The sequence below is a fragment of the Arachis stenosperma genome, chromosome 4, assembly GCF_014773155.1.
Source record: "Arachis stenosperma cultivar V10309 chromosome 4, arast.V10309.gnm1.PFL2, whole genome shotgun sequence".
NCBI classification, from domain to species: domain Eukaryota; kingdom Viridiplantae; phylum Streptophyta; class Magnoliopsida; order Fabales; family Fabaceae; genus Arachis; species Arachis stenosperma.
The window spans coordinates 59,795,200-59,939,378 of record NC_080380.1 but is presented as its reverse complement, the minus strand read 5'-3'; the positions used below and the strand labels follow the sequence as shown (position 1 = coordinate 59,939,378).

The 144,179-nt window shown below is 38.5% G+C and overlaps 1 protein-coding gene, 4 long non-coding RNA genes and 3 other non-coding genes across 10 annotated transcripts; 1 reads left to right on the top strand and 7 right to left on the bottom strand.

Annotated features, from left to right (window-relative positions):
- Positions 1-15,576: 15,576 nt before the first annotated feature.
- LOC130975029 (uncharacterized) lies at positions 15,577-15,972 on the bottom strand. Its single transcript, XM_057899865.1, has one exon. It carries the CDS (start codon positions 15,970-15,972, stop codon positions 15,577-15,579), a length of 396 nt encoding a protein of 131 aa, XP_057755848.1.
- Positions 15,973-48,807: 32,835 nt separating this feature from the next.
- Positions 48,808-48,911, top strand: LOC130977260 (small nucleolar RNA R71). The gene has a single exon (XR_009084960.1). It is a non-coding gene; the product is annotated as a small nucleolar RNA R71 (small nucleolar RNA).
- Positions 48,912-73,744: 24,833 nt separating this feature from the next.
- Positions 73,745-73,848, bottom strand: LOC130977174 (small nucleolar RNA R71). Its single transcript, XR_009084879.1, has one exon. It is a non-coding gene; the product is annotated as a small nucleolar RNA R71 (small nucleolar RNA).
- Positions 73,849-82,833: 8,985 nt separating this feature from the next.
- On the bottom strand, positions 82,834-87,083 carry LOC130976723 (uncharacterized). Its single transcript, XR_009084741.1, has 4 exons — positions 86,476-87,083; positions 86,253-86,354; positions 85,928-86,124; positions 82,834-83,083 (listed from the first exon to the last, which is right to left on the bottom strand). It is a non-coding gene; the product is annotated as an uncharacterized LOC130976723 (long non-coding RNA).
- A 2,578-nt stretch (positions 87,084-89,661) lies between these two features.
- Positions 89,662-93,930, bottom strand: LOC130976164 (uncharacterized). The gene is made up of 4 exons (XR_009084624.1): positions 93,319-93,930; positions 93,096-93,197; positions 92,771-92,967; positions 89,662-89,924 (listed from the first exon to the last, which is right to left on the bottom strand). It is a non-coding gene; the product is annotated as an uncharacterized LOC130976164 (long non-coding RNA).
- Positions 93,931-94,797: 867 nt separating this feature from the next.
- On the bottom strand, positions 94,798-100,853 carry LOC130976399 (uncharacterized). Its single transcript, XR_009084670.1, has 4 exons — positions 100,156-100,853; positions 99,933-100,034; positions 99,608-99,804; positions 94,798-96,762 (listed from the first exon to the last, which is right to left on the bottom strand). It is a non-coding gene; the product is annotated as an uncharacterized LOC130976399 (long non-coding RNA).
- A 2,598-nt stretch (positions 100,854-103,451) lies between these two features.
- Positions 103,452-107,422, bottom strand: LOC130973669 (uncharacterized). Of its 3 annotated transcripts, none has more exons than XR_009084232.1 (4): positions 106,828-107,422; positions 106,605-106,756; positions 106,282-106,478; positions 103,452-103,591 (listed from the first exon to the last, which is right to left on the bottom strand). It is a non-coding gene; the product is annotated as an uncharacterized LOC130973669 (long non-coding RNA). The 3 variants fall into 3 exon arrangements; XR_009084231.1 differs by having other exon boundaries at positions 106,605-106,706; XR_009084230.1 differs by having other exon boundaries at positions 106,605-107,422.
- A 5,434-nt stretch (positions 107,423-112,856) lies between these two features.
- Positions 112,857-112,964, bottom strand: LOC130977844 (small nucleolar RNA R71). Its single transcript, XR_009085518.1, has one exon. It is a non-coding gene; the product is annotated as a small nucleolar RNA R71 (small nucleolar RNA).
- Between the last annotated feature and the right edge of the window lie 31,215 nt (positions 112,965-144,179).

The window sequence follows — 144,179 nt, the reverse complement described above, 5'->3', positions numbered from 1 at the left end:
CATTCGGCCATGCCTGAACCTTTTACTTATGTATTTTCAACGGTGGAGTTTCTGCACACCATAGATTAAGGGTGTGGAGCTCTGCTGTACCTCAAGTATCAATGCAATTCTATTTTCTTTTATTCAAATCTCTCTTATTCTTATTCCAAGATATTCATTCGTACCCAAGAACATGATGAATGTGATGAGTAAATAACCCTCATTATCATTCTCACTTATGAATGCGCGTGATTGACAACCACTTCCGTTCTACATGCAACAGAGCTTGAATGTGTATCTCTTAGATTCCCCAACAGAATCTTCGTGGTATAAGCTAGATAGATGGCAGCATTTATGAGGATCCGGAAAGTCTAACCTTGTCTGTGGTATTCCGAGTAGGATCCTGGGAATCCGGAAAGTCTAACCTTGTCTGTGGTATTCCGAGTAGGATTCCGGTAATGAATGACTGTGACATGCTTCAGACTTGCAAGTGCTGGGCGTTAGTGACAAACGCAAAAGAATCAAGGGATTCTATTCCAGTAGGAGCAGGAACCAACCAGTGATTAGCCGTGCTGTGACAGAGTGCGTGAGCGTAGTTTTCACTGCGAGGATGGGATGTAGCCATCAACCATGGGTGATGCCTCCAGACGATTAGCCATGCGAGTGATAGCCGCAGAGGACCATTTTCCCGAGAGGATTGAAAGTAGCCACCGCTGATGGTGAACCCCTATACACAGCTTGCCATGGAAAGGACTAAGAAGGATTGAGTTGAAGCAGTAGGAGAGCAGGCGTCCTTGAGCCATACAGCATCTCCATGCGCTTATCTGAAATTCCCACCAATGAATCTGCATAAGTATTCTATCCCTTTTATTATATATCATCTATTTTCTTATTATTAGTTTTCGAACCCATAAACAATTTTAATCTGCCTAACTGAGATTTGCAAGGTGACCATAGCTTGCTTCATACCAACAATCTCTGTGGGATCGACCCTTACTCACGTAAGGTTTATTACTTGGACGACCCAGTACACTTGCTGGTTAGTTGAACGGAGTTGTGAATTCAACCAGTGCCACAATAGTTTTTGTGTACATACCAAAGAGCCAATATCGATGATCACAATTTCGTCCACCAAGTTTTTGGCGCCGTTGCCGGGGATTGTTCGAGTATGGACAACTGACGGTTCATCTTGTTGCTCAGATTAGGTAATTTTCTTTTCAAAATCTTTTTCAAAAATTTTTCTTTTATTTTTCATGTTTCTAAACTTTATTTTCGAAAAAAAAAATTAATAAAAATACAAAAAAATTAGAAAATCATAAAAACTAAAAATATTTTGTGTTTCTTGTTTGAATCTTGAGTCAATTTCTAAGTTTGGTGTCTTGCATGTTTTCTTTGCATCAAAAATTTTTCAAAATTATGTTCTTGATGTTCATCATGATCTTCAAAGTGTTCTTGGTGTTCATCTTGACATTCATAGCATTCTTGCATGCATTCATGGTTTTAGATCTAAAAATTTCATGCATTAAGTATTTTTGTTGTTTTTCTCTCTCATAGTTAAAAATTCAAAAATAAAAAAAATATCTTTTCCTTATTTCCCTCCAAAATTTCGAAATTTTGGGATTGACTTGGTCAAAAATTTTCAAAATTAGTTGTTTCTCACAAGTCAAGTCAAAATTTCAATTTTAAAAATCTTAACTTTTTAAAATCTTTTTTCAAAAATCATATCTTTTTCATTTTTCTTTATAATTTTTGAAAATTTCAAAAATCTTTTTCAAAATATTTTCAAAATCTTTTTCTTATCTTTATATCATATTTTCGAAAATTCACTAATAATTAATGTGATTGGTTCAAAAATTTGAAGTTTGTTACTTTCTTGTTAAGAAAGGTTCAATCTTTAAGTTCTAGAATCTTATCTTGTAGTTTCTTGTTAGTGAAGTAAATAATTTCAAAATTTTTAAATTAAATCTTTTTATCTTTTAATTTATCTTTTTCAAAAGTTTTATCTTTTTCAAAATTTGATTTCAAAATATCTTATCTAACTTCTTGTCTTCTTATCTTTTTCAAATTTAATTTCAAATCTTTTTCAATCAACTAACTAACTTCTTGTTTGTTTCTTATCTTTTTCAAAACCACCTAACTGCTTCTCCCTCTTCTATTTTCGAAAATATCTCTCTCTTTTTCAAAAATTCTTTTTAATTAACTAATCGTTTCAAGTTTTAATTTTAATTTCAATTTATCTCTAATTTTCGAAAATTACTAACCTCTTTTTTCAAAATTATTTTCGAAATTTCCTTTCTCTTTTCTTCTTCTATTTAATTATTTAATTACTATCACTTCTCTTCACCTCCCTTCATCTAAAAATCCGAATCACCTTCTTCAGTCTTCTACCCCTTTCTTTTTCTACTAACATAAAGGAATCTCTATACTGTGACATAGAGGATTCCTCTTTCTTTTCTTGTTCCCTTCTCCTTCATATGAGCAAGAACAGGGATAAAGGCACTCTTGTTGAAATTGATCCAGAACCTGAAAGGACTCTGAAGAGAAAATTAAGAGAAGCTAAATTACAACAATCCAGAAGCAACCTTTTAGAAATTTTCGAACAAGAGGAAGAGATGGCAGCCGAAAATAATAATAATAATGCAAGGAGAATGCTTGGTGACTTCACAAAACCAACGTCCAAGTTTGATGGAAGAAGCATCTCCATTCCTGCCATTGGAGCCAATAACTTTGAGCTGAAACCTCAGCTAGTTGCTTTAATGCAACAAAACTGCAAGTTTTATGGACTTCCATCTGAAGATCCTTACCAGTTTTTAACTGAGTTCTTGCAGATCTGTGAGACTGTAAAGACGAATGGAGTTGATCCTGAAGTCTACAGACTCATGCTTTTCCCTTTTGCTGTAAGAGACAGAGCTAGAATATGGTTGGACTCACAACCCAAGGATAGCCTGGACTCCTGGGATAAGCTGGTCACTGCCTTCTTGGATAAATTCTTTCCTCCTCAAAAGCTGAGCAAGCTGAGAGTGGATGTTCAAACCTTCAAACAAAAAGATGGTGAATCCCTCTATGAAGCTTGGGAAAGATACAAGCAGCTGACCAAAAGATGTCCATCTGACATGTTTTCAGAATGGACCATATTAGATATATTCTATTATGGTCTCTCTGAATTTTCGAAAATGTCATTGGACCATTCTGCAGGTGGATATATTCACCTGAAGAAAACGCCTGAAGAGGCTCAAGAACTCATTGACATGGTTGCAAACAACCAATTCATGTACACTTCTGAGAGGAATTCCGTGAACAATAGGATACCTCAAAAGAAAGGAGTCCTTGAAATTGATACTCTGAATGCCATATTGGCTCAGAACAAAATGTTGACTCAACAGGTCAACATAATCTCTCAAAATCTGAATGGGTTGCAACATGCATCCAACAGTACTAGAGAGGTAGCTTCTGAAGAAGCTTATGATCCTGAGAACCCTGTCATGGCAGAGGTTAATTACATGGGTGAACCTTATGGAAACACCTATAACTCATCATGGAGAAATCATCCAAATTTCTCATGGAAGGATCAACAAAAACCTCAACAAGGTTTTAACAATGGTGGACGCAATAGGCTGGGCAATAGCAAGCCATATCCGTCATCTTCTCAGCAACAGACAGAGAATTCTGAACAAAACAATTCTAATTTAGCCAATATAGTCTCTGATCTGTCAAAGGCCACTTTCAGTTTCATGAATGAAACCAGATCTTCCATCAGAAATCTGGAGGCACAAGTAGGCCAGTTGAGTAAGAAAGTTATTGAAACTCCTCCCAGTATTCTCCCAAGCAACACAGAAGAGAATCCAAAAGGAGAGTGCAAGGCCATTGATTTAATCAAAGTGGCCGAATGCACTAGGGAGGAGGAGGACGAAAATCCTAGTGAGAAAGACCTCCTGGGATGCCCCTCAAGCAAGAAGGAGTTTCCTATTAAGGATCCTGAGGAATCTGAGGCTCATCTAGAGACCATAGAGATTCCATTTAATCTCCTTCTGCCATTCATGAGCTCTGAAGACTATTCTTCCTCTGAAGAGGATGAAGATGTGACTGGAGAGCAAGTTGCTCAATATTTAGGAGCCATCATGAAACTGAATGCCAAGCTGTTTGGTAATGAGACTTGGGAAAGTGAACCTCCCTTGCTCATTAGTGAACTAGATACTTGGATTCAGAGAACTCTACCTCAAAAGAAGCAAGATCCTGGCAAGTTCTCAATACCCTGTACCATTGGCACCATGAGCTTTGAAAAAGCTCTATGTGACCTGGGGTCAGGGATAAATCTTATGCCACTCTCTGTAATGGAGAAGCTGGGGATCATTGAGGTACAACCTGCCTTGTTCTCATTACAATTGGCAGACAAGTCCATAAGACAAGCTTATGGAATAGTAGAGGACGTGCTAGTAAAGGTTGAAGGCCTTTACATCCCAACTGATTTCATAATCCTAGACACTAGGAAGGAAGATGATGAATGCATCATCCTAGGGAGACCTTTCCTAGCCACAGCAGGAGCTGTGATAGATGTCAACAGAGGTGAGTTAGTCCTTCAATTGAATGGGGACTACCTTGTGTTTAAGGCACATGGCCATCCCTCTGTGACAAAAGAGAGTAAGCATGAAGAGCTTCTCTTAGTTCAGAGTCAAGAAAAGCCCACACAGTCAAACTCTAAGTTTGGTGTTGTGAGGCCACAACCAAACTCTAAGTTTGGTGTTCAAACCCCATATTCAAACTCTAAGTTTGGTGTTGGGACCACACTAAAATTGACCTGACCACCTTGTGGCTCCATGAGAGCCACTGTCAAGCTATTGACATTAAAGAAGCGCTTGTTGGGAGGCAACCCAATTTTATTTATCTAATTTTATTTTATTTTGTGTCTTTGTTATTTTTGTGCTTAATTAGGTACATGATCATGAGGAGTCACGAAAAAAAAATTAAAAACAGAGTCAAAAACAGAAGAAAAAATTTTTCACCCTGGAGGTAGCGCAGACTGGCGTTCAACGCCAGTAAGGTGCATCTGGCTGGCGTTCAATGCCAGAACAGAGCACCATTCTGGCGCTGAACGCCAGAAACAAGCAACAACCTGGCGTTAAACGCCAGGAACGTGCACAGAGAGGACAAACTGGCGCTGAACGCCAGAAACATGCATTACATGGGCGTTGAACGCCCAGAACATGCACCAATGGGCGTTTGAACGCCAGAATGATGCATGAAGGCATTTTACACGCCTATATGGTGAAGGAATGGTATTTTTTTCACCTCAGGATCTGTGGACCCCACAGGATCCCCATCTACCATATTTTCTTCTTCTTCTTCTACTCTTCTTTTCTTTCTTGCTCGAGGACGAGCAAAATTTTAAGTTTGGTGTGGTAAAAGCATAAGCTTTTTTGTTTTTCCATTACCAATGGCACCTAAGGCCGGAGTATCCTCTAGAAAAGGAAAAGGGAAGGCAAAAGCTTCCACCTCCGAGTCATGGGAGATGGAAAGATTGATCTCCAAGAGCCATCAAGACCACTTCTATGATGTTGTGGCAAAGAAGAAAGTGATCCCTGAGGTCCCTTTCAAGCTCAAGAAAAATGAGTATCCGGAGATCCGATATGAAGTTCAGAGAAGAGGTTGGGAAGTCCTAGCCAACACCATGCAACAAGTTGGAATCTTAATGGTTCAAGAGTTCTATGCCAATGCATGGATCACTAGGAACCATGACCAAGGTATGAACCCAAGTCCAAAGAATTATCTCACAATGGTTAGGGGGAAATACTTGGATTTTAGTCCGGAGAATGTGAGGTTGGCGTTTCACTTACCCATGATGCAAGGTGATGAACACCCCTACACTAGAAGGGTCAACTTTGATCAAAGGTTGGACCAAGTCCTTATGGACATTTGTATGGAAGGCGCCCAATGGAGAATAGACTCCAAAGGCAAGCCAGTCCAATTAAGAAGACTGGACCTCAAGCCTGTGGCTAGAGGATGGTTGGAGTTCATCCAAAGATCCATCATCCCTACAAGCAACCGATCTGAAGTTACTGTGGATCGGGCCATCATGATTCACAGCATCATGATTGGAGAGGAAGTAGAAGTTCATGAGGTCATCTCCAATGAACTCTACAAAATAGCCGACAAGCCTTCACCCATGGCACGGCTAGCCTTCCCTCACCTTATTTGCCATCTATGTTACTCAGCTGGAGTTATCATAGAAGGAGATGTCTCCATTGAAGAAGACAAGCCCATCACAAAGAAAAGGATGGAGCAAGCTAGAGAAGCTCCTCACGGCCCTCAAGAAGTGCATGAGGAAGCTCATCATCAACAATTCCCTGTGATGCCTCAAGGAATGCACTTTCCTCCCAACAACTATTGGGAGTAACTCAACACCTCCTTAGAAGATCTGAGCCATAATGTGGAACAATTAAGGGTGGAACATCATGAGCACTCCATCATTCTCCAAGAAATAAGAGAAGATCAAAGAGTAATGAGGGAGGAGCAACAAAAGCAAGGAAGGGACATAGAAGAGTTGAAGAACATCATTGGTCCTTCAAGAAGAAGACGCCACTAGAGGTGGATTCATTCCTTGTTCTTTATTTCTTTCTGTTTTTCGGTTTTCAATATTGTGCTTATCTATGTTTTGTGTCTTTATTTCATGATCATTAGTATGTAACCATGCCTTAAAGCTATGAATAAAATCCATTACTCCTTCACCTCTCTTAAAAGAAAAATGTTTTAATTCAAAAGAACAAGAAGTACATGAATTTCGAAAATAGCTCTTGAATTTGATTTAATTATATTGATGTGGTGACAATACTTTTTTGTTTTCTGAATGAATGATTGAACAGTGCATATGTCTTTTGATATTGTTGTTTATGAGTGTTAAAATTGTTGGTTCTTGAAAGAATGATGAACAAAGAGAAATGTTATTGATGATCTGAAAAAAATTCATGAAATTGATTCTTGAAGCAAGAAAAAGCAGTGAAAAAAAAATGGCAAAAATTTTAGAAAGAAAAAGAAAAAAAAAAGCAAGCAGAAAAAGCCATGAGCCCTAGGCAAGGGTAAAAAGGATCCAAGGCTTTGAGCATCAATGGATAGGAGGGCCCAAGGAAATTAAATCCAGGCCTAAGCGGCTAAATCAAGCTGTCCCTAACCATGTGCTTGTGTCATGAAGGTCCAAGTGAAAAGCTTGAGACTAAGTGGTTAAAGTCGTGATCCAAGGCAAAAGAGTGTGCTTAAGAGCTCTGGACACCACTAACTGGGGACTTTAGCAAAGCTAAGTCACAATCTGAAAAGGTTCACCCAGTTATGTGTCTGTGGCATTTGTGTATCCGGTGGTAATACTGGAAAACAAAATGCTTAGGGCCACGGCCAAGACTCATAAGTAGCTGTGTTCAAGAATCAACATGCTTAACTAGGAAAGTCAATAACACTATCCCAAATTCTAAGTTCCCCAGAGATGCCAATCACTCTAAACTACAAAGGAAAAAGTGAGATGCCAAAACTGTTCAGAAGCAAAAAGCTACAAGTCCCGCTCATTTAATTATAATTAATATTCATTGATATTTCTGAGTTTATAGTATATTCTCTTCTTTTTATCCTATTTGATTTTCAGTTGCTTGGGGACAAGCAACAATTTAAGTTTGGTGTTGTGATGAGCGGATAATTTATACGCTTTTTGGCATTGTTTTTAGGTAGTTTTTAGTAAGTTCAAGCTACTTTTAGGGATGTTTTCATTAGTTTTTATGTTAAATTCACATTTCTGGACTTTACTATGAGTTTGTGTGTTTTTCTGTGATTTCAGGTAAATTCTGACTGAAATTGAGGGATTTGAGCAAAACTCTGAAAAAAGGCTGACAAAAGGACTGCTGATGCTGTTGGATTCTGACCTCCCTGCACTCTAAATGGATTTTCTGGAGCTACAGAACTCCAATTGTCGCGCGCTCAACGGCGTTGGAAAGTAGACATCTAGGGCTTTCCAGCAATATATAATAGTCCATACTTTATTCGGAATTTGACGACGTAACTTGGCGTTGAACGCCAAGTTCATGCTGCTGTCTGGAGTTAAACGCCAGAAAAACGTCATGATCCGGAGTTGAACGCCCAAAACACGTCATAACTCGGAGTTCAACTCCAAGAGAAGCCTCAGCTCGTGGATTGATCAAGCTCAGCCCAAGCATACACCAAGTGGGCCCCGGAAGTGGATTTATGCATCAATTACTTACTCATGTAAACCCTAGGAGCTAGTTTATTATAAATAGAACTTTTTACTATCATATTATCATCCTGGATTGTATTTTGAATCCTGTGATCACGTTTTGGGGGCTGGCCATTCGGCCATGCCTGAACCTTTTACTTATGTATTTTCAACGGTGGAGTTTCTGCACACCATAGATTAAGGGTGTGGAGCTCTGCTGTACCTCAAGTATCAATGCAATTCTATTTTCTTTTATTCAAATCTCTCTTATTCTTATTCCAAGATATTCATTCGTACCCAAGAACATGATGAATGTGATGAGTAAATAACCCTCATTATCATTCTCACTTATGAATGCGCGTGATTGACAACCACTTCCGTTCTACATGCAACAGAGCTTGAATGTGTATCTCTTAGATTCCCCAACAGAATCTTCGTGGTATAAGCTAGATAGATGGCGGCATTTATGAGGATCCGGAAAGTCTAACCTTGTCTGTGGTATTCCGAGTAGGATCCTGGGAATCCGGAAAGTCTAACCTTGTCTGTGGTATTCCGAGTAGGATTCCGGTAATGAATGACTGTGACGTGCTTCAGACTTGCAAGTGCTGGGCGTTAGTGACAAACACAAAAAAATCAAGGGATTCTATTCCAGTAGGAGCAGGAACCAACCAGTGATTAGCCGTGCTGTGACAGAGTGCGTGAGCGTAGTTTTCACTGCGAGGATGGGATGTAGCCATCAACCATGGGTGATGCCTCCAGACGATTAGCCATGCGAGTGACAGCCGCAGAGGACCATTTTCCCGAGAGGATTGAAAGTAGCCACCGCTGATGGTGAACCCCTATACACAGCTTGCCATGGAAAGGACTAAGAAGGATTGAGTTGAAGCAGTAGGAGAGCAGGCGTCCTTGAGCCATACAGCATCTCCATGCGCTTATCTGAAATTCCCACCAATGAATCTGCATAAGTATTCTATCCCTTTTATTATATATCATCTATTTTCTTATTATTAGTTTTCGAACCCATAAACAATTTTAATCTGCCTAACTGAGATTTGCAAGGTGACCATAGCTTGCTTCATACCAACAATCTCTGTGGGATCGACCCTTACTCACGTAAGGTTTATTACTTGGACGACCCAGTACACTTGCTGGTTAGTTGAACGGAGTTGTGAATTCAACCAGTGCCACAATAGTTTTTGTGTACATACCAAAGAGCCAATATCGATGATCACAATTTCGTCCACCAGTGAGCAAAGAAATATTGGTTGTTGGCCACCATATCAATGAGGTTTTGAGCTTCCTCTGTAGTTTTCATGAGTTGTAGTGAGCCTCCAGCTGAATGATCAAGTGCTTCTTGAGCTTTCAGAGTAAGTCCTTCATAGAAGTTCTGCAACTTATCCCACTCAGTAAACATCTCTGGTGGACATTTCCTCAGCAGTGCCTTATATCTTTCCCATGCCTCATATAAATTCTCAGCCTCCATTTGAGTGAATGTCTGCACCTCAGTCTTCAATCTTATGATCCTTTGAGGGGGATAAAATTTGGCAAGAAATTTGCTCACCAAATCATCCCAAGTGTTGATGCTTTCCTTTGGAAATGTTTCTAGCCATTGAGTGGCTTTGTCCCTGAGAGAGAATGGAAAGAGCAGCAACTTGTAACTGTCAGGAGGCACACCATTGGTTTTGACAGTGTCACAAATCCTTAAAAAGGTAGATAGATGTTGATTCGGATCCTCCAATGGCCCTCCTCCAAAAGAACAGTTGTTTTGAACCAGTGTGATGAGCTGTGGCTTTAGTTCAAAGTTGTTTGCATTGACATTGGGGGTAAGGATGCTACTCCCACAGTGTCTAGCATTTGCAAATGTGTAGGAAGCCAGTACTCTTCTTTGTTGTGGGTTATTGTTGGCCCCTCCTTCTGGTTGATTGGGATTTGATGGATCTCCTTCCATTTCCTGGAATTCCTCCTCAGATTCTTCCTCTCCAATGACGTTCTTCCCTCTTTCAGCTCTTCTTATTCTTCGAAGAGTTCTTTGGTCAATTTCGGAGAGATTAGGAGAAGCTCTTCCTGTACCTGACATACAAACACACAATAAGAAACACACAGATCCAGAAAACTAGTGAAACTTCAATCTATTGCTAGAATGAAGTTTTAGTTAGTTTAAGCAAAAATTCAAACAGTTAGTGTGTTAGTTAAAAAAAAAAAAGAAAAAATGCTTGATCTAGATCTCCACCTCACTTAATCATTGTCAATCTATTTCAATCTCCGGCAACGGCGCCAAAAACTTGATGTGCGTAAAACGATCCGACACAAAACTCACCGGCAAGTGTACCGGGTCGCATCAAGTAATAATAACTCACATGAGTGAGGTCGATCCCACAGGGATTGAAGGATTGAGCAATTTTAGTTTAGTGGTTGATTTAGTCAAGCGAATTAAGTATTGTTTGAGTGTTTTGTATCCAACAGCAACTAAACGACAGGAAATGTAAAAGGGGGAAGGGAAGAATTGCAGAAATTAAAAGGAACTGAAAGTAAAAGGACTGAATCTTAAAGAACAAGAAATTAAATGACTGAAACTTAAAGTGCAAGGAATGTAAATTGCAGTAACTTAAAGTGCAAGAAATATAAATTGCTTGAATGAAAAAGGGATTTGAGGATTGAGATTTCAGAATTTAAGCAATGGAAATTAAATTGCAGCAAGTAATAAAGCAGAAGATGAATTGGAAATACTCAGAATTCAAACGGAAAGGAAATTGAGTTGCAGCAGAGGTTCACAGAAGAACCAAAAGGAAAATGTGATCTCAGGACTCTAGAGACTAGATAGCAAAGTCTAGATCTCAATTGCCTTCCCAGATCCAAATTCTTAAAGCAATTAACAAGAAATTGAAGAAGAAACAGTAAAGGGAATGTAAATGAACTCAATTATGCAGAAGAGAAATTAAAGAGCTCTTGAGTGGAGATTGAGACAGAATTTCCTCAATTCTTAACACCCAAGACTCAAACAAGAAAAGTATAAATGCCCAAGCAAGAACCACGAAGAAGAGAGATCAATTCTCCTCCCAAATTCTCAGAAATCTCGGTGAAGTCTCTCAAAGAAAATTCAAAAGTTTCAAAATAAAAGTGAAGATTCAAAGCTCAAAAGAAAGGTCCTAATTACATCAAACTAGCTCCTATTTATACACTTTCTATTCTTGGATCTTGAGATTTGGATGGGCTTTTGATTTGGTGAAGAAATGAATTAAATTGGATTTTTAATTCAATTTTTAGCCCAAAACAATTTGCTTCCAGGAGGCTGCCCTGCCCTTGTGGAGGGCAGGGCAGAAAATGATGCGTGCGGCCGTTGGTGCCTTGGTGCGTGCGTGTTGGTGCTGCAGGATGCTGCCCTGCCCTTGTGGAGGGCAGGGCAGGAATTTTTGGTGCGCCAGAATGATGCCCGTGCGTGCTGTTGGTGCTGCCGAGACTTCCCTTGGTGCGCCAGAATGGTGCGCTGGCCGTGCACCACAAGATGCTGCCCTGCCCTTGCGGAGGGCAGGGCAATGTGCCAATGTTGAAGCCCCGTGTTCGAGACTTGGTCGATACACACGCAACTATTTTTCCTTGGTTTTCTTGGAACCAAAGTAAGGCTTAGTTCCTTGCTTCCTCATGGTGCCGTGTTCGATCCTTGTGGAAAGCATTGGTGAGCTTTTTCTTTGAATTTCTTCCCTTGGTGAGCCCGATATTGCCCTTGAGGAGGGCAGGGCAGTGTTTTTGATCTTCTTGATTCATGGCACCAATTTGTGCTATGCCCTTGTTGTGGGCAGGGCAGTGTTGCCTTTCAAGCCTTGTTTCCTTATGTTGCCCTCCTAGAGGGCAGTGTGCCCTTGTGGAGGGCAATGCTTGCTTCCTCCTTTTATGCGCCACACTTGTTCTCTCTTGGGCCACGCTTTCTTAAGCCACGCTTCCTCTTTTCTTCTTTTCTTCACCTACAATAAACCAAAACAACCACTCAAAGTATCACTAAATTCACAAGGCTTATAAATTAATTAAAAATCAATTAAATTCAGCTTAAACCTCATGAGTTAACATTAATTTCATGGTGATTGTTTGATTTAAAGAAGTTATGCATTTTCACTCCAAATCACTTACTTAGGATGCAAGAAAGTGCATAAAGACTAGTAAAACAAGTGAAATTAGCTTGAAAAATGGGTATATGATGACCTGTCATCACAACTAACGTTGGAGCTCCTCTTTTCCTCCACGTTAGCTACCACGTTAATGTAGTTAACGTGGCAACTAACGTGGGCTATGATGGCTTCGAAGGCGTTACTGGTGATCACCTTTTCCATTAACGCTACAAGCTTGTCCCCATTCCACATTAGTGGTCATGTTAATTAGATTAACGTGGCTGCTAACGTGGTTCATTCTAGCTTCCTTTGTCCTGAAATCAAGCAATTAAAGTGCATCAAAGCTTTGTTCCAAGTCATGAAATTATGCATCATCAATTATATCATTCAATTCCTGCCTAATCCTCATAAAATCATGTAAAATTCACAATAATTGCTTGAATCAAGATGTGAGTGCATTTTCATCCAAAACTTGCTTATTTCCTAAGAAAATGCATGAAACTACCCTAAAACAGTAAAGAAAAGGTCAGTAAAACTGGCCTAGATGCCCTGGCATCAGCTATGTCAAGGCTTGGTTTGTTCATGGGAATATGTAAGCATTTTCCTCTTGGGACCACATCGCCCTTAGCCGGAATTATAGCTTTCGTGTCCATGGCTTCCCAAAGAACACCCGCAGTAGCAACTAAATCAGATACCAATGCTGGAAATGGCAAATTGCCCCGGTCGTGGATTTGACCCATCACTTGCTTGACAAGAAGCGGAATGTTCACCGGTCTTCCCGTGAGAACACACCAAACAAGCAAAGCGAGATCCACCGTGAAGGACGACTTGTGGGTGCTAGGTAGGACATAGTGAGATAGGATCTGGGCCCAAGCTCTAGCTTCTACAGTGAGGAAACGTGCGTCAATGCACATGGGTCGCATCCGGAGTTGACCATGGGTTCAAAATGCATCTGGTTCAGCAATGACTTGGAGGATCGAGTCCCAGTCAAATCCATACATCTCTCACTGATGTAAGACCTCTTGGTAGCCATCCATGTCACTTGGTACTAGTAAGACATTAAGAACTTGCTGAATAGCCTCTTCCGACACTGAGATTTGCTTTCGGCGCACGTATACCGATTGAAGAGAGGAAAGATGGTAGTTAGTGTAGAATTCTACCACCCATGAGAGGTTGACCTCTTGTGGTTTTCTCAGAAGAAACTCCCATCCTCGCTTTTCAATGCGGGGTAGAATGCAATGAGCAACTTTGTCCGATAGAGCGAGTAGATGCTCAGCATGATAGTTCCTCTCAACCATGGCGGGGAACACAAGTTCACAGAAGTGGTTGGGGAATCTTGAAGAATCCTATGCCGGTTTGCTCTTTTCATTGTCATCAATAGGAGCGGGTTCCTTCGCCTTCTTAGATAGAGGTCTGGCTCCTAGTGAAGAGTGCGCCTTAGAGTGTGACTTTGGGGGTGCCCTCTTTGTGACTGGTTTCCTTGAAGCTTTCTCCTTGCCTTTCTTGGTGGCCATCCTGAAAAAAGAGGGGAAAGAAGGAAAATGTTAAACCCAAAGGATCAACTCAACAAACATGCAAGTGAGAGGTGTGCCCAAAAGAGATAGTGCAACAAAGTAGTCATAGAGGCATGGGTCACAACACTTGGCATGGGATGTAAGAGGGAGTAAAGCATGCAATATGGCATGAGAGGAATGATCTCAAGCATCCAAAACAAAGAGCAACTCATGTTCAATGAGTATCTAATTAGCAAGTAATAAGCAAAATGTGTTCAATGCACTTAGAAGAGAGCAAGTGAATGAGGGGGAAACACCAAATTAAAGATATATGACTAGAATAAACCAAGATGGCATATGTGAAATTCCTCGAACACTTGGTGTGCATTAAACAAGCAATGAGCAATTATGAGATACTTCAACCAATTAAAAGCCCAAAATGAAGTATCAATCATCATACAACATCATCCACTCACAAAAATAGTGAAGAACAATCAGAAGATCCATCAAAGTAATCAAAGTTCAAGTTCAACATCCATGGGAAAACAAAAAGAAGAAAAAGTAAACAAGCAAAAAGCAAGTGGTATAATCAAGTAACTAAAAGAGAAAATAAGTAAATCAACAAGAAAAAATCTAACTAGGAAAAGAGGTGATGCAAAGAAAGTAATAGATGAGATATAGAGGGAGTAAAACCTTGAGAAGTGTAAAAGAACAAGGTGAATTTTCTTTTTGAAGATGAAAAAGAAAGGAAAGATATGGAGTGCCACCAGAAGAGGTGGTGGCCGCTGGTGAGTAACCGGAGACAGTGGTGGTGGAGTGTAGAAAGGAATAGAAGAGAGGTGATGGAGAATGAAGAAGGAGAAAATAAGAAAGAAGGTGGGAGAGGAAGAGAAGCAGGGCGCGCAGCATAAAAGCTGACTCACGCAACCAACGTGCGCACACAATGTGTTAGCGCGTCGGTGAAGGTGGAGCGAGGGACGCGTGCACGTCATTGGCGCGTACGCGCGAGTATAGCTGTGCCTCTAGCACCGGATTGGCACAAAGTTTGCACAAGTCTCGGGTCCTTTGCACCAGAGTTGAGAGATGGCACAGGCGCGCAAACACGCATAGTGCACTGACGCATGCCTGATCGGGGTTGGCTACCGGCACAGAAGCGCGCAGTGCACGGACGCGTCGGGGCGGGCACAGATGCAGCACAAGAATGGCACAACTCTCAGATTTTTATACCAAGGGCTTCCCAGTGCGCCATCGGCGCGCGCGCACAGTGCGCTTGCGCGTCGATGGTCAAGTTGCAAAGGGTGCGCGCAGGCAGCATGCACGCTGCCGCGTGGGTGCCTGACATGAAGTGGGCACAAGGTGGGGATAACTCTCAGATTTTTGGCCCAGGAGTAAGAATGCACCACCGGCGCGCCCACGCACAGTGCGCTCGCGCGTGGATGCCCTTTTTTCCTTTTTTTTCAGAACTTAGAAGAAGCTATTCTAACACATTTTTGGCAGGTGTTCAAGATAGTAGTCAAGAGAACACACTCAAATTCATGCATTATTCAAAACATAGCATTCTCTCCACTTCAACAATTCTTCCATACCAAAATAATGAAATCTATCTAAATATCCTATTTATCTAACAAGATCAACAAACTAGAATTCCTAAGCAATCAACAATCATCAAGAAGTCACAAAATTCACAAGAATCTAAAGCTAGAAGCAAGATGGTATACACAAGGAAGATCCTACCACAGTGGGGGTGCCTCCCACCAAGCACTTTTCTTTAACATCCTTAAGTTGGACGGTCAGTCACTCAAGCTTCTCCTTCTCTAGGTGCATCCGCCAATAGGAACACCTCTAGCTCTTTTGGGAGCTTGTAGCCATGGTACTTCTTCACTCTATGTCCATTCACCTTGAAAGTTGCTTCACTTTTAGGATCAAACAACTCCACCACTCCATAGGGCTTTATCTCCTTCACCTTGAAATGTCCTTCCCATCTAGAGCGGAGCTTGCCAGGCATGAAACGAAGCCTCAAATTGTAGAGGAGAACCTCATCACCTTCTTGGAAGTCCTTCTTCCAGATGTGATGGTCAAGGAATGCTTTAGTCTTATCCTTGTAAATCAGGGCATTCTCATACGCTTCTTTCCTCAAACACTCGAGCTCTTCTAGCTGTAATTTTCGGGCTACTCTGGCTTGGGTTAAATCCATGTTGCACCGCTTTACTGCCCAATAGGCTTTGTGCTCAATTTCCACCAGAAGGTGGCATGCCTTACCATAGACGATCCGGAAGGGACTCATCCCTAACGGAGTCTTGTAGTCCGTTCAATACGTCCATAGTGCATCTCCTAACCGGATGCTCTAATCCTTCCTTTGTGGATTGACTACTTTCTCCAAGATTCTCTTAATCTCCCGGTTGGACACTTCCGCTTGTCCGTTGGTTTGCGGATGATAAGCAGTGGCAACCTTATGCACTACCCCATAGCGCTTGAGCAGTGTCTCTACTTTCCTGTTACAAAAGTGGGATCCTTGGTCACTCACAATTGCTCGTGGCGACCCATAACAGCATACAATGTTATTCAAAATAAAAGAAATGACGGTATTGGCATCGTCAAGGCGGGTAGGTATTGCTTCTACCCACTTTGACACGTAGTCAACCACTAACAAAATATATAGATACCCACTTGAGTTAGGAAACGATCCCATAAAGTCAATGTCCCAAACATCAAATATCTCACAGAACAACATAGGTTGTTAAGGCATTTCATCCCTTTGGAATGTGTTTCCCGACTTTTGACACTGATGGCAAGACACACATAACCGGTTAGCATCCTTGAATAAGGTTGGCCACCAGAATCCACAATCCAATACTTTTTTTGCGGACCTTTGTGGGCCAAAGTGGCCACCACATTTGGACGAATGGCAAGCTTCAAGAATGGGTTGGATTTCGGACTCCGGGATACATTGATGAGCGGATAATTTATACGCTTTTTGGCATTGTTTTTAGTATGTTTTTAGTATATTTTAGTTAGTTTTTATTACATTTTTATTAGTTTTTAGTTAAAATTCACTTTTCTGGGCTTTACTATGAGTTTGTGTGTTTTTCTGTGATTTTAGGTATTTTCTGGCTGAAATTGAGGGACCTGAGCAAAAATCTGATTCAGAGGCTGAAAAGGACTGCAGATGCTGTTGGATTCTGACCTCCCTGCACTCGAAGTAGATTTTTTGGAGCTACAGAAGCCCAATTAGCGTGCTCTCAATTGCGTTGGAAAGTAGACATCATGGGCTTTCCAGCAATGTATAATATTCCATACTTTGCCCGAGATTTGATGGCCCAAACCGGCGTTGCAAATCAGCTTCAGAATTCCCGGCGTTTAACGCCGGAACTGGCACAAAAATTAGAGTTAAACGCTCAAACTGGCATAAAAGCTGTCGTTTAACTCCAGAAAAAGTCTCTACACATGAAAGCTTCAATGCTCAACCCAAGCACACACCAAGTGGACCCCGGAAGTGGATTTTTACGTCATTTACTCAGTTCTGTATACCCTAGGTTACTAGTTCACTATTAATAGGATCTTTTGATATTGTATCTCTACCTCATGACACTTTACACGTTTTACATTGTATCTTCTACGGCATGAGTCTTTAAACCCCATGGTTGGGGGTGAGGAGTTCTACTGTGTCTTGATGGATTAATGCAATTACTACTATTTTTCATTCAATCACGCTTGCTTCTATTCTAAGATATCACTTGTTCCTAAACTTGATGAATGTGATGATCCGTGACACTCATCATCATTCTCACCTATGAACGTGTTCCTGACAACCACCTCCGTTCTACCTTAGATTGAGTAGATATCTCTTGGATTCCTTAATCAGAATCTTCGTGGTATAAGCTAGAATTGATGGCGGCATTCAAGAGAATCCGGAAGGTCTAAACTTTGTCTGTGGTATTCTGAGTAGGATTCAATGATTGAATGACTGTGAGGAGCTTCAAACTCCTGAAGGCTGGGCGTTAGTGACAGATGCAAAAGAATCACTGGATTCTATTCCAACCTGATTGAGAACCGACAGATGAATAGTCGTGCTGTGACAGAGCGTGTTGAACATTTTCACTGAGAGGATGGGAGGTAGCCATTGACAACGGTAAAACCCTACATACAGCTTGCCATGGAAGGAGCCTTGCGTGCTTGAAGAAGAAGATAGTAGGAAAGCAGAGATTCAGAAGATAGAGCATCTCCAAAACCTCAACCTGTTCTCCATTACTGCAAAACAAGTACTTATTTCATGTTTTTTTACTTTTCACAATTAAACCTGATAATTATTGATATCCTGACTGAGAGTTATAAGATAACCATAGCTTGCTTTAAGCCGACAATCTCCGTGGGATCGACCCTTACTCACGTAAGGTATTACTTGGACGACCCAGTGCACTTGCTGGTTAGTTGTGCGGAATTGCAAAAGTGTGATTGCAATTTCGTGCACCAGGTTTTTGGCGCCGTTGCCGGGGATTGTTCGAGTTTGGACAACTGACGGTTTATCTTGTTGCTTAGATTAGGACTGTTTTATTTTTGTTGGTTTTGAGTCTTTTATTTGAATTTAGTTTCATATTTTAAGTTTGGTGTCAATTGCATGCCTTTGTTTTCTTTTAATTTTTCGAATTTGCATGTTCTTAGCCCTTTCTTGATTTTTAAAAATTCTAAGTTTGGTGTCTTCTTTGTGTTTTCCTTTAAAATTTCAAAAATTTGTGTTTGATTTTCTAAAAATTTTAAGTTTGGTGTCATTTTGTTGTTTTTCTCTTTCCTCTTTTCAAAAATCAAATCTTTTTCAAAATAATTTTCAATCATATCTTTTCAATTCCTAATTCCAAAATCTTTTTTTATTAATTAATTGATTTAGTTTTCAATTTGCTTTGATCTTATTTTCTTTTAGTTTTCTAAATTTGATTTTATTTTCCATTTGTTTTATTTTATTATTTTCGGTCAAATAAAAAAAATTTACTTTACTTGTGAATCATTATCATATTCCCTTTCTCCATCATGGACCTAAGTGGAATTGAGCAGTCCAGAAGGACTTTGGGGTCATATGCTAACCCCATTACAGCTGCATATGGGAGTAGCATCTGTATACCTCCCATCAAAGCAAGCAGCTTTGAGCTAAATCCTCAACTCATTATCATGGTGCAGCAAAATTGCCAGTATTCTGGTCTTCCACAGGAAGAACCTACTGAGTTTATGGCACAATTCTTACAAATTGCTGACACAGTACGTGATAAAGAGGTGGATCAGGATATCTACAGACTATTACTGTTTCCATTTGCTGTAAAAGATCAAGCTAAGAGGTGGTTGAATAACCAACCTACAGCAAGCATAAAGACATGGAGACAGTTATCAGACAAATTCCGGAATCAATTTTACCCTCCAAAAAGGATGACACGGCTAAGGCTGGACATCCAAGGCTTTAAACAAGAGGATAATGAATCCCTTTATAATGCCTGGGAGAGGTATAGAGGTATGCTAAGAAAATGCCCCTCTGAAATGTTTTCAGAGTGGGTACAGTTAGACATCTTCTACTATGGGCTTACAGAAAAAGCTCAGATGTCTCTAGATCACTCAGCTGGTGGATCTATACATATGAGGAAGACGATTGAAGAGGCTCAAGAACTCATAGATACTGTTGCTAGAAATCAACATTTGTACTCTAGCAGTGAGCCCTCTACAAAAGAAGAAGCTATGGCAGCAGCTACTGATTCTAATCCTCAAGAACAGATTATTGAGCTTAATCAACAATTACTCCTGATGACAAAACAGTTGGCAGAATTTAAAGAGATGCTCCAAGAAACTAAAATTGCCAACAAGAACATAGAATCACAGTTGAATCAGACAAAACAGCAGTTATCTAAGCAGATAACAGAAGAATGCCAAGCAGTTCAACTGAAGAGTGGGAAGACATTGAATAACACTACTCAAAATAGCAAAAAGCCAAGAAAGGAACAATTGACAGAGGATGACCAAACCACTGCCCAAAATCCCTCTGAGGACAGTAAGAGCCCAGAGAGGAATACTCCTGGCATTCAAACGCCAGAAAAGGGGGAAAAGTTGGCGTTAAACGCCCATTCCTTGCCCAATTTTGGCGTTCAAACGCCAGAAAAGGGGGAAAAGTTGGCGTTAAATGCCCATTCCTCACCCAATCCTGGCGTTCAAACGCCAATGAGGAATCAGACACCTGAGAGTGCTGATAGTAACCCCTCTAAAAAGGCTTCTCCAACCACCTCTGTAAGGAATAAACCTGCAGCAACTAAGGTTGAAGACTATAAAGCCAAGATGCCTTATCCTCAGAAACTCCGCCAAGCGGAACAGGATAAGCAATTTGCTCGCTTTGCAGACTATCTAAGGACTCTTGAAATAAAGATTCCGTTTGCAGAGGCACTTGAGCAAATACCTTCTTATGCTAAGTTCATGAAAGAGATCTTAAGTCATAAGAAGGATTGGAGAGAAACTGAAAAAGTGTTTCTCACTGAAGAATGCAGTGCAGTCATTCTGAAAAGCTTACCAGAAAAGCTTCAAGATCCAGGAAGCTTTATGATACCATGCACATTAGAAGGTGCTTGTACCAAGACAGCCCTGTGTGACCTTGGAGCAAGTATCAATCTAATACCTGCATCCACTATCAGAAAGCTTGGGTTGACTGAAGAAGTCAAACCAACCCGGATATGTCTCCAACTTGCTGATGGCTCCATTAAATATCCATCAGGCATAATTGAGGACATGATTGTCAAGGTTGGGCCATTCGCCTTTCCAACTGACTTTGTAGTGCTGGAAATGGAGGAGCACAAGAGTGCAACTCTCATCCTAGGAAGACCTTTCCTAGCAACTGGACAAACTCTTATTGATGTACAAAAAGGGGAAGTAACCCTGAGAGTCAATGAGGATGAGTTCAAGTTGAATGCTGTCAAAGCTATGCAGCATCTAGACACATCAAATGAATGCATGAGCACTGACATTATTGACTCTTTGGTGGAAGAGATCAATATGACTAAAAGTCTAGAATCAGAGCTAGAGGACATCTTCAAAGATGTTCAGCCTGATCAGGAGGAACCAGAGGAAATAAAAGAATTTTTGAAAATTCCTCAGGAAGAGGATAAGCCTCCCAAACCTGATCTCAAACCTCTACCACCATCCCTGAAGTATGCATTTCTGGGAGAGGGTGACACTTTTCCAGTGATCATAAGCTCTGCTTTAAATTCACAGGAAGAGGAAGCACTAATTCAAGTGCTAAGGACACACAAGACAGCTCTTGGATGGTCCATAAGTGATCTTAAGGGTATTAGCCCAGCAAGATGCATGCACAATATCCTATTGGAGGATAATGCCAAACTAGTGGTTCAACCACAAAGGCGGCTAAATCCAGCCATGAAGGAGGTGGTGCAGAAAGAGGTCACTAAATTACTAGAGGCTGGGATTATTTATCCTATTTCTGATAGCCCCTGGGTGAGCCCTGTCCAAGTTGTTCCCAAAAAGGGAGGTATGACAGTGGTTCATAATGAAAAGAATGAACTGGTTCCTACAAGAATAGTTACAGGGTGGCGTATGTGTATTGACTACAGAAGACTCAATATAGCCACCAGAAAGGATCATTTCCCTTTACCATTCATAGACCAAATGCTAGAAAGACTAGCTGGTCATGATTATTACTGCTTTTTGGATGGCTATTCAGGTTACAACCAAATTGCAGTAGATCCTCAAGACCAAGAGAAAACAGCATTCACTTGCCCTTCTGGCGTGTTTGCCTACAGAAGAATGCCTTTTGGTCTGTGTAATGCACCTGCAACTTTTCAGAGATGCATGTTATCCATCTTCTCTGATATGGTGGAGAAGTTCCTGGAAGTCTTCATGGATGACTTCTCAGTATATGGAGACTCATTCAGCTCCTGTCTTAACCACCTAGCACTTGTCCTGAAAAGGTGCCAAGAGACTAACCTGGTCTTAAACTGGGAGAAATGTCACTTTATGGTGACTGAAGAAATTGTCCTTGGGCACAAAATTTCAAGCAAGGGAATAGAGGTGGATAAAGCAAAGGTAGAGGTAATTGAAAAATTACCACCACCTGCCAATGTTAAGGCAATCAGAAGCTTTTTGGGGCATGCAGGATTCTACAGAAGGTGTATAAAGGATTTTTCAAAAATTGCAAAACCTCTAAGCAACCTGCTAGCTGCTGACACACCATTTGTGTTTGACACACAGTGTCTGCAGGCATTTGAGACCCTGAAAGCCAAGCTGGTCACAGCACCAGTCATCTCTGCACCAGACTGGACATTGCCATTCGAACTAATGTGTGATGCCAGTGACCATGCCATTGGTGCAGTGTTGGGACAGAGGCATAACAAACTTCTGCACGTCATTTATTATGCAAGCCGTGTTCTAAATAACGCACAGAAGAATTACACAACCACAGAAAAAGAGTTACTTGCAGTGGTCTATGCCATTGACAAGTTTAGATCCTATTTGGTAGGGTCAAAAGTGATTGTGTACACTGACCATGCTGCTCTTAAATACTTACTCACAAAGCAGGATTCAAAACCCAGGCTCATAAGGTGGGTGCTGCTTCTGCAAGAGTTTGATATAGAAATAAGAGACAGAAAAGGGACAGAGAGCCAAGTAGCTGATCATCTGTCCCGAATAGAACCAGTAGCTGGGGCGTCCCTCCCTTCTACTGAGATCTCTGAGACTTTCCCAGATAAGCAACTCTTTGCCATTCAGGAAGCTCCATGGTTTGCAGATATTGCAAATTATAAAGCTGTGAGCTTCATACCCCAGGAGTACAGCAGGGTGCAAAGAAAGAAATTAATTTCAGATGCCAAGTACTACCTATAGGATGAGCCATATCTCTTTAAGAGATGTGCAGACGGAATGATCCGCAGATGTGTACCTAGAGAGGAAGCACAAAGGATCCTGTGGCATTGCCATGGATCACAGTATGGGGGACATTTCAGGTGAGCGAACAGCCACTAAGGTCCTCCAATGTGGCTTCTACTGGCCTACTCTCTATAGAGATGCCCGAGAGTTTGTGCGTAACTGTGACAGTTGCCAAAGAGCTGTTAACTTGCCTCATGGATACGCCATGCCTTAACAAGGGATCCTAGAGATTGAATTGTTTGATGTATGGGGTATTGACTTCATGGGTCCGTTCCCACCATCACACTCAAACACTTACATTCTGGTGGCAGTGGACTATGTATCTAAATGGGTAGAAGCAATTGCTACACCCACTAATGATACTAAGACCGTGCTAAAATTCCTCAAAAAATACATCTTCAGCAGGTTTGGTGTTCCCAGAATACTCATCAGTGATGGGGGCACTCATTTCTGCAATAAACAGCTGTACTCTGCTTTGGTCCGATATGGAATTAGCCACAAAGTAGCAACTCCGTATCATCCACAGACAAATGGGTAAGCTGAAGCCTCTAACAGAGAGCTAAAAAGAATCCTAGAACGGACTGTAATTGCCCGTAGAAAGGATTGGGCAAAGAGCTTGGATGATGCTCTGTGGGCATACAGAACAGCATTCAAGACTCCTATAGGAACCTCTCCATACCAACTGGTGTATGGGAAGGCCTGTCATCTGCCCGTGGAACTGGAACATAAAGCCTACTGGGCAACCAGATTCCTAAACCTGGATGCTAAGTTAGCTGGTGAAAAAAGATTACTCCAGCTAAATGAGCTAGATGAATTTAGACTCAGTACCTTTGAAAATGCAAAAATTTATAAGAAAAAGGCAAAGAAGTGGCATGACAAGAAGTTGTCATCCAGAGTCTTTGAGCCAGGACAAAAAGTTCTGCTCTTCAACTCTAGGCTCAAACTATTCCCAGGAAAACTTAAATCCCGGTGGAGGGGTCCGTATGTGATTACAGGAGTGTCACCATATGGATATGTTGAGCTTCAGGATATTGATTCTGACAAAAAGTTCATTGTTAATGGACAGAGGATCAAACATTATCTTGAAAGCAATTTTGAGCAAGAATGCTCAAAACTGAGGCTTGAATGAATCTCAGTAAAAGGTCCAGCTAAAGACAGTAAAGAAGCGCTTGCTGGGAGGCAACCCAGTCATTAGCAGGTTATCTATTTTGTTTCATAAAAGTTTGATACATATTCTCAAAGGGCGAACATCAAAATTGAAGGAATTCACAGAGTTATAGAAGGATTCAGTGCAAAAAGCAGAGAAAAAGAGCTTGCTGGCGAAAAAACGCCAGTAAGGGGTACTCTGGGCGTTAAACGCCAGAATGGGCACCATTCTGGGCGTTTAACGCCAGTAAAGGTACCATTTTGGGTGTTAAACGCCCAGAATGGTGCCCAAATGCCAGAATGGGCACCATTCTGGGCGTTTAACGCCAGGTGTGCAGCATCCTGGGCGTTTAGCAAAACGCCCAGTGATGAAGGGGTTTCTGGCGTTTAACGCCAGCCAGGGTACCTGGCTAGGCGTTAAACGCCCAAATTGGCCAACATTTGGGCGTTAAACGCCAGAATGGATACCATTCTGGGCGTTTAACGCCAGATAGGTGGGGGACAGAGATTTTGCTTTCCACTTCAAATTTTTTCAAAATTTCCTATTTTGATCCATAATTTTCTACATAAACACATTCCAAACTTTCATCATTCACCTTCAAATTTTCAAAAATTAAAATCATTCTTCAAATCTCTTTCAAATCCTTTCCAAATCTTCTTCAAAAACTCAAATATCTCTCAAATTCTTTCCATATCTTCTCAAATCTCCTTCAAAATTTTCAAAATTTCTCCCCCTCCCTTATAAATACACGTTTGGCCATTCCCCTTTCCCCACCATTCGAATTTGCTCTCCTCCTCTCTCTCCTCTTTCCTTTTTTTTTTTGCTTGAGGACAAGCAAACCTCTAAGTTTGGTGTGATTTTCCGTGATCACTAAGCTAAGGCTCATTAAGATCATGGCTCCCAAAGAAAAACAAACCAATTCAAGAGGCAAGAAAGAGAATGCTCCAAAGGACCTTTGGAGTCAAGAGAGGTTCTTAACCAAAGAACATGCAGACCATTACCACAAAATAATGGGTCTAAGGTCAGTGATCCCGGAAGTTAAATTTGATCTGAAAGAAGATGAATATCCGAAGATCCAAGAGCAAATTCGAAACAGAGGATGGGAAGTTCTAACCAACCCTGAGACAAAGGTTGGAAGAAACATGGTTCAGGAATTCCACTCAAATCTGTGGCTGACAGATAAGCAGAGAATGACTGGAACCGCTTTTCATACCTACAGAACCATGGTCAGAGGGAGAATTATTTACTTCCATCTGGACAAAATAAGAGAGGTCTTCAAATTGCCTCAACTACAAGATGATCCTGAATCCTTTAATAGGAGAATGGTGAGAGTAGATAAGGGGTTGGATCAAGTTCTAGAGGACATATGCCTCCCTGGAACTAAGTGGATGACCAATTCAAAAGGTGTCCCAAACCAACTCAAGAGGGGAGATCTCAAACCAGTTGCAAGAGGCTGGTTAGATTTCATAGGGCGTTCTATCCTGCCCACTAGTAACCGTTCTGAGGTTACAATCAAGAGAGCAGTGATGATTCATTGCATTATGCTGGGAAAAGAAGTGGAGATTCATCATCTGATTGCTTGTGAGATTTACACAATTGCAAACAAGAACTCCACTGAAGCCAAACTGGCTTACCCAAGCTTAATCTCTTTGCTATGTAAAGATGCTGGGGTGAGGATGGGAGTAGATGAATTCATCCCAATTGAGCACCCAATCACCAAGAGGTCAATGGAAGGACAAATGCAAGATAACTCTATCGAAAGGAGGGCGCAAGAGTTCCTCCCTGAACTTCCTGAAATTGACTACTGGACTCGTCTAGAAGCATCTGTTGCCAAGCTGCAAGAAGCTATGGAACAAATTAAGGAAGAATAGCAGAATCAAAACTGCATGCTCTGTAAATTGCTGAAGGAACAAGAGAAGCAGGGGGCGTGAGCTACAGGAGCTGAAGCGCCAGAAGCTCTCCCTTGAAGGGTCAAATACCCCACAAGTTGAGGGAGCATCCATGATGAGCGGATAATTTGTATGCTTTTTGGCATTGTTTTTAGTATGTTTTTAGTATCTTTTAGTTAGTTTTTAGTATATTTTTATTAGTTTTTAATTAAAATTCACTTTTCTGGACTTTACTATGAGTTTGTGTGTTTTTCTGTGATTTCAGGTATTTTCTGACTGAAATTGAGGGTCCTGAGCAAAAATCTGATCCAGAGACTGAAAAGGACTGCAGATGCTGTTGGATTCTGACCTCCCTGCACTCGAAGTGGATTTTCTGGAGCTACAGAAGCCCAATTGGCGCGCTCTCAACGGCATTGGAAAGTAGACATCCTGGGCTTTCCAGCAATATATAATAGTCCATACTTTGCCCAAGATTTGATGGCCCAAACCGGCGCTCAAAGTCACCTACAGAAATTCCAGCGTTAAACGCCGGAACTGGCATAAAATTTGGAGTTAAACGCCCAAACTGGCATGAAAGCTGGCGTTTAACTCCAGAAAAGGTCTCTACACGAAATTCCTTCATTGCTCAGCCCAAGCACACACCAAGTGGGCCCGGAAGTGGATTTTTCTGTCATTTACTCAATTCTGTAAACCTTAGGACACTAGTTTACTACTTATAGGATCTTTTGACATTGTATCCGTACCTGATGACCCCATAACATTTTGTAAACGTTTCTTTCCACAGTATGAGCCTCTAAACCCCATGGTTGGGGGTGAGGAGCTCTGCTGTGTCTTGATGGATTAATGCAATTACTACTGTTTCTTATTCAATCATGCTTGCTTCGATTCTAAGATAACACTTGTTCTTAATCCGGATGAATGTGATGATCCGTGACAATCATCATCATTCTCAACTATGAACACGTGCCTGACAACCACCTCTGTTCTATCTTAGATTGAGTAGTTATCTCTTGGGTTCTTTAATCGGAATCTTCGTGGTATAGGCAGGACCTGATGGCAGCATTCAAGAGAATCCGGAAGGTCTAAACCTTGTCTGTGGTATTCTGAGTAGGATTCAATGATTGAATGACTGTGACGTGCTTCAAACCTGTAACCTACTGGGCGTTAGTGACAGACGCAAAAGAGGGATTCTATTCCGGTAGGGGAGGGAACCAAACCGGTGATTGGCAGTACTGTGACAGAGTGCGTGCATTAGCTTTCACTGCGAGGATGGGAGGTAGCCATTGACAACGGTGAAACCCTACATGAGCTTGCCATGGAAGGAGGCTTGCGTGTTTGATGAAGAAGACAGTAGGAAAGCAGAGATTCAGAAGATGGAGCATCTCCAAACCTCAACCTATTCTCCATTACTGCAATACAAGTAACCATTTCATGTTCTTTTACTTTTTACAATCAATCCTGATAATTTCTGATATCCTGACTAAGATTTACAAGATAACCATAGCTTGCTTCAAGCCGACAATCTCCGTGGGATCGACCCTTGCTCACGCAAGGTATTACTTGGACGACCCAGTGCACTTGCTGGTTAGTTGTGCGGAGTTGCAAAAGTGTGATTGCAATTTCGTGCACCAAGTTTTTGGCGCCGTTGCCGGGGATTGTTCGAGTTTGGACAACTGACGGCTTATCTTGTTGCTTAGATTAGGACTGTTTTATTTTTGTTAGTTTAGAGTCTTTTAGTTGAGTCTAGTTTCATATTCTAAGTTTGGTGTCAATTGCATGCTTTTATTTTTCTTTTAAAATTTTCGTTTTTGCATAGTCTTAGTCCCTTTTTGATTCATAAAAATTCTAAGTTTGGTGTCCTCTTTGTGTTTTTCTCTTAAAATTTTCGAAAAAATTAGTGTTTGATTTCTAAAAATTTTAAGTTTGGTGTCTTTTTGCTGTTTTTCTCTTTCCTCTTTTTAAAAAAATCAAATCTTTTTCATAAAAATTTTTCAATCATATCTTCTTAATTGCTGTTTTCAAAATCTCTTTTTTTTCACTAATTGATTCAGTTCTCAATTTGCTTTGATCTTATTTTATTCTTAATTTTCGAATTTTATTTTATTTTCCTTTTATTTTGTTTTATTATATTTTATTTTTTTTGGTTATTTCAAAAAAAAAAATAAACAAAATTTATCTCTTTGCAATTATTATCATTTCCCTTTTGTCCATCATGGACTTAAGTGGAATTAATCAGTCCAAAAGGACTCTGGGGTCATATGCTAACCCCATTACAGCTGCATATGGGAGTAGCATCTGTATACCTCCCATCAAAGCAAGCAGCTTTGAGCTAAACCCTCAACTCATTATCATAGTGCAGCAAAATTGCCAGTATTCCGGTCTTCCACAGGAAGAACCTACTGAGTTTCTGGCACAGTTCTTACAAATTGCTGACACAGTGCATGATAAAGAGGTAGATCAGGATGTCTACAGACTATTACTGTTTCCATTTGCTGTAAAAGATCAAGCTAAAAGGTGGTTAAATAACCAACCTACAGCAAGCATAAAGACATGGAAACAGTTATCAGACAAATTCCTGAATCATTTTTACCCTCCAAAAAGGATGACACAGCTAAGGCTGGACATCCAAGGCTTTAAACAAGAGGATAATGAATCCCTTTATAATGCCTGGGAGAGGTATAGAGGTATGCTAAGAAAATGTCCCTCTGAGATGTTTTCAGAGTGGGTACAGTTAGACATTTTCTACTATGGGCTTACAGAAAAAGCTCAGATGTCTTTAGACCACTCAGCTGGTGGATCTATACACATGAGGAAAACAATTGAAGAAGCTCAAGAGCTTATAGACATTGTTGCTAGAAACCAATATTTGTACTCTAGTAATGAGTTCTCTCCGGAAGAGGAAGTCATGACAGTAGTCACTGACTCTAATCCTCAAGAACAGATAATGGAGCTTAATCAACAACTGCTCCTGATGACAGAACAGTTAGCAGAATTTAAAGAGATGCTCCATGAAACTAAAGTTGCTAATAAGAGCATAGAACTACAGTTGAATCAAGCAAAACAGCAAATATCTAAACAGATAACAGAGGAGTGCCAAGCAGTTCAATTGAGGAGTGGAAAGACCTTGAATAACACTGTTCAAAAGAGCAAAAAGCCAAATAAGGAACAAATGACAGAGGACAACCAACCCACTGTTCAAAATCCCTCTGAGGACAGTAAGAGCCCAGAGAGGAATATTGGCGTTCAAACGCCAGAAAGGGAAGGAAAGCTGGCGTTAAACGCCCATTCCTTGCCCAGTTCTGGCGTTCAAACGCCAGAAAAGGGGGAAAAGTTGGCGTTAAACGCCCATTTTCCACCCATTCCTGGCGTCCAAACGCCAAGGGAAAATCAGACACTTGAGAGTGCTGACAGTAATCCCTCTAACAAGGCTTCTTCAACCACTTCTGTAAGGAATAAACCTGCAGCATCTAAGGTTGAAGAATATCAAGCCAAGATGCCTTATCCTCAGAAACTCCGCAACGCGGAACAGGATAAGCAATTTGCCCGCTTTGCAGATTATTTAAGGACTCTTGAAATAAAGATTCCATTTGCAGAGGCACTTGAGCAAATACCTTCTTATGCTAAGTTCATGAAGGAAATCTTAAGTCATAAGAAGGATTGGAGAGAAACTGAAAAAGTGTTTCTCACTGAAGAATGCAGTGCAGTCATTCTAAAAAGCTTACCAGAAAAGCTTCAAGATCCTGGAAGCTTTCTGATACCATGCACATTAGAAGGCACTTGCACCAAGATAGCTTTATGTGATCTTGGAGCAAGCATCAATCTAATACCTGCATCCACTATCAGAAAGCTTGGGTTGATTGGAGAAGTCAAACCAACCAGGATATGCCTCCAACTTGCTGATGGCTCCATTAAACACCCATCAGGCATAATAGAGGACATGATTGTAAAGGTTGGGCCATTTGCCTTTCCAACTGACTTTGTGGTGCTGGAAATGGAGGAGCACAAGAGTGCAACTCTCATTCTAGGAAGACCTTTCCTAGCAACTGGACGAACTCTCATTGATGTACAAAAAGGGGAAGTAACCCTGAGAGTCAATGAGGATGAGTTCAAGTTGAATGCTGTAAAAGCTATGCAGCATCCAGACACACCAGAGGACTGTATGGACGCTGACATTATTGACTCTCTGGTAGAAGAGATCAATATGGCTGAAAGCCTAGAATCAGAGCTTGAGGACATCTTCAAAGATGCTCAAACTGATCAGGAAGAGCCAGAGGAGGCAAAGGAATTTTCGAAAATTCCTCAGGAGGAGGATAAGCCTCCTAAGCCTGAACTCAAACCACTACCACCATCCCTGAAATATGCATTTCTGGGAGAGGGTGACACTTTTCCAGTGATTATAAGCTCTGCTTTAAATCCACAGGAAGAGGAAGCACTGATTAAAGTGCTGAGGACACACAAGACAGCTCTTGGGTGGTCCATAAGTGATCTAAAGGGCATTAGCCCAGCTAGATGCATGCACAAGATCCTATTGGAGGATAATGCCAAACCAGTGGTCCAACCACAGAGGAGGCTAAATCCTGCTATGAAGGAGGTGGTGCAGAAAGAGGTCACTAAATTACTAGAGGCTGGGATTATTTATCCTATTTCTGATAGCCCCTGGGTGAGCCCTGTCCAAGTTGTTCCCAAAAAGGGAGGCATGACAGTGGTTCATAATGAAAAAAATGAACTGGTTCCTACAAGAACAGTCACAGGGTGGCGCATGTGTATTGACTACAGAAGGCTCAATACAGCCACCAGAAAGGATCATTTTCCTTTACCATTCATAGACCAAATGCTAGAAAGACTAGCTGGTCATGATTACTACTGCTTTTTGGATGGCTATTCAGGCTACAACCAAATTGCAGTAGATCCTCAAGACCAAGAGAAAACAGCATTCACATGCCCTTCTGGCGTGTTTGCCTACAGGAGGATGCCTTTTGGTCTGTGCAATGCACCTGCAACCTTTCAAAGGTGCATGCTCTCTATCTTCTCAGATATGGTAGAGAAATTTCTGGAAGTCTTCATGGATGACTTTTCAGTATATGGAGACTCATTTAACTCCTGTCTTAACCACCTATCACTTGTCCTGAAAAGATGCCAAGAAACTAACCTGGTTTTAAACTGGGAAAAATGTCACTTTATGGTGACTGAAGGAATTGTCCTTGGGCACAAAATTTCAAGCAGGGGGATAGAGGTGGATAAGGCAAAGGTAGAGGTAATTGAAAAATTACCACCATATGCCAATGTTAAAGCAATCAGAAGCTTTCTGGGGCATGCAGGATTCTACAGAAGGTTTATCAAGGATTTTTCGAAAATTGCTAAACCTCTGAGTAACCTGTTAGCTGCTGACACACCATTTGTGTTTGACACATAGTGTCTGCAGGCATTTGAGACCCTAAAAGCTAAGCTGGTCACAGCACCAGTCATCTCTGCACCAGATTGGGCATTACCATTTGAATTAATGTGTGATGCCAGTGATCATGCCATTGGTGCAGTGTTGGGACAGAGGCATAACAAGCTTTTGCACGTCATTTATTATGCTAGCCGTGTTCTAAATGACGCACAAAAGAACTACACAACCACAGAGAAAGAGTTACTTGCAGTGGTTTATGCCATTGACAAGTTTAGATCCTACCTAGTGGGATCAAAGGTGATTGTGTACACTGACCATGCTGCTCTTAAATACTTACTCACAAAGCAGGATTCAAAACCCAGACTTATAAGATGGGTGTTGCTTCTGCAAGAGTTTGATATAGAAATAAGAGACAGAAAAGGGACAGAGAACCAAGTGGCGGATCATCTGTCCCGGATAGAACCAGTAGCTGGGACGTCCCTCCCTTCTACTGAGATCTCTGAGACTTTCCCAGATGAGCAACTCTTTGCCATTCAGGAAGCTCCATGGTTTGCAGATATTGCAAACTATAAAGCTGTGAGGTTCATACCCAAAGAGTACAGTTATGTGCAGAGAAAGAAACTAATTTCAGATGCCAAGTACTACCTTTGGGATGAACCATATCTCTTTAAGAGATGTGCTGACGGAGTGATCCGCAGGTGTATACCCAGAGAAGAAGCACGAAGGATCCTATGGCACTGCCATGGATCACAGTATGGAGGACATTTTGGAAGTGAGCGAACAGCCACTAAAGTTCTCCAGTGCGGCTTCTACTGGCCTACTCTCTATAAAGATTCCCGAGAGTTTGTGCGTAACTGTGACAGTTGCCAAAGAGCTGGTAACCTGCCTCACGGATATGCCATGCCTCAACAAGGAATATTAGAGATAGAATTGTTTGATGTATGGGGAATTGACTTCATGGGGCCATTCCCACCATCATACTCAAACACTTACATTCTGGTGGCAGTAGACTACGTATCTAAGTGGGTAGAAGCAATTGCTACACCCACTAATGATACCAAAACCGTGCTGAAATTCCTCCAGAAAAACATTTTCAGCAGGTTTGGCATCCCCAGAGTGCTAATCAGTGATGGGGGCACTCATTTCTGCAATAAACAGCTATACTCTGTTATGGTTAGATATGGAATCAGCCATAAAGTGGCAACTCCGTATCATCCACAGACAAATGCGCAAGCTGAAGTCTCTAACAGAGAGCTAAAAAGAATCCTAGAACGGACTGTAATGGCCCGAAGAAAGGATTGGGCAAAGAGCTTGGATGATGCTCTGTGGGCATACAGAACAGCATTCAAGACTCCTATAGGCACCTCTCCATACCAACTGGTGTATGGGAAGGCCTGTCATTTGCCTGTGGAACTGGAACATAAAGCATACTGGGCAACCAGATTCCTAAACATGGATGCACAGTTAGCTGGTGAGAAAAGACTGCTCCAGCTAAATGAGCTGGAGGAGTTCAGACTCAATGCCTTTGAAAATGCAAAAATTTATAAGGAAAAGGCAAAGAAATGGCATGACAAGAGATTGTCAACCAGAGTCTTTGAGCCAGGACAAAAAGTTCTGCTCTTCAACTCCAGGCTCAAACTGTTTCCAGGAAAACTCAAATCCCGGTGGAGGGGTCCGTATGTGATTACAGGAGTATCACCATATGGATATGTTGAGCTTCAGGATATTGATTCTGACAAGAAGTTCATTGTTAATGGACAGAGAATCAAGCACTATCTTGAAGGAAATTTTGAGCAGGAATGCTCAAAACTGAGACTTGAGTGATTCTCAGTGAAAGTCCAGCTAAAGACAGTAAAGAAGCGCTTGCTGGGAGGCAACCCAGTCATTAGGAAAGTTGTATGAATTGTTCTTACAGAGGCAAGTATCAAAAATGAAGGAATTCACAGAGTTACAGAAGGATTCAGCTCAAAAAGCAGAGAAAATGAGCTTACTGGCGAAAAAACGCCAGTAAGGGGCATTTTGGGCGTTAAACGCCAGAATGGGCACCATTCTGGGCGTTTAACGCCAGTAATGGTACCATTTTGGGCGTTAAACGCCAGAATGGGCACCATTCTGGGCGTTTAACGCCAGGTGTGCAGCATCCTGGGCGTTTTGGAAAAACGCCCAGTGATAAAGGATTTCTGGCGTTTAACGCCAGCCAGGGCACCTGGCTGGGCGTTAAACGCCCAAAAGGGGTAGCAAATGGGTGTTAAACGCCAGAATGGGTGCCATTCTGGGCGTTTAACGCCAGAAAGGTGGGGGGACCACATTTTTGTTTTCAACTCAATTTTTTTCAAACTTTCCTCTTTTTAACCATACTCTTCTACATAAATGCACTTCAACCTTTCATTATTCACTTTCAAATCTTCACAAATCAAAACCATTCTTCAAATCTATTTCAAATTAATCCCAAATCTTCTTCAAAAACTCACCCTTTTCTCAATTTCTTTTCATATCTTCTCAAATCTCCTTTCAAATTTTTATTTTTTTCGAAATCTCTTCTCCCTCCCTTATAAATTCACGTTTGGAACCCCCTTTTGCCCACACCATTCGAATTTTCTCTTCCTCCCCCTCTTTCTCTTCCCTTTTGCTTGAGGACAAGCAAACCTCTAAGTTTGGTGTGCTTTTCCGTGATCACTAAGCCAAGATTCATCAATATCATGGCTCCTAAGGGAAAACAAACCAATTTAAGAGGCAAGAAAGAGAATAATCCAAAGAATCTTTGGAATGAAGAGAAGTTCTTAACCAAAGAACATGAAGACCATTATCATAAAATAATGGGTCTGAGGTCAGTGATCCCGGAAGTTAAATTTGATCTGAAAGAAGATGAATATCCGGGGATCCAAGAGCAAATTCGAAACAGAGGATGGGAAGTTCTAACCAATCCTGAGACAAAGGTTGGAAGGAACATGGTTCAGGAATTCTACTCAAATCTGTGGCTAACAGATAAGCAGAGAATGACTGGAACTGCTTACCATACCCATAGAACCATGGTCAGAGGGAAAGTTATATACTTCCATCTGGACAAAATAAGAGAAATATTCAAGTTGCCTCAACTGCAAGATGATCCTGATTCCTTTAATAGGAGGATGGTGAGAGTAGATAAGGGGTTGGATCAGGTTCTAGAGGACATATGCCTCCCTGGAACTAAGTGGATAACCAATTCTAAGGGTGTCCCAAACCAACTCAAGAGGGGAGACCTCAAACCAATTGCAAGAGGTTGGCTAGACTTTATTGGGCGTTCCATATTGCCCACTAGCAACCGTTCTGAGGTCACCATCAAGAGAGCAGTGATGATTCATTGCATTATGCTTGGAAAAGAGGTGGAGGTCCATCATGTGATTGCTTGTGAGATTTACACAATTGCAAATAAGAATTCCACTGAAGCCAAATTAGCTTATCCAAGCTTGATTTCCTTGCTCTGTAAAGAGGCTGGGGTGAAGATGGGAGTAGATGAGTTCATACCCATTGAACACCCAATCACCAAGAAGTCAATGGAAGGACAAGTGCAAGACAACTCCATCAAAAGGAGGGTGCATGAGTTCCTCCCTGAACTCCCTGAAATTGGCTACTGGGCCAACCTAGAAGCATCTATTAACAAGTTGCAAGAGACTATGGAGCAACTGAAGGAAGAACAGCAGAATCAAAACTGCATGCTCTGCAAATTGCTGAAGGAACAAGAGAAGCAGGGGCGTGAAATCCAAGAGATGAAACGCCAAAAGCTCTCCTCTCAAGCTGAGGGAGCATCCACTTCTCAAAATCAAGGTTGTTGAGTCCTAACTCTGTGAAAACCTCTATCATTAGGAGCCTATTTTTTTCGTTTTTCTTGTCTTATTTTATATTTTTTTTAGTCTTATCTTATATCTATATTTGAGTCTTGTTCTTAGTTCATAATTAATAAAATTTAAGTTTATGCCTTAAAGCTATGAATGTCCTATGAATCCATCACCTCTCTTAAAAGAAAAATGCTTTAATCACAAAAGAACAAGAAGTACAGGGTTTCGAAATTTATCTCTGAAACTAGTTGAATTAGTTTGATGTGGTGACAATACTTTTTGTTTTCTGAATGAATGCTTGAACAGTGCATATGTCTGTTGAATTTGTTGTTTTTAAGAATGTTAAATTTGTTGGCTCTTGAAAGAATGAGGAGAAAAGAGAACTGTTATTGAGGATCTGAAAAATCATCAAATTGATTCTTGAAGCAAGAAAAAGCAGTGAATCCAAAAAAAAAAATATTTTTTTCGAAAAAAAAAAAAAGAGGAAGAAAAAGAAAAAGAAAGAAAAAGAAGGAGATAAAGTTGTGATCCAAGGCAAAAGAGTGTGCTTAAGAACCCTGGACACCTCTAATTGGGGACTTTAGCAAAGCTGAGTCACAATCTAAAAAAAGGTTCACCCAATTATGTGTCTGTGGCATGTATGTATCCGGTGGTAATACTGGAAGACAGAGTGCTTTGGGCCACAGCCAAGACTCATACACTAGCTATGTTCAAGAATCAATATACTTAACTAGGAGAATCAATAACACTATCTGAGTTCTGAGTTCTTATAGATGCCAATCATTCTGAACTTCAAAGGATAGAGTGAGATGCCAAAACTGTTCGGAGGCAAAAAGCTACTAGTCCCGCTCATCTAATTGGAGCTATGTTTCTTTGATATTTTGGAGTCTATAGTATGTTCTCTTTTTTTTATCCTATTTTGATTTTCAGTTGCTTGGGGACAAGCAACAATTTAAGTTTGGTGTTGTGATGAGCGGATAATTTGTATGCTTTTTGGCATTGTTTTTAGTATGTTTTTAGTATCTTTTAGTTAGTTTTTAGTATATTTTTATTAGTTTTTAATTAAAATTCACTTTTCTGGACTTTACTATGAGTTTGTGTGTTTTTCTGTGATTTCAGGTATTTTCTGACTGAAATTGAGGGTCCTGAGCAAAAATCTGATCCAGAGACTGAAAAGGACTGCAGATGCTGTTGGATTCTGACCTCCCTGCACTCGAAGTGGATTTTCTGGAGCTACAGAAGCCCAATTGGCGCGCTCTCAACGGCATTGGAAAGTAGACATCCTGGGCTTTCCAGCAATATATAATAGTCCATACTTTGCCCAAGATTTGATGGCCCAAACCGGCGCTCAAAGTCACCTACAGAAATTCCAGCGTTAAACGCCGGAACTGGCATAAAATTTGGAGTTAAACGCCCAAACTGGCATGAAAGCTGGCGTTTAACTCCAGAAAAGGTCTCTACACGAAATTCCTTCATTGCTCAGCCCAAGCACACACCAAGTGGGCCCGGAAGTGGATTTTTCTGTCATTTACTCAATTCTGTAAACCTTAGGACACTAGTTTACTACTTATAGGATCTTTTGACATTGTATCCGTACCTGATGACCCCATAACATTTTGTAAACGTTTCTTTCCACAGTATGAGCCTCTAAACCCCATGGTTGGGGGTGAGGAGCTCTGCTGTGTCTTGATGGATTAATGCAATTACTACTGTTTCTTATTCAATCATGCTTGCTTCGATTCTAAGATAACACTTGTTCTTAATCCGGATGAATGTGATGATCCGTGACAATCATCATCATTCTCAACTATGAACACGTGCCTGACAACCACCTCTGTTCTATCTTAGATTGAGTAGTTATCTCTTGGGTTCTTTAATCGGAATCTTCGTGGTATAGGCAGGACCTGATGGCAGCATTCAAGAGAATCCGGAAGGTCTAAACCTTGTCTGTGGTATTCTGAGTAGGATTCAATGATTGAATGACTGTGACGTGCTTCAAACCTGTAACCTACTGGGCGTTAGTGACAGACGCAAAAGAGGGATTCTATTCCGGTAGGGGAGGGAACCAAACCGGTGATTGGCAGTACTGTGACAGAGTGCGTGCATTAGCTTTCACTGCGAGGATGGGAGGTAGCCATTGACAACGGTGAAACCCTACATGAGCTTGCCATGGAAGGAGGCTTGCGTGTTTGATGAAGAAGACAGTAGGAAAGCAGAGATTCAGAAGATGGAGCATCTCCAAACCTCAACCTATTCTCCATTACTGCAATACAAGTAACCATTTCATGTTCTTTTACTTTTTACAATCAATCCTGATAATTTCTGATATCCTGACTAAGATTTACAAGATAACCATAGCTTGCTTCAAGCCGACAATCTCCGTGGGATCGACCCTTGCTCACGCAAGGTATTACTTGGACGACCCAGTGCACTTGCTGGTTAGTTGTGCGGAGTTGCAAAAGTGTGATTGCAATTTCGTGCACCAATCCACTTCTCAAGATCAAGGTTGTTGAGTCCTAACTCTGTGATAATCTCTATCATTAGGAGTCTATTTTAGAGTCATTTAAAATTTTGTTTTCTATTACAATTAGTCTTATCTTATATCTATTTTTGAGTCTTGTTCTTAATTCATGATTAATAAAATTTAAGATTCATGTCTTAAAGCTATAAATGTCCTATGAATCCATCACCTTTCTTAAATGAAAAATGCTCTAATCACAAAAGAACAAGAAGTACAGGATTTCGAATTCATCTCTGAAACTAGTTGAATTAGTTTGATGTGGTGACAATAATTTTTGTTTTCTGAATGAATGCTTGAATAGTGCATATGTCTTTTGAATTTGTTGATTAAAGAATGTTAAACTTGTTGGCTCTTGAAAGAATGATGGAAAAGGATAAATGTTATTGAGGATCTGAAAAATCATCAAATTGATTCTTGAAGCAAGAAAAAGCAGTCAAAAAATTTTTTTGAAGTGATCCAAGGCAAAAAGAGTGTGCTTAAGAACCATGGACACCTCTGATTGGGGACTCTAGCAAAGCTGAGTCACAATCTGAAAAGGTTCACCCAGTCATGTGTCTGTGGCATGAATGTATCCGGTGGTAATACTGGAAGACAGAGTGCTTTGGGTCACAGCCAAGACTCATAAAGTAGCTATGTTCAAGAATCATCATACTTAACTAGGAGAATCAATAACACTATCTGAGTTCTGAGTTCCTATAAATGCCAATCATTCTAAACTTCAAAGGATAAAGTGAGATACCAAAACTGTTCAGAAGCAAAAAGCTACTAGTCCCGCTCATCTAATTGGAACTAAGTTTCTTTGATATTTTGGAGTCTATAGTATATTCTCCTCTTTTTATTCTATTTTGATTTTCAGTTTCTTGGGGACAAGCAACAATTTAAGTTTGGTGTTGTGATGAGCGGATAATTTATATGCTTTTTGGCATTGTTTTTAGTATGTTTTGAGTATATTTTAGTTAGTTTTTATTACATTTTTATTAGTTTTTAGTTAAAATTCACTTTTCTGGGCTTTACTATGAGTTTGTGTGTTTTTCTATGATTTCAGGTATTTTCTGGCTGAAATTGAGGGACCTGAGCAAAAATCTGATTCAGAGGCTGAAAAGGACTGCAGATGCTGTTGGATTCTGACCTCCCTGGGCTCGAAGTGGATTTTCTGGAGCTACAGAAGCCCAATTGGCACGCTCTCAATTGCGTTGGAAAGTAGACATCCTGGGGTTTCCAGCAATGTTTAATAATCTATACTTTGCCCGAGATTTGATGGCCGAAACTGGCGCAGCAAATCAGCTTCAGAATTCCCAGCGTTTAACGCCGGAACTGGCACAAAAATTGGAGTTAAACGCCCAAATTGGCATAAAAGCTGGTGTTTAACTCCAGAAAAAGTCTCTACACATGAAAGCTTCAATGCTCAGCCCAAGCACACACCAAGTGGACCCCGGAAGTGGATTTTTACGTCATTTACTCATTTCTGTATACCCTAGGTTACTAGTTCACTATTAATAGGATCTTTTGATATTGTATCTCTACCTCATGACACTTTACACGTTTTACATTGTATCTTCTACGGCATGAGTCTCTAAACCCCATGGTTGGGGGTGAGGAGCTCTGCTGTGTCTTGATAGATTAATGCAATTACTACTATTTTTCATTCAATCACGCTTGCTTCTATTCTAAGATATCACTTGTTCCTAAACTTAATGAATGTGATGATCTGTGACACTCATCATCATTCTCACCTATGAACGTGTGCCTGGCAACCACCTCCGTTCTACCTTAGATTGAGTAGATATCTCTTGGATTCCTTAATCAGAATCTTCGTGGTATAAGCTAGAATTGATGGCAGCATTCAAGAGAATCCAGAAGGTCTAAACCTTGTCTGTGGTATTCTGAGTAGGATTCAATGATTGAATGACTCTGACGAGCTTCAAACTCCTGAAGGCTGGGCGTTAGTGACAGACGCAAAAGAATCACTGGATTCTATTCCAACCTGATTGAGAACCGACAGATGAATAGTCGTGCTGTGACACAGCGCGTTGAACATTTTCACTGAGAGGATAGGAGGTAGCCATTGACAACGGTGAAACCCTACATACAGCTTGCCATGGAAGGAGCCTTGCGTGCTTGAAGAAGAAGACAGTAGAAAAGCAGAGATTTAGAAGATAGAGCATCTCCAAAACCTCAACCTGTTCTCCATTACTGCAAAACAAGTACTTATTTCATGTTCTTTTACTTTTCACAATTAAACCTGATAATTATTGATCTCCTGACTAAGAGTTATAAGATAACCATAGCTTGCTTCAAGTCGACAATCTCCGTGGGATCGACCCTTACTCACGTAAGGTATTACTTGGACGACCCAGTGCACTTGCTGGTTAGTTGTGGGGAATTACAAAAGTGTGATTGCAATTTCGTGCACCACACATCTTCGAATTACTTGGTCCACTCCCCTCTTTCACAAGTGAGGGTCATCCCAAATGTAGTATTTGGAATCACTCTTCAACTTATCTCTTTGGTGTTTAGAAAAGTTGGGAGGAAAGAGTTTCGCAACCAAGTAGTTCGCCATTGGGGCAAACGAAGGAAAGCTATCCGACACAGCATGTAAGCTATCCAATGGGAATGACTCATTGATCAGAAATGGATCAGATTTTAAATTCTCAAGGCGGCTTAAATGATCCGCAACCAACTTTTGAGATCCTCTCCGGTCCCTAATCTCAATGTTGAATTCCTGCAAAAGTAAGATCCGACGTATGAGTCTAGGTTTTGACTCATTCTTTGACAATAAGTATTTCAAAGCTGCATGATCCATGTATACCACTATCTTTGATCCTAGCAAATATGATATGAATTTATCTAAAGCATGAACAATAGCTTGGAGTTCCTTTTCAGTAGTGGTATAGTTGGATTGTGCTGCATCAAGTATTTTAGAAGAGTATGCAACGACATAAGGGAGTTTACCATCGCGCTGTGCAGCGCGGCACCTATAGCTTGGTTTGACGCATCGCACATTATCTCAAATGGCAACATCCAGTTGGGGCCTCGCACAATCGGTGCTGTGGTAACAGCTCTCCTTAGCTCTTCAAAAGCTTTCACACATTCACTGTCAAACTCAAAGTCCACATCTTTTTGGAGTAAGCGCGATAATGGCAAAGCAATCTTGCTGAAATCTTTGATAAAGCACCTATAGAATCCTGCATGTCCTAAAAACGAGCGGACCTCCCTCACAGATGAGGGGTGAGATAAAGTGGTGATAACATCGACCTTGGCCGGGTCTACAGAAATTCCTTCACTAGATACTACATGTCCTAACACTATACCTTGTCTTACCATGAAGTGACATTTCTCAAAATTCAAGACAAGGTTAGTGTCAACACATCTAGCTAAGACCTTAGCCAAGTTCGCTAAGCAACAATCAAATGAAATTCCATAAACATTGAAGTCATCCATAAAGACTTCCAGACAATTCTCCATTAGATCAGAAAAGACACTAGTCATGCACCGCTGAAAAGTAGGAGGTGCATTACATTGTCCAAATGGCATCCTTTTGTAGGTAAAGGTGCCAAAAGGGCATGTGAATGTGGTCTTTTCCTGATCTTCAGGAGTAATGTGAATCTGGAAATAACTAGTGAATCCATCAAGAAAACAGTAATGGGATTTACCCGCCAAATGGTCCAACATCTGATCGATAAAGGGCAAAGGGTAGTGGTCCCTCCTTGTAGCAGTATTCAACCTTCTATAGTCGATGCACACTCGCCATGCATTTTATACTCTCTTGGTGACCACTTCACCATCATCCTTTGTAACCGCAGTGATGCCTGATTTCTTGGGAACAACCTGGACCGGGCTCACCCACTCACTATCAGAAATCGGGTATATGATACCCCGCATCAAGTAGCCTAGTGACCTCTTTCTTTACCACATCGAGGATGGTTGGGTTGAGCCTCTTTTGCGGTTGCCTAACCGGCCTGGCTCCCTCTTGGAGAAATATATGATGCATGCACTTGCGAGGATCAATCCCCACAATATCGGCTAAGCTCCAACCGATTGCCTTCTTGTACTTTCTGAGAATACCTAGGAGCTTTTCTTCTTCTTCACTAGAAAGCTCACTAGCAATAATGACCGGAAACTTTTGGTTGTCCTCTAAGAAAGCATACTTCAAATAAGATGGGAAAGGCTTCAATTCACTCTTTGCCTCAAGCTGAGGTTCCTTTTCGTCAAGCTCACGGAGTTCATTCTCAACAACTTTCTCATGTTCACCCTCTTGGTCATCCGTCTCTTTAACAATGTGGTAGCACAACTTGTTATGATCTTCTTCTTGCACTTCCGCTATCACTTCATCAATTACATCACATCAGAGAACGGAATGCTCTTCGGGAGGATGCTTCATGGCTTCTTTTAAGTTGAACTTGTTAGTCTTGTCTCCAACCTCAAAGGAATAGGTGTCGGTGAAGGCATCTAACTTGAATTTAGAGGTCTTAAGGAAGGGTCTACCAAGTAGAACGGATGATGAGCTTCTATTTTCTGTTGGAGGCATTTCAAGGATGTAAAAGTCAACCGGAAAGATCAATTCCTTGATCGCCACAAGTATATCTTCGGCTATTCCTGTTACCGTGAACACACTTTTATCGACCAAGGAAAACCTCGTCGCTGACTTCTTTAACGGAGCTAAATTCAACCGCACAAAGGTAGAAAGCGGCATGATGCTTACACAAGCTCCAAGATCACACATACAATCATGAAAAGTGTGTCCACCAATACAACAAGACACTAAACAAGGCCCAGGGTCACCACATTTCTTTGGAATAGGTTCTATCAAGGGAGAAATTGAACAACCCAAGGATAATGTCTCCAATTCTCCTATCCTATCCTTGTGTGTACATAAGTCTTTCAAGAATTTTGCATACTTTGGAATTTGTTGAATAGCATCAAGAAGTGGTATGGTTACCTTAACCTTCTTGAACACTTGAAGCATGTTCAAATCAAATTCCAGTGTCTTCTTTGCTTTCTTCACCATGGAAGGGAACGGAATAGGGATGAACTCATCCACTAGAGCTTTCCTCTTGGGTTCCTTGAGGTTTAATCCTTCTTCCTCATGCCTCTTGTCTACCTCCCCCTTGTCATGTGGAGCTTCAACAATCACTTCTTCCTCATGAATGTCCTCTAAGACCCTTGGAGGTATCTCCTCCAATGTAGTTCCCGATCGTAGGGTGATGGCGTTGAGACCGCCCTTTGGATTTGGTTAGGGTTAGGATGGAAGGTTAGAAGAACTTGAGGGTTGGTTGGTGTTGTTTGAGGAGGACATGGACATCTTTGAAATCATGTCGGTAAGATTGGCCAATTGAGCACTCATGGCCTCGAATTGAGCCTTATAACCCTCATCCCATTTATCCACAGCGGCTCTAAGCTCGTCAAATTGATTGGTGGGAGGTGGAGAGGTTTGGTTAGATTGTTGTCTATAGTGTCGTGCTTGGTACTTGGTGTAGTTGTTTTGGTTTTGGTTGTGGTGATTTTGGTTGGCTTGGTAGTTGTTGTTGTTGTGGTGGTATTGAGATGACGATTGGTTGTTGTTGTGATGAGAAGGAGAGTTGTTCCATCTTTGGTTTTGATTGCTCCCTTGTGTATTATCCCTCCACCCTTGATGTTGATTACTACCATGAGGGTAGTGGTTTTGGCCTTGAGAAGGATAGGGTGGACGATTGTTGTAATTCACATTGGCCACTACAAGGGCATGTTCCTCCTGAATTTGATGGCATTGATCGGTGTAATGTGTAGTGCTAGAGCACAAACCACAAATCCTAGGGGGGCCTTTGGTGGACGAAATTGTGATCATCAATAATGGCTCTTTGGTATGTGCATCTATTAACTCAGCACTTTCTTTTCACAACTTCGCTCAACTAACCAGCAAGTGTGCTGGGTCGTCCAAGTAATAAACCTTACGTGAGTAAGGGTCGATCCCATAGAGATTGTTGGTATGAAGCAAGCTATGGTCATCTTGTAAATCTCAGTCAGGCTGATTCAAATGTGATTGGATTAGATAATTAAAAGATAAATAAAATAGGATAGAAATACTTATGTAAATTAATGGTGGGAATTTCAGATAGGCGTATGGAGATGCTTGTCCCTGTTGAATCTCTGCTTTCCTACTGCTTTCGTCCAATCCTTCTTACTCCTTTCCATGGCAAGCTGTATGTAGGGCATCACTGTTGTCAATGGCTACATCCCATCCTCTCAGTGAAAATGGTCCAAATTCTCTGTCACAGCACGGCTAATCATCTGTCAGTTCTCAATCAGGTTGGAATAGAATCCCGTGATTCTTTTGCGTCTGTCACTAACGCCCAGCCTTCAGGAGTTTGAAGCTCGTCACAGTCATTCAATCCCGGAATCCTACTCAAAATACCACAGACAAGGTTAGACTTTCCGGATTCTCATGAATGCCGCCATCAATTCTAGCTTATACCACGAAGACTCTGATTAAGAAATCCAAGAGATATGCGCCCGGCCTAAGGTAGAACGGAAGTGGTTGTCAATCACGCGTTCATAGGTGAGAATGATGATGAGTGTCACGGATCATCACATTCATCATGTTGAAGTGCAACGAATATCTTAGAACAGGAATAAACAGAATTGAATAGAAAATAGTAGTAATTGCATTAAAACTTGAGGTACAGCAGAGCTCCACACCCTTAATCTATGGTGTGTAGAAACTCCACCGTTGAAAATACATAAGTGAAAGGTTCAGGCATGGCCGAATGGCCAGACCCCATGTGGTCACAAGACCGAATGATCAAAAGACTGAATAATACAATCCAAGATATCTAATAGACTAGTAAAAAGTTCTATTTACACTAAACTAGCTACTAGGGTTTACAGAGGTAAGTAATTGATGCATAAATTCACTTTCGGGGCCCACTTGGGGTATGTTTGGGCTGAGCTTGATCTATCAACGAGCTGAGGCTTCTCTTGGAGTTGAACGCCAAGTTGTAACGTGTTTTGGGCGTTCAACTCTGGTTCGTGACGTGTTTCTGGCGTTTGACTCCAGAATGCAGCATGGAACTGGCATTGAGCGCCAGTTTACATCGTCAATTCTCGAATAAAGTATGGACTATTATATATTTATGGAAAGCTATGGATGTCTACTTTTCAACGCCGTTGAGAGCGTGCCATTTGGAGTTCTGTAGCTCCAAAATATCCATTTCGAGTGCAGGGAGGTCAGATTCTAACAGCTTCAGCAGTCCTTTGTCAGCCTCCTATCAAGGTTTTGCTCAGGTCCCTCAATTTCAGCCAGAAATTACCTGAAATCATAGAAAAACACACAAACTCATAGTAAAGTCCAGAAATGTGAATTTAGCATAAAAACTAATAAAAACATCCCTAAAAGTAACTAGATCATACTAAAAACTACCTAAAAGCAATGCCAAAAAGCGTATAAATTATCCACTCGTCACAACACCAAACTTAAATTGTTGCTTGTCCCCAAGCAACTGAAAATCAAATAGGATAAAAAGAAGAGAATATACTATAAATTCCAAAATATCAATGAATATTAATTCTAATTAGATGAGCGGGACTTGTAGCTTTTTGCTTCTGAACAGTTTTGGCATCTCACTTTTTCCTTTGAAGTTTAGAATGATTGGCTTCTCTAGGAATTTAGAATTTCGGATAGTGTTATTGATTCTCCTAGTTAAGTATGTTGATTCTTAAACACAGCTACTTTTATGAGTCTTGGTCGTGGCCCTAAGCACTTTGTTTTCCAGTATTACCACCGGATACATAATTGCCACAGACACATGACTGGGTGAACCTTTTCAGATTGTGACTCAGCTTTGCTAGAGTCCCCAGTTAGAGGTGTCCAGAGCTCTTAAGCACACTCTTTTTGCTTTGGATCACGACTTTAACCACTCAGTCTCAAGCTTTTCACTTGAACCTGCATGCCACAAACACATGGTTAGGGACAGCTTGATTTAGCCGCTTAGGCCTGGATTTTAGTTCCTTGGGCCCTCCTATCCATTGATGCTCAAAGCCTTGGATCCTTTTTACCCTTGTCCTTTTGGTTTTAAGGGCTATTGGCTTTTTCTGCTTGCTTTTTCTTTTTCTTTCTATTTTTTTCACAAAATTTTACTATTCACTGCTTTTTCTTGCATCAAGAATCAATTTCATGATTTTTCAGATTGTCAATAACATTTTTCTTTGTTCGTCATTCTTTCAAGAGCCAACAATTTTAACATTCATAAACAAAAAGATCAAAAATATGCACTGTTCAAGCATTCATTCATAAGACAAAAAGTATTGTTACCACATCAATATAATTAAACTAAATTCAATGGTAATTCGAAATTCATGTACTTCTTGTTCTTTTGAATTAAAAACAATTTTTTTTAAGAGAGGTGAAGGATTCCTGGAATTATTCATAACTTTAAGACATAGTTACTAACTACTAATGATCATGAAGTAGAGACACAAAACATAAACAAACATAAAGCATAAAAACAGGAAAACAGAAAAAAATTAAGAACAAGGAATGAGTCCACCTTAGTGAGGGTGGCGCCTTTTGAAGGACCAATGGTGCTTTTTGAGCTCCTTTATGTCTCTTCCTTGCTTTCTGTTGCATGATCCCCAGTGATTTTGGTGTTCCTATCCTTAGTTGCTCCCAATAATTATGTGGAGGAACATGTATCCCCTGAGGTATCTCAGGGATTTCTTGATTTGGGAATTCCTCATGCTCTCTTGATGTGCAGTCAAATGCTCTATTACTGAGCTATGGATCCTTGAGATGAATCTTTCCATCTCCCATGACTCGGAGGTGGAAGCAATTGTCTTCCCTTTTTCTTCTTCTTTTTTTTTTTTGAGGTTTCTCTGGCCTTAGGTGCCATCAATGGTTATGGAAAAACAAAAAAGCTATGCTTTTACCACACCAAACTTAGAATGTTGCTCGCCCTCGAGCAAAGAAGAAAGAATGGAAGAAGAAGAAGAGAAAATATGGAGGAGAGTAAGAGAGGAATGTATTCGGCTATATGGGTGGGATTGGGTAGGAAAGAGATTGATGGATGTGAGTAGTGAATGGAAAATAGAAGGGATGACCATGAATGGAGAGAGAGAGGGTGAGGTAGGTGGGGATCCTGTGAGGTCCACAGATCCTGAGGTGATCCTGTGGGGTCCACAGATCCTGAGGTGTCAAGGATTTACATCCCTGCACTAATGAGGCATGTAAAATGCCTTTTCATACAAGTTTGGCGTTTGAACGCCAGATTGATGCTTGTTTTGGGCGTTCAACGCCAGCTTTATGCTTGTTCTGGGCGTTCAACGCCCATCTGCAGCATGTTTCTGGCGTTGAACGCCAGCTTTCCTCAGTGTGCAATCCTGGCGTTTAAACGCCAGATTGCTGCATGTTTCTGGTATTTCAACGCCAGATCCATGCTCTGTTCTGGCGTTGAACGCCAGCCAGATGATCCTTACTGGCGTTTAAATGCCAGTAAGTCCTTCCTCCAGGGTGTGATTTTTCTTCTGCTGTTTTTGATTCTGTTTTTAATTTTAATATTTTTTTCGTGACTCCTCATGATCATGAACCTACTAAAACACAAAATAATAATAAAAATAAAATTAGATAAATAAAAATTGGGTTGCCTTCCAACAAGCGCTCTTTTAATGTCACTAGCTTGACAGTGGGCTCTCATGGAGCCTTAGAGAAGTTCAGAGCATGATGAAGGTCTCCCAACACCAAACTTAGAGTTTGAATGTGGGGTCTTCTCAACACCAAACTTAGAGTTTGGTTGTGGCCTCCCAACACCAAACTTAGAGTTTGACTGTGGGGGCTTTGTCTGACTCTGTACTGAGAGAAGCTTTTCATGCTTTCTCTCCAGTGTTACAGAGGGATGGTCGTGTGCCTTAAACACAAGGTAGTCCCCATTCAATTGAAGAACTAATTCTCCTCTGTTAACATCAATCACAGCACCTGCTGTGGCTAGGAAAGGTCTTCCAAGGATGATGCATTCATCCTTTTCCTTCCTAGTGTCTAAGATTATGAAATCAGCAGGGATGTAAAGGCCTTCAACCTTTACTAACACGTCCTCTACTAATCCATAAGCTTGTCTTACTGACTTGTCTGCCAATTGTAATGAGAATAAGGCAGGTTGTACCTCAATGATCCCTAGTTTCTCCATTACAGAGAGTGGCATAAGATTTATCCCTGACCCCAGGTCACACAGAGCCTTGTTAAAGGTCATGGTACCTATGGTACAGGGTATTAAGAATTTACCAGGATCTTGTCTCTTTTGAGGTAAAGTTTACTGAACCTATGTATCTAGTTCACTAATGAGCAAGGGAGGTTCACCTTCCCAAGTCTCATTACCAAACAACTTGGCATTCAGCTTCATGATGGCTCCTAGATATTGAGCAACTTGCTCTCCAATCACATCTTCATCCTCTTCTGAGGAAGAATAGTCTTCAGAGCTCATGAATGGCAGAAGGAGATTTAGTGAAATCTCTATGGTCTCTATATGAGCCTCAAATTCCTTTAGGTCCTCAATAGGGAACTCCTTCTTGTTTGAGAGACGTCCCAAGAGGTCTTCCTCACTAGGATTTTCATCCTTCTCCTTCCTTGTGCATTCGGCCATATTGATTACATCAATGGCCTTGCACTCTCCTTTTGGATTCTCTTCTGTATTGCTTGGGAGAATATTGGGAGGAGTTTCAATGACTTTCTTACTCAGCTGGCCCACTTGTGCCTCCAAATTTCTGATGGAGGACCTTGTTTCACTCATGAAACTTAAGGTGGCCTTTGACAGATCAGAGACTAAATTTTCTAAATTAGAGGGGCTCTGTTCAAAATTCTCTGTCTGTTGCTGAGAAGATGATGGAAAAGGCTTATTATTGCTGAGCCTGTTTCTTCCACCATTATTAAAGCCTTGTTGAGGCTTTTGTTGATCCTTCCATGAGAAATTGGGATGATTTCTCCATGATGAATTATAGGTGTTTCCATAAGGTTCACCTATGTAATTAACCTCTGCCATTGCAGGGTTTTCAGGATCATAAGCTTCTTTAGAAGCTGCCTCTTTAGTACTGTTGGATGCATTTTGCCATCCATTCAGACTTTGAGAAATCATGTTAACTTACTGAGTCAACACTTTGTTCTGAGCCAATATGGTATTCAGAGCATCAATTTCAAGGATTCCCTTCCTTTGAGGCATCCCACTATTCACAGAATTCCTCTCAGAAGTGTACATGAATTGGTTATTTGCAACCATGTCAATAAGTTCTTGAGCTTCTGCAGGCGTTTTCTTTAGGTGAATGATTCCACCTGCAGAATGGTCCAATGACATTTTGGAAAACTCAGATAGACCATAATAGAATATATCTAATATGGTCCATTCTGAAAACATGTCAAAAGGACACTTTTTGGTCATCTGCTTGTATCTTTCCCAAGCTTCATAGAGGGATTCACCATCTTTTTGCTTGAAGGTTTGAACATCCATTCTAAGCTTGCTCAGCTTTTGAGGAGGAAAGAATTTATCCAAGAAGGCCATGACCAACTTATCCCAGGAGTCCAGGCTATCTTTAGGTTGTAAGTCCAACCATGTTCTAGCTCTGTCTCTTACAGCAAAAGGGAAAAGCATGAGCCTGTAGACTTCAGGATCTACTCCATTCGTCTTAACAGTCTCACAAATCTGCAAGAGCTCAGTTAAAAACTAGTAAGGATCTTCAGATGGAAGTCCATGAAACTTGCAGTTCTGTTGCATTAAAGCAACTAATTGAGGTTTCAGCTCAAAATTGTTTACTCCAATGGCAGGAATGGAGATGCTTCTTCCATCAAACTTGGACGTGGATTTAGTAAAATCACCAACCATCCTCCTTGCATTATTGTTGTTGGGTTCGGCTGCCATCTCCTTCTCTTGTTCAAAAATTTCAGAAAGGTTGCCTCTGGATTGTTGTAATTTAGCTTCTCTTAGTTTCCTCTTCAGAGTCCTTTCAGGTTCAGGATCAGATTCAACAAGAGTGCCTTTTTCCTTGTTCCTGCTCATATGAAAGAGAAGAGAAAAAGAAAAGGAAGAAGAATCCTCTATGTCACAGTAAAGAGGATCCTTATTATTAGTAGAAGAAGAAAGGAATAAAAGTGAAGAAGACTCTAAACACAAGGGTAAGGATAGAGGCAGTGATTGGAGATGAAGAGAGGTGAAGAGAGATGTTAGTAAATAAATAAATAAATAGAAGAAGAGAAGAGAGAGAATTCGAAAATTAAATTTTAAAAAAGTAGTTAATGATTTTCGAAAATTAAAGATAAGATATAATTAAAATTAAAATTTAAAACAATTAAAAAGAATTTTTGAAAAAGAGATGAGATATTTTCGAAAATTAAAGAGGAAAAAGTAGTTAAGTGGTTTTGAAAAAGATAATAAACAAACAAAAAGTCAAATAGTTAGTTGAAAAAGATATTAAAATCAAATTTGAAAAGATAAGAAGATAAGAAGATAAAATATTTTAAAATCAAATTTTTAAAAAGATAAAATTTTGCAAAAGATAAGATAAAAAGATAAGTTAAAAAGATATGATAAAAAGATATGGTTAAAAAAGAGTTTTTTAAAAAAGATTTAATTTTTAAAATTAAAATTAATTACTTAACTAACAAGAAACTAAAAGATAAGATTCTAGAATTTAAAGATTGAACCTTTCTTAACAAGAAAGTAACAAACTTCAAATTTTTGAATCAATCACATTAATTGTTAGTATAATTTCGAAAATTAAGATAAGATTAAGAAAAAGATTTTGAAAAATATATTTTTAAAAAGATTTTCGAAAATAAATAAAAAAATGAAGAAGATTTGATTTTTGAAAAAGTTTTTGCAAAGATAAGATTTTTAAAATTGAAATTTTGACTTGACTAACAAGAAAACAACTTATTTTAAAAATTTTTGACCAAGTCAACCCAAAACTTCGAATTTTTGAGAGAAATAAGGAAAAGATAATTTTTTTTATTTTTGAATTTTTAATGATGAGAGAGAAAAACACAAAAATGACCCAAAACATGAAAATTTTGGATCAAAACATATGATGCATCCAAGAACACTATGAATGTCAAGATGAACGCCAAGAACACTTTGAAGATCATGATGAACATCAAGAACATATTTTTGAAAAAATTTTTTATGCAAAGAAAATATGCAAAACACCAAACTTAGAAATCTTTAATGCATGGACACTATGAATGCAAAAATGCATATGAAAAACAATAAAAGACACACAACAAGAAATCATCAAGATCAAACAAGAAAACTTACCAAGAACAACTTGAAGATCATGAAGAACACTATGAATGCATGAAATTTTTGAAAAAATAATGCATAAATTTTAAAAACATGCAATTGACACCAAACTTAAAAATTGACTCAAGACTCAAACAAGAAACACAAAATATTTTTGGTTTTTATGATTCTTAATAAGAATTCCAAGAATCTTTCAATATTTGTCTAAAGCCCCAATCCAAGGGTTGGGCATGGCTTAATAGCCAGCCAGCTTTGGAAGATATAAATCAGGCATGCAACAGCTGATATTTCATCCAACTCCATATACATACCCGACCTGTTGACAAGTGGAGGCCTCAATCCAAGGGGGTTTAGATATGGCTTTACAGCCAACCAGGCATCATCATGTTACTTGTGAAACTCTAGAATTCATTCTTAAAAATTTAGAATAATTTTCGAAAACAGATGAGAAATTTTTGAAAGATTTTTGAAAAAAAATTTTTTGAAATTAAAACAAAAATAAAATTACCTAATCTGAGCAACAAGATGAACCGTCAGTTGTCCATACTCGAACAATCCCCGGCAACGGTGCCAAAAACTTGGTGGACGAAATTGTGATTATCAATAATGGCTCTTGGTATGTGCATCTATTAACTCAGCACATTCTTTTCACAACTTCGCTCAACTAACCAGCAAGTGTACTGGGTCGTCCAAGTAATAAACCTTACGTGAGTAAGGGTTGATCCCACAGAGATTGTTGGTATGAAGCAAGCTATGATCATCTTGCAAATCTCAGTCAGGCTGATTCAAATATGATTGGATTAGATAATTAAAAGATAAATAAAATAGGATAGAAATACTTATGTAAATTAATGGTGGGAATTTCAGATAGGCATATGGAGATGCTTGTCCCTGTTGAATCTCTGCTTTCCTACTGCTTTCATCCAATCCTTCTGATGAGCGGATAATTTGTACGCTTTTTGGCATTGTTTTTAGTATGTTTTTAGTATGATCTAGTTAGTTTTTAGTATATTTTTATTAGTTTTTAGTTAAAATTCACTTTTCTGGACTTTACTATGAGTTTGTGTGTTTTTCTGTGATTTCAGGTATTTTCTGGCTGAAATTGAGGGTCCTGAGCAAAAATCTGATTCAGAGACTGAAAAGGACTGCAGATGCTGTTGGATTCTGACCTCCCTGCACTCGAAGTGGATTTTCTGGAGCTACAGAAGCCCAATTGGCGCGCTCTCAACGGCATTGGAAAGTAGACATCCTGGGCTTTCCAGAAATGTATAATAGTCCATACTTTGCCCGAGATTTGATGGCCCAAACCGGCGTGGCAAATCAGCCTCAGAATTTCCAGCGTTTAACGCTGGAACTGGCATAAAACTTGGAGTTAAACGCCCAAACTGGCATAAAAGCTGGCGTTTAACTCCAGAAAAGGTCTCTACACATGAAAGCTTCAATGCTCAGCCCAAGCACACACCAAGTGGGCCCGAAAGTGGATTTTTCTGTCATTTACTCATTTCCGTAAAACCTTAGGTTACTAGTTCACTATTAATAGCATCTTTTGACATTGTATCTGTACCTCATGACACTTTACACATTTTCTTTGTGTACCTTCCACGGCATGAGTCTCTAAACCCCATGGTTGGGGGTGAGGAGCTCTGCTGTGTCTTGATGGATTAATGCAATTACTACTGTTTCTTATTCAATCATGCTTGCTTCCATTCTAAGATATCACTTGCTCTTAACCCGGATGAATGTGATTATCCGGGACACTCATCATCATTCTCAACTATGAACGTGTGCCTGACAACCACCTCCGTTTTATTTTAGATTAAGTAGATATCTCTTGGATTCTTTAATCAGAATCTTCGTGGTATAAGATAGAACTGATGGCGGCATTCAAGAGAATCCGGAAGGTCTAAACCTTGTCTGTGGTATTCTGAGTAGGATTCAATGATTGAATGACTGTGACGAGCTTCAAACTCCTGAGGGCGGGGCGTTAGTGACAGACGCAAAAGAATCATTGGATTCTATTCCGGCCTGATTGAGAACCGACAGATGGATAGCCGTGCCGTGACAGGGTGCGTTGAACATTTCCACTGAGAGGATGGAAGGTAGCCATTGACAACGGTGAAACCTTACATACAGCTTGCCATGGAAGGAGCCTTGCGTGTTTGATGAAGAAGACAGTAGGAAAGCAGAGATTCAGAAGATGGAGCATCTCCAAAACCTCAACCTACTCTCCATTACTGCAAAACAAGTACTTATTTCATGTTCTTTTGCTTTTCACAATCAATCCTGATAATTTTTGATATCCTGACTAAGATTTACAAGATAACCATAGCTTGCTTCAAGCCGACAATCTCCGTGGGATCGACCCTTACTCACGTAAGGTATTACTTGGACGACCCAGTGCACTTGCTGGTTAGTTGTGCGGGGTTGCAAAAGTGTGATTGCAATTTCGTGCACCAAGTTTTTGGCGCCGTTGCCGGGGATTGTTCGAGTTTGGACAACTGACGGTTTATCTTGTTGCTTAGATTAGGACTGTTTTATTTTTGTTGGTTTAGAGTCTTTTAGTTGAGTCTAGTTCCATATTTTAAGTTTGGTGTCAATTGCATGCTTTTGCTTTTCTTTTAATTTTTGATTTTGCATGTCCTTAGTCCCTTTTTGATCCGTAAAAATTCTAAGTTTGGTGTCCTCTTTGTGTTTTTCTCTTAAAAATTTTCGAAAATTAGTGTTTGATTTTCTAAAAATTTTAAGTTTGGTGTCATTTTGTTGTTTTTCTCTTTCTTCTTTTCAAAAATCAAATCTTTTTCATAAAAATTTTTCAATCATATCTTTCTAATTGCTAATCTCAAAATCTTTTCAATTAACTAATTGATTCAGTTTTCAATTTGCTTTGATCTTATTCTCTTTTAATTTTTGAATTTTTATTTTACTTTTGTTTTATTTTATTTTATTTTTTTCGGTTAATTCAAAAAAAAAACAAAATTTATCTATTTGCAATCCATATCAGTTCCCTTTATCCATTATGGACCTAAGTGGGATTGATCAGTCCAGAAAGACTCTGGGGTCATATGCTAACCCCATTACAGCTGCATATGGGAGTAGCATCTGTACACCTCCCATCAAAGCAAGCAACTTTGAGCTAAATCCTCAACTCATTATCATAGTGCAGCAAAATTGCCAGTATTCCGATCTTCCACAGGAAGAACCTACTGAGTTTCTGGCACAGTTCTTACAAATTGCTGACACAGTACATGATAAAGAGGTGGATCAGGATGTCTACAGACTATTACTGTTTCCATTTGCTGTAAAAGATCAAGCTAAAAGGTGGTTGAATAACCAACCTACAGCAAGCATAAAGACATAGAAACAGTTATCAGACAAATTCCTGAATCATTTTTACCCTCCAAAGAGGATGACACAGCTAAGACTGGACATCCAAGGCTTTAGACAAGAGGATAATGAATCCCTTTATAATGCCTGGGAGAGGTATAGAGGTATGCTAAGAAAATGCCCCTCTGAAATGTTTTCAGAGCGGGTACAGTTAGACATCTTCTACTATGGGCTTACAGAAAAAGCTCAGATGTCTTTAGACTACTCAGCCGGTGGATCTATACACATGAGGAAGACAATTGAAGAGGCTCAAGAGCTTATAGACACTGTTGCTAGAAACCAATATTTATACTCTAGCAATGAGTTCTCTCCAAAAGAGGAAGCCATGACAGTAGTCACTGATCCTAATCCTCAAGAAGAGATGATTGAGCTTAATCAACAATTGCTCCTGATGACAGAACAGTTAGCAGAATTTAAAGAAATGCTCCATGAAACTAAAGTTGCTAACAAGAACATGGAACTGCAGTTGAATCAAGCAAAACAGTAGATATCTAAACAGATAACAGGAGAGTGTCAAGCAGTTCAACTGAGGAGTGGGAAGACACTGAACAACATCACTCCGAAGAGTAAAAAGTCAAACAAGGAACAATTGACAGAGGATAACCAAACCACTGTTCAAAACCCCTCTGAGGATAGTAAGAGCCCAGAGAGGAATGCTAGTGGCGTTCAAACGCCAGAAAGAGAGGGAAAGCTGGCGTTAAACGCCCATTTCCTGCCCAGTTCTGGCGTTCAAACGCCAGAAAAGGGAGAGAAGTTGGCGTTTAACGCCCAATCTTCACCCATTCCTGGCGTTCAGACGCCAAGGGAGGATCAGACACCTGAGAGTGCTGACAGTAATCCCTCTAACAAGGCTTCTTCAACCACTTCTGTAAGGAACAAACCTGCAGCAACTAAGGTTGAAGAATATAAAGCCAAGATGCCTTATCCTTAGAAACTCCGCCAAGCGGAGCAGGATAAGCAATTTGCCCGCTTTGCAGACTATCTAAGGACTCTTGAAATAAAGATTCCGTTTGCAGAGGCACTTGAGCAAATACCTTCTTATGCTAAGTTCATGAAAGAGATCTTAAGTCATAAGAAGGATTGGAGAGAAACTGAAAAAGTGTTTCTCACTGAAGAATGCAGTGCAGTCATTCTGAAAAGCTTACCAGAAAAGCTTCAAGATCCTGGAAGCTTTATGATACCATGCACATTAGAAGGCGCTTGCACCAAGACAGCCCTATGTGATCTTGGAGCAAGCATCAATCTAATACCTGCATCCACTATCAGAAAGCTTGGGTTGACTGGAGAAGTCAAACCAACCAGGATATGCCTCCAACTTGCTGATGGCTCCATTAAACATCCATCAGGCATAATAGAGGATATGATTGTCAAGGTTGGGCCATTCGCCTTTCCAACTGACTTTGTGGTGCTGGAAATGGAGGAGCACAAGAGTGCAACTCTCATTCTAGGAAGGCCTTTCCTAGCAACTGGACGGACTCTCATTGATGTACAAAAAGGGGAAGTAACCCTGAGAGTCAATGAGGATGAGTTCAAGTTGAATGCTGTAAAAGCTATGCAGCATCCAGACACACCAAATGACTGCATGGGCGCTGACATTATTGACTCTTTGGTGGAAGAGATTAATATGACTGAAAGCCTAGAATCAGAGCTTGAAGACATCTTCAAGGATGCTTAGCCTGATCAAGAAGAACCACAGGAAACAAAGGAATTTTCGAAAATTCCTCAGGAGGAGGATAAGTCTCCCAAACCTGAACTCAAACCACTACCACCATCCCTGAAGTATGCATTTCTGGGAGAAGGTGGCACTTTTCCAGTGATTATAAGCTCTGCTTTGAATCCACAGGAAGAGGAAGCACTGATTCAAGTGCTAAGGACACACAAGACAGCTCTTGGGTGGTCCATAAGTGATCTTAAGGGCATTAGCCCAGCTAGATGCATGCACAAGATCCTATTGGAGGATAATGCCAAACCAGTGGTTCAACCACAGAGGAGGCTAAATCCAGCCATGAAGGAGGTGGTGCAGAAAGAGGTCACTAAATTACTAGAGGCTGTGATTATTTATCCTATTTCTGATAGCCCCTGGGTGAGCCCTGTCCAAGTTGTCCCCAAAAAGGGAGGCATGACAGTGGTTCATAATGAAAAAAATGAACTGGTTCCTACAAGAACAGTCACAGGGTGGCGTATGTGTATTGACTACAGAAGGCTCAATACAGCCACCAGAAAGGATCATTTTCCTTTACCATTCATAGACCAAATGCTAGAAAGACTAGCTGGTCATGATTATTACTGCTTTTTGGATGGCTATTCAGGCTACAACCAAATTGCAGTAGATCCTCAGGACCAAGAGAAAACAGCATTTACTTGCCCTTCTGGCGTGTTTGCCTACAGAAGGATGCCTTTTGGTCTGTACAATGCACCTGCAACCTTTCAGAGGTGCATACTCTCTATCTTCTCAGATATGGTAGAGAAATTCTGGAAGTCTTCATGGATGACTTCTCAGTATATGGAGACTCATTCAGCTCCTGTCTTAATCACCTAGCACTTGTCCTGAAAAGGTGCCAAGAGACTAACCTGGTTTTAAACTGGGAGAAATGTCACTTTATGGTGACTGAGGAAATTGTCCTTGGGCACAAAATTTCAAGCAGGGGAATAGAGGTGGATAAGGCAAAGGTAGAGGTAATTGAAAAATTACCACCACCTGCCAATGTTAAGGCAATCAGAAGCTTTCTGGGGCATGCAGGATTCTACAGAAGGTTCATAAAGGATTTTTCGAAAATTGCAAAACCTCTGAGTAATCTGCTAGCTGCTGACACACCATTTGTGTTTGACACACAGTGTCTGCAGGCCTTTGAGACCCTGAAAGCTAAACTGGTCACAGCACCAGTCATCTCTGCACCAGAGTGGACATTGCCATTTGAACTAATGTGTGATGTCAGTGACCATGCCATTGGTGCAGTGTTGGAACAGAGGCATAACAAGCTTTTGCACTCATTTATTATGCCAGCCGTGTTCTAAATGACGCACAGAACAACTACACAACCACAGAAAAAGAGTTACTTGCAGTGGTTTATGCCATTGACAAGTTTAGATCTTATCTAGTGGGATCCAAAGTGATTGTGTACACTGACCATGCTGCTCTTAAATACTTACTCACAAAGCAGGATTCAAAACCCAGGCTTATAAGATGGGTGTTGCTTCTGCAAGAGTTTGATATAGAAATAAGAGACAAAAAAGGGACAGAGAACCAAGTAGCTGATCATTTGTCCCGAATAGAACCAGTAGCTGGGGCGTCCCTCCCTTCTACTGAGATCTCTGAGACTTTCCCAGATGAGCAACTCTTTGCCATTCAGGAAGCTCCATGGTTTGCAGACATTGCAAACTATAAAGCTGTGAGGTTCATACCCCAGGAGTACAACAGAGTGCAAAGAAAGAAATTAATTTCAGATGCCAAGTACTACCTATGGGATGAGCCATATCTCTTTAAGAGATGTGCAGACGGAATAATCCGCAGATGTGTACCCAGAGAAGAAGCACAAAGGATCCTATGGCATTGCCATGGATCACAGTATGGAGGACATTTTGGAAGTGAGCGAACAGCCACTAAAGTCCTCCAATGTGGCTTCTATTGGCCTACTCTCTATAAAGACTCCCAAGAGTTTGTGCGTAACTGTGACAGTTGCCAAAGAGCTGGTAACTTGCCTCACGGATATGCCATGCCTCAACAAGGGATATTAGAGATAGAATTGTTTGATGTATGGGGAATTGACTTCATGGGTCCATTTCCACCATCATACTCAAACACTTACATTCTGGTGGCAGTGGACTATGTATCTAAGTGGGTAGAAGCAATTGCTACACCCACTAATGATACCAAGACCGTGCTGAAATTCCTCCAGAAACACATCTTCAGCAGGTTTGGTGTTCCCAGAGTACTAATCAGTGATGGGGGCACTCATTTCTGCAATAGACAGCTATACTCTGCTATGGTTAGATATGGAATTAGCCATAAAGTAGCAACTCCGTATCATCCACAGACAAATGGGCAAGCTGAAGTCTCTAACAGAGAGCTAAAAAGAATTCTAGAACGGACTGTGATAGCCCGAAGAAAGGATTGGGCAAACAGCTTGGATGATGCTCTGTGGGCATACAGAACAGCATTCAAGACTCCTATAGGAACCTCTCCATACCAACTGGTGTATGGGAAGGCCTGTCATCTGCCCGTGGAACTGGAACATAAAGCCTACTGGGCAACCAGATTCCTAAACATGGATGCTCAGTTAGCTGGTGAAAAAAGATTGCTCCAGTTAAATGAGCTAGAGGAGTTCAGACTCAATGCCTTTGAAAATGTAAAAATTTATAAGGAAAAGGCAAAGAAGTGGCATGACAAGAAGTTGTCAACCAGAGTCTTTGAGCCAGGACAAAAAGTTCTTCTCTTCAACTCTAGGCTCAAATTGTTTCCAGGAAAACTCAAATCCCGGTGGAGGGGTCCGTATGTGATCACAGGAGTGTCACCATATGGATATGTTGAGCCTCAGGATATTGATTCTGACAAAAAGTTCATAGTTAATGGACAGAGAATCAAGCATTATCTTGGAAGCAATTTTGAGCAGGAATGCTCAAAACTGAGACTTGAGTGAGTCTCAGTAAAGGTCCAGCTAAAGACAGTAAAGAAGCGCTTGCTGGGAGGCAACCCAGTCATTAGGAGGTTATATGATTTGTTTTTATAGAGGCAAGTATCAAAAATGAAGGAATTCACAGAGTTACAGAAGGATTCAGCTCAAAAAGCAGAGAAAAAGAGCTTGCTGGCGAAAAAACGCCAGTAAGGGGCATTTTGGGCGTTAAACGCCAGAATGGGTACCATTCTGGGCGTTTAACGCCAGGAATGGTGCCATTTTGGGCGTTAAACGCCAGAATGGGCACCATTCTGGCCGTTTAACGCCAGGTGTGCAGCATCCTGGGCGTTTAGCAAAATGCCCAGTGATAAAGGAATTCTGGCGTTTAACGCCAGCCAGAGCACCTGGCTGGGCGTTAAACGCCCAAATTGGGCAACAGATGGGCGTTAAACGCCAGAATGGATGCCATTCTGGGCGTTTAACGCCAGAAAGGTGGGGGGACCCAGATTTCGTTTTTCAATCAATTTTTTTTAAACTTTCCTTTTCTTACCCATACTCTTCTACATAAATACACTTCAACCTTTCATCATTTACTTTCAAATTTTCAAAAAATCAAAACCATTCTTCAAATCTATCTCAAATCAATCCCAAATCTTATTCAAAAACTCACCCTTCTCTCAAATCCTCTCCATATCTTCTCAAATCTCTTTTCAATTTTTTCAAAATCTCTCCCCCCCTATAAAAACACGTTCGGCCTCACCATTCCCCCACACCATTCGAATTTGCTCCTCTCCTCTCTCTCCTCCTTCCTTTCTTTTGCTTGAGGACAAGCAAACCTCTAAGTTTGGTGTGCTTTTCCGGGATCACTAAAGCCAAGATTCATCAAGATCATGGCTCCTAAGGGAAAACAAACCAATTTAAGAGGAAAGAAAGAGAATAATCCAAAGAATCTTTGGAATCACGAGAAGTTCTTAACCAAAGAACATGAAGACCATTATCACAAAATAATGGGTCTGAGGTCAGTGATCCCGGAAGTGAAGTTTGATCTGAAAGAAGATGAATATCCGGGGATCCAAGAGCAAATTCGAAAGAGAGGATGGGAAGTTCTAACCAATCCTGAAATAAAGGTTGGAAGGAATATGGTTCAGGAATTCTACTCAAATCTGTGGCTAACAGATAAGCAGAGAATGACTGGAACTGCTTACCATACCTACAGAACCATGGTCAGAGGGAAAGTTATGTACTTCCATCTGGACAAAATAAGAGAAATCTTCAAATTACCTCAACTGCAAGATGATCCTGAATCCTTTAATAGGAGAATGGTGAGAGCAGATAAAGGGCTGGATCAAGTTCTAGAGGACATATGCCTCCCTGGAACTAAGTGGATAACCAATTCTAAGGGTGTCCCAAACCAACTCAAGAGGGGAGACCTCAAACTAATTGCAAGAGGTTGGCTAGACTTTATTGGGCGTTCCATATTGCCCACTAGTAACCGTTCTGAGGTCACTATCAAGAGAGCAGTGATGATTCATTGCATTATGCTTGGAAAAGAAGTGGAGGTGCATCATGTGATTGCTTGTGAGATCTACACAATTGCAAATAAGAATTCCACTGAAGCTAAACTGGCTTACCCAAGCTTGATCTCCTTGCTCTGTAAAGAGGCTGGGGTAAAGATGGGAGTAGATGAATTCATACCCATTGAACACCCAATCACCAAGAAGTCAATGGAAGGACAAATGCAAGACAACTCTATCAAAAGGAGGGCGCAGGAGTTCCTCCCTGAATTTCCTGAAATTGGCTACTGGGCCAGCCTAGAAGCATCTATCACCAAATTGCAAGAGTCTATGGAGCAACTTAAGGAAAAACAGCAGAATCAGAACTGCATGCTCTGCAAATTGCTGAAGGAACAAGAGAAGCAGGGGCGTGAACTCCAAGAGTTGAAACGCCAAAAGCTCTCCTCTCAAGCTGAGGGAGCATCCACTTCTCAAAATCAAGGTTGTTGAGTCCTAACTCTGTGAAAACCTCTATCATTAGGAGCCTAGTTTAAATTTTTGTTTTCCAATTTTTTTAGTCTCATCTTATATCTATTTTTGAGTCTTGTTCTTAATTCATAATTAATAAAATTTAGAATTCATGTCTTAAAGCTATGAATGTCCTATGAATCCATCACCTCTCTTAAATGAAAAATGCTCTAATCACAAAAGAACAAGAAGTACAGGATTTCGAAATTTATCCTTGAAACTAGTTGAATTAGTTTGATGTGGTGACAATACTTTTTGTTTTCTGAATGAATGCTTGAACAGTGCATATGTCTTTTGAAATTGTGGTTTTGAGAATGTTAAAATTGTTGGCTCTTGAAAGAATGAGGAAAAAGAGAACTGTTATTGAGGATCTGAAAAATCATTCAATTGATTCTTGAAGCAAGAAAAAGCAGTGAATACAAAAAAAAATTTCGAAAAAAAAAGAGAAGAAAAAGAAAAAGAAAGAAATAAAGTTGTGAACCAAGGCAAAAAGAGTGTGCTTAAGAACCCTGGACACCTCTAATTGGGGACTCTAGCAAAGCTGAGTCACAATCTGAAAAGGTTCACCCAATTATGTGTCTGTGGCATGTATGTATCCGGTGGTAATACTGAAAGACAGAATGCTTTGGGCCACAGCCAAGACTCATACACTAGCTATGTTCAAGAATCATTATACTTAACTAGGAGAATCAATAACACTATCTGAGTTCTGAGTTCTTATAGATGCCAATCATTCTGAACTTCAAAGGATAGAGTGAGATGCCAAAACTGTTCGGAGGCAAAAAGCTACTAGTCCCGCTCATCTAATTGGAGCTAAGTTTCCTTGATATTTTTGAGTCTATAGTATATTCTCTTCTTTTTATCCTATTTTGATTTTCAGTTGCTTGGGGACAAGCAACAATTTAAGTTTGATGTTGTGATGAGCGGATAATTTGTACGCTTTTTGGCATTATTTTTAGTATGTTTTTAGTATGATCTAGTTAGTTTTTAGTATATTTTTATTAGTTTTTAGTTAAAATTCACTTTTCTGGACTTTACTATGAGTTTGTGTGTTTTTCTGTGATTTCAGGTATTTTCTGGCTGAAATTGAGGGTCCTGAGCAAAAATCTGATTCAGAGACTGAAAAGGACTGCAGATGCTGTTGGATTCTGACCTCCCTGCACTCGAAGTGGATTTTCTAGAGCTACAGAAGCCCAATTGGCGCGCTCTCAAAGGCATTGAAAAGTAGACATCCTGGGCTTTCCAGAAATGTATAATAGTCCATACTTTGCCCGAGATTTGATGGCTCAAACCGGCGTGGCAAATCAGCCTCAGAATTTCCAGCTTTTAACGCTGGAACTGGCATAAAACTTGGAGTTAAACGCCCAAACTGGCATAAAAGCTGGCGTTTAACTCCAGAAAAGGTCTCTACACATGAAAGCTTCAATGCTCAGCCCAAGCACACACCAAGTGGGCCCGGAAGTGGATTTTTCTGTCATTTACTCATTTCCGTAAAACCTTAGATTACTAGTTCACTATTAATAGGATCTTTTGACATTGTATCTGTACCTCATGACACTTTACACGTTTTCTTTGTGTACCTTCCACGGCATGAGTCTCTAAACCCCGTGGTTGGGGGTGAGGAGCTCTGCTGTGTCTTGATGGATTAATGCAATTACTACTGTTTCTTATTCAATCATGCTTGCTTCCATTCTAAGATATCACTTGCTCTTAACCCGGATGAATGTGATGATCCGTGACACTCATCATCATTCTCAACTATGAACGTGTGCCTGACAACCACCTCCGTTCTATTTTAGATTAAGTAGATATCTCTTGGATTCTTTAATCAGAATCTTCGTGGTATAAGCTAGAACTGATGGCGGCATTCAAGAGAATCCGGAAGGTCTAAACCTTGTCTGTGGTATTCTGAGTAGGATTCAATGATTGAATGACTGTGACGAGCTTCAAACTCCTGAGGGCGGGGCGTTAGTGACAGACGCAAAAGAATCATTGGATTCTATTCCGGCCTGATTGAGAACCGACAGATGGATAGCCGTGCCGTGACAGGGTGCGTTGAACATTTCCACTGAGAGGATGGGAGGTAGCCATTGACAACGGTGAAACCCTACATACAGCTTGCCATGGAAGGAGCCTTGCGTGTTTGATGAAGAAGACAGTAGGAAAGCAGAGATTCAGAAGATGGAGCATCTCCAAAACCTCAACCTACTCTCCATTACTGCAAAACAAGTACTTATTTCATGTTCTTTTGCTTTTCACAATCAATCCTGATAATTTTTGATATCCTGACTAAGATTTACAAGATAACCATAGCTTGCTTCAAGCCGACAATCTCCGTGGGATCGACCCTTACTCACGTAAGGTATTACTTGGACGACCCAGTGCACTTGCTGGTTAGTTGTGCGGGGTTGCAAAAGTGTGATTGCAATTTCGTGCACCACCTTCTTACTCCTTTTCATGGCAAGCTGTATGTAGGGCATCACTGTTGTCAATGGTTACATCCCATCCTCTCAGTGAAAATGGTCCAAATTCTCTGTCACAGCACGGCTAATCATCTGTCGGTTCTCAATCAGGTTGGAATAGAATCCCGTGATTCTTTTGCGTCTGTCACTAACGCCCAACCTTCAGGAGTTTGAAGCTCGTCACAGTCATTCAATCCCGGAATCCTACTCGGAATACCACAGACAAGGTTAGACTTTCCGGATTCTCATGAATGCCGCCATCAATTCTAGCTTATACCACGAAGACTCTGATTAAGGAATCCAAGAGATATGCGCCCGGCCTAAGGTAGAACGGAAGTGGTTGTCAATGGCGCGTTCATAGGTGAGAATGATGATGAGTGTCACGGATCATCACATTCATCATATTAAAGTCCAACAAATATCTTAGAACAGGAATAAATGGAATTGAATAGAAAATAGTAGTAATTGCATTAAAACTTGAGGTACAGCAGAGCTCCACACCCTTAATCTATGGTGTGTAGAAACTCCACCGTTGAAAATACATAAGTGAAAGGTTCAGGCATGGCCGAATGGCCAGACCCCATGTGGTCACAAGACCGAATGATCAAAAGACTGAATAATTCAATCTAAGATATCTAATAGACTAGTAAAAAGTTCTATTTATACTAAACTAGCTACTAGGGTTTACAAAGGTAAGTAATTGATGCATAAATTCACTTATGGGGCCCACTTGGTGTATGTTTGGGCTGAGCTTGATCTATCCACGAGCTGAGGCTTCTCTTGGAGTCGAACGCCAAGTTGTAACGTGTTTTGGGTGTTCAACTCTGGTTCGTGACGTGTTTCTGGCGTTTGACTCCAGAATGCAGCATGGAACTGGCGTTGAGCGCCAGTTTACGTCATCAATTCCCGAATAAAGTATGAACTATTATATATTGCTGAAAAGCTCTGGATGTCTACTTTCCAAAGCCGTTGATAACGAGCCATTTGGAGTTCTGTAGCTCCAGAAAATCCATTTCGAGTGCAAGGAGGTCAGATTCCAATAGCATCAGCAGTCCTTTGTCAGCCTCCTATCAGAGTTTTGCTCAAGTCCCTCAATTTCAGCCAGAAATTACCTGAAATCACAGAAAAACACACAAACTCATAGTAAAGTCCAGAAATGTGAATTTAGCATAAAAACTAATAAAAACATCGCTAAAAGTAACTAGATCATACTAAAAGCTACCTAAAAACAATGCCAAAAAGTATATAAATTATCCGCTCACCAGCCTTCAAGTTGAGCAACTGGAGGTAGAGCTTGTACGGCATGGATGGAATAGAATTCTTTTTGATCCTTTTGTATTTGCGTGAGGATGGTGGTCGTATCCCCAAGTGCTTTGGTTAAGATTGATCCGGAAGGGGACGGTTCTACCGCACCCTTGAGAGGATTACTTCTCACCCTTGTATGTTGTGTAGCTTCGGCAACATCCTTTATCAAACTCCAAGCTTCTCCCTCCGTCTTGTTTTTCGAAAGGGAACCACCGCTAGAAGCGGTGAGCAATCTTCTATCTTCCACACAAAGACCTCCGGTGAAGTAGCTAATGAGCAAGTGAGTGTTCATTCCATGGTGTGGACAAGATTCTAATAGCCTCTTGAATTGAGACCAATACTCGTACAAACTCTCTTGGTCTCTTTGCATTATACCTGAAATCTCCTTCTGGATGTAGTCGGTCTTCTCCGGTGGGAAGAATTTATCTAGAAACTCTCTTCTCAAGAAATCCCAATTGGAAGCAATCTCATCCGGTAGCGAATAAAACCATGTCTTTGCTTGTGCTTCAAGAGCGAAAGGGAAGGCAAAAACCATGATAGCCACCTCATCGGCTCCATGCCTTCGAGCCGTAGAACAAGCAACTTGAAAATCCTTTAGATGTCAGATGGTGTCTTGACCCGGTAACCTATGATACTTAGGTAGTAGATTTATCAAGCTACTCTTCAATTCAAAGTTTGGATCAAGGTTAGGATACCTTGCTTGCAATGGTTGAAGTACAATATCCGGAGCTCCTTGCTTATGTAAAGTGATCCGGGGTGGCTTCGACATGTATGGTTCACCTGTAGGATGCAAAGATGTATTAGTAGTGCCAACAGAAGAATAGAAAGCAGCGGACTCCAAGTCACTCTCGGTATTGTCTAGTGATTCGGTATGTTCCTCAAGAGAGGCCGAAGTGCTAGCCGTATAGTCCAACCGCCGTCTAGCTTGCCGAGTGTGTAACAAAGTTCTTTCAATCTCGGGATCAAAATCAGCTAAGCTAGAATTCGGTTGAGACCGAGTCATCAAACTTGAGAGTCATAGCACAAAAATAAAAGAAGCTAACTATAGCTAAGTATTGAAAGAAAACAAACTATCTACAATATTCACATATTCACATAACCAATATCAAGGCATATGTTGCAACCATTCCCCGGCAACGGCGCCAAAAATTTGATGCGCACGGGAATTGCGTTGGAAGAGAATTTCTCAATGAAGTTGCATTGCAAGTATAGCTCTACCAACAACGATCCTCGAGGATCAAATTTAGAAAGGAATTGGTTGTCACAAGTTCAACCCCAATAAAGTAACCGAAGCATTCAAACCTCAGGTCGTCTCATAAGGAATGGGCAAGCATGTGCTTCAACATTGGTTAGAAATCCGGGGTTGTAAGTCATGAGCAAGAAAGTAAACTAGGAATCTTAGCAAACAAGTAATCTAGAGTGTAAGGAACTAATTCAAATAATTAAGCAAGATGTGAGCAATTTCAAACTAAGAAGACAACATTCAATTTAATTCTACTCTCAACTAAACAATAACTATAACTAAGGTAAGGCAATAAAGATTTTTGGTTTTCCAAATAAGAATAATAAAAATAAATCTTGGCTAGACATGGGAATTGGGGTCACTATCCTTGTCTAATAACCATATCTTGACAATTATGAGGAGCCAAACTCATTAAATCTACTTCTATACTTGAAGTAAGTTAAATGGTTTGGTCAACATCTACCCATAAGGTCTAACCTGACTACTAATTAACCTAGTAGTAGGCTAGTGTCGATGGCTATCAAATTGACCACTAAGGGTTCCCAAATCATCAAATCCATTAGACCCAATGACTCAAGTTTACCCAATTCCCTTGGCCTAAGCCAAGAGTAAAAAGAACTACTCCATAATTAAGGTAAACAATTCATCAAACACATGCTAAGCATTAACAAGAGACATGTTCAAATTACAATTGGATTGAAATTAACAAATACCCACTAACAAATATCAACTTACAATCACTCAAACAACACAATTAAGCATAGAAATCATCAATGTAACCTCAACAAGTCAAGATTCACAACATTCATGCAATGGGTATTAAGTGACAATTGACAATAATCCATAAACTAACACAAGATCTAAGCAAAATTATACTAAGGAATTCAAATTAAACAATCAAAACTAGTAATTAACAAAATCCAATTCAGAGTTCAACAAGGGAAGATCAAATTAAAGCTAGATCTAGAGGAGAACAAGGGTTTCTCTCTCTAGAAGAACAAAGAACCCAAAAAACTAGAAATTGTGTCTTAGTGTAAAAAATGATTGATCCCCCCCCTTCTCCCTAGCCTCCTTGGGTCTTTTTCCATGCAGAAACAGCTTGAAATTGGGCCAAATGAGCCTTAGAAATCGCCAGGCACGATTTCCTTTAATGAGGTCACGTGCAGCTTCCCGCGCGTGCGCGCCATGCGTGCGTGCACGCCGATTGCTTTTGTGATACAGGCGTGCACGCCAAGTTTGCGTGCGCGTTGGTTAGAATTCTCTGGCCTGCGCGGATGCGTCCATCCTCGCGCGCCGCTTTCAGCTACCCTCATCCACGCGTGCGGGTGATGTGCACGTGCGCGTCGGTGCTGCAGTTCCCAAAATCCAAATCTTCATGTTCCTTCCTCTTGTGCATGCTTTCTTTCTCTCTTCTAGGCCATTCTTACCCTATTAATTCTAAAATCACTCAACAAATACGTCACAGGATCGAATGACAATAAAGAGGATCAAAATATAGCAATTCTAAGGCTAAATAAGTATGTTTTCTATCATGGAGCAATATTAGGAATTGAACACAAAACTATGCATTTCTTGTGAATAAGTGCGAGAAATATTGACAAAAACCTCCAAATTAAGCACAAAATAAACCACAAAATTGGGGTTTATCAAGCACCCAAACAACTTCTTAGACCCCTTCAATGTAGCATGACTCCAACCTTTACAATTCGACCTTAATGATCCAACCATAATGAGCCTAACATTATTTTTCCAAACACTACACCACTCCCTCTTACTCTTAATTCCACAAAGATGCCTAAGTTGACCATCCGTTTCAAGCAAACCATATTCAAGGGGAATAATAGAGCTCAAGTATAAAGAATTTACCTACTTGAATGAAAGAATGGATGGTGGTGCCTTAGGGAGAGGAATTTCCAATGTCCTTGCAAGCTCTATTCCCTTTTTTGCTTCCTTGTCAATCTCCACCTCTTCATAAACTTCTTCATTCTCAATCCTTTGTTCATCAACTTCATCTAACTCTTCTCCATCACTCAAGTCATAAATTGGAGGATGAGAAAAATCTACCTCCACATCACTTTCAAATTCACCGGGAGAAGGTTCTTTAAGTTCAAAGGATTCTTCACCAAGAAAATTGGATGCATGACCTTCATCACCAAGGGAACTCAATTCTTGCTTCATTCCCTCCAAGTCTTCATTCAAGAATTATTTTGGAGGTTGTGCACACTCCTCCTGAACAACAAATTCACTCCTCTTGGGGGAATTCTCTATGGTTTTAGCTTCCCATGGAGGTTCTACATCTCCTAGGTCTTCAACCACTTGTTCCTTTTCTTCAATGATCATAGGCTTCTCCAATTGCTCTAGCACAACATCATATTCCTCCTTCTCCACCGGAGTTTCCAATCTCTTCTTCATGCTTGGATTTTCAATTGACTCTCCACATGGAGCCTTGGGAGTTCTTTGAGTCTTCAAGCATTGGGAGGCTAATCGGCTTACCACCTCAGTCAAGGTAGCAACAAATTGTTGCACATCCCTTTTCATTTCATCTTGCCCTTGAAGAAGAACACCAAGGGTTTCATCCATTAGAGATTGGGGTGGATAGGAGGGTTCATTGTCTTGGAGAGGGTGTTCATGGTAGGGTAGTGGTTCTTCTTGGTAAAGTGGTGGTGTATTTCGGTGTGGTTCTTGGAGTATTGATATTGGCATAGTGGTTCCATGTATGGCTCATATGATTCAAAAGGTGGTTGGTATGGTGGGTAAGGATTAGGGTCAAATGGAGGTGTTTAGTGGAAAGAGGCTTGTGAGTATGGTTGAGGGCTATGTTGAGAATATGGTTCATAGGCATATGGTAGTGGTTCTTGAAAGTCACAAGGAGATTCACCATAGCCATTGGATTGGTATGCATCATAGAATGACTCTTCTTCATAGTGCATTGGTGGAGGTTGTTGCGATGAGGATTGTTCACATGCATATGGCTCCTCCCACCTTTGGTTGTCCCGTCTTTGATGCATGTCTTCATTGTAATCTCCACTTCCTACAACATAGTTGTAATCACACTCATAGCCAAAGTGAGAATTCATGATGAAAAGAGAAAATAAAAATAAAAACTAACAAGAAACAATGAAGCAAAGTCCTAGAACTAGCAAGAACTAACAAGTAATCCAAAAATTAAGCTATTCAAAATATTCACATATATACAATAACCAATAACATAATACCATTGCAATTCCCCGGTAACGGTGCTATTTTGATGATTGGATTTTTGACGGTTTAGAATTTCACAAATGAAATCTCGTCGAAGTATAGTTTCTAAACCAAGCAATAATCCTTTCATACAAAAGATTGTTTGTCACTAAAACAAACCCCTAAAATTATAAACCGAAGTATTTAAACCTCGGGTCGTTCTCCCTAGGAATTGCTATAAAGTTTTCTTGTTATTGGCTATGGACATGTATATTTTGGGGTTCTATATAAGGAATAAGAAAAGTAAATGGTAAAGGAAATCAAATGACAAAAAGGCCTTGGCAAGGTTTGGTGGTCAAGGATTTCTATCCTTATCACTAACTACAACATGAGAATTGGCAAAGATCGATCCCATTAAATCATCCTCTAACTAGTAGTAGAGGAAAGTCAAATGAGCTATATCAATCCAAGTCCATAAGTCCTAGCTCTCCACTAATTGAATTAATGAGAACTAGAGTCAATGGCTCCTAATTATCAATTACTTGGACATCAGTAACTCAAGAATTCCTAAGTTACCTTCCCTAGCCAAGAGCACAAAATTCTACTCTAACATCCTTCCAAGCATTTCATCAAACACTTGAAAGGCACAAAAGGTAAGCATAGCAAAATTGACAACAAGAGTAGAATCTAACAACAGTATTGCAAAGAATTAAACAATAACAATCAAAAGGAACACAATTATTATGAATTACCTCAAATTGAATTGAAAGAAAATAGAAGGAACAAGAGTAGATCTACAACAAAGTATAGGAGCAACAAAAAGGAAATTACAACAAAAGAATGGAAGAATGATGAATGTAACAACAAAGAATTGAAAGGTAGAAGTAGATGATAGCATGAATTAAAACCTAGATCTAAGATTATTGACCTAAACCTAATCCTAATTCTAGAGAGAAGTGAGAGCTTCTCTTTAAAACCAACTAATCCTAATCCTAATGTGGATGAATGAGCAAAAGATGTCATCTGGCGCCAGTTGCAACTGGGCCCCACAGCTCCCCAGAATTCGCTGGGCACATTTTTTATTTAAAAATCACGTGTGGCCACCGACGCGTACGTGTACAGCACGCGTGCGTGTCCCTTGAGTTTTTACAATCCACGCGTTCGCGTCTAGTGCGCATGCGCGTGGATGAGTATGTCCAAATCTTTGACTTTTTCATGTGTTCTCCACTTTGCATGCTTTCCTCTTCACTCTTTTGATCCATTCCTAGCCTTTTCAACCTGAAATCACTTAACAAACAAATCAAGGCATCTAGTGGAATCAAAGGTGAATTAATATTTAGCTAATCAGAGGCTCAAAAAGCATGTTTTCACACTTAAGCACAATTTAGGAGACAATCATGAAACCATGCTATTTCATTGAATAAATGTGGATAAAAGGTCATGAAATCCTCCAAATTAAGCACAAGATAAACCCTCAAAATGGGGTTTATCACTTAGCAGACATATGGCAGAATATAGAGACACAGTAAACAGAAGACAGATGAATAGAGAAAATAGAGTAAACTGAAAACAGATCGCAAACAGAAGAATATAAGAAAGTAAAACACAAACACAGAGAATAGAATACAAACAAGGAAAGCATACATTCATACAACAATCATAACAGAGGAAATGCACAACCAAATATGATGCATGTCTGTCCTATGCAGGCCATAAGCTCACGTGTCGGTTTACACCCTGCAGCCCGACATTACCTAGGAACTAGTCCTAGATATGGCTTATTCTCTGTAGGTGAACTTCAACCTACAGAAATAGCACTCCTGTAAGTGAACTTCGGCTTACAAGAATAGTCTAATCACAACACAACAATTTTCTGTAGATGAACTTTGGCCTACAGAAATAACACCTCTGTAAGTGAACTTCGGCTTACAGAAATAGTCTATTCACAGCACAACAACCCACGATTGTTGGGTGTGATGACAAACGCAAAAGGATCAAGGGATTTTATTCCGACATGATCGAGAACCGACAGATGATTAGCCATGCTGTGACAGAGCATTTGGACCATTTTCACTAAGAGGATGGGATGTAGCCATTGACAACGGTGATGCCCTACATACAGCTTGCCATGGAAAGGAGTAAGAAGGATTGGATGAAGGTAGTAGGAAAGCAGAGATTCAGAAGGAGCACAGCACCTTCATATGCCTATCTGAAATTCCCATCAATGATCTACATAAGTATTTCTATCTTTATTTTCTATTTATTTATTATTATTATTCGAAAACTCCATAACCATATATTATCCACCTAACTGAGAATTTCAAGATGACCATAGCTTGCTTCATACCAACAATCTATGTGGGATCGACCCTTACTCACATAAGGTTTATTACTTGGACGACCCAGTGCACTTGCTGGTTAGTTGTGCGAGGTTGTGAAGAAAGTGCTGAGTTATAAATGCGCATACCAAGTTGAATGCCATTATTAGAGATCACAATTTCGTGAACCAAGTTTTTGGCGCCGTTGCCAGGGATTGTTCGAGTTTGGACAACTGACGGTTCATCTTGTTGCTCAGATTAGGTAATTTTCTTTTTGTTTTGTTTTCAAAAATTTTTCAAAAAAAAATTTATCCCTATTTTTGAAAAAAAAAATTTAATTAAAAATAAATCATTCTATGGCTTCAGAATTTTTAAGAATGGATTCTAGAGTTTCATGAAGCATGTTGAATCCTAGCTGGCTGTAAAGCCATATCCAAATCCTTTTGGAATGAGACTTCAACTAATCACCTCAATGCATGTAATGCCATCCTAAAGCTGGCTGGCTATTAAGCCATGTCCAACCCTTGGATTGGAGCTTTAGGCTAACATTGAAAGATTCCTGGAATTCTTCTTAAAAATTTTGAATTTCTTATTTTCTTTTTCCTATATATTTTTCAAAAATAATAAAAGAAAATACAAAAAAATTCATAAAATCATAAAAACCAAAAATATTTTGTGATTCTTGTTTAAGTCTTGTGTCATGTTTTAAGTTTGGTGTCAATTGCATATTCATCTTGTTCTTGCATTTTTCGAAAATTCATGCATTCATAATGTTCTTCATGATCTTCAAGTTGTTCTTGGTAAGTCTTCTTGTTTGATCTTTAAATTTTCTTGTTTTGTAAGATGTTTTTCATGTGCATTTTTGCATTCATAGTATCTAAACATGAAAGATTTCCAAGTTTGGTGTCTTGCATGTTTTCTTTGCATCAAAAATTTTTCAAAAATATGTTCTTGATGTTCGTCATGATCTTCAAAGTGTTCTTGGTGTTCATCTTGACATTCATAGTGTTCTTGCATAGATCATGTGTTTTGATCCAAAATTTTCATGTTTTGGGTCATAATTGTGTTTTTCTCACTCATCATTAAAAATTTAAAAATAAACAAATATCTTTTTCTTTTTTCTCTCAAAATTTCGAAAATTTGAGTTGACTTAGTCAAAAAAATTTTAAAATTAGTTATTTCTTGTAAGTCAAGTCAAATTTTCAATTTTTAGAAACCTTATCTTTTCAAAACTTTTTCAAAAAATCAAATCTTTTTCATTTTTCTTACTATTTTTTGAAAATTTTAATTTAATTTTTCAAAATCTTTTTCTTATTTTATTTCAAATTTTCAAAACTTAACTAACAAGTAATGTGATTAATTCAAAAATTTGAAGTTTGTTAATTTATTGTTAAGAAAGGTTTAATCTTTAAATTCTAGAATCATATCTTTTAGTTTCTTGTTAGTCAAGTAATTAATTTTAAATTTAAAAATTAAATCTCTTCCAACCATATCTTTTTAATCATATCTTTTTATCATATCTTTTTCAAAATTTTAGCTTTTTCAAAAATTTGATTTCAAAATATTTTCTTATCTTCTTATCTCTTCAAATTTGATTTTCAAATCTTTTTCAACTAACTAATTGACTTTTTGTTTGTTTCTTATTCTTTTCAAAACCACCTAACTACTTTTCCCTCTCTAATTTTCGAAAATTTCTCTTTCCTTTTCAAAATTCTTTTAATTAATTAATTGTTTTTAAATTTTAATTTTAATTTTATTTCACCTTTAATTTTCGAAAATCATTAACTCCTTTTCAAAAATTATTTTCGAAAACTTCTCTCTCTCATCTTATTCTATTTATTTATTCATTTACTAACACTTCTCTTCATCTCAAATCTCAGCTCCTATCCTCACCCTTGTGTTTGGATTATTCATTCTTCTTCTACTAACATAAAGGAATCTCTATACTGTGACATAGAGGATTTCTCTTCCTTTTCTGTTCTCTTCTTTCTCATATGAGCAGAAACAAGGAAAAAGGCATTCTTGTTAAAGCTGATCCTGAACCTGAAAGGACTCTGAAGAGAAAACTAAGAGAAGCTAAATTACAACAATCCAGAGACAACCTTACTGAAATTTTCGAACAAGAAAAGGATATGGCAGCCGAAGCCAACAACAATAATGCAAGGAGGATGCTTGGTGATTATACTACACCTACTTCCAAGTTTGATGGAAGAAGCATCTCAATTTCTGCCATTGGAGCAAACAATTTTGAGCTGAAACCTCAACTAGTTGCTCTAATGCAACAAAACTGCAAGTTTCATGGACTTCCATCAGAAGATCCCTACCAGTTTTTAACTGAGTTCTTGCAGATCTATGAGACTGTTAAGACTAATGGAGTAGATCTTGAAGTCTACAGGCTCATGCTTTTCCCTTTTGCTGTAAGAGACAAAGCTAGAATATGGTTGGACTCACAACCTAAGGATAGCCTGGACTCTTGGGATAAGCTGGTCACGGCCTTCTTGGTTAAATTCTTTCCTCCTCAAGAGCTGAGCAAGCTTAGAGTGGATGTTTAGACCTTCAAGCAAAAAGATGGTGAATCCCTCTATGAAGCTTGGGAAAGATACAAGCAGATGACCAAAAAGTGTCCTTCTGACATGTTTTCAGAATGGACCATGATAGATATATTCTATTATGGTCTGTCTGAGTTCTCAAAGATGTCACTGGACCATTCTGCATGTGGATCCATTCTACTAAAGAAAATCCCTGCAGAGGCTCAAGAACTTATTGAAATGGTTACAAATAACCAATTCATGTACACTTCTGAGAGGAATTCCGTGAATAATAGGACGCCTCAAAGGAAGGGAGTTCTTGAAATTGATGCTCTAAATGCCATATTGGCTCAGAACAAAATGTTGACTCAGTAAGTCAACATGATTTCTCAAAGTCTGAATGGATGGCAAAATGCATCCAATAGTACTAAAGAGGCATCTTCTGAAGAAGAAGCTTATGATCCTGAAAACCCTGAAATGGCAGAGGTAAATTACATAGGTGAATCTTATGGAAACACCTATAATTCTTCATGGAGAAATCATCCAAATTTCTCATGGAAGGATCAACAAAAGCCTCGACAAGGCTTTAATGATGGTAGAAGAAACAGGTTTAGCAATAGCAAGCCTTTTCCATCATCTTCTCAGCAACAGACAGAGATTTCTGAGCAGAGCACCTCTAACTTAGCAAATATAGTCTCTGATCTGTCTAAGGCCACTTTAAGCTTCATGAGTGAAACAAGGTCCTCCATCAGAAATTTGGAGGCACAAGAGGGCCAGCTGAGTAAGAAAGTCACTGAAACTCCTCCTAGTACTCTCCCAAGCAATACAGAAGAGAATCCAAAGAGAGAGTGCAAGGCCAATAATATAGTCAATATGGCCGAATGCAAGGAGGAAGGGGAAGACATCAATCCCAATGAGGAAAACCTCATGGGACGTCTCCCAACCTAGAAGGAGTTCCCTATTGAGGACCCAAAGGAATCTGAGGCTCATATAGAGACAATAGAGATTCCATTAAACCTCCTTCTGCCATTTATGAGCTCTGAAGACTATTCTTCCTCTGAAGAGGATGAAGATGTAACTGGAGAGCAAGTTGCTCAATATCTAGGAGCTATCATGAAGCTGAATGCCAAGTTGTTTGGTAATGAGACGTGGGAAGGTGAACCTCCCTTGCTCATTGGTGAACTAGATACATGGGTTCAGCAAACTTTACCTCAAAAGAAATAAGATCCTGGCAAATTCGTAATACCCTGTACCATAGGCACCATGACCTTTGAAAAGGCTCTGTGTGACCTAGGGTAAGGCATAAATCTTATGCCACTCTCTGTAATGGAGAAGCTGGGGATCATTGAGGTACAACCTGCCATATTTTCATTGCAAATGGCAAACAAGTCAGTAAGATAAGCTTATAGATTGGTAGAGGACGTGTTAGTAAAGGTTAAAGGCCTTTACATCCCTGCTGATTTCATAATCTTAGACACTAGGAAGGAGGAGGAAGAATGCATCATCCTTGGAAGACCTTTCCTAGCCACAGCAGGAGCTGTGATAGATGTTAACAGAGGAGAATTAGTCCTTCAATTGAATGGGGACTACCTTGTGTTTAAGACCCAAGGGTATTCTTCTGTATACATGGAGAGGAAGCATGAAAAGCTTCTCTCAATACAGAGTCAAACAAAGCCCCCACAATCAAACTCTAAGTTTGGTGTTGGGAGGACACAGCTAAACTCCAAGTTTGGTGTTGAATCCCCACATCCAAACTCTAAGTTTGGTGTTGGGAGTCTACAACATTGACCTGATCACCTGTGTGGCTCCATGAGAGCCCACTGTCAAGCTATTAACATTAAAGAATCACTTATTGGGAGGCAACCCAATTTTTATTTATCTAATTTTATTTTTATTTTATTTTTTTCATGTTTTATTAGGTTCATAATCATGTGGAGTCACAAAATAAATACTAAAATTAAAAATAAAAGCAAAAATAGAAGAAGAAATAGCACACCCTGGAGGAAGGACTTATTGGCGTTTAAACGCCAGTAAGGAGCATCTGGCTGGCGTTCAACGCCAGAACAGAGCATGGATTTGGCGTTGAATGCCAGAAACAAGAAGCATCCTGGCGTTTGAACGCTAGGAATACACCCTGAGGAGAGCTGGGGCTGAACGCAAAAAACAAGCATGGAACTGGCGTTCAACGCCAGAAACAAGCTACAAATGGGCGTTGAACGCCCAAAACAAGCATCACTCTGGCGTTTAAACACCATAATTGCATGCAAAGGCGTTTTACACGCCTAATTGGTGCAAGGATGTAAATTCTTGACACCTCAGGATCTGTGGACCCCACAGGATCCCCACTACCTCAACTCACCTTCTCTCTTCTTCACCAATCACCTCAATCTCTCTTCCCCATACACCTCACCTACCTTTAAATTCAAAATCTCTCTCTCCCACCCAAACCAACACTCTCTTCTCCCTATTGGCCAAAACCCACACATCTCTCCCTTTCCTCCATATCTTCTTCTTCTTCATCTATTCTTTCTTCTTTTGCTCGAGGGCGAGCAACATTCTAAGTTTGGTATGGTAAAAGCATAGCTTTTTTGTTTTTCCATAACCATTTATGGCACCTAAGGCCAGAGAAATTTCAAAAAAAAAGAGGAAATGGAAGACAAAAGCTTCCACCTCTGAGTCATGGGAGATGGAAAGATTCATCTCAAGGGTCCATAACTCAGTAGAAGAGCATTTGACTGCACATCAAGAGAGCATGAGGAATTCCCTCATCAATAAATCCCTGAGATACCTCAGGGGATATATTTTTCTCTACACAATTATTGGGAGCAACGAAGGATAGGAGCACCAAAATCACTAGGAATCAAGCAACAGAGGCAAGGAAGAGACATAGAGGAGCTCAAAAAGCACCATTGGTCCTTCAAGAAGGTGCCACCCTCACTAAGGTGGACTCATTCCTTAACTTCCTTGTTCTTAATTCTCTGTTTTTTGGTTTTATGCTATATGTTTGTCTATGTTTGTGTCTTTCTTATATGATCATTAGTATTTAGTAACTATGTCTTAAGGCTATGAATAATTCCATGAATCCTTCACCTTTCTTAAATGAAAAATGTTTTTTAATACAAAAGAACAAGAAGTACATGAATTTCGAATTCATCCTTGATATTAGTTTAATTATATTGATGTGGTGACAATACTTTTTGTTTTCTGAATGAATGCTTGAACAGTGCATATTTTTTATCTTGCTGTTTATGAATGTTAAAATTGTTGGCTCTTGAAAGAATTATGAACAAAGAGAAATGTTACTGATAATCTGAAAAATCATAAATTTGATTCTTGAAGCAAGAAAAAGCAGTGAATAGCAAAAGCTTGCGAAAAAAAATAGAAAGAAAAAGAAAAAGCAAGCAGAAAAAGCCAATAGCCCTTAAAACCAAAAGGCAAAGGTAAAAAGGATCCAAGGCTTTGAGCATCAATGGATAGGAGGGCCCAATGAACTAAAATCCAGGCCTAAGCGGCTAAATCAAGCTGTCCTTAACCATGTGCTTGTGGCATGCAAGTCCAAGTGAAAAGCTTGAGACTGAGTGGTTAAAGTCATGATCCAAAGCAAAAAGAGTGTGCTTAAGAGCTCTTGACACCTCTAACTGGGGACTTTAGCAAAGCTGAGTCACAATCTGAAAAGGTTCACCCAGTCATGTGTCTGTGGCATTTATGTATCCGGTGGTAATACTGGAAAACAAAGTGCTTAGGGCCACGGCCAAGACTCATGAAAGTAGCTGTGTTCAAGAATCAACAAACTTAACTAGGAGAATCAATAACACTATCCAAAATTCTAAGTTCCTAGAGATGCTAATCATTCTATACTTCAAAGGATAAAGTGAGATGCCAAAACTGTTCAGAAGCAAAAAGCTACAAGTCCCGCTCATCTAATTAGAATTGATATTCATTGATATTCTGAGCTTTATAGTATATTCTCTTCTTTTTATCCTAATTGATTTTCAGTTGCTTGGGGACAAGCAACAATTTAAGTTTGGTGTTGTGATGAGCGGATAATTTATACGCTTTTTGGCATTGTTTTTAGGTAATTTTTAGTAGGATCTAGCTACTTTTAGGGATGTTTTCATTAGTTTTTATGTTAAATTCACATTTCTGGACTTTACTATGAGTTTGTGTGTTTTTCTGTGATTTCAGGTATTTTCTGGCTGAAATTGAGGGACCTGAGCAAAACTCTGATAAGAAGGCTGACAAAGGACTGCTGATGCTGTTGGATTCTAACCTCCCTGCACTCGAAATAAATTTTCTGGAGCTACAAAACTCCAAATGGCGCGCTCTCAACGGCGTTAGAAAGTACACATCCAGATCTTTCCAGCAATATATAATAGTCCATACTTTATTCGAGATTAAGCGACATAAACTGGCGCTCAATGCCAGTTCCATGCTGCATTCTGGAGTCAAACGCCAGAAACACATCACGAACCAGAGTTGAACGCCAAAAACACGTTACAACTTGGTGTTCAACTCTAAAAGAAGCCTCTGCACGTGTAAAGCTCAAGCTCAGCCCAAGCACACACCAAGTGGGCCCGGGAAGTGGATTTCTGCATCAATTACTCACTTTTGTAAACCCTAAGAGCTAGTCTAGTATAAATAGGACATTTTACTATTGTATTAGACATCCTGGATCCTGAATTGTATTTTGATCCTGTGATCAAGTTTTGGGGGCTGGCCATTTGGCCATGCCTGGACCTTCATCACTTATGTATTTTCAACGGTGGAGTTTCTACACACCATAGATTAAGGGTGTGGAGCTCTGCTGTACCTCGAGTTTCAATATTCTTATTCTAAGATATTTGTTGCACTTCAACATGATGAATGTGATGATCCGTGACACTCATCATCATTCTCATCTATGAACGCGTGACTGACAACCACTTCCGTTCTACCTTAGGTCGGGCGCATATCCCTTGGATTCCTTAATCAGAATCTTCGTGGTATAAGCTATAATTGATGGCGGCATTCATGAGAATCCGGAAAGTCTAAACCTTGTTTGTGGTATTCCGAGTAGGATTCAGGGATTGAATGACTGTGACAAGCTTCAAACTCACGATTGTTGGGTGTGATGACAAACGCAAAAGGATCAAGGGATTCTATTCCGACATGATCGAGAACCGACAGATGATTAGCCGTGTTGTGACTGAGCATTTGGACCATTTTTACTGAGAGGATGGGATGTAGCCATTGACAACGGTGATGCCCTACATACAGCTTGTGATGCCAGGGCATCTAGGCCAGTTTCACCGACCTTTTCTTTACTGTTTTAGTGTAGTTTCATGCATTTTCTTAGGAAATAAGCAAGTTTTAGATAAAAGAACACTTACATCCTGATTTAGGCAAATATTGTGAATTTTACATTATTTCATGAGAATTATGCAGGGAATGAATGTTAAATTGGATAATGCATGAATTCATGACTTGGATTAGAGCTTTGATGCACTTTATTTGTGTAATTTTAGGACAAAGGAAGCAAGGAAGAGCCATGTTAGCATCCACGTTAACCTAGTTAACATAGGTACTTACGTGGAATAGGGATAAGCCTGCAGCGTTAATGAGAAAAGTGGACACCAGTAACGCCCTCGAAGCCATCATGAGCCACGTTAATTGCCATGTTAACTACATTAACGTGGTAGATAACGTGGAGACAAAAAAGACTCCAACGTTAGTGGTAATTGTGATCACCACTAACGCTCCAAGATGTGACAATGAACCACGTTAAGAGCCACGTTAACTAAGTTAACGTGGACTCTAATGTGGAAGAGAGGAACAATGCCAACGTTAGTGACACTCACCTTTGTCACTAACGTTGGATCAAGCTTGCATTGCCCACGTTAGTGGTCACGTTAAGACCAGTAACGTGAAAGTTAACGTGGAGTTGAAATTGATGAGCCAACGTTAGTGACACTCACATTTGTCACTAATGTTGGGATGGCATTCATAACCACGTTAAGAGCCATGTTAACTTAGTTAACGTGAGCTCTTACGTGAGGACTAGGGGCACAAGGCAATGTTATTGGGAAAGGTGAGTCCCAATAACGCTTGCGAAGATGATTCATAACCACGTTAACTTAGTTAACGTGAGCTCTAACGTGAGGACTAGGGGCACAAGGCAACGTTATTGGGAAAAGTGAGTCCCAATAACAGTTGTGAAGGTTTGTAAGGCAACGTTAGTGGTCACGTTAGTACCACTAATGTTGGAGTTAACGTGGGCCATGTGGTGGGAACGTTAGTGAGAAAAGTGATTGCCACTAACGTTCTCGAACCCATAATGTCACTCAGCGTTAACGCCACTAACGCCCCAAGCCAAAGTCCATGCTTACATCACTTTCTCTTTGCAAATAAAGCTGAGCCCACTGAAGATTCCTAACTGCTTCAACTTAAGATCAAAGGCCCATATCCAAGACTTGCAGAATTGACTAGAAGACCAAAAAGAGTAGTATATATAGGAGTAGTTTTGAACTAGAAAGAGGTTGGCATATTGGAGAAAACTATACTCTGTATATTTTACTTTTCAGCAACTTCTAGAGTTAGAATGTATCTTTCTTCTTCTTTATTTCCATTTTCCAGAGCTATGAACAACTAAACCCCTTTCATTGGGTTAGGGAGCTCTGTTGTAATTTGATGGATCAATCATAGTTTTCATTATTCTTCTTCTTTCTTTTCTCTTGATCTTACTAGAAAGCTTTCAATCTTCATCCAATTGGATTGTTATCTTGGGAAAGAAACTCTCCATAATTGGATCTCCTCTGAGCCTTGGAAAAGGGATGAGGAGATCATGCTAGAAATGCTTTCTCATGTTGGACCAAATTGGGGTTTGGATGGGTATAATGACATATAACCCTACCAACACTTTGATTTGGAAATACATGTGGTATAATCAGTGACCATACCTCATCTCTTCTCATGAGAAATTAAATCAAGGAATTGGACAATTGTTCAAGTTTAGAGAGATTGGATTGCCAAGGAATTAGGATTCAATCACTTAAGATTGCCAAGGAGATCAATGAATGCATTGATTGAGGAAGAGATGAGAATGAACTTGATCCGGAGAATGCAATACCTCCTGAACCCAATGATTTCTCCATTTCTGATCTTACCCATGCTCTTTACTTTCTGTCATTTACTTTCATGCTAATCACCCCAATTCCCCATTTAAGATTCTGCACTTTATTTTCTGTCATTTACTTTCCCGCCATTTAATTTTCTGTAATTCTATATCCACTTTCTGCTTAGCTCAACTAGAGTATTCTTCCAATTAAAATTGCTTGACCAATCAATCCCTGTGGGATTCGATCTCACTCTATTGTGAGTTTTTACTTGATGACAATTCGGTATACTTGCCGAAGTAAATTTGTTGAGAGACAAATTCCCATGCATCATGTTTATGGCGCCGTTGCCGGGGATTGATTTTCAATCAACAATGATTAAGTTAGAAGATCACTAGATTGAGCATTTTTTTTCTTTTGTTCATTTTGTTTAGCTGTTTACTTTCAGTTACAGTTACTTTTTCCCTTTCCTTATCTCCCCTTTTATTTTCCCGCACTATTTACAATTCTGTTCACTAACCCACTAACTGTTTGACAATTTGCACCACTCACACTAACAACCACTTTAACCATTATAATTTCTGCAATTTCTTTCTTGCTGTGAGCTGTGCTGGTTGTATGACAGGTAGAAGAAGCGGAGCTTCAACACACTTTGATTCTGAACCTGAGAGGACCCTCCTTAGAAAAAGGATGGAAGCAAGAGGCAAAAGAGTTATTGGAGTAGAGCAAGAGGAGGAATTCTTTGAAACAATCATGGAGGATAACCATGAAGGAGAAGCTCATAACCATGCCAGAGATGGCCATGTGAATCATGCTGAGCCAGGAAGAAGGGTTCTAGGATCTTACATCAACCCAGACCCAGGCAACTGTGGAAGCAACATCCAAAAGCCAACCATACATGTTAACAACTTTGAGCTAAAACCCCAGCTCATCACCCTTGTTCAGAACAACTGTTCATTCGGAGGAAGTGCCCAAGAAGACCCAAATCAACATTTAACCATCTTCCTAAGAATATGTGACACTGTGAAGTCTAATGGCGTCCACCCAGATGTTTACAGATTGCTCTTGTTCCCCTTTTCACTCAGGGACAAGGCGTCTAAATGGTTAGAGTCTTTCCCAAAGGAGAGTTTAACAGCATGGGAAGATGTTGTGAACAAATTCTTGGCAAGGTTCTATCCTCCTCAAAGGATCAACAGGCTGAGAGCTGAGGTACAAACTTTCAGGCAACAAGATGGTGAGACTATCTACGAAGTGTGGGAGAGGTTTAAGGATTTAACAAGAAGGTGCCCACCGGACATGTTCAATGAATGGGTACAGCTGCATATTTTCTATGAGGGACTCTCGTATGAATCAAAAAAGGCAGTGGACCACTCATCCGGAGGATCTTTGAACAAGAAGAAGACCATTGAAGAAGCCATAGATGTCATTGAGACTGTAGCTGAGAATGACTACTTCTATGCTTCTGAGAGGAGCAACACTCGAGGTGTAATGGAACTGAACCATGTTAATGCACTACTAGCTCAGAACAAGATGATTGCCAAGCAACTAGCTGACCTTACAAAGCAAATGGAGAAGAACCAAGTTGCAGCAATCACCACACAATCATCAACCCAAGAAGGAGTAAACACAGAGGAAGGAGGTGAATGGGAACAAGCCAACTATGTTGGTAATTCACCAAGGCAAAATCATGATCCATACTCCAAAACTTACAATCCAGGATGGAAGAACCACCCCAAATTTGGATGGGGAAACCAACAAGACCAAGGCCAAGACCAGAGACATCAAAATCACAATCCTAACAACCATGCTGTCCACCAACATTCATCACAAAGATCATATCAACAACCACCTAACCTGTAACATCCCTTCCAGCAAAATACCTTGCTTAAGTCAGGGTATTTCTACTAAAAAGAACATTACGTAACCTTCTCTAGTATTAACTACTTAATTATCGAGCTTTTGTATCGAGTTTGCGTCTTAGTTTTAAGAAAATGCCAGAAAATTTTGTTTTTATTCATTAAAGACATGTATCAAGGATAAACATTGCAAATAGTAATAACAATCACAGGGGTATTATTATTAGTAATTCTTATACATAGGAAGTCATAAACCCAAATACAATATACCTACCCCTCTGATAAAATAAAACTTCAAAGGAAAAGAGCGAGGGGACTCTATGAAAGCAATTAAAACCATAAAGGAAGCCTACTAATCGCTCGCAGCTTCAAATCACATCTTCAAACCTGTGTCACTGAAAGGGTGAAAAATTTGGGGGTGAGAACCAAACCACATGTTCTCAATAGAGGTCGAGAATGCCGTTAAAGTAAAGAATAAAGCGCAAATAGTTAATTTCATCCAAAGACATCTAAAAGAAAATTAACCTCTTTTAAAAGCATTAGTTAATTATTTAAAATCCTAGACCCACATTTTCTTTATAAAACTCGTAAAAGTTTCCTAGACTGTATGAATGACCAACCTCTTCCAAGCATAGGTTCATTAAGTCTATGCTGAACCAGTTTGATTTTTCATACTTTACTAGACCTTAACATAAAAGAAGTTACCTACGCGGTATAAATGATCATCCTGCTCCAAGCATAGGTTCATTAAGTCTATGCTGAACCAGTCAGATACTTTATACAAAACTAGACCTCAAACATACCAGTCACGGCCTCAGACCCAAACAACTCAATCAACATCCAATCACTACAATCCAAACAATCAGTTACAAACACAGGTAATGAGGTTCAAACACAATCAAGAGCATTTATATCAAGTATAGCAAGTAGCAGTTAAACAGGATTATTCATTTAGGCAAACCAATTACAATATACACACCCAAACAATGTCACATAGATGCATATGATGAATGTCTAGTCCTAGTACAGGCCATGAGCTCATGTGTCGGTTGGCTGCCCGCAATCCCGATTTCCCGAATACGATTTTCCGTTCCTAAATAAATGCGCATATGATAATAGCCGCTCATTTGAGACAGCCTCTGCTTACTGCAGGAAAATATATATACTCTGCTCTGCTCTGGGGAAGCGGAAAATGGCTGTAGGTAACTTAATTTCCCTACAGAAGCTCTGGGTTGTATTAAGCAACTAATATATATTAAATATAGCTCTGGGTTGCATCAAGCAACTAATATATATATAAATATAGCTCTGGGTTGCATCAAGCAACTAAAACATATATATAAATATCTCTTTATTATATTACTCTTCTCTTTATTTCTCTTTACTCTGTTCTGGTTTCTCTTTTCTCTGTATCTCTTTACTTTCTCTCAATACTCAACAATCTCGTATACCAAATAATCTCTTCTTAAAAGAATCATTGAAGTTTCTATCATTAAATAAGCCTTAAATATTTATTTTGATTAAGTCCTTATACTTTTATAAAAATTCGGACATAATCTCTTCTGAAAATAGGACTTAACCACCCTTACGGGTTCAAACCAAACAATTCACTTTACTCTTTTCAACCTTTCCAGCATCACATCAACTCAGAATCAAGCAAAATTCCACATTGAATCAGCCATATAGCACTAATGTTCATCTTTAGTTTTATAAACTCATAACTGTCACTAGGACATCCTCAACACTCTATCTTCTTTTCTGTTTTTAATATAGCAAATAAACTCGGAATTGCGCAAACTTTATGTCTAGGCGTTCATCTTGAAATAAGCTTTCTAACAAACCAAAGATCATAATTTTCTGGTTTCTCTAGCCTTAGGAATAAAGGAAAAACCGAGACTGCTCTGCAGTGCGTAAAACCAGAAAAACAGCAGCAGCATGTGATATTCAAAATTCAATATAAAATCCAAGTTAAATCCAATGACTTTGAAAATTAATACAGTTCAACTATACTCATCCAAGTGTCTTTTCCAATTGGTTTCAGGTCAATATCAGTTTTGATGAAGAAGTTATATAACCTAGAAACTGACTAATTTTCTGCAGAATTCTGCTTTAAAAGTTAATGAACTTATCTGCTTTCAAGTCCCATAACTTACTCATTAAAACATGGATAGCCCTGAAATTTAAGTCACATATGCTAAACATACTTAAGTTTCACTTCCAATTGGTTGCACCTCGATATCCAACCAGGTTCAAAAGTTATAAACTTCCAAATTTACTAATTTAAGAAAACAGAATCTGGCCTTTGCTGCATAATGCATCGTATTTCAAAAATTTGTATCTTTTAAACCGCAAGTTCAACCATTCTGAAATTTTACGACATAAAAATAATAGGACTAAAGTTTCATTTAAAATTGGTTCCATTTCAAAATTCAATTCGGAACATTCACAGCAGAGCCAACAAGTTACTGCTGTTCCAAAAATTCTGCAGTAAAAATCAGATCCCACAACCATTACTCAAAAATTCACCATAAATCTTATGTTTAATGAAAAGATCTCAAACTCTCCCATTCAGTCCCAATTATTCCCAAGTTTAACCAGGACTTGGTTTAACGCAATTCCGATCATCACAGAATTAGTTACAATCTTTCGAAGTTACTGTTTTCACTTAAAGGTAATGCAGAAATTCAGATTTTAAGGCTTAACTTTGAAAAATCATAACTAAATATTCAGTTAATACGAAACCTTCAAATTTAAATCCTAACAACTACACTTGTTAAAGTTTACTCAGATTTTAATCTCATACCATTTCGATCACTAGCAAATTACTAGGCCGTCCTCAAAGTAACCATTCTATTTTGAAAACCAGATTCTTAATAATAGTTCAGTCTTTTAGGCCCTAATTCTTCAACAATTCTCAATCCAGTATCAAATATATCAAATGATTATCTTAGTCTCAACCATTTATACATAATCAGTCAAAACCACAATCCTCTACTAATCTCAAGTCACTTTCACAGCCATAGCAATATACCAAACAACCATTTCAACAACCAACAATCAATAATCCAATCATCTACCATACATAATTACAATCAATTCAATCACAGCACCAAGCACAATTGCAATCACAATACAACATTCACATAATCAATTAATTACTCACAGCTATTAATACTATTTGCAGTTATTCAGTAAACCTTGTTGGCATTCCTAAATTAAAATCATTTTAAACCCCCAACCTCGATGTCGCAATCGCATACTTTAACGTAACAACTCCCTTCCCTTTTAGTTTCATGGCAACAGCAGTGACTCTCACGCAACTGGAACGGCAGAAGCAATAACCAGAATAGCAGCATTGTTAATCATCACAGCAGTGATCGGGGTTGTAACCAAGCAAAGGATTCAAATTGGGTGGAAATTAAGAGCAATCACAGCCCTGGGAATTTCAAGACAGGGCACATACCAGAGTCAACTCAAAACAAGTATAGCAGTGACAATAAAATGTGTTATTAGACAATGATCAAGGAAAAGATCAATCCAGAGTTCAAATAGCATCAGACTCACCAATAGCAATTCTAACAGATTCATAATAGCATCAACGCCGGTATTCCAAATAATAGCAGTAGAGAAACAGGTGCAGCAAAGGGGCATGAACGACGGGGTCGACTAGGATCCAGATTGACGATGGAGACAACAATACAAAACAGGAACATACACTATTGTATTCAGAATGAAAATATAGTAGAGAAATAAAAATTGGGAAGCAGAGCACGAGCAAGAGTGTTACAGTTTCAAGAATGGAATTGGGAACGCAGGGGAAGCTACTGTCGGGTATTTCAGTGGCGCCTCCCTTCAAGCTCAATGATGATTGAACTGTGACGGCGAGCTCCCTTCAACGGCAGCGCTAACGGCGGTGCGCGGCGTTGGCAGCGACGACTCCAACACGGTGACAAAGGCAGAGCTTCTTCTCGGTCAGCGGCTTGCAGCTCACAGTTTCCTCCCAACGTCGTTCTTCCTCTCCTCTTCGTGGTTCTGCTTCTGACGGTGGTGACACGTGTGACGGGCTCCACGGCTGCGCGGCGCAACCTCCTCCCTCTCCGTCGCGAGTTCGTCCCTCTCTCTTTCTCCTGACGCTCTTGATGACGACGGGCTCCAAGGTGGCAGCAGGAAACTCGAAGGCGTTTGGTCTCCACAGCGACAGCAGTGAGACGCGGTGATGGCGGGATGGACGGTGGCTGGACGACGATGTGGTGTAGTCCCCTCTCTTCCTCTCAGCTCCCTCAAACGCTCTCCTCTCCTCTGTGTGTGTGTGTGTGTGTCTGCGTTTTAGGAGAAAGGGGGTAAGGGGTTAGGGTTTGTGAATTGGGAAAATTAGTGTTTCTGAATGAATTTGGAAATTTTTGGGATTTAGGGTTAGAAATTAGAATTTTATAAAAGAATATGGATAGATATGAATAGATATTTTGATAAAATTGGAAGGTGGAGTAATTTTAAAACCAAATATACTCTATTAAAAATATATAAGAACATTATTTATCAACATATTGCTAAGTTCAATTAATTATTTTTAGTTTAAATTATAAAATAAGTATGTTAATCACATTTTTATAAAATGTAGTTTAAACTCAATACTAATTATTCAAATTAAATGATATAACTTTTTATTATTTTTCTATTACCGAAACTTTAATTTCTATTTACAAAATATCTAATTATAATAAAATTACTTAAACTTTAAGTATTTATAAAAATTCATTTAATCATTCCTAATAAATAAATCTCCTAGAGCTCAAAGTAATAAAATAAACCATAATTTATTCATAATAGAAATTACTTAAATTAAATTATATAATACTTCCATCACTAAATTTTATTTCCAAAGCTTATGAAATAACCAATTATAAAAATTACATAAGAATATTAATTAACATAAACTCCAAATATTAATAGAATAAATCGTAACTTTTTCAGGATAAAAGTTACTTAAATTAATTGTACAATTCTTTCTTATTTTTCAATTACTAAAATTATACAAAATATTTTATTATAATAAGATTACTTTAAAATATTAATTGATTCAAAATAAAACTATCTCCGAATCTATTTAATTAGTTCTAATAAAATAATTTCTAAAATTATAAAGTTTAAACTCAATAAGGTAAAATCACAATTTATTTATATTTAGATTTTTCAAAAATGCGGGATGTTACATTCTATCCAACTTACAAAAATTTTTGTCCTCGAAAATTGATATAAGATGGAGAAAATATTTATATTCACATCCCTTTTTGAATATTTTAAAGAGATCAAGAAATTCATATCACAAACATAGAAGAAAATATACTAGGTGTTGCAAAAGTTGATAAAAAAAATAATTTCACGCAAACCAAATTTCAAAATCCAAAATTAAATAGGTACAATGTTCGTTCAGAACTCTTAACAAAGCATGATCACTTCCTTTCGTCGTCTCAAAACTCCATAACTCCTTATAACTTCATAGACTAACCAGATTCACTTTCCGTATGCACAAATCGTGTCCCTAAGAACTAGCGCATATAAGGAATACGAAACATGAGAAGAGAAAGACAAACGGCACAAAAGGTTTATGCGAGAAATTGGGGGAATACTCAAATTCACAGTTGAACAAGATGGTATTTCGCAAGGATTTGAAGGAATACGTAAGATCATCAATAAACAAGGATATATATAAGCAATGAAATGTATCATAAGGAAAGTTAATTCGAAAGCTTAAGAAGAAATTTTGAATCGAACAGTTTCAATATGAACATCATAGGAAAAATAGTACAACAATTTTGAACAACTTCAATTTGAAATAGAGGGAATTAGTTTATTTTTTTTTCAAAAGAATATATATAAATCTAACATTTTCCAAAAGTACTGAACTAAGTATAAACAATATGTTATACTGATTTAATTTCAAATCAAAACAAATCATGCATGGTTTGTAAACTAAAGCTTGGAAGATACTTAAGTACATAGCTATAGAATTATAGTAAAGTTGGCAGAAAATCAGCTTCTATTTAAAGAATGAATTCTGAAATAAAATTTTCTAAAAATCAATAAAAGATAAGTGGTATATCACAAATAAACAAGATTAAACTATATAAAGAAGTTTCAAAGTTTATGTAAGAAAGTCTAGGCTGAATTAAAAACAATTCCATCAAAATTTAAGTAAGGGTTGTGGATACAGTCAAGTAAGAAAAGTTGTAAATTGAAATTTTTCTCGAAGAGAATCTGAAACAAGTACTCAAGAAGGAAATTTCAAGAGATAGTATACTGCACCGAAATAATTCCGAATTCAGAGCAAGGAGCATAGAGCTTGTAAGGTAAGGATAAATGTTTAAAAGGATTCAAACAACAACCAGACACAGAGTCAAGCAAGGACATGCACGAATGATAATACAAGGTTAGCAAGAATGAGATCAAAAACTAGAAATTCCAATACAAATAGTAGAGAAAGAGATAACGCTAAGCACGAATAAAGAGCATACGTCGAAACGGAACTAATCTCTAGAATTTAGTTTCTAACGTCCCCAAAACCTCGTGTTTCGAATTAACCTATCACTTCTATTTCGTCTATGATAACCCATTAGTATTTCCATATACATAAATCATTAGTATTAAGTTGGCCAAACTTGATACCATGAGGTATTAAATGGTAAACTAATAGCATTAATCACTAGACAGTCATGCATATAAAACATAAAATCTTGTCATCAGAACAAGTTAGAAAGCATGACAGACACTCAGAGTATGCAACAAAGCATAGTCAGTCCACTCCTAAGGCTCTACAGGAAGGACTGCTCTGATACCATATTGTAACATCACTTCCAGAAAAATACCTTGCTTAAGTCAGGGTATTTCTACTAAAAAGAACATTACGTAACCTTCTCTAGTATTAACTACTTAATTATCGAGCTTTTGTATCGAGTTTGCGTCTTAGTTTTAAGAAAATGCCAGAAAATTTTGTTTTTATTCATTAAAGACATGTATCAAGGATAAACATTGCAAATAGTAATAACAATCACAGGGGTATTATTATTAGTAATTCTTATACATAGGAAGTCATATAAACCCAAATACAATATACCTACCCCTCTGATAAAATAAAACTTCAAAGGAAAAGAGCGAGGGGACTCTATGAAAGCAATTAAAACCATAAAGGAAGCCTACTAATCGCTCGCAGCTTCAAATCACATCTTCAAACCTGTGTCACTGAAAGGGTGAAAAATTTGGGGGTGAGAACCAAACCACATGTTCTCAGTAGAGGTCGAGAATGCCGTTAAAGTAAAGAATAAAGCGCAAATAGTTAATTTCATCCAAAGACATCTAAAAGAAAATTAACCTCTTTTAAAAGCATTAGTTAATTATTTAAAATCCTAGACCCACATTTTCTTTATAAAACTCGTAAAAGTTTCCTAGACTGTATGAATGACCAACCTCTTCCAAGCATAGGTTCATTAAGTCTATGCTGAACCAGTTTGATTTTTCATACTTTACTAGACCTTAACATAAAAGAAGTTACCTACGCGGTATAAATGATCATCCTGCTCCAAGCATAGGTTCATTAAGTCTATGCTGAACCAGTCAGATACTTTATACAAAACTAGACCTCAAACATACCAGTCACGGCCTCAAACCCAAACAACTCAATCAACATCCAATCACTACAATCCAAACAATCAGTTACAAACACAGGTAATGAGGTTCAAACACAATCAAGAGCATTTATATCAAGTATAGCAAGTAGCAGTTAAACAGGATTATTCATTTAGGCAAACCAATTACAATATACACACCCAAACAATGTCACATAGATGCATATGATGAATGTCTAGTCCTAGTACAGGCCATGAGCTCATGTGTCGGTTGGCTGCCCGCAATCCCGATTTTCCGAATACGATTTTCCGTTCCTAAATAAATGCGCATATGATAATAGCCGCTCATTTGAGACAGCCTCTGCTTACTGCAGGAAAATATATATATACTCTGCTCTGCTCTGGGGAAGCGGAAAATGGCTGTAGGTAACTTAATTTCCCTACAGAAGCTCTGGGTTGTATTAAGCAACTAATATATATTAAATATAGCTCTGGGTTGCATCAAGCAACTAATATATATATAAATATAGCTCTGGGTTGCATCAAGCAACTAAAACATATATATAAATATCTCTTTATTATATTACGCTTCTCTTTATTTCTCTTTACTCTGTTCTGGTTTCTCTTTTCTCTGTATCTCTTTACTTTCTCTCAATACTCAACAATCTCGTATACCAAATAATCTCTTCTTAAAAGAATCATTGAAGTTTCTATCATTAAATAAGCCTTAAATATTTATTTTGATTAAGTCCTTATACTTTTATAAAAATTCGGACATAATCTCTTCTGAAAATAGGACTTAACCACCCTTACGGGTTCAAACCAAACAATTCACTTTACTCTTTTCAACCTTTCCAGCATCACATCAACTCAGAATCAAGCAAAATTCCACATTGAATCAGCCATATAGCACTAATGTTCATCTTTAGTTTTATAAACTCATAACTGTCACTAGGACATCCTCAACACTCTATCTTCTTTTCGGTTTTTAATATAGCAAATAAACTCGGAATTGCGCAAACTTTATGTCCAGGCGTTCATCTTGAAATAAGCTTTCTAACAAACTAAAGATCATAATTTTCTGGTTTCTCTAGCCTTAGGAATAAAGGAAAAACCGAGACTGCTCTGCAGTGCGTAAAACCAGAAAAACAGCAGCAGCATGTGATATTCAAAATTCAATATAAAATCCAAGTTAAATCCAATGACTTTGAAAATTAATACAGTTCAACTATACTCATCCAAGTGTCTTTTCCAATTGGTTTCAGGTCAATATCAGTTTTGATGAAGAAGTTATATAACCTAGAAGCTGACTACATTTCTGCAGAATTCTGCTTTAAAAGTTAATGAACTTATCTGCTTTCAAGTCCCATAACTTACTCATTAAAACATGGATAGCCCTGAAATTTAAGTCACATATGCTAAACATACTTAAGTTTCACTTCCAATTGGTTGCACCTCGATATCCAACCAGGTTCAAAAGTTATAAACTTCCAAATTTACTAATTTAAGAAAACAGAATCTGGCCTTTGCTGCATAATGCATCGTATTTCAAAAATTTGTATCTTTTAAACCGCAAGTTCAACCATTCTGAAATTTTACGACATAAAAATAATAGGACTAAAGTTTCATTTAAAATTGGTTCCATTTCAAAATTCAATTCGGAACATTCACAGCAGAGCCAACAAGTTACTGCTGTTCCAAAAATTCTGCAGTAAAAATCAGATCCCACAACCATTACTCAAAAATTCACCATAAATCTTATGTTTAATGAAAAGATCTCAAACTCTCCCATTCAGTCCCAATTATTCCCAAGTTTAACCAGGACTTGGTTTAACGCAATTCCGATCATCACAGAATTAGTTACAATCTTTCGAAGTTACTGTTTTCACTTAAAGGTAATGCAGAAATTCAGATTTTAAGGCTTAACTTTGAAAAATCATAACTAAATATTCAGTTAATACGAAACCTTCAAATTTAAATCCTAACAACTACACTTGTTAAAGTTTACTCAGATTTTAATCTCATACCATTTCGATCACTAGCAAATTACTAGGCCGTCCTCAAAGTAACCATTCTATTTTGAAAACCAGATTCTTAATAATAGTTCAGTCTTTTAGGCCCTAATTCTTCAACAATTCTCAATCCAGTATCAAATATATCAAATGATTATCTTAGTCTCAACCATTTATACATAATCAGTCAAAACCACAATCCTCTACTAATCTCAAGTCACTTTCACAGCCATAGCAATATACCAAACAACCATTTCAACAACCAACAATCAATAATCCAATCATCTACCATACATAATTACAATCAATTCAATCACAGCACCAAGCACAATTGCAATCACAATACAACATTCACATAATCAATTAATTACTCACAGCTATTAATACTATTTGCAGTTATTCAGTAAACCTTGTTGGCATTCCTAAATTAAAATCATTTTAAACCCCCAACCTCGATGTCGCAATCGCATACTTTAACGTAACAACTCCCTTCCCTTTTAGTTTCATGGCAACAGCAGTGACTCTCACGCAACTGGAACGGCAGAAGCAATAACCAGAATAGCAGCATTGTTAATCATCACAGCAGTGATCGGGGTTGTAACCAAGCAAAGGATTCAAATTGGGTGGAAATTAAGAGCAATCACAGCCCTGGGAATTTCAAGACAGGGCACATACCAGAGTCAACTCAAAACAAGTATAGCAGTGACAATAAAATGTGTTATTAGACAATGATCAAGGAAAAGATCAATCCAGAGTTCAAATAGCATCAGACTCACCAATAGCAATTCTAACAGATTCATAATAGCATCAACGCCGGTATTCCAAATAATAGCAGTAGAGAAACAGGTGCAGCAAAGGGGCATGAACGACGGGGTCGACTAGGATCCAGATTGACGATGGAGACAACAATACAAAACAGGAACATACATTATTGTATTCAGAATGAAAATATAGTAGAGAAATAAAAATTGGGAAGCAGAGCACGAGCAAGAGTGTTACAGTTTCAAGAATGGAATTGGGAACGCAGGGGAAGCTACTGTCGGGTATTTCAGTGGCGCCTCCCTTCAAGCTCAATGATGATTGAACTGTGACGGCGAGCTCCCTTCAACGGCAGCGCTAACGGCGGTGCGCTGCGTTGGCAGCGACGACTCCAACACGGTGACAAAGGCAGAGCTTCTTCTCGGTCAGCGGCTTGCAGCTCACAGTTTCCTCCCAACGTCGTTCTTCCTCTCCTCTTCGTGGTTCTGCTTCTGACGGTGGTGACACGTGTGACGGGCTCCACGGCTGCGCGGCGCAACCTCCTCCCTCTCCGTCGCGAGTTCGTCCCTCTCTCTTTCTCCTGACGCTCTTGATGACGACGGGCTCCAAGGTGGCAGCAGGAAACTCGAAGGCGTTCGGTCTCCACAGCGACAGCAGTGAGACGCGGTGATGGCGGGATGGACGGTGGCTGGACGACGATGTGGTGTAGTCCCCTCTCTTCCTCTCAGCTCCCTCAAACGCTCTCCTCTCCTCTGTGTGTGTGTGTGTGTCTGCGTTTTGGGAGAAAGGGGGTAAGGGGTTAGGGTTTGTGAATTGGGAAAATTAGTGTTTCTGAATGAATTTGGGAATTTTTGGGATTTAGGTTTAGAAATTAGAATTTTATAAAAGAATATGGATAGATATAAATAAATATTTTGATAAAATTGGAAGGTAGAGTAATTTTAAAACCAAATATACTGTATTAAAAATATATAAGAACATTATTTATCAACATATTGCTAAGTTCAATTAATTATTTCTAGTTTAAATTATAAAATAAGCATATTAATCACATTTTTATAAAATGTAGTTTAAACTCAATACTAATTATTCAAATTAAATGATATAACTTTTTATTATTTTTCTATTACCGAAACTTTAATTTCTATTTACAAAATATCTAATTATAATAAAATTACTTAAACTTTAAGTATTTATAAAAATTCATTTAATCATTCCTAATAAATAAATCTCCTAGAGCTCAAAGTAATAAAATAAACCATAATTTATTCATAATAGAAATTACTTAAATTAAATTATATAATACTTCCATCACTAAATTTTATTTCCAAAGCTTATGAAATAACCAATTATAAAAATTACATAAGAATATTAATTAACATAAACTCCAAATATTAATAGAATAAATCGTAACTTTTTCAGGATAAAAGTTACTTAAATTAATTGTACAATTCTTTCTTATTTTTCAATTACTAAAATTATACAAAATATTTTATTATAATAAGATTACTTTAAAATATTAATTGATTCAAAATAAAACTATCTCTGAATCTATTTAATTAGTTCTAATAAAATAATTTCTAAAATTATAAAGTTTAAACTCAATAAGGTAAAATCACAATTTATTTATATTTAGATTTTTCAAAAATGCGGGATGTTACATTCTATCCAACTTACAAAAATTTTTGTCCTCGAAAATTGATATAAGATGGAGAAAATATTTATATTCACATCCCTTTTTGAATATTTTAAAGAGATCAAGAAATTCATATCACAAACATAGAAGAAAATATACTAGGTGTTGCAAAAGTTGATAAAAAAAATAATTTCACGCAAACCAAATTTCAAAATCCAAAATTAAATAGGTACAATGTTCGTTCAGAACTCTTAACAAAGCATGATCACTTCCTTTCGTCGTCTCAAAACTCCATAACTCCTTATAACTTCATAGACTAACCAGATTCACTTTCCGTATGCACAAATCGTGTCCCTAAGAACTAGCGCATATAAGGAATACGAAACATGAGAAGAGAAAGACAAACAGCACAAAAGGTTTATGCGAGAAATTGGGGGAATACTCAAATTCACAGTTGAACAAGATGGCATTTCGCAAGGATTTGAAGGAATACGTAAGATCATCAATAAACAAGGATATATATAAGCAATGAAATGTATCATAAGGAAAGTTAATTCGAAAGCTTAAGAAGAAATTTTGAATCGAACAGTTTCAATATGAACATCATAGGAAAAATAGTACAATTTTGAACAACTTCAATTTGAAATAGAGGGAATTAGTTTATTTTTTTTTCAAAAGAATATATATAAATCTAACATTTTCCAAAAGTACTGAACTAAGTATAAACAATATGTTATACTGATTTAATTTCAAATCAAAACAAATCATGCATGGTTTGTAAACTAAAGCTTGGAAGATACTTAAGTACATAGCTATAGAATTATAGTAAAGTTGGCAGAAAATCAGCTTCTATTTAAAGAATGAATTCTGAAATAAAATTTTCTAAAAATCAATAAAAGATAAGTGGTATATCACAAATAAACAAGATTAAACTATATAAAGAAGTTTCAAAGTTTATGTAAGAAAGTCTAGGCTGAATTAAAAACAATTCCATCAAAATTTAAGTAAGGGTTGTGGATACAGTCAAGTAAGAAAAGTTGTAAATTGAAATTTTTCTCGAAGAGAATCTGAAACAAGTACTCAAGAAGGAAATTTCAAGAGATAGTATACTGCACCGAAATAATTCCGAATTCAGAGCAAGGAGCATAGAGCTTGTAAGGTAAGGATAAATGTTTAAAAGGATTCAAACAACAACCAGACACAGAGTCAAGCAAGGACATGCACGAATGATAATACAAGGTTAGCAAGAATGAGATCAAAAACTAGAAATTCCAATACAAATAGTAGAGAAAGAGATAACGCTAAGCACGAATAAAGAGCATACGTCGAAACGGAACTAATCTCTAGAATTTAGTTTCTAACATCCCCAAAACCTCGTGTTTCGAATTAACCTATCACTTCTATTTCGTCTATGATAACCCATTAGTATTTTCATATACATAAATCATTAGTATTAAGTTGGCCAAACTTGATACCATGAGGTATTAAATGGTAAACTAATAGCATTAATCACTAGACAGTCATGCATATAAAACATAAAATCTTGTCATCAGAACAAGTTAGAAAGCATGACAGACACTCAGAGTATGCAATGAAGCATAGTCAGTCCACTCCTAAGGCTCTACAGGAAGGACTGCTCTGATACCATATTGTAACATCCCTTCCAGCAAAATACCTTGCTTAAGTCAGGGTATTTCTACTAAAAAGAACATTACGTAACCTTCTCTAGTATTAACTACTTAATTATCGAGCTTTTGTATCGAGTTTGCATCTTAGTTTTAAGAAAATGCCAGAAAATTTTGTTTTTATTCATTAAAGACATGTATCAAGGATAAACATTGCAAATAGTAATAACAATCACAGGGGTATTATTATTAGTAATTCTTATACATATGAAGTCATATAAACCCAAATACAATATACCTACCCCTCTGATAAAATAAAACTTCAAAGGAAAAGAGCGAGGGGACTCTATGAAAGCAATTAAAACCATAAAGGAAGCCTACTAATCGCTCGCAGCTTCAAATCACATCTTCAAACCTGTGTCACTGAAAGGGTGAAAAATTTGGGGGTGAGAACCAAACCACATGTTCTCAGTAGAGGTCGAGAATGCCGTTAAAGTAAAGAATAAAGCGCAAATAGTTAATTTCATCCAAAGACATCTAAAAGAAAATTAACCTCTTTTAAAAGCATTAGTTAATTATTTAAAATCCTAGACCCACATTTTCTTTATAAAACTCGTAAAAGTTTCCTAGACTGTATGAATGACCAACCTCTTCCAAGCATAGGTTCATTAAGTCTATGCTGAACCAGTTTGATTTTTCATACTTTACTAGACCTTAACATAAAGAAGTTACCTACGCGGTATAAATGATCATCCTGCTCCAAGCATAGGTTCATTAAGTCTATGCTGAACCAGTCAGATACTTTATACAAAACTAGACCTCAAACATACCAGTCACGGCCTCAGACCCAAACAACTCAATCAACATCCAATCACTACAATCCAAACAATCAGTTACAAACACAGGTAATGAGGTTCAAACACAATCAAGAGCATTTATATCAAGTATAGCAAGTAGCAGTTAAACAGGATTATTCATTTAGGCAAACCAATTACAATATACACACCCAAACAATGTCACATAGATGCATATGATGAATGTCTAGTCCTAGTACAGGCCATGAGCTCATGTGTCGGTTGGCTGCCCGCAATCCCGATTTCCCGAATACGATTTTCCGTTCCTAAATAAATGCGCATATGATAATAGCCGCTCATTTGAGACAGCCTCTGCTTACTGCAGGAAAATATATATATACTCTGCTCTGCTCTGGGGAAGCGGAAAATGGCTGTAGGTAACTTAATTTCCCTACAGAAGCTCTGGGTTGTATTAAGCAACTAATATATATTAAATATAGCTCTGGGTTGCATCAAGCAACTAATATATATATAAATATAGCTCTGGGTTGCATCAAGCAACTAAAACATATATATAAATATCTCTTTATTATATTACTCTTCTCTTTATTTCTCTTTACTCTGTTCTGGTTTCTCTTTTCTCTGTATCTCTTTACTTTCTCTCAATACTCAACAATCTCGTATACCAAATAATCTCTTCTTAAAAGAATCATTGAAGTTTCTATCATTAAATAAGCCTTAAATATTTATTTTGATTAAGTCCTTATACTTTTATAAAAATTCGGACATAATCTCTTCTGAAAATAGGACTTAACCACCCTTACGGGTTCAAACCAAACAATTCACTTTACTCTTTTCAACCTTTCCAGCATCACATCAACTCAGAATCAAGCAAAATTCCACATTGAATCAGCCATATAGCACTAATGTTCATCTTTAGTTTTATAAACTCATAACTGTCACTAGGACATCCTCAACACTCTATCTTCTTTTCTGTTTTTAATATAGCAAATAAACTCGGAATTGCGCAAACTTTATGTCCAGGCGTTCATCTTGAAATAAGCTTTCTAACAAACTAAAGATCATAATTTTCTGGTTTCTCTAGCCTTAGGAATAAAGGAAAAACCGAGACTGCTCTGCAGTGCGTAAAACCAGAAAAACAGCAGCAGCATGTGATATTCAAAATTCAATATAAAATCCAAGTTAAATCCAATGACTTTGAAAATTAATACAGTTCAACTATACTCATCCAAGTGTCTTTTCCAATTGGTTTCAGGTCAATATCAGTTTTGATGAAGAAGTTATATAACCTAGAAGCTGACTAATTTTCTGCAGAATTCTGCTTTAAAAGTTAATGAACTTATCTGCTTTCAAGTCCCATAACTTACTCATTAAAACATGGATAGCCCTGAAATTTAAGTCACATATGCTAAACATACTTAAGTTTCACTTCCAATTGGTTGCACCTCGATATCCAACCAGGTTCAAAAGTTATAAACTTCCAAATTTACTAATTTAAGAAAACAGAATCCGGCCTTTGCTGCATAATGCATCGTATTTCAAAAATTTGTATCTTTTAAACCGCAAGTTCAACCATTCTGAAATTTTACGACATAAAAATAATAGGACTAAAGTTTCATTTGAAATTGGTTCCATTTCAAAATTCAATTCGGAACATTCACAGCAGAGCCAACAAGTTACTGCTGTTCCAAAAATTCTGCAGTAAAAATCAGATCCCACAACCATTACTCAAAAATTCACCATAAATCTTATGTTTAATGAAAAGATCTCAAACTCTCCCATTCAGTCCCAATTATTCCCAAGTTTAACCAGGACTTGGTTTAACGCAATTCCGATCATCACAGAATTAGTTACAATCTTTCGAAGTTACTGTTTTCACTTAAAGGTAATGCAGAAATTCAGATTTTAAGGCTTAACTTTGAAAAATCATAACTAAATATTCAGTTAATACGAAACCTTCAAATTTAAATCCTAACAACTACACTTGTTAAAGTTTACTCAGATTTTAATCTCATACCATTTCGATCACTAGCAAATTACTAGGCCGTCCTCAAAGTAACCATTCTATTTTGAAAACCAGATTCTTAATAATAGTTCAGTCTTTTAGGCCCTAATTCTTCAACAATTCTCAATCCAGTATCAAATATATCAAATGATTATCTTAGTCTCAACCATTTATACATAATCAGTCAAAACCACAATCCTCTACTAATCTCAAGTCACTTTCACAGCCATAGCAATATACCAAACAACCATTTCAACAACCAACAATCAATAATCCAATCATCTACCATACATAATTACAATCAATTCAATCACAGCACCAAGCACAATTGCAATCACAATACAACATTCACATAATCAATTAATTACTCACAGCTATTAATACTATTTGCAGTTATTCAGTAAACCTTGTTGGCATTCCTAAATTAAAATCATTTTAAACCCCCAACCTCGATGTCGCAATCGCATACTTTAACGTAACAACTCCCTTCCCTTTTAGTTTCATGGCAACAGCAGTGACTCTCACGCAACTGGAACGGCAGAAGCAATAACCAGAATAGCAGCATTGTTAATCATCACAGCAGTGATCGGGGTTGTAACCAAGCAAAGGATTCAAATTGGGTGGAAATTAAGAGCAATCACAGCCCTGGGAATTTCAAGACAGGGCACATACCAGAGTCAACTCAAAACAAGTATAGCAGTGACAATAAAATGTGTTATTAGACAATGATCAAGGAAAAGATCAATCCAGAGTTCAAATAGCATCAGACTCACCAATAGCAATTCTAACAGATTCATAATAGCATCAACGCCGGTATTCCAAATAATAGCAGTAGAGAAACAGGTGCAGCAAAGGGGCATGAACGACGGGGTCGACTAGGATTCAGATTGACGATGGAGACAACAATACAAAACAGGAACATACACTATTGTATTCAGAATGAAAATATAGTAGAGAAATAAAAATTGGGAAGCAGAGCACGAGCAAGAGTGTTACAGTTTCAAGAATGGAATTGGGAATGCAGGGGAAGCTACTGTCGGGTATTTCAGTGGCGCCTCCCTTCAAGCTCAATGATGATTGAACTGTGACGGCGAGCTCCCTTCAACGGCAGCGCTAACGGCGGTGCGCGGCGTTGGCAGCGACGACTCCAACACGGTGACAAAGGCAGAGCTTCTTCTCGGTCAGCGGCTTGCAGCTCACAGTTTCCTCCCAACGTCGTTCTTCCTCTCCTCTTCGTGGTTCTGCTTCTGACGGTGGTGACACGTGTGACGGGCTCCACGGCTGCGCGGCGCAACCTCCTCCCTCTCCGTCGCGAGTTCGTCCCTCTCTCTTTCTCCTGACGCTCTTGATGACGACGGGCTCCAAGGTGGCAGCAGGAAACTCGAAGGCGTTCGGTCTCCACAGCGACAGCAGTGAGACGCGGTGATGGCGGGATGGACGGTGGCTGGACGACGATGTGGTGTAGTCCCCTCTCTTCCTCTCAGCTCCCTCAAACGCTCTCCTCTCCTCTGTGTGTGTGTGTGTGTGTGTCTGCGTTTTGGGAGAAAGGGGGTAAGGGGTTAGGGTTTGTGAATTGGGAAAATTAGTGTTTCTGAATGAATTTGGGAATTTTTGGGATTTAGGGTTAGAAATTAGAATTTTATAAAAGAATATGGATAGATATGAATAGATATTTTGATAAAATTGGAAGGTAGAGTAATTTTAAAACCAAATATACTCTATTAAAAATATATAAGAACATTATTTATCAACATATTGCTAAGTTCAATTAATTATGTTTAGTTTAAATTATAAAATAAGCATATTAATCACATTTTTATAAAATGTAGTTTAAACTCAATACTAATTATTCAAATTAAATGATATAACTTTTTATTATTTTTCTATTACCGAAACTTTAATTTCTATTTACAAAATATCTAATTATAATAAAATTACTTAAACTTTAAGTATTTATAAAAATCCATTTAATCATTCCTAATAAATAAATCTCCTAGAGCTCAAAGTAATAAAATAAACCATAATTTATTCATAATAGAAATTACTTAAATTAAATTATATAACACTTCCATCACTAAATTTTATTTCCAAAGCATATGAAATAACCAATTATAAAAATTACATAAGAATATTAATTAACATAAACTCCAAATATTAATAGAATAAATCGTAACTTTTTCAGGATAAAAGTTACTTAAATTAATTGTACAATTCTTTCTTATTTTTCAATTACTAAAATTATACAAAATATTTTATTATAATAAGATTACTTTAAAATATTAATTGATTCAAAATAAAACTATCTCCGAATCTATTTAATTAGTTCTAATAAAATAATTTCTAAAATTATAAAGTTTAAACTCAATAAGGTAAAATCACAATTTATTTATATTTAGATTTTTCAAAAATGCGGGATATTACATTATATCCAACTTACAAAAATTTTCGCCCTCGAAAATTGATATAAGATGGAGAAAATATTTATATTCACATCCCTTTTTGAATATTTTAAAGAGATCAAGAAATTCATATCACAAACATAGAAGAAAATATACTAGGTGTTGCAAAAGTTGATAAAAAAAATAATTTCACGCAAACCAAATTTCAAAATCCAAAATTAAATAGGTACAATGTTCGTTCAGAACTCTTAACAAAGCATGATCACTTCCTTTCGTCGTCTCAAAACTCCATAACTCCTTATAACTTCATAGACTAACCAGATTCACTTTCCGTATGCACAAATCGTGTCCCTAAGAACTAGCGCATATAAGGAATACGAAACATGAGAAGAGAAAGACAAACGGCACAAAAGGTTTATGCGAGAAATTGGGGGAATACTCAAATTCACAGTTGAACAAGATGGCATTTCGCAAGGATTTGAAGGAATACGTAAGATCATCAATAAACAAGGATATATATAAGCAATGAAATGTATCATAAGGAAAGTTAATTCGAAAGCTTAAGAAGAAATTTTGAATCGAACAGTTTCAATATGAACATCATAGGGAAAATAGTACCACAATTTTGAACAACTTCAATTTGAAATAGAGGGAATTAGTTTATTTTTTTTTCAAAAGAATATATATAAATCTAACATTTTCCAAAAGTACTGAACTAAGTATAAACAATATGTTATACTGATTTAATTTCAAATCAAACAAATCATGCATGGTTGTAAACTAAAGCTTGGAAGATACTTAAGTACATAGCTATAGAATTATAGTAAAGTTGCAGAAAATCAGCTTCTATTTAAAGAATGAATTCTGAAATAAAATTTTCTATAAATCAATAAAAGATAGTGGTATATCACAATAAACAAGATTAAACTATATAAAGAAGTTTCAAAGTTTATGTAAGAAAGTCTAGGCTGAATTAAAAACAATTCCATCAAAATTTAAGTAAGGGTTGTGGATACAGTCAAGTAAGAAAAGTTGTAAATTGAAATTTTTCTCGAAGAGAATCTGAAACAAGTACTCAAGAAGGAATTTCAAGAGATATACTGCACTGAAATAATTCCGAATTCAGAGCAAGGAGCATAGAGCTTGTAAGGTAAGGATAAATGTTTCAAAGGATTCAAACAACAACCAGACACAGAGTCAAGCAAGGACATGCACGAATGATAATACAAGGTTAGCAAGAATGAGATCAAAAACTAGAAATTCCAATACAAATAGTAGAGAAAGAGATAACGCTAAGCACAAATAAAGAGCATACGTCGAAACGGAACTAATCTCTAGAATTTAGTTTCTAACGTCCCCAAAACCTCGTGATTCGAATTAACCTATCACTTCTATTTCGTCTATGATAACCCATTAGTACTTCCATATACATAAATCATTAGTATTAAGTTGGCCAAACTTGATACCATGAGGTATGCAATGGTAAACTAATAGCGTTAATCACTAGACAGTCATGCATATAAAACATAAAATCTTGTCATCAGAACAAGTTAGAAAGCATGACAGACACTCAGAGTATGCAATGAAGCATAGTCAGTCCACTCCCAAGGCTCTACAGGAAGGACTGCTCTGATACCATATTGTAACATCCCTTCCAGCAAAATACCTTGCTTAAGTCAGGGTATTTCTACTAAAAAGAACATTACGTAACCTTCTCTAGTATTAACTACTTAATTATCGAGCCTTTGTATCGAGTTTGCATCTTAGTTTTAAGAAAATGCCAAAAAATTTTGTTTTTATTCATTAAAGACATGTATCAAGGATAAACATTGCAAATAGTAATAACAATCACAGGGTATTATTAGTAATTCTTATACATAGGAAGTCTATAAACCCAATACAATATACCTACCCCTCTGATAAAATAAAACTTCAAAGGAAAAGAGCGAGGGGACTCTATGAAAGCAATTAAAACTATAAAGGAAGCCTACTAATCGCTCGCAGCTTCAAATCACATCTTCAAACTTGTGTCACTGAAAGGGTGGAAAATTTGGGGGTGAGAACCAAACCACATGTTCTCAGTAGAGGTCGAGAATGCCGTTAAAGTAAAGAATAAAGCGCAAATAGTTAATTTCATCCAAAGACATCTAAAAGAAAATTAACCTCTTTTAAAAACATTAGTTAATTATTTAAAATCCTAGACCCACATTTTCTTTATAAAACTCGTAAAAGTTTCCTAGACTGTATGAATGACCAACCTCTTCCAAGCATAGGTTTATTAAGTCTATGCTGAACCAGTTTGATTTTTCATACTTTACTAGACCTTAACATAAAAGAAGTTACCTACGCGGTATAAATGACCATCCTGCTCCAAGCATAGGTTCATTAAGTCTATGCTGAACCAGTCAGATACTTTATACAAAACTAGACCTCAAACATACCAGTCACGGCCTCAGGCCCAAACAACTCAATCAACATCCAATCACTACAATCCAAACAATCAGTTACAAACACAGGTAATGAGGTTCAAACACAATCAAGAGCATTTATATCAAGTATAGCAAGTAGCAGTTAAACAGGATTATTCATTAGGCAAACCAATTACAATATACACCCAAACAATGTCACATAGATGCATATGATGAATGTCTAGTCCTAGTACAGGCCATGAGCTCATGTGTCGGTTGGCTACCCGCAATCCCGATTTCCCGAATACGATTTTCCGTTCCTAAATAAATGCGCATATGATAATAGCCGCTCATTTGAGACAGCCTCTGCTTACTGCAGGAAAATATATATATACTCTGCTCTGCTCTGGGGAAGCGAAAAATGGCTGTAGGTAACTTAATTTCCCTACAGAAGCTCTGGGTTGCATTAAGCACTAATATATATTAATATAGCTCTGGGTTGCATCAAGCAACTAATATATATATAAATATAGCTCTGGGTTGCATCAAACAACTAAAATATATATAAATATCTCTTTATTATATTACTCTTCTCTTTATTTCTCTTTACTCTATTCTGGTTTCTCTTTTTCAAACCAAACAATTCACTTTACTCTTTTCAACCTTCCAGCATCACATCAACTCAGAATCAAGCAAAATTCCACATTGAATCAGCCATATAGCACTAATGTTCATCTTTAGTTTTATAAACTCATAACTGTCACTGGACATCCTCAACATCTTCTTTTCTGTTTTTAATATAGCAAATAAACTCGGAATTGCGCAAACTTTATGTCCAGGCGTTCATCTTGAAATAAGCTTTCTAACAAACCAAAGATCATAATTTTCTGGTTTCTCTAGCCTTAGGAATAAAGGAAAAACCGAGACTGCTCTGCAGTGCGTAAAACCAGAAAAACAGCAGCATGTGATATTCAAAATTCAATATAAAATCCAAGTTAAATCCAATGACTTTGAAAATTAATACAGTTATTCAAAATTCAATATAAAATCCAAGTTAAATCCATGACTTTGAAAATTAATACAGTTCAACTATACTCATCCAAGTGTCTTTTCCAATTGGTTTCAGGTCAATATCATTTTTGATGAAGAAGTTATATAACCTAGAAGCTGACTAATTTTCTGCAGAATTCTGCTTTAAAAGTTAATGAACTTATCCGCTTCCAAGTCCCATAACTTACTCATTAAAAATGGATAGCCCTGAATTTAAGTCACATATGCTAAACATACTTAAGTTCACTTCCAATTGGTTGCACCTCGATATCCAACCAGGTTCAAAAGTTATAAACTTCCAAATTTACTAATTAAGAAACAGAATCTGGCCTTTGCTGCATAATGCATCGTATTTCAAAAATTTGTATCTTTTAAACCGCAAGTTCAACCATTCTGAAATTTTATGACATAAAAATAATAGGACTAAAGTTTCATTTAAAATTGGTTCCATTTCAAAATTCAATTCGGAACATTCACAGCAGAGCCAACAAGTTACTGCTGTTCCAAAAATTCTGCAGTAAAAATCAGATCCCACAACCATTACTCAAAAATTCACCATAATCTTATGTTTAATGAAAAGATCTCAAACTCTCCCATTCAGTCCCAATTATTCCCAAGTTTAACCAGGACTTGGTTTAACGCAATTCCGATCATCACAGAATTAGTTACAATCTTTCGAAATTACAGTTTTCACCTAAAGGTAATGCAGAAATTCAGATTTTAAGGCTTAACTTTGAAAAATCATAACTAAATCTTCAGTTAATACGAAACCTTCAAATTTAAATCCTAACAACTACACTTTTAAAGTTTACTCAGATTTTAATCTCATACCATTTCGATCACTAGCAAAAATACTAGGCCGTCCTCAAAGTAACCATTCTATTTTGAAAACCAGATTCTTAATAATAGTTCAGTCTTTTAGGCCCTAATTCTTCAACAATTCTCAATCCAGTATCAAATATATCAAATGATTATCTTAGTCTCAACCATTTATACATAATCAGTCAAAACCACAATCCTCTACTAATCTCAAGTCACTTTCACAGCCATAGCAATATACCAAACAACCATTTCAACAACCAACAATCAAAATCCAATCATCTACCATACATAATTACAATCAATCAATCACAGCACCAAGCACAATTGCAATCACAATACAACATTCACATAATCATTAATTACTCACAGCTATTAATACTATTTGCAGTTATTCAGTAAACCTTGTTGGCATTCCTAAATTAAAATCATTTTAAACCCCCTACCTCGATGTCGCAATCGCATACTTTAACGTAACAACTCCCTTCCCTTTTAGTTTCATGGCAACAGCAGTGACTCTCACGCAACTGGAACGGCAGAAGCAATAACCAGAATAGCAGCATTGTTAATCATCACAGCAGTGATCGGGGTTGTAACCAAGCAAAGGATTCAAATTGGGTGGAAATTAAGAGCAATCAAAGCCCTGGGAATTTCAAGACAGGGCACATACCAGAGTCAACTCAAAACAAGTATAGCAGTGACAATAAAATGTGTTATTAGACAATGATCAAGGAAAGATCAATCCAGAGTTCAATAGCATCAGACTCACCAATAGCAATTCTAACAGATTCATAATAGCATCAACGCCGGTATTCCAAATAATAGCACTAGAGAAAAAGGTGCAGCAAAGGGGCATGAACGACGGGGTCGACTAGGATCCAGATTGACGATGGAGACAACAATACAAAACAGGAACATACACTATTGTATTCAGAATGAAAATATAGTAGAGAAATAAAAATTGGGAAGCAGAGCACGAGCAAGAGTGTTACAGTTTCAAGAATGGAATTGGGAACGCAGGGGAAGCTGCTGTCGGGTATTTCAGTGGCGCCTCCCTTCAAGCTCAATGATGATTGAACTGTGACGGCGAACTTCCTTCAACGGCAGCGCTAACGGCGGTGCGCGGCGTTGGCAGCGACGACTCCAACACGGTGACAAAGGCAGAGCTTCTTCTCGGTCAGCGGCTTGCAGCTCACAGTTTCCTCCCAACGTCGTTCTTCCTCTCCTCTTCGTGGTTCTGCTTCCGACGGTGGTGACACGTGTGACGGGCTCCACGGCTGCGCGGCGCAACCTCCTCCCTCTCCATCGCGAGTTCGTCCCTCTCTCTTTCTCCTGACGCTCTTGATGACGACGGGCTCCAAGGTGGCAGCAGGAAACTCGAAGGCGTTCGGTCTCCACAGCGACAGCAGTGAGACGCGGTGATGGCGGGATGGACGGTGGCTGGACGACGATGTGGTGTAGTCCCCTCTCTTCCTCTCAGCTCCCTCAAACGCTCTCCTCTCCTCTGTGTGTGTGTGTGTGTGTGTCTGTGTTTTGGGAGAAAGGGGGTAAGGGGTTAGGGTTTGTGAATTCGGGAAATTAGTGTTTCCGAATGAATTTGGGAATTTTTGGATTTAGGGTTAGAAATTAGGATTTTATAAAAGAATATGGATAAATATGAATAGATATTTTGATAAAATTGGAAGGTAGAGTATTTTTAAAACCAAATATACTCTATTAAAAATATATAAGAACATTATTTATCAACATATTGCTAAGTTCAATTAATTATTTCTAGTTTAAATTATAAAATAAGCATATTAATCACATTTTTATAAAATGTAGTTTAAACTCAATACTAATTATTCAAATTAAATTATATAACTTTTTATTATTTTTCTATTACCGAAACTTTAATTTCTATTTACAAAATATCTAATTATAATAAAATTACTTAAACTTTAAGTATTTATAAAAATCCATTTAATCATTCCTAATAAATAAATCTCCTAGAGCTCAAAGTAATAAAATAAACCATAATTTATTCATAATAGAAATTACTTAAATTAAATTATATAATACTTCCATCACTAAATTTTATTTCCAAAGCATATGAAATAACCAATTATAAAAATTACATAAGAATATTAATTAACATAAACTCCAAATATTAATAGAATAAATCGTAACTTTTTCAGGATAAAAGTTACTTAAATTAATTGTACGATTCTTTCTTATTTTTTAATTACTAAAATTATACAAAATATTTTATTATAATAAGATTACTTTAAAATATTAATTGATTCAAAATAAAACTATCTCTGAATCTATTTAATTAGTTCTAATAAAATAATTTCTAAAATTATAAAGTTTAAACTCAATAAGGTAAAATCACAATTTATTTATATTTAGATCTTTCAAAAATGCGGGATGTTACATAACCACACTCCTCAACACCCATATCAAAACTAGCATGATCACCCTCATCCTTATAACCCAAACCCACCACCATACCCTAAGGATAGACTCTCTAGGATTGAAACCTTACTTGAAGGTTTATACAAGGAAGTCCAGGACAACAAAGCATTCAAGGATGAGGTGCGAACCAACATATAGAACTAAGGAGATACCATCAAAAGACTGGAGTCCCAAGTAGGGTATCTATCCCAGCAAATTCCTAAGTCCATTGACAGCTTCCCAAGTGACACAGAGAAGAACCCCAGAGGAGAAGCTAAGAAAGTAAGATAGGAAGAGTGCAAGGTCATCACCACTAGTGATGAAGTGAGTATGGGGGAAGCAATCACACAAGCAAACATCTTCAAGACAGTCCATAAGATAAGCATGAAGAGAGAAATCAGGAACCCAACCCTCCACAGAAGGAGAAGCCAAAAGAAGAGGGTCTAAACCTATATGAACCTTTTCCTCAAAGACTCAAAGGTGATGAAGCAAGAAGAATATACTCAAGGTTCCTTGATATGTTTGCATCTCTTCATGTAAACATACCATTCATTAAAGCTCTCCAACAGATGCCCTCATACATTAAGTACATAAAAGAGCTGCTGACCAGAAAGAGTTCATTGAAAGGTGGGCAAACAATACTGATGAACAAGGAGTGCAGTGCTCTCATCCAACCACAGCTACCTATAAAAAGAAAAGACCCAGGGAGCTTCCACATCCCTTGTGCTATAGGCGAAACAAAGATTGACAAAGGACTTTGTTACTTGGGAGCAAGCATCAACTTAATGCCCCTCTCCCTCATGAAGAAGCTCCAAATCAATGAACTAACTCCTACTGATGTAATTATCAGATTGGCTGACAAAACTCAAAAACAAGCAATAGGAGTAGTTGAAAATGTGCTGGTGAAGGTTGGGAGCTACTATCTTCCTACAGACTTTGTTATCCTAGAGATGGAAGAAAGTCATCTCCATCCAATCATCTTAGGAAGGCCATTCTTAGCCACTGCTAGGGCACTTATAGATGTGGAACGGGGAGAGCTAATCTTAAGGATACATGATGAACAACTCACCTTCAATGTCTTCAAATCATGGCAAGAAGCAAGTCAAGAAAACAAAGAATCAAGAGAAGAGCATAATGAAGCACTGATGCAAGAAATAAGCAGTGAAGCTCAAACAACACAATTGGAAACTCCATCGGTTGGAAAGCCATATATTAAGAAAGAACCACATTCAAAGGTAACTCAAAGGTCATGCAAAGCTAGCAACAAGGATCCCTTAGAGAAAGAATCTATAGAAAGTAAGACAGCATTAAGAGAAATAAGGAGGAAAGTACCCGGAAGATGGAGAAACAAGAAGATCCCTACAGAGAATTTCTCCCCAGGAGATGAAGTGATCTCTGCTCACTATCCAACCATCCCACCTCATCTTCCTACCATCCCATCTCAGCTACCTCAAGTATACATCATCAACAAAGTCTTATCCTTGGAACATGTGGAGCTTCTTGATGCCAGGGCATCTAGGCCAGTTTCACTGACCTTTTCTTTACTGTTTTAGGGTAGTTTCATGCATTTTCTTAGTGAATAAGGCAAGTTTTGGATGAAATTACACTTACACCTTGATTCAAGCAACTTTTGTGAACTTTGCATAATTTCATGAGTATTTTTCCAGAATTGCATGATAAATTGATGATGCATAATCTCATGACTTTGGCAAGATCTTTGATGCACTTTAATTGTTTGTTTTCAGGGCGAAGGAAGCAAGGAAGAACCATGTTAGTATTCACGTTAACCTTAACGTGAACACTAACGTGGAATAGTAAAGCTTGCAACGTTAATGAGAAAAGTGATCACCAATAATGCCTGCAAAGCCATCCAAAGCTCACGTTACTTGCCACGTTAACTAAGTTCACGTGGTAGTTAACATAGAAGAAAAAGGAACTCCAACGTTAATGGTAAAAGTGAACACCACTAACGTTGGAGAACTTGGCAATGATCAACGTTAAGAGTCACGTTAACTTAGTTAACGTGAACCCTAACGTGGAAGAGGAAAACAAAAGCCAACGTTAGTGACACTCACTTTTGTCACTAACGTTGGACCAACTAGCATTGCCTACGTTAACTTTCATGTTAAGACCATTAACGTGAAAGTTAACGTGGAGTTGAGATCAAGGAACCAACGTTAGTGACACTCACTTTTGTCACTAACGTTGGGAGATGGCTTCACTACTACGTTAAGAGACACATTAACTTAGTTAACGTGAGTTCCAATATGGAGAATGTGGCATTTGGAGCGTTAGTGACAAAGGTGAGTGTCACTAATGCTCTCAAAGGTGGATCACACCTACGTTAAGAGTCACGTTAGCTATACTAACGTGGACTCTAACGTAGGAACATAGGGGCACTAAGCAACGTTAATGGGAAAAGTGATTCCCATTAACGTTTGCGAAGGGGTATAAGCCAACGTTATTGGGAAAAGTGAGTCCCAATAACGTTGGCCAATCTTTGAGAAAGCAACGTTAGTGGTCACGTTAAGACCACTAACGTTGGATTTAACGTGGATATATGAGGTTGGAACGTTAGTGGAAAAAGTGAATTCCACTAACGTTCTCGAACCCACAATGGCAATCAACATTAAATCTTACCAAATACCCAAAACCCAATTCATATTTCTCTGTAAGTTGGGCCCACTAAAGATGAGAACTACTTCAACTCAAGATCCAAAGCCCACATCCAAGACTTGAAGAACTCACTAGAAGATCAAGAGGAGTAGTATATATAGGAGTAGTTTTGAACTAGAGAGAAGCTTGGCACTTTTAGGAACTACTCTATATAGATTTACTTTTTTGCACTTTTAGGATGGATTCTTTTTTTCTGCCATTTTTCATTTCTAGAGCTATGAACAACTAAACCCCTTTCATTGGGTTAGGAAGCTCTGTTGTAATTTGATGGATCAATTATAGTTTTCATTCTTCTTCTTCTTTCTTTTCTCTTGATCTTACTAGAAAGCTTTCGATCTTAATTCAATTGGTTAGTTGTCCTGAAAAAGAAACTCTTCATAATTGGATCTCCTTTGAGCCTTGGAAAAGGGATGAGGAGATCATGCTAGAAATGCTTTCTCATGTTGGACCAAATTGGGGTCTGGATGGATATAGTGACATGTAATCCTCCCAACACTTTGATTTGGAAATACATGTGGTATAATCAGTGACCACACTTCATCTCTTCCCATGAGTAATTAAATCAAGGAATTGGGCAATTGTTCAAGCTTAGAGAGATTGGATTACCAAGGAATTGGGAACCAATCACTTAAGATTGCCAAGGAGATCAATGAATGCATTGATTGAGGAAGTGATGAGAATGAACTTGATCCGGAGAATGCAACATCTCCTAAACCCAATGATTTCCCGATTTCTGATCTTACCCATTCTCTTTACTTTCTGCCATTTAATTTTATGCTCATTACCCCAAATCCCTATTTAAGATTCTGCACTTTAATTTCTGTTATTTACTTTCCAGTCATTTAAATTTCTGCATCTCAATCTAAATTCTGTTTAGCTCAACTAGCATATTCTTCTAACTAAAATTGCTTGACCAATCAATCCTTGTGGGATTCGACCTCACTCTATTGTGAGTTTTACTTGATGACAATTCGGTATACTTGCCGAAGGGAAATTTGTTGAGAGACAAGTTTTCATGCATCAAGTTTATGGCGCCTTTGCCGGGGCTTGATTTTGAATCAACAATGATTAAGTTTGAAGATCACTAGATTGAGCATTTTTCTTTTTGTTTAGTTTATTCAGTTAATTTCTTATAGTTTATTTTAAATTCTTCCTCACCCCCTGCACCCTCTTTTATTTTTCGTTCTTTCTTTCTTTGATTACAATTCTGCTCACTAACCCACTAACTGTTTGATAATTTGCATCACTCACACTAACAATTACTCTAACAAGAATAGTTTCTTCATTTTTTTCTCCTATTGTGCAATCTGTTTGTTGTATGACAGGGAGAAGAGAAGGGATTTCAACATCCTTTGATTCAGAACCTGAAAGAACCCTTTTGAGACTAAGAAGGGAAGCAAGAGGGAAAAGGATTATTGGTGCTGAGGAAGGAAAGAAAGAGTATTTTGAACCCAACATGGAAGAGAATTTGGAGAACAATCATGAAGAAGAAGCTCATAATCATGTCAGAGAAGGCCATGCAAACTGGGCTGGGCAAGAAAGGAGAGTTTTAGGATCATATATCAATCCTAATCCAGGAAACTGTGGAAGCAGCATTCAGAAGCCCACCATACATGCCAACAATTTCGAGCTAAAACCCCAGCTCATCACTCTTGTGCAGAATAATTGCTCATTTGGAGGAGGTGCTCAAGAAGATCCTAATCAACATTTGACCACCTTCCTGAGGATTTGTGACACAGTGAAGTCTAATGGAGTCTACCCAGATGTCTATAGGTTGCTCTTGTTCCCTTTTTCACTCAGGGACAAGGCATCCAAATGGCTTGAATCCTTCCCAAAGGAGAGCTTAACTAATTGGGAAGAAGTGGTGAACATGTTTCTGGCAAGATTTTACCCTCCTCAAAGAATCAATAGGCTAAGAACTGAGGTGGAAACTTTTTGACAACAAGATGGTGAGACACTTTATGAAGCATGGGAGAGATTTAAAGACCTGACAAGGAGATGCCCACCAGAGATGTTTAATGAGTGGGTTCAACTTCACATCTTCTATGAAGGTCTTTCCTATGAGTCAAAGAAAGTTGTGGATCATTCATCAGGAGGCTCTCTAAACAAGAAGAAAACCATTGAAGAAGCCATAGATGTCATTGAAACAGTTGCTGAAAATGACTACTTCTATGCCTCCGAAAGAAGTAACACCAGAGGAGTAATGGAGCTGAACCACATGGATGCATTGTTAGCTCAAAACAAGGTGATCACCAAGCAGCTAGCAGATCTTACCAAGAAGGTGGAGGAGAACCAAGTTGCAGCAGCCATCACCTCATCATCAGCTCAAGAAGGAGTAAACATAGGAGAAGAAGGTGATTGGGAGCAAGCCAACTATGTTGAAAACTCACCTAGACAAGTCCATGATCCATACTCCAAAACTTACAACTCTGGATGGAGAAATCACCCTAACTTTGGATGGGAAAACCAACAAGACCAAGGGCAAGATCAGAGACGCCACAACCTCAACTCCAACAACAATGCTACTCATCAAAATACCTCACAGAGATATTACCAACATCCATCTAACCCACCTTCTCAACCACCTAATCTCAACCCACCATCATCAACAGATGATAGGCTCTCAAAGATTGAAGCTCTACTTGAAAACATATGTAGAGAAGTCCAAGACAACAAAGTGTTTAAGGAAGAAGTGCGAGCCAATATCAAGAACCAAGGAGAAAACATCAAGAGATTGGAGTCCCAAGTAGGGTATTTATCTCAACAAATTCCCAAACCCACTGATGGATTCCCCAGTGATACAGAGAAGAATCCAATAGGAGAAACAAAGAAGGTGAGATGGGAAGAATGTAAAATGATAACCACAAGCAATGAGGGGAGTATGAATGGAGTAGAACACCTCCAGAATAACCAAAAGGAAGGCCAGGAGGAAGGAAGCTATATAACTCAACTTACATCCAAGGAAGAGCTAAAGAAGAAGGAGGTGTTGAACCCATATGCACCTTTTCTCCACAGGCTTAAAGGTGGTATAGTAGGGAGAATGTACTCAAGGTTCCTTGATATGTTTGCATCTCTTGATGTAAATATACCATTTATTAAAGCTCTCCAGCAAATGCCTTTCTACGTAAAGTATATAAAGGAGTTACTAGCCAAAAAAAGTCCATTAAAGGGTGGACAAACAATAAAGATAAACAGGGATTGCAGTGCTCTCATTCAACCAGGGCCACCCACAAAGAAGGAGAATCTAGGGAGTTTCCACATTCATTGTGCCATAGGAGGAACAATGATTGACAAAGGGCTTTGTGACTTGGGAGAAAGCATCAACTTAATGCCTCTCTCCCTCATGAAGAAGCTCCAAATCAATGAACTAACTCCTACTGATGTAATTATCAGGTTGGCTGACAAAACTAAAAAACAAGCAATAGGAGTAGTTGAAAATGTGCTGGTTAAGGTTGGGAGCTACTATCTTCCCACAGATTTTGTTGTTCTGGAAATGGATGAGAATCCTATTTATCCCATCATTTTGGGAAGACCATTCCTAGCCACAGCCAGAGCACTCATAGATGTAGAGCGAGGAGAGCTAGTGCTGAGAATACATGATGAGCAGCTCACTTTCAATGTTTTCAACCTCTCACAAGAATCAAGTCAAGAAAATAAAGAATTAAGAGAAGAGCAGAATGAAGCACTGATGCAAGAAACAAACAAAGAAGCACAAACAACACAATTGGAAACCATATTGGATGGAAAGTCACATATTCAAGAAGAACCTCATTCAAAGGTAATCCAAAGAGAACCAAAACCACCAGATTCATGCAGAGGAAACAACAAGGATCCCCTAAGGAAAGGAGCTATAGAGAACAAGCAAGCATCAAGAGATACAAAGAAGAAAGTTTCAAGGGGATGGAGAAATAAGAAAATTCCTACAGAAAATTTCTCGCTAGGTGATGAAGTGATCTCTACATACTTTCCATCTATACCACTTCACCTCCCCACTATTCCATCTCAGCTGCCTCCTGTGTACACTATCAACAAAATCTTATCTTTGGAGCATATGGAGCTTATCAACAAAGCCAATGGACATATGTTCACTGCAAGAGGAGAGGATTTCAAGCACCACCAACCACCCTGACAAGGGGCAACCATCAAGCTAATGACGTTAAAGAAGCACTTCATGGGAGGCAACCCATGTTCTATACCTCTTTTCTTAAATCTCTAATAATAGTAATAAGGCAATTTCCATGGAATTTCAAATCAATTTTAACAACTAATATAAAGCTCCTCTACATACAACGTATAGTACATAATAAGTTTGGTGTTCAAAACACATCAAGTGAGGTTTGAACACACCCTATGAGGAAGATTTATTCCCCAAGCTTGTTGCACCATGTGATCACAAACAAGTTTGGTGTACCAATGTGCATGCATGGGAAGCTTAATGGTTGATTGATTTACATTCATGGAAAGCATTTAGTCATGCAAAAACAAAAGAAAAATAAATATTTTGTTAGTTCACAAATTTTTCCCACCAAAAATTTTAAATAACCCATTACATTTTCTTTTCGTATATAGGGAATCAAAAAGTACATTGATGGTACTTGATGGGGCAATTGAAGAAGGGAGATTCAGCCAAGGGAATTTCACACTTGCCTTCATGGGGAATGTCCTTGAAAGTGTTGCCATGCAACATTGGGAATAGATCATTTTGAAGACCGAACCAATACCCTATAAAGGAGGTAATCCTTGTGCTCACCTTGCACCAAACCCCAAGCGTTCACTATCAAGGCCGTGCCATTGATCTACACCATTCAACTATCACCACTAGCCTATATAAAGAACCCTCACCAATCTAGTCCCTCTCAAATATTCATCCAACCCACTTCTCTTCCTTATCTCAAAACACATTTCTCCAAAACACATTCTGCCTCAACCCAACCGAACTCTATCTTCAAACCCCTAATCTTTACTATCTTTGCAATTCAAATCTCACTCATGGCATCATCAAGTTCTAAAAGGCGAAGAGGAAAGGAACCCATGGAGCAGCCTTCCTTCGACGCCGGGAGATTCAAAACAGCCTTCCATGAGCTCGAGTCCGAACGAATAAAGGACAAGAAGATACTGCCCGAATCAACATTCCAGTTCAATGAAGATGAATATCCACAAATTTGGGAGAAGATTGAGAAAAGGGGTTGGCAAAAGCTCACTAACTCGGAAGCAAGGGTAAATGCAACTCTCATCAGGGAATTTTATGCAAATGTGGTTAGAGAAGACAAGACCATAACCCCCACCTTCAAAAGCTATGTAAGAGGAACAGAGGTAGATTTCATCCCAAATGCTATAATTAGAACTCTTCATCTGAAATCACCACAATTTGTTGAGCTCGGGTACCAAGAAAGAATGAACAATGGTCCCGACAATGATGAATTGGAAGAAATTGTAGGTGACATATGCATTGTGGGATCTGACTGGGAAAGATATTCGGATATGAGGCCCCGGTTCATCAAGAAATGAGACCTCATCCCAGAAGCCAAGGGATGGTTTGAGCTTGTGAAACGATCTATCCTTCCAGCCGTAAACAATTCTGAGGTCAATATTGCTCGAGCTACCGTGGTACATTGTCTAATAAGGGGTGGAAGCATCAATGTGCATGAAATTATAGATGAAGGAATTCAAGAATCAGCCGAGAAAAAAGACTCGGGTGCTAGACTTTGGTACCCCAGCACCATCCTTAAATTATGCATGAAAGCTAATGTTGTCTTTGAAGATAGCAATCCAACTTGGGTAGGTCTTGGGAGATCACTTACACTCCAACGCATAACCCATGTGACTCCAGCTCAACAGCAGAAAAGACCCCATCTAAGGAAGAAGGCATCATAAGAAGCACAAGAGGAAGAACCTGTCCAAGAAGAAACCCAACCAACAGAACATCATCAAGAAGGGTATTATGCCCAACCAACATCAATTTGGGTCACATCCGAGGAGCCATTGATGATTTATCAAGAATATACATGGAAGGACAAGAACAACAACTGTAAATTCAATCTCAGAGAATGGATCGTCAAAAGGAAATGCTAACAAATTGGATGAATCAACAAAGGGAATGGCAGAAACAGCTAATGGAGCAACAACAAGAGCACTACTCCCAGCTTACTGAAGCCATCAATCAAGTGTCTGAAAGGCAAGAAAGCCAAGATAAATGCCTCCAGGAACTCAATCAACGCCAGATGAATCAGATGAAAGCATTCAACGAATTCAGCGTGCTAAATGAAGGAAGGCAACTGCATCGAGAAGAATTCAGCATCAACACTCAGGCAAGGTTAAACTATATGACTGAGCACATGCACCACTTGCACCCCGACATCCCAAGTTATGAGGAAGTTTGCAAGAACTTAACAGAACAAGAAGAGGGGAAGGTGAAATAGCAAAAGGAAGCATTGAATAAGAAGATGGAGGATGCCGGTTTCTGGAAAAAGCTGATGGGGAAGCGCAAGGGGAATGGAGACTCAAGTAATCAAGGAGAATCCCAAGGGAGTAGAAGAATATGAGCATACCAATAAGTGAAAGGTGGTGAAGTTCCTTCTTAGTTTATCTTTTTCAAAGCTTTAAATAAGAAAAATCATGTCTGAAATAGAACATGCTTCCATGGTAGCTTAGGACTTTCAATTATGCATTTAAGTTTTATTGCTTATGCTAAGTGTGCTAGCTCAATGTCTTAAGTGTTCACTTTCACCTTTCTTACTTGTATGCTTGTCTCTTTAAGTTAATCAAAAAGAAAATGTTATGAAAAGAACAAGAGTGGAGTATTTTGTGAAGTGCATTCTGAATGTTTGTGGTAGGTTGATTAGTAAGCTAAGTTGGTTCACCAATGAAGGAAAGAAAGCAACTATCTATCCTATGTCCTTTGTTTGAGACACACCCTTTGAGACTAGCTAAACAATAAGATCCCAATAAGAAAAGAGACAGATCAATAAAAGTGAAAAGGAAAGAAACACAATAAGAAACAATGCTAGGCATCAAGGGTTTCAAAATTGAGGCATGTGTCTGTGGTGTTTATGTACAAAGGATATACTTGGATGAATAAGCTCTTAGGGGTGCCTTATCACTTGGTAACTTGGATTAACTAATCTAGGATTATCAGCTGAAAGTCCACTATCAAGAGTAACCTTAGTTACAAAACACTTAGTAACCCAAAGAGGTGCTGGACACCAAGGTCTAAAGAAAGGAAAAATAACAAACCATATGCCTGTGGTGTGTATATATGAGGGAAAGAGACATGAGGGAGTAGGTCCTTAGGGGTGTCTTAACACCTAGCACCTTAAAATCAAATGGTTTGGGAGTGTTGGCTGAAAGCTTATCATAAAGAGTCGCCCTCTTACAAAGCACTTAGCAAAAAGAAAAATAACTTTGAAAAAGAAGGAAGGATCAATAAGAAAGAAGCCTCAAAATATGCAATCAAGAAGGTGACTAAGGATTTGATAAAGGCTTGAAACCTAGAAGGAAAGAACCTAAGTTGCTATGCATGAAACCCCATAAACCAAGAATGCTACTTCTATCTTATCTTCTTGTTATTTCATTTCATTCTTCGTATGCTTCAGTACTTGCTTAGGGACAAGCAAGCTTTAAGTTTGGTGTTGTGATGCCAGGGCATCTAGGCCAGTTTCACTGACTTTTTCTTTACTATTTTAGGGTAGTTTCATGCATTTTCTTAGGGAATAAGGCAAGTTTTGGATGAAATTACACTTACACCTTGATTCAAGCAAATTTTGTGAACTTTGCATAATTTCCTGAGTATTTTGCTAGAATTGCATGATAAATTGATGATGCATAATCTCATGACTTTGGTTAGAGCTTTGATGCACTTTAATTGCTTGTTTTCAGGGCAAAGGAAGCAAGGAAGAACCATGTTAGTATTCACGTTAACCTAGTTAACGTGAACACTAACGTGGAATGGTAAAGCTTGCAACGTTAATGAGAAAAGTGATCACCAATAACGCCTGCGAAGCCATCCAAAGCTCACGTTACTTGCCACGTTAACTAAGTTAACGTGGTAGTTAACGTAGAAGAAAAAGGAACTCCAATGTTAATGGTAAAAGTGAACACCACTAACGTTGGAGAACTTGGCAATGATCAACGTTAAGAGTCACATTAACTTAGTTAACGTGAACTCTAACGTGGAAGAGGAAAACAAAAGCCAACGTTAGTGATACTCACTTTTGTCACTAACGTTGGACTAACTAGCATTGCCTACGTTAACTTTCACGTTAAGACCATTAACGTGAAAGTTAACGTGGAGTTGAGATCAAGGAACCAACGTTAGTGACACTCACTTTTGTCACTAAAGCTGGGAGATGGCTTCACTACTACGTTAAGAGCCATGTTAACTTAGTTAACGTGAGTTCCAACGTGGAGAATATGGCATTTGGAGCGTTAGTGACAAAGGTGAGTGTCACTAACGCTCTCGAAGGTGGATCACACCTACATTAAGAGTCACGTTAGCTATACTAACCTGGACTCTAACGTAGGAACATAGGGGCACTAAGCAACGTTAATGGGAAAAGTGATTCCCATTAACGTTTGCGAAGGGGTATAAGCCAACGGTATTGGGAAAAGTGAGTCCCAATAACGTTAGCCAATCTTTGAGAAAGCAACGTTAGTGGTCACGTTAAGACCACTAACGTTGGATTTAACGTGGATATATGAGGTTGGAACGTTAGTGGAAAAAGTGAATGCCACTAACGTTCTCGAACCCACAATGGCAATCAACGTTAAATCTTACCAAATACCCAAAGCCTAATTCATATTTCTCTGCAAGTTAGGCCTACTAAAGATGAGAACTGATTCAACTCAAGATCCAAAGCCCACATCCAAGACTTGAAGAACTCACTAGAAGATCAAGAGGAGTAGTTAATATAGGAGTAATTTTGAACTAGAGAGAAGCTTGGCACTTTTAGGAACTACTATATATAGATTTACTTTTCTACACTTTTAGGATGGATTCTTCTTTTCTGCCATTTTTCATTTCTAGGGCTATGAACAACTAAACCCCTTTCATTGGGTTAGGGAGCTATGTTGTAATTTGATGGATCAATTATAGTTTTCATTCTTCTTCTTCTTTCTTTTCTCTTGATCTTACTAGAAAGCTTTCGATCTTAATTCAATTGGTTAGTTGTCTTGGAAAAGAAACTCTCCATAATTGGATCTCCTTTGAGCCTTGGAAAAGGGATGAGGAGATCATGCTAGAAATGCTTTCTCATGTTGGACCAAATTGAGGTCTGGGCGGATATAGTGACATGTAATCCTCCCAACACTTTGATTTGGAAATACATGTGGTATAATCAGTGACCATACTTCATCTCTTCCCATGAGCAATTAAATCAAGGAATTGGGCAATTGTTCAAGCTTAGAGAGATTGGATTACCAAGGAATTGGGATCCAATCACTTAAGATTGCCAAGGAGATCAATGAATGCATTGATTGAGGAAGAGATGGGAATAAACTTGATCCGGAGAATGCAACATCTCCTAAACCCAATGATTTCCCCATTTCTGATCTTACCCATTCTCTTTACTTTCTGCCATTTAATTTCATGCTCATTACCCCAAATCCCCATTTAAGATTCTGCACTTTAATTTCTGTTATTTACTTTCCAGTCATTTAAATTTCTGCATCTCAATCTAAATTCTGTTTAGCTCAACTAGCATATTCTTCTAACTAAAATTGCTTGATTAATCAATCCTTGTGGAATTCGACCTCACTCTATTGTGAGTTTTACTTGACGTCAATTCGGTATACTTGCCGAAGGGAAATTTGTTGAGAGACAAGTTTTCATGCATCACTTCTCAACAAAGCCACTGGAGACAAACACACTGCAAGAGGGGAGGATTTGAAGCACCAAAACCACCCTGACAAGGATCAACCGTCAAGCTAATGACGTTAAAGAAGCGCTTCATGGGAGGCAACCCATGATTCTTACCCCTTCTTTTAAATTCTTTAGTGTTAGTTAATAAAGTAAGATCATGAATTTCAAAACAACTTTGACAAACATTTAATAGAACCCTTATATGCAACATATAGTGAACAACAAGTTTGGTGTTCAAGGCACATTAAGATGGCATGAACACAACTTATGTCATTTTGGGCTAAGAGTCTTGATTAAACCCTTAAACACCCCATGATCACAAACTAAGTTTGGTGTCACCAATGTGCATATATGAGCATCAAAGAAGTCAGTTGTTTTGTCTTCATGAAGATCATATCTATAGTAAAAAAAAATTATAATAATAAAAAATATATATATATATATATATATATATATATATATATATTTTATGGTAGCTAGTTCATATTTTAAATCTTCCCACCAAAAATTCAATTAACTTTTTGTATTCCTTTTGTCTTGTATAGGAAATGAAAAACGGGGGATTGGAGTAGATTGATGGAACAACCAATGGAAGGAGGTTCGGCCACTTCAGTTAGGGGGGTTATACACTTGTCTTCAAGGAGAACCCCATGGAAAATGTTGCCATGCAAGGATGAGAAAGGGTCATCTTGGAAACCGAATCAACCAGTTCATAAATATGATAATCCTTGTGCTCACCTTGTGCCAAACCCCAACTGTCTACTACCAAAACCGTACCATTGATCTACACCCTTCAACTCTCACCACCAGCCTATATAAGGAACCCTTACCACTCTAGCCCTTCTCAACTATTCATCCAACTCACCTCTCTTCCTTCTCTCAAAACACATTCCTCTAAGACACATCTTGCCTCAAACCAACCAAACTCTATCTTCAAACTCATATCCTTTACCACCTTCGCAAACCAATTCTCACTTATGGCATCATCAAGCTCCAAGAGGCAAAAGAGGAAGGAACCAGTGGAGAGCATTCCCTTCGATGGAGGAAGATTCAAAACGGCCTTCCATGAGCTCGAGTTTGAACGAATAAAGAACAAAAAGATACTGCCTGAGTTGACATTCCAGTTCAACGAAGATGAATGTCCACAAATTCGAGAGAAAATTGAGCAAAGGGGTTGGCAAAAGCTCACCAATCCGGAAACAAGGATTAATGCAACCCTCATCAAGGAATTCTATGCAAATGTGGTTAGAGAAGACAAGACCATGGCCCCTACCTTCAAGAGCTACGTAAGAGGAACAGAGGTGGATTTCAGCCCCAATGCCATAACAAGGGCTCTCCAGCTGAAATTACCACATTTTGTTGAGCTCGGTTATCAAGAAAGAATAAGTAATGGCCCCGACAATGATGAATTGGAAGAAATTGTGGGCGACATATGTATTGTGGGATTTGACTGGGAAAGGTATTCGAATAAGAGGCCCCGGTTCATCAGGAGAGGAGACCTCATCCTGGAAGCCAAGGGATGGTTTGAGCTTGTGAGATGATCTATCCTCCCAGCTGCAAACAATTCTAAGGTCAACATCGCTAGAGCTACTATGGTACATTGCTTAATAAAGGGTGGAGGCATCAATATGCACAAAATCGTAGCTGAAGGAATTCAAGAGTCAGCAGAGAAGAGTGATTCGGGTGCTAGACTTTGGTACCCCAGCACCATCTTTAGATTATGCATGAAAGCCAAAGTAGTCTTCGAAGACAGTAATCCAATTTGGGTAAGTCTCGAGAGGTCACTTACACTTCAACGCATAACTCATGTGACACCAGCTCAACAGCAGAGAAGACCCCATCTAAGGAAGAGGACATCAGGAGAAGAACCAGAAGAAGAACCTTTCCAAGAAGAACCCGAACCAACAGAATATCATCAAGAAGGGTACTATGACCCAACCAACATAAATTTGGGTCACATTCGAGGAGCCATTGAGGATATGGCAAGGAGCTATATGGAGGGACAAGAACAACAACTACATGTCCAAGCTTAAAGGATGGATAATCAAGAAAAACTACTCTCTAGTTGGATGGATCAACAAAGAGAGTGGCAGAAATAGCAAATTAAATTACAACAGGAGCATTACTCCCAGCTCACCCAGGCCATCAGTCAAGTGTCCGAAAGGCAAGAAAGCTAAGACAAACTCCTCCAAGAACTCAACCAACGTCAGAAAGCTCAGATGAAAGCCTTCAACGAATTCAGTGTGCTCAACGAAGGAAGACAGTTGCATCAAGAAGAATTTAGCATAAACACTCAGGCTAAGTTAAACTATATGACTGGGCATATGCATAACTTGCACCCTGCCATCCCAAGTTATGAGGCAGTTCCCAAGGACTTAACAGAGCAAGAAAAGGGGAAGGTGAAATAGCAGAAGGAAGCGTTAAAGAAGAAGATGGAGGATGCCGGTTTCTGGAAAAAGCTGATAGGGAAGCGCAATGGGAATGGAGACTCAAGTAATCAAGGAGGATCCTAAGACAAGGGAACATAAGCATTCCAATAATTGAAAGGTGGTGGAGTTCCTTCTTAGTTCTATCTAATTCACAGCTTTAAATAAGGAAAATCATGTATGAAATAGAACATGCTTCCATGGTAGCTTAAGATTTTCAATTCTGCATTTAAGTTTCATTGTTAAAGTCTATGATTACTAGTCTAGTGTCCCTGGTTTTCATCTTCATCTTGCTTACTTGTATGTTTGTCCCTTAAGCCAAATGAAAAGAAATGATATGAAAAACAAGAGTGGAGTTATTTTGTGAAGTGAATTCTATATGTTTGTGGTAGGAATATTAGTTAGCTAAGTTGGTTCACCAACAAGGAAAGAAGGCAACTATCTATCCTGAATTCTATGCTTGAAACACATCCTATGAGACTAACTAAATAATAAGATCCCAATAAGAAAAGAAAAAGAGCAATAAAAAAGGAAGGGAACACAATAAGAAATAATGCTAGGCACCAAGGGTTTTAAGATGGAGGCATGTGTCTGTGGTGCTCATGTATAGGGGATATACTTGGATGAATAAGCTCTCAGGAATGCCTTATCACTTGGTAACTTGGGTTGACTAACTCGGGATTATCAGCTGAAAGTCCACTATCAAGAGTAACCCTTGCTACAGAACACTTAGTAACCCAAAGAGGTGCTGGACACCAAGGTCTCAAGAAAGAAAAAAATAACAAACCATGTGCCTGTGGTGTGTATGTATGAGGGAAAGAGACTTGAGGGAGTAAGTCCTTAGGGGTGTCTCAACACCTAGCATCTTGAACCAACTGGTTCGGGAGTGTTGACTGAAAGCTTATCATAAAGAGTCGCCCTCTTACAGAGCACTTAGCCAAAGGAAGAATGCAATAAATCTTGAGAAAACAAAAGAAGGAAGGATCAATAACTAGGAAGTCTCAGGGGATGTAAACAAGCAAGTGTTCAAGGACATGATAAAGGTCTGAAACCTGGTAAAGGAACGAACCTAAGTTGCTATGCATGAAACTCCATAAAACTAAGGATTTGACTTCCACAATAATGATTCATTCCTCTTGCCTTTTCATTCATCATTCATGTTTCAGTACTTGCTTAGGGACAAGCAAGCTTTAAGTTTAGTGTTGTGATGCCAAGGCATCTAGGCCAGTTTCACTGACCTTTTCTTTACTGTTTTAGTGTAGTTTCATGCATTTTCTTAGGAAATAAGCAAGTTTTAGATAAAAGAACACTTACATCTTGATTTAGGCAAATATTGTGAATTTTACATTATTTCATGAGAATTATGCAAGGAATGAATGTTAAATTGGATAATGCATGATTTCATGACTTGGATTAGAGCTTTGATGCACTTTATTTGTGTAATTTCAGGACAAAGGAAGCAAGGAATAGCCACATTAGCATCCATGTTAACCTAGTTAACGTAGGTACTAACATGGAATAGGGATAAGCCTACAGCGTTAATGAGAAAAATGGACACCAGTAACGCCCTCAAAGCCATCATGAGCCACGTTAATTGCCACGTTAACTACATTAACATGGTAGTTAATGTGGAGACAAAAAAGACTCCAACGTTAGTGGTAATTGTGATCACCACTAACACTCCAAGATGTGGCAATAAACCACGTTAAGAGCCACGTTAACTAAGTTAACGTGGACTCTAACGTGGAAGAGAGGAACAATGCCAACGTTAGTGACACTCACCTTTGTCACTAACGTTGGATCAAGCCTGCATTGCCCACGTTAGTGGTCACGTTAAGACCACTAACGTGAAAGTTAACGTGGAGTTGAAATTGATGAGCCAACGTTAGTGACACTCACCTTTGTCACTAACGTTGGGATGGCATTCATAACCACGTTAAGAGCCACGTTAACTTAGTTAACATGAGCTCTAAAGTGAGGACTAGGGGCACAAGGCAACGTTATTGGGAAAGGTGAGTCCCAATAACGCTTGCAAAGATGATTCATAACCACGTTAAGAGCCACGTTAACTTAGTTAACGTGAGCTTTAACGTGAGGACTAGGGGCACAAGGCAACGTTATTGGGAAAGGTGAGTCCCAATAACACTTGCGAAGATGAGACATAACCACGTTAAGAGCCACGTTAACTTAGTTAACGTGAGCTCTAACGTGGGGGCTAGGGGCACAAGGCAACGTTATTGGGAAAGGTGAGTCCCAATAACGCTTGCGAAGGTTTGTAAGACAACGTTAATGGTCACGTTAGTACCACTAACGTTGGAGTTAACGTGGGCCATGTGGTGGGAACGTTAGTGAGAAAAGTGATTGCCACTAACGTTCTCGAACCCATAATGTCACTCAGCGTTAACGCCACTAACGCCCCAAGCCAAAGTCCATGCTTACATCACTTTCTCTCTGTAAATAAAGCTGAGCCCACTAAAGATTCCCAACTGCTTCAACTTAAGATCAAAGGCCCATATCCAAGACTTGGAGAATTGACTAGAAGACCAAGAAGAGTAGTATATATAGGAGTAGTTTTGAACTACAAAGAGGTTGGCATATTGGAGAAAACTGTACTCTGTATATTTTACTTTTCTGCAACTTCTAGAGTTAGAATATATCTTTCTTCTTCTTCATTTCCATTTTCCAGAGCTATGAACAACTAAACCCCTTTCATTGGGTTAGGGAGCTCTGTTGTAATAGCGCCTACAGAAATAGTACCTCTGTAAGTGAACTTCGGCTTACAGAAATAGCGCCCCTGTAAGTGAACTTCGGCTTACAAGTATCACAACTCTCTGTAGGTGAACTTCAGCCTACAAGAGCAATACCCTGAGATACACAATTGATATTCACTGTAGGTGAACTTCGGCCTACAAGAATAATAACTCACTGTAGGTGAACTTCGGCCTACAGGACTTCTAGGGCCAACAGAAAAGCAGCAGATGAACACATAATAGAATATCATGCCACAAGGCTTAACTCTTTATCATATTACTCCTTTTCCTTTGTCTATTTATTCTGTTCTTATTACTCTTTTCTGTGTATCTCTTTACTCTTCTCTGGTTACTCTTTTCCTTGTAACTCTTTACTCTGCTCTGGTTACTCTTTTCCTTTGTTTAACGTATGTATTTAGAGCTTATGTAAATTTCGGAATGAATAGTTACCTGTCCCAAGTATAGGTTCATTAAGTCTATACTGAAACAGTTTAACTTTTCATATAATACCTAACCCTAGCCGCAACTCAAGGACAAACTATGTTGCCCGAATTCGTTCACTAATCCCTGTCTGTTTTTCTGTCTTTAAAACATTATAGAATTTTCTTTGGTCTTTATCTTTTCTTTAACTTCTTATCTTTCCTATATCTTTGCCTCACTATCATGTTATTACCACCCCCTAAGTGTTTTATGAAGGTAATTATGAGATTCTGTGCTTAAAGTTGTCTTTCTAAACCTTTTACAGAAAACTGCCTTTTTCGCATTATTTTATTATTTTTATTAAAATATTATTTTTAATTAAATATTATTATTTAATATTTTATTATTATTTATTATTTTATCATTAAATTTTCTAAAATTACCACACTTTAACTTTTAACCTTTAAAATTTATTTTTTACCACCCGTAACTTTTAATATTTCTACTTTAACTACCCTAACTTTCAGAAATTACCAAATAACCCCTTAAACACAAAAAATTTTACTTCCTTGCCCTTTTAAAGATCTAAAGCCTGTTCTTCATTGTTCTTCATCACACTCAAAGTGTTCTTCATGTTCTTCATAAATTCTTCAGATTCTTTCTCTGTTTTACCCGTTTTTCAATCTTTTCAGCAACCGATTTTCACTATAATTCAAAATAAATTAGCAGCCACCAAAACCCCATCCTTTCCACATGATTTCAACACAAATTGAACCCCAATTTAAGGGTTAGGATTTCGTTTTTCAGCATCTCCAAGAACATGAACTCATAGCTTGAATTTCATCAAATTTCATCAAATTTTTACCAAAATTTCAACAAGAATTACTCATATAAACAATCAATTTCAAGCATAACCAAATCATATCATAATCACGCATCTCAAACACAATTAATCAAGATTAATTTTACCAAGCCCTACCTGGTTTTTCTGCTCCTAATTCGGTTATACTTTCAGGTGGTCCTTAAGCACTTTTTCCTCCTAAATCACATCAAGAACAACATTAAATCCAAAAACCCTCAACTAACCAAATCTTACTCAGCATGTTAAGAAGGGATTTCTCACCTTAAACTTGCTGGAAATTAATGTTTCTTGGCCCTCAAGTCAAGTTAACCATGATTCATATGGAAGAACATCAAGAAAACACATGTTTAAGCATGTTTCCTTGAAAACCGAATTGAAGAGGGAGGAAGACAGACATCTCACTTTATTTTCAGCCTTGATATGTTATATGGTTATGTAGAGGAAGAAAAGAGGATCATTTTGGTGAAATCGGAGTTTTGATTTGAGTTTTAGTTCAGAAGAAATCAAGCTTTGAAGATTTAAGTGTCATGAAAGTTTCTCTCTTTTCTCTCTTCTCATTTTCGGCCAAAGGGAGTAAATGACCAGCCTTGGAGTGTCTTGGGATATAGGGTGAGTTGTGATTGGTTGGCTTGGAGGTGGGTTAAAATAATATTAAAATATCTCAGGTGTATAACTACTAAAACTAGATGTATCGGAACACTTGTAAAAACATCTCTAAAAATTATTTTCTGAGCTACTAGCATAAATGACACTAGTAACATATTTAATATAAGAATAGAACATGTATGATGAGGCATTATCATTGCTAAAGTCAGCAAAGATTATTGGTGCTAAACTGCACTAGTAAACTGTGAACCCGGTTAAACCGATTTCCTGTTTTTAACTAAAACTGACCAGGTAATCTTAAAATATCATTCAAGCAGCTTCTAATACTAATATAATGATAATATTATACTATTATCTCTCTTATCTCATGAATCGAGTCCGGTTCATCAAACTGAGACTATTTACGGAAATCAGAATCAAAACTCCTAACCGATACAGTTCAAAAACTAGGTTCTTCGTGATTGCATTATCGAGCTTATCTCGAGTAAGGTCCTGAATTAAAGATAATATAATGACAATGATGATTGAGATGCTTGATGATACAACAGAGGTGTTCCCCTTACTGATCTTCCGGAGGATTCCGTGCCTTCATGAAAGATCTCGCATACTCGAAAATCAGGGTTGTTACAGATCCATCATCGGATCCCTGATAGCAGAACTCTCGTGACTTTCAACATTATATTCCATCATGTCAGCATTACCAACTTCAACGTTAGATCCCTCTTGACTACTTTCAGGTGGCATATTTAGATCGATCATCGTCCTTTTACTTTTGTCTAATAGCTCCAATTAACGAACTATCATCAACAGTATCCGCAGATGATCCTCGTCCACCCAACACAACGAGAAACACGAATAATTCCAACAGATTAATATTTGTCTATCAGTTGTGCCACAACCTTATAACACGTACGTCCTCGTCGTCACGTAACCCATACCTGATTTAAAACAACAGAAATATTTATCAAAATCGTGGTCTAATAAAGATACTAATAACAGAGCCAAGCCAACTGTGATATACCTTTTATAAAACAAATTGTCATCTACTTCGGTTGGATATTTGTAGTAAATTTTTTCACCCTTTTCGTTTGTTGTTGCCTAACGGAATGCAATATCAAATTCTTCAATGCTGTTAGACTATTGATTTCTGGTGTCATATACGTAATTATCAGTTGCTCAGACATAAAAATAATAGAACCTTCTTTATCATAGACTATTTCTCCATCATAATGAATAGATAACAATGGATCCACTGACATTATAGAGAAAAAATGCCAAGAATAAGAATGAAAGTTGAGAATGAAATTTTGATTTTGAACTCTGTTCTCCAGCAGGGATGCTTTTATTTGGAAACTTCACCTGAAGTTCGCCAGGGGGTGTAGCGAACTTACCCTAAATGTCAAAAGTAAATCGTATTTCGGAATTAAAGTTTAAAAATCTTGTTTGGAAAAATGAATAATTATAATAAAAGAGAATATTTATTTCGGTAAATATTTTTAAATTATTTATTTTAATAATAATTATAATTAATTTATTTATTAAAATAAAAAATCTCTCAAAAATTAGAGTGCAAAGACCTTCTCTCTTTTTCACGTCAGAGTTTTAATGCTTAGCTTAAATAATTAGGGTCATTATAGAGTAAAGATCTAAATTCATATAGATATATAGATTTTTTTTTTCTGTTTATCTCATGTTGACACGTATAAAGAATTAAATTGATATAGAAATAGAGAAGTGGACCAAGCACATCACACCTGCTTTTGGTGTGTGGCTTTAGGGAGCAGGATCTAACATTGGTCAGTCCTCCTGGCTTGGTTTAGCCGAGCCGTCTAACTCCAAAAGAGAATAGTGGATGGAAGTGGGCTCCATTATTATATTTGTGTTAATATTGGGCTGGACTTTTTTTGCAAATCTGATGCTAAATATTTTTAATAGGAGAATAGAATTAGACTAGATCATGTGATAAATTTATTAATTACGGGGTAATGATTTTAATTGCTTTCTAAATAATTTTCAAGATAATTCAGATAATAATAATAATAATAAATAAGTTTTTATTTTATAATTAAGTCTAACATAACTTATATAAGACTTCAAATAAAAAATTATATCATAAAATATTTTATACTATAACGTAATGATATAATATGTATTCTCTACCTTTCTAATTTTTAAAAATTCTCATATTTAATTTATTTAAAATTTTTTGTGTTAATCAACACCTTTTTCAAAAAAAATTATTTTTTACAAAAATACCATTTAGTAAAAATTTTATTTTTTTGTAATTAAATGTTATTTACCAAAATATCTTTGAACAATTTATTTTTTACTGATTAATTGTACTTTTACTAAAATATTTTTTTATAAAATTTTTAATGATTAAATTAATTTTTCTTAAGATATCCTTCAATACTTTTTTAAATTATTAAGGAACTTGTTTTGTAAATATACGAAGGAATGAGATATTAATTTTTTATATTTGAGATTTTTTCATCTCGATTTATTTTTTAAGTTTTCATAAAATTATTAATAATTTTCAATAGTTCTATAAAATAAATTATTTATTAATATTAATTGTTATACTATTAACTGTAGTAAGATTTTTTTAGTTTAACGTTAAAATAATACACATCAATATCGAAAAATTAAGAATAAAATGTAAAAATAATTGTTAATAAAAATTTTGGTAAAATCATAATTTAATAATTAAAAAATTATTGAAAGGTATCTTTAAAAAAATAATTTAATCATTAAAAAATTTTTTAAAGAATATTTTGGTAAAAATACCATTTAATCAACAAAAAAATAATTTGTTAAAATGTATTTTGATAAATAAAAATTAATCACAAAAAAATAAAATTTTTGCTAAAGAATTTTTGTAAAATTATGTTTTTTATTGAAAAAATGAGTAAAGTTAACGTTAGTTAATACAAAAAATTTAAAATGAACTAAAGAATTTTTTTTAATTATTAGAGAAGGAAATGTACATTTTACAAATAAAAGAGAGAAGTATTATTTTAGCATCTCTTAAAAAAGAGGAATGTGAATTTTCTCTTTCTTTTTTTATCTATTCATAAAAATAAAAAGTTTTTTGTTTATAATTTTTCATATTTGCTTTAAATTAAATACAATTGAGAAGAGAATAAATAAAACTAACAATATTTATTCATAATTGGTGGACGAAATTGTGATTCATTCTCTTTGTATTTGCATGAGATTTATTTAATGGCACTTTGCTATGTGTGGACACAACTCCGTTCAACTTAACCAGCAAGTGTACTAGGTAATCCAAGTAATACCTTACGTGAGTAAGGGTCGATCCCACAGAGATTGTTGGTATGAAGCAAGCTATGGTCACCTTGTAAATCTCAGTTAGGCAGATTAAATGGTTTATGATAAGTTCGAAAATAAATAATAAACAGAAAATAAAATAGGATAGAAATACTTATGTAAATCAAAAGTGGGAATTTGAGATAGGCGTATGGAGATGCTGTGCTCCTCTTGAATCTCTACTTTCTTATTACATTCATCCAATCATTCTTACTCCTTTCCATGGCAAGCTGTATGTAGGGCATCACCGTTGTCAATGGCTACATCCCATCCTCTCAGTGAAAATGGTCCTATGCTCTGTCACAGCTCGGCTAATCATCTGTCGGTTCTCAATCAGGTTGGAATAGAATCCCTTGATTCTTTTGCGTCTGTCACTAACGCCCAGCCTTCAGGAGTTTGAAGCTCGTCACAGTCATTCAATCCCAGAATCCTACTCGGAATACCACAGACAAGGTTAGACTTTCCGGATTCCCGGAATCCTACTCGGAATACCACAGACAAGGTTATACTTTCCGAATTCCCATGAATGCCGCCATCTATCTAGCTTATACCACGAAGATTCTGTTGGGGAATCTAAGAGATATGCGCCCGGCCTAAAGTAGAACGGAAGTGGTTGTCAGTTACGCGCGTTCATAGGTGAGAATGATGATGAGTGTCACGGATCATCACATTCATCAAGTTAAAGTGCAACGTATATCTTGGAATAAGAATAAAAGAGAATTGAATAGAAAATAATAGTAATTGTATTGAAACTTGAGGTACAGTAGAGCTCCACACCCTTAATCTATGGTGTATAGAAACTACACCGTTGAAAATACATAAGTGAAAGTTTCAGGCATGGCCGAATGGCCAGCCCCCCATGAAGGAGATCAAAAGACCGAATGGTCAAAAGATGTCTAATACAATAGTTAAATGTCCTATATATACTAGACTAGCTACTAGGGTTTACAGAAGTAACTAATTGATGCATAAATCCACTTCCGGGGCCCACTTGGTGTATGTTTGGGCTGAGCTTGATCTATCCACGGGCTGAGGCTTTTATTGGAGTTGAACGCCGAGTTATAGCGTGTTTCTGGCGTTTAACTCCGGGTTGTGACGTGTTTCTGGCGTTTGACTCCAGACAGCAGCATGTACTTGGCGTTGAGCACCACTTTACGTCGTCAATTCCCGAACAAAGTATAGACTATATATTGCTGGAAAGCTCTGGATGTCTACTTTCCAACGCCGTTGAGAGCGCGCCATTTGGAGTTCTGTAGCTCCAGAAAATCCATTTCGAGTGCAGGGAGGTCAGAATCCAACAGTATCAGCAGTCCTTTGTCAGCCTTGCTTTCAGAGTTTTGCTCAGGTCCCTCAATTTCAGCCAGATTTTACCTGAAATCACAGAAAAACACACAAACTCATAGTGAAGTCCAGAAATGTGAATTTAACATAAAAACTAATGAAAACATCCCTAAAAGTAGCTTGAACTTACTAAAAACTACCTAAAAACAATGCCAAAAAGCGTATAAATTATCCGCTCATCACAACACCAAACTTAAATTGTTGCTTGTCCCCAAGCAACTGAAAATCAATTAGGATAAAAAGAAGAGAATATACTATAAATTCCAAAATATCAATGAATATTAATTCTAATTAGATGAGCGGGACTTGTAGCTTTTTGCTTCTGAACAGTTTTGGCATCTCACTTTTTCCTTTGAAGTTTAGAATGATTGGCTTCTCTAGGAACTTAGAATTTCGGATAGTGTTATTGACTTTCCTAGTTAAGCATGTTGATTCTTGAACACAGCTACTTATGAGTCTTGGCCGTGGCCCTAAGCACTTTGTTTTCCAGTATTACCACTAGATACATAAATGCCACAGACACATAACTGGGTGAACCTTTTCAGATTGTGACTTAGCTTTGCTAAAGTCCCCAGTTAGAGGTGTCCAGAGCTCTTAAGCACACTCTTTTTGCTTTGGATCACGACTTTAACCACTCAGTCTCAAGCTTTTCACTTGGACCTACATGCCACAAGCACATGGTTAGGGACAGCTTGATTTAGCCGCTTAGGCCTGGATTTTATTTCCTTGGGCCCTCCTATCCATTGATGCTCAAAGCCTTGGATCCTTTTTACCCTTGCCTTTTGGTTTTAAAGGCTATTGGCTTTTTCTGCTTGCTTTTTCTTTTTCTTTCTATATATTTTTTTCGCCATTTTTTTTTCATAAGCTTTTGCTTTTTCACTGCTTTTTCTTGCTTCAAGAATCAATTCCATGATTTTTCAGATTATCAATAACATTTCTCTTTGTTCATCATTCTTTCAAGAACCAACAATTTTAACATTCATAAACAACAAGATCAAAAATATGCACTGTTCAAGCATTCATTCAGAAAACAAAAAGTATTGTCACCACATCAATATAATTAAATTAAATTCAAGGATAAGTTCGAAATTCATGTACTTCTTGTTCTTTTGAATTAAAAACATTTTTCATTTAAGAAAGGTGAAGGATTAATGGAATTATTCATAACTTTAAGACATAGTTACTAAACACTAATGATCATGAAGTAGAGACACAAAACATAAATGAACACAACATAAAAACCGAAAAGCAGAGAGAAATAAGAACAAGGAATGAATCCACCTTAGTGGCGTCTTCTTCTTGAAGGACCAATGGTGCTTTTTGAGCTCCTTTATGTCTCTTCCTTGCTTCTGTTGCATGATCCCTAGTAATTTTGGTGTTCCTATCCTTAGTTGCTCCCAATAATTATATGGAGGAACATGTATCCCCTGAGGTATTGGTTCACGAAATTGCAATCCCGCACAACTAACCAGCAAGTGCATTGGGTCGTCCAAGTAATACCTTACGTGAGTAAGGGTCGATCTCACGGAGATTGTCGGCTTGAAGCAAGCTATGGTTATCTTGTAACTCTTAGTCAGGATATCAATAATTATCAGGGTTGATTGTAAAAAGCAAAAGAACATGAAATAAGTACTTGTTTTGCAGTAATGGGAAACAGGTTGAGGTTTTGGAGATGCTCTGTCTTCTGAACCTCTGCTTTCCTACTGTCTTCTTCCTCAAACACGCAAGGCTCCTTCCATGGCAAGCTGTATGTAGGGTTTCACCGTTGTCAATGGCTACCTCCCATCCTCTCAGTGAAAATGTTCAACGCGCTCTGTCACAGCACGGTTAATCATCTGTCGGTTCTCAATCGGGTTGGAATAGAATCCAGTGATTCTTTTGCGTCTGTCACTAACACCCAGCCCTCAGGAGTTTGAAGCTCGTCACAGTTATTCAATCCTTGAATCCTACTCAGAATACCACAGACAAGGTTTAGACCTTCCGGATTCTCTTGAATGCCGCCATCAATTCTAGCTTATACCACGAAGATTCTGATTAAGGAATCCAAGAGATATCTACTCAATCTAAGGTAGAACGGAGGTGGTTGTCAGGCACACGTTCATAGTTGAGAATGATGATGAGTGTCACGGATCATCACATTCATCAGGTTTAAGAACAAGTGATATCTTAGAACGGAAGCAAGCATGATTGAATGAAAAACAGTAGTAATTGCATTAATCCATCAAGACACAGCAGAGCTCCTCACCCCCAACCATGGGGTTTAGAGACTCATGCTGTAGAAGACACAATGAGAAACGTGTAAAGTGTCATGAGGTACAGATACAATGTCAAAAGATCCTATTAATAGTGAGCTAGTAACCTAGGGTTTACAGAATTGAGTAAATGACAGAAAAATCCACTTCCGGACCCACTTGGTGTGTGCTTGGGCTGAGCATTGAAGCATTTTTGTGTAGAGACTCTTTCTGGAGTTAAACGCCAGCTTTTATGCCAGTTTGGGCGTTTAACTCCAATTTTTATGCCAGTTCCAGCGTTAAACGCTGGGAATTCTGAAGCTGATTTGCAACGCCGGTTTGGGCCATCAAATCTCGGGCAAAGTATGGACTATTATACATTGCTGGAAAGCCCAGGATGTCTACTTTCCAAAGCCATTGAGAGCGCGCCAATTGGGCTTCTGTAGCTCTAGAAAATCCACTTTGAGTGCAGGGAGGTCAGAATCCAACAGCATCCGCAGTCCTTTTTAGCCTCTGAATCAGATTTTTGCTCAGGTCCCTCAATTTCAGCCAGAAAATACCTGAAATCATAGTAAAACACACAAACTCATAGTAAAGTCCAGAAAAGTGAATTTTAACTAAAAACTAATAAGAATATAATAAAAACTAACTAAAATATACTAAAAACATACTAAAAACAATGCCAAAAAGCGTATAAATTATCCGCTCATCACAACACCAAACTTAAATTGTTGCTTGTCCCCAAGCAACTGAAAATCAAAATAGAATAAAAAAAAGAGAATATACTATAGACTCCAAAATATCAAAGAAACTTAGCTCCAATTAGATGAGCGGGACTAGTAGCTTTTTGTTTCCGAACAGTTTTGGCATCTCGCTTTATCCTTTGAAGTTTAGAATGATTGGCATCCATAGGAACTCAGAACTCAGATAGTGTTATTGATTCTCCTAGTTAAGTATGATGATTCTTGAACATAGCTACTTTATGAGTCTTGGCCGTGGCCCAAAGCACTCTGTCTTCCAGTATTACCACGGATACATACATGCCACAGACACATAATTGGGTGAACCTTTTCAGATTGTGACTCAGCTTTGCTAGAGTCCCCAATTAGAGGTGCCCAGGGTTCTTAAGCACACTCTTTTTGCCTTGGATCACAACTTTATTTCTTTCTTTTTCTTTTTTTTTTCTTTTTTTTTCTTTTTCGTCATTTTTTTTGTATTCACTGCTTTTTCTTGCTTCAAGAATCAATTTGATGATTTTTCAGATCCTCAATAACAGTTCTCCTTTTCCATCATTCTTTCAAGAGCCAACAATTTTAACATTCTTAAAACAACAAATTCAAAAGACATATGCACTGTTCAAGCATTCATTCAGAAAACAAAAAGTATTGTCACCACATCAAACTAATTCAACTAGTTTCAAAGATGAATTCAAAATCCTGTACTTCTTGTTCTTTTGTGATTAAAGCATTTTTCATTTAAGAGAGGTGATGGATTTATAGGACATTTATAGCTTTAAGGCATAGACACTAAGATACTAATGATCATGTAATAAGACACAAACATAGATAAACATAAGCATAAAAATTCGAAAAATAGAAAATAAAGAACAAGGAGATTAAAGAACGGGTCCACCTTAGTGATGGCGGCTTGTTCTTCCTCATGAAGATCTTATGGAGTGCTTGAGCTCCTCAATGTCTCTTCCTTGTCTTTGTTGCTCCTCTCTCATGATTCTATGATCTTCTTTAATTTCATGGAGGAGAATGGAATGTTCTTGGTGCTCCACCCTTAGTTGTCCCATGTTGGAACTCAATTCTCCTAGGGAGGTGTTGATTTGCTCCCAATAGTTTTGTGGAGAAAATTGCATCCCTTGAGATGAATCTCTCCATCTCCCATGGCTCGGAGGTGAAAGCTTTTACCTTCCCTTTCCTCTTTCTAGATGTTTCTCCGGCCTTAGGTGCCATAAATAGTTATGGAGAAACAAAAAGCAACGCTTTTACCACACCAAACTTAGAAGGTTTGCTCGTCCTCGAGCAAAAGAAGAAAGAAGAGAGAGTGGTGGGGTAGGTGGGGATCCTGTGGGGTCCACTGATCTTGAGGTGTCAAGGATAATTCATCCCTGCACCAAGTGGCGAGCAAAAATGCTCCTACTGCCAATCCTGGCGTTAAACGCCGGGCTGGTGCCCATTTCTGGCGTTTAACGCCAGCTTGGTGCCCATTCCTGGCGTTTAACGCCAGTCTGGTGCCCCTTTCTGGCGTTAAACGCCCAGAATGGTGCCAGACTGGGCGTTAAACGCCCATTTGCTGCCCTTACTGGCATTTAACGCCAGCAAGGTTTTCCTCCAGGGTGTGCTATTTTTCTTTCTATTTTTCATTCTGTTTCTGCTTTTTCAATTGAATTTGTGACTTCCCATGATCATCAACCTATAGAAAACATAAAATAACAAAGGAAAATAATAAATATAACATTGGGTTGCCTCCCAACAAGCGCTTCTTTAATGTCAGTAGCTTGACAGTGGGCTCTCATGGAGCCTCACAGATGTTCAGAGCAATGTTGGAACCTCCCAACACCAAACTTAGAGTTTGAATGTGGGGGTTCAACACCAAACTTAGAAGTTGGTGGTGGCCTCCCAACACCAAACTTAGAGTTTGACTGTGGGGGCTCTGTTTGACTCTGTTTTGAGAGAAGCTCTTCATGCTTCCTTTCCATGGTTACAAAAGGAGAACCTCGAGTCTTATAGTCTGCACTGTCTGCAAGCCATGGAGCTTCCTGAATAGCAAACAATTGCTCATCCGGAAAGGTTTCAGAGATCTCAGTAGGAGGGAGGGATGCTCCTGCTACTGGTTCTATCCGGGACAGGTGATCAGCTACTTGATTCTCTGTCCCTTTTCTGTCTCTTATTTCTATATCAAACTCTTGCAGAAGTAACACCCATCTTATGAGCCTGGGTTTTGAATCTTGCTTTGTGAGTAGATATTTAAGAGCAGCATGGTCAGTGTACACAATCACTTTTGATCCTACTAAATAAGATCTGAACTTGTCAATGGCATAAACCACTGCAAGTAACTCCTTTTCTGTGGTTGTGTAGTTCTTCTGTGCATCATTTAGAATACGGCTGCCGTAATAAATGACGTGCAGAAGCTTACCATGCCTTTGTCCCAATACTGCACCAATGGCATGGTCACTGGCATCACACATTAGTTCAAATGGTAATGTCCAGTCTGGTGCAGAGATGACTAGTGCTGTGACCAGCTTAGCTTTCAGAGTCTCAAACGCCTGCAGACGCTCATTATCAAAAGTAAATGGAGTGTCAGCAGCTAGCAGATTACTCAGAGGTTTGGCAATTTTTGAAAAATCCCTTATAAACCTTCTGTAGAATCCTGCATGCCCCAGAAAGCTTCTGATTGCCTTAACATTTGTAGGTGGTGGTAATTTTTCAATTACTTCAACTTTAGCTTGATCCACCTCTATTCCCTTGTTTGAAATTTTATGCCCAAGGACAATACCTTCAGTCACCATAAAGTGACATTTTTCCCAGTTTAAAACTAGGTTGGTCTCTTGGCATCTTTTCAGAACAAGTGCTAGATGGTTAAGGCAGGAGCTGAATGAGTCTCCAAATACTGAAAAGTCATCCATGAAGACTTCCAGAAATTTCTCTACCATATCTGAGAAGATAGAGAGCATGCATCTCTGAAAGGTTGCAGGTGCATTGCACAGACCAAAAGGCATCCTTCTGTAGGCAAATACTCCAGAAGGACATGTAAACGCTGTTTTCTCTTGGTCTTGAGGATCTACTGTAATTTGGTTGTAACCTGAGTAGCCGTCCAAAAAGCAGTAGTATTCATGATCTGCTAGTCTCTCTAGCATCTGGTCTATGAATGGTAAAGGAAAATGATCCTTTCTGGTGACTGTATTGAGCCTTCTGTAGTCAATACACATGCGCCACCCTGTAACTGTTCTTGTAGAAACTAGTTCATTCTTTTCATTATGAACCACTGTTATGCCTCCCTTCTTGGGGACAACGTGGACAGGGCTCACCCAGGGGCTATCAGAAATAGGATAAATAATCCCAGCCTCTAGTAACTTAGTGACCTCTTTCTGCACCACCTCCTTCATGGCTGGATTTAGCCGCCTTTGTGGTTGAACCACTGGCTTAGCATCATCCTCCAATAGGATCTTGTGCATGCATCTTGCTGGGCTAATGCCCTTAAGATCACTTATGGACAACCCAAGAGCTGTCTTGTGTGTCCTTAGCACTTGAATTAGTGCTTCCTCTTCCTGTGGATTTAAAGCAGAGCTTATGATCACTGGAAAAGTGTCACCTTCTCCCAGAAATGCATATTTCAGGGATGGTGGTAGTGGCTTGAGCTCTGGTTTAGGAGGCTTATCTTCTTCCTGAGGAATTTTCAGAATTTCTTTTATTTCCTTTAGTTCCTCCAGATCAGGCTGAACATCTTTAAAGATGTCATCTAGCTCTGATTCAAGACTTTCAGTCATATTGACCTCCTCCACCAAAGAGTCAATAATTTCAGTGCTCATGCAGTCATTTGACGTGTCTGGATGCTGCATAGCTTTAACAACATTCAACTTGAACTCATCATCATTGACTCTCAGGGTTAATTCCCCTTTTTGGACGTCAATGAGGGTCCGTCCAGTTGCTAGGAAAGGTCTTCCTAGAATGAGAGTTGCACTCTTGTGCTCCTCCATTTCCAGCACTACAAAGTCAGTGGGAAAGGCAAATGGCCCAACCTTGACAATCATGTCCTCAATTATGCCTGATGGGTATTTAATGGAGCCATCAGCAAGTTGGAGACATATCCTGGTTAGTTTGACTTCTTCAGTCAAGCCAAGCTTTCTGATAGTGGATGCAGGTATTAGGTTGATACTTGCCCCAAGATCACATAGAGCTTTCTTGGTACAAGTACCCTCTAATGTGCATGGTATCATAAAGCTTCCAGGATCTTGAAGCTTTTCTGGTAAGCTTTTCAGAATGACTGCACTGCATTCTTCAGTGAGAAATACTTTTTCAGTTTCTCTCCAATCCTTCTTATGACTTAAGATCTCTTTCATGAACTTAGCATAAAAAGGTATTTGCTCAGGTGCCTCTGCAAACAGAATCTTTATTTCAAGAGTCCTTAGGTAGTCTGCAAAGCGGGCAAATTGCTTATCCTGCTCCGCTTGGTGGAGTTTCTGAGGATAAGGCATCTTGGCTTTATATTCTTCAACCTTAGTTGCTGCAGGTTTATTCCTTACAGAAGTGGTTGGAGAAGCCTTTTTAGAGGGGTTACTATCAGCACTCTCAGGTGTCTGACTCCCTATTGGCGTTTGAACGCCAGGGTTGGGTGGAAAATGGGCGTTTAACGCCAACTTTTTCCCCTTTTCTGGCGTTTGAACGCTAAGAGTATTCCTCTCTGGGCTCTTACTGTCCTCAGAGGGATTTTGTATAGTGGTTTGGCTATCCTCTGTCAATTGTTCCTTTATTGGCTTTTTGCTACTTTGAGCAGTGTTATTCAATGTCTTCCCACTCCTCAGTTGAACTGCTTGGCATTCTTCTGTTATCTGTTTAGATAGCTGCTGTTTTGCCTGATTCAACTGTGATTCTATGTTCTTGTTAGCAATTTTAGATTCTTGGAGCATCTCTTTAAATTCTGCTAACTGTTTTGTCATCAGGTGTAATTGCTGATTAAGCTCAACCATCTGTTCTTGAGGATTGGGATCAGTGGTTACTGCCATAACTTCTTCTTTTGTAGAGAACTCATTGCTAGAGTACAAATGTTGATTTCTAGCAACAGTATCTATAAGCTCTTGAGCCTCCTCAATCGTCTTCCTCATATGTATAGATCCACCAGCTGAGTGGTCTAGAGACATCTGAGCTTTTTCTGTAAGCCCATAGTAGAAGATGTCTAACTGTACCCACTCTGAAAACATTTCAGAGGGGCATTTTCTTAGCATACCTCTATACCTCTCCCAGGCATTATAAAGGGATTCATTATCCTCTTGTTTAAAGCCTTGGATGTCCAGCCTTAGCTGTGTCATCCTTTTTGGAGGGTAAAATTGATTCAGGAATTTGTCTGATAACTGTTTCCATGTCTTTATGCTTGCTGTAGGTTGGTTATTTAACCACCTCTTAGCTTGATCTTTTACAGCAAATGGAAACAGTAATAATCTGTAGACATCCTGATCTACCTCTTTATCACGTACTGTGTCAGCATGTTGTAAGAATTGTGCCAGAAACTCAGTAGGTTCTTCCTGTGGAAGACCGGAATACTGGCAATTTTGCTGCACCATGATAATGAGTTGAGGGTTTAGCTCAAAGCTGCTTGCTTTGATGGGAGGTATACAGATGCTACTCCCATATGCAGCTGTAATGGGGTTAGCATATGACCCCAGAGTCCTTCTGGACTGCTCAGTTCCACTTAGATCCATGATGGAGAAAGGGAGATGATGCGGATATATTTTTTTATTTTTTATTTTTATTAAAAGTGACCGAAAGGAGAAAAAAATAAAATAAAATAAATGGAAAATAAATAAAATTTCGAAAACTGAAAGAAAATAAGATCAAAGCAAATTGAAAACTAAATCAATTAGTTAATTAAAAAGATTTTGGAATTAGCAATAAAAAAAATATGATTGAAAATATGATTGCAATTAAAAAGATTTGATTTTTGAAAAAGATTTGAAAAGATCAATTTTTGAGATTAGAATTTTGACTTGACTAAAAAAAAGATATGATTTTGAAAAACTTTGACTAAATTAATGCAAAATTTCGGAAACTAAAAGAAAATAAGGAAAGGATATTTTTTTGATTTTTAAATTTTAATGAGGAAAGAGAAAAACAACAAAAAGACACTAAACTTAAAAATTTTAGATCAAAACAAAGAGAACAAACAAGAAAACTTTGAATGTCAAGATGAACACCAAGAACACTTTGAAGGTCAAGATGAACACCAAGAACAAATTTTTGAAAAATTTTTAAGTGAATCAAAGCACAAAAGACACCAAACTTAAAATTTTTAGAAAATCAAACACAAATTTTCGAAAACTTAAAGGAAAACACAAGGAAGACACCAAACTTAAAATATGAAACTAAAATCAAATAAAAGACTCTAAACCAACAAAAATAAAACAGTCCTAATCTAAGCAACAAGATAAACCGTCAGTTGTCCAAACTCGAACACTCCCCGGCAACGGCGCCAAAAACTTGGTGCACGAAATTGCAATCCCGCACAACTAACCAGCAAATGCACTGGGTCGTCCAAGTAATACCTTACGTGAGTAAGGGTCGATCTCACGGAGATTGTCGGCTTGAAGCAAGCTATGGTTATCTTGTAACTCTTAGTCAGGATATCAATAATTATCAGGGTTGATTGTAAAAAGCAAAAGAACATGAAATAAGTACTTGTTTTGCAGTAATGGGAAACAGGTTGAGGTTTTGGAGATGCTCTGTCTTCTGAACCTCTGCTTTCCTACTGTCTTCTTCTTCAAACACGCAAGGCTCCTTCCATGGCAAGCTGTATGTAGGGTTTCACCGTTGTCAATGGCTACCTCCCATCCTCTCAGTGAAAATGTTCAACGCGCTCTGTCACAGCACGGCTAATCATCTGTCGGTTCTCAATCGGGTTGGAATAGAATCCAGTGATTCTTTTGCGTCTGTCACTAACGCCCAGCCCTCAGGAGTTTAAAGCTCGTCACAGTCATTCAATCCTTGAATCCTACTCAGAATACCACAGACAAGGTTTAGACCTTCCGGATTCTCTTGAATGCCGCCATCAATTCTAGCTTATACCACGAAGATTCTGATTAAGGAATCCAAGAGATATCTACTCAATCTAAGGTAGAACGGAGGTGGTTGTCAGGCACACGTTCATAGTTGAGAATGATGATGAGTGTCACGGATCATCACATTCATCAGGTTTAAGAACAAGTGATATCTTAGAACGGAAGCAAGCATGATTGAATGAAAAACAGTAGTAATTGCATTAATCCATCAAGACACAGCAGAGCTCCTCACCCCCAACCATGGGGTTTAGAGACTCATGCTGTAGAAGACACAATGAGAAACGTGTAAAGTGTCATGAGGTACAGATACAATGTCAAAAGATCCTATTAATAGTGAGCTAGTAACCTAGGGTTTACAGAATTGAGTAAATGACAGAAAAATCCACTTCCGGGCCCACTTGGTGTGTGCTTGGGCTGAGCATTGAAGCATTTTCGTGTAGAGACTCTTTCTGGAGTTAAACGCCAGCTTTTATGCCAGTTTGGGCGTTTAACTCCAATTTTTATGCCAGTTCCAGCGTGAAACGTTGGGAATTCTGAAGCTGATATGCAACGCCGGTTTGGGCCATCAAATCTCGGGCAAAGTATGGACTATTATATATTGCTGGAAAGCCCAGGATGTTTACTTTCCAAAGCCGTTGAGAGCGTGCCAATTGGGCTTCTGTAGCTCCAGAAAATTCACTTCGAGTGCAGGAAGGTCAGAATCCAACAGCATCCGCAGTCCTTTTCAGCCTCTGAATCAGATTTTTGCTCAGGTCCCTCAATTTCAGCCAGAAAATACCTGAAATCACAGAAAAACACACAAACTCATAGTAAAGTCCAGAAAAGTGAATTTTAACTAAAAACTAATAAGAATATATTAAAAACTAACTAAAATATACTAAAAACATACTAAAAACAATGCCAAAAAGCGTATAAATTATCCGCTCATTAGGTATCTCAGGGATTTCTTGATGAGGGGAATTTCTCATGCTCTCTTGATGTGCAGTCAAATGCTCTTCTACTGAGTTATGGACCCTTGAGATGAATATCTCCATCTCCCATGACTCAGAGGTGGAAGCTTTTGTCTTCTCTTTTGTCTTCTCTTTCTTTTCTCTCTCTCTTTTATTTTTTTTTTTGAGGTTTCTCTGGCCTTAGGTGCCATTAATGGTAATGGAAAAGCAAAAAAGGCTATGCTTTTACCACACCAAACTTAAAATGTTGCTCGCCCTCAAGCAAAAGAAGAAAGAATAGAAGAAGGAGAAGAAGATATGGAGGAGAGGGAGAGATGGTTGTGTTTCGGCCATGTAGGGTGGATTTGGGTGGGAAGGATGGATGGATGTGAGTGGTGAAGAGGTGATGGGGAAGAGAGATTGTTTATTGGAGAGAATGTTAAGAAGATGAGTGGAGGTAGGTGGGGATCCTGTGGGGTCCACAGATCCTGAGATGATCCTGTGGGGTCCACAGATCCTGAGGTGTCAAGGATTTACATCCCTGCACCAATTAAGCATGTAAATGCTTTTGCATACCATTCTGGCATCTAAACACCGAGATGATGCACACTCTGGGCATTCAACGCCCATGTGTAGCATGTTTCTGGCGTTGAACGCCAGTTCCATGCTTGTTACTGGCGTTCAGCACCAGCTTTCCTCAAGGC

What these genes read in the sequence shown, in the direction of transcription:
- LOC130975029 (XM_057899865.1), bottom strand. Translation starts at nt 15,972, where the DNA reads ATGGATTTAACCCAAGCCAGAGTAGCCCGAAAATTACAGCTAGAAGAG.